Source organism: Dermacentor variabilis, chromosome 4 (assembly GCF_050947875.1).
Source record: "Dermacentor variabilis isolate Ectoservices chromosome 4, ASM5094787v1, whole genome shotgun sequence".
Taxonomy (NCBI): domain Eukaryota; kingdom Metazoa; phylum Arthropoda; class Arachnida; order Ixodida; family Ixodidae; genus Dermacentor; species Dermacentor variabilis.
The window spans coordinates 139,205,181-139,349,359 of record NC_134571.1 but is presented as its reverse complement, the minus strand read 5'-3'; the positions used below and the strand labels follow the sequence as shown (position 1 = coordinate 139,349,359).

At 45.9% G+C, this 144,179-nt stretch overlaps 4 protein-coding genes and 1 long non-coding RNA gene across 24 annotated transcripts in view; 3 read left to right on the top strand and 2 right to left on the bottom strand.

Annotated features, from left to right (window-relative positions):
• Window positions 1-52,894, bottom strand: part of LOC142579850 (creatine transporter-like) — a 54,741-nt gene extending 1,847 nt beyond the window's left edge. Inside the window, exons 1-13 of the mRNA XM_075690467.1 lie at window positions 52,661-52,894; window positions 45,797-45,928; window positions 43,094-43,263; window positions 40,346-40,536; window positions 38,527-38,659; window positions 35,806-35,940; window positions 29,938-30,041; window positions 29,730-29,854; window positions 26,751-26,863; window positions 24,442-24,570; window positions 20,017-20,116; window positions 8,530-8,630; window positions 7,868-8,020 (exon numbers count right to left, since the gene is read on the bottom strand). Coding sequence (XP_075546582.1) covers window positions 7,868-8,020; window positions 8,530-8,630; window positions 20,017-20,116; window positions 24,442-24,570; window positions 26,751-26,863; window positions 29,730-29,854; window positions 29,938-30,041; window positions 35,806-35,940; window positions 38,527-38,659; window positions 40,346-40,536; window positions 43,094-43,263; window positions 45,797-45,928; window positions 52,661-52,784 — 1,710 coding nt within the window. The 5' untranslated portion in view covers window positions 52,785-52,894. The remainder of the gene's footprint in view (window positions 1-7,867; window positions 8,021-8,529; window positions 8,631-20,016; window positions 20,117-24,441; window positions 24,571-26,750; window positions 26,864-29,729; window positions 29,855-29,937; window positions 30,042-35,805; window positions 35,941-38,526; window positions 38,660-40,345; window positions 40,537-43,093; window positions 43,264-45,796; window positions 45,929-52,660) is intronic.
• Window positions 52,895-71,600: 18,706 nt separating this feature from the next.
• Window positions 71,601-129,689, bottom strand: LOC142579849 (uncharacterized). Of its 2 annotated transcripts, none has more exons than XM_075690466.1 (4): window positions 129,388-129,689; window positions 77,508-77,582; window positions 77,232-77,428; window positions 71,601-75,183 (listed from the first exon to the last, which is right to left on the bottom strand). In XM_075690466.1, the coding sequence occupies exons 1-4, from the start codon at window positions 129,553-129,555 to the stop codon at window positions 74,976-74,978; spliced, it is 648 nt and encodes a 215-aa protein (XP_075546581.1). In that variant the 5' UTR covers window positions 129,556-129,689; the 3' UTR covers window positions 71,601-74,975. The 2 variants fall into 2 exon arrangements, with proteins under 2 accessions (XP_075546581.1, XP_075546580.1); XM_075690465.1 differs by lacking the exon at window positions 129,388-129,689 and adding an exon at window positions 88,388-88,852.
• On the top strand, window positions 88,933-107,881 carry LOC142579846 (uncharacterized). Of its 19 annotated transcripts, none has more exons than XR_012827478.1 (7): window positions 88,933-89,129; window positions 90,106-90,178; window positions 93,856-94,044; window positions 96,334-96,453; window positions 100,581-100,649; window positions 100,867-100,917; window positions 101,021-101,074. XR_012827478.1 is itself a non-coding variant. In XM_075690458.1 (6 exons), the coding sequence occupies exons 3-6, from the start codon at window positions 96,399-96,401 to the stop codon at window positions 103,481-103,483; spliced, it is 219 nt and encodes a 72-aa protein (XP_075546573.1). In that variant the 5' UTR covers window positions 88,939-89,129; window positions 90,106-90,178; window positions 96,334-96,398; the 3' UTR covers window positions 103,484-103,531. The 19 variants fall into 19 exon arrangements, 13 of the variants coding, with proteins under 13 accessions (XP_075546573.1, XP_075546574.1, XP_075546566.1 ...); XR_012827477.1 differs by having other exon boundaries at window positions 88,936-89,129; window positions 96,317-96,453; XM_075690458.1 differs by lacking the exons at window positions 93,856-94,044; window positions 101,021-101,074 and adding an exon at window positions 103,440-103,531 and having other exon boundaries at window positions 88,939-89,129.
• On the top strand, window positions 90,192-93,657 carry LOC142579848 (uncharacterized). Its single transcript, XR_012827481.1, has 2 exons — window positions 90,192-90,352; window positions 93,487-93,657. It is a non-coding gene; the product is annotated as an uncharacterized LOC142579848 (long non-coding RNA).
• Window positions 129,690-131,846: 2,157 nt separating the features above from the next.
• LOC142579845 (uncharacterized) lies at window positions 131,847-136,350 on the top strand. Its single transcript, XM_075690449.1, has 5 exons — window positions 131,847-132,156; window positions 133,582-133,743; window positions 134,274-134,526; window positions 134,641-134,748; window positions 136,095-136,350. Exons 1-5 carry the CDS (start codon window positions 131,924-131,926, stop codon window positions 136,209-136,211), a joined length of 873 nt encoding a protein of 290 aa, XP_075546564.1. The 5' UTR covers window positions 131,847-131,923; the 3' UTR covers window positions 136,212-136,350.
• The last annotated feature ends 7,829 nt before the right edge of the window (window positions 136,351-144,179 follow it).

Sequence of the window (144,179 nt, the reverse complement as noted above, 5' to 3'; positions counted from 1 at the left end):
TCCTGCGAGGGCAAGCAATCACCCCAGAACAGTGCCGGACCCACAACCACAAAGCAGCGAGCACACGGCCACTCTCCCCCAAGACACACCCGGCTTTTAACAAAAAAAAAAAAAGAAAACTCGCTATACCTTTCCCATTTCCTACGCGTGTCCTCCCCCCCCCCCCTTAACACTAAAAACAGCCATTTCTTGAAAGCGTTAAGACGTGGTTAATAAAATCAGCTTACAATCGGCTTCACTTCGGAAAAACACATGAATGCACGAAAACTATGCCACGGAAACCCGGATGAGCATGAGGCTTTCGATACTCTAGGGGCAACGACTTAAACCGTCGGCATTGCCGTTAAGCTTACCCTTCTTGTAGCGAATATCGAAGGTGTACTGTTGAAGAGCCAAGCTCCAGCGCAAAAGACGACCGTTTTTCGTAGACATGGACTGCAGCCATGTGAGGGGACAGTGCTCAGTCTCTATGGTGAATCTTGAGCCAGCGATATAGCAAGCTAGCTTCTGTACCGCCCAAACTACGCAGGCGCATTCCTTTTCTGATGCACTGTATGCTTCCTCACGAACTGAAAGCTTTCTACTGGCGTACAGTACAGGGTGTTCGTTCTCGTCATCTTTCTTTTGACAGAGCACCACCCCCATACCCCTGTCACTGGCATCACACTGAAGAATGAATGGCTTAGAGTAGTCGGGCGCGTTCAACACTGGCTGACTCGTTAGTGCGTTCTTCAGCATACTAAAAGCCTTTTCTTTCGCGTCATCCCACTTTACCGTTTGTGGTTCTGATTTTCTGAGAGCATCCGTTAAAGGACTCGCAATCTCGGAATACCGCGGAATATATCTTTGGTAATAACCCGCCAAGCCAAGGAATGATCTGATGTCCCGCTTGGTGCGCGGTTGCGGGAAGTTGTCTATCGCGGTCAGTTTAACCTCGGAAGGCCGACGATGACCTTGCCCTATTACATGACCTAGATAAGCTACCTCCGCGCGCCCTAATTGGCATTTGGGAGCCTTAACAGTTAAGTTGGCCTCTCGTAGCCGACACAACACGGTTCGCAGGTGTTGCATATGGTCCGCCCATGATGAAGAAAAGATAGCTATGTCATCGAGATAGGGAAGTGCAAAATCCTCCATTCCTCGTAGCACCTGGTCCATAAGGCTAGAGAAGCAATATGGCGCATTCTTCAATCCAAAACTCAGGACTTTCGGACGAAAGGTTCCCATCGGGGAAATAAACGCTGCAAGCCTGGTTGCCCTCTCGGTCAACGGAACCTGCCAATACCCTCTGACTAAATCGAGCGTAGAGATGAAATTAGCACTGCTCACTTTCTCAAGCCTTTCCTCGATATGCGGTATTGGATAAGTCTGGTCCTTCGTGATTAAATTGAGCCTGCGGTAGTCGATACATGGCCGCGGCTCTTTCCCTGGGACCTCAACCAAGATAAGAGGCGAGGTATAATCACTCTCTCCTGGCTCGATTACACCTAGCTCTAACATCTTGTTTATTTCAGCGGTCATGACTTCACGTTGACGAGGCGAAACGCGATAAGCTTTCGAACGAACAGGGTCTGACGAGGTTAACTCGATATCGTGAACGATTGCAGTCGTCCTGCCCGGTGTGTCTGAAAATACGTCTTTAAATTCAAACACGAGTTCCCTCAGTTCGGCCCTCTGAATGGGATTCAACTCCGCCTGTTCTACTAACTTATCAATGGTCTCGTCAATGTCTTGTCTCCTTCACTGCTGGTAACTCTGGAAAGTCGACAGGCATTTCCTCAGGTTGGTTAAGGGACATGTTCACAATGGCTTCCCTCTGCCTGTAGGGTTTAAGTAGATTGCTATGGTACACTTGTGGTGTCCTTCGTTTTCCCGGTACCGTGATTACATAGTTTGTTTCAGATAATTTCTGAATTATGTCAACCGGTCCTTCCCATTGAACCTCTAGTTTGTTTTTCAACGAGGGTTTCAGGATCATTACCTTTTCCCCCACTTCAAAGCGTCGCGTGCGAGCCGTCCTGTCATAGTAACGCTTAGCCTTGCTCTGTGCCTTACGCATTTCCTGCCCTGCTAATTCCTGAGAAGCGTGCAGACGGTCCAACTGCTCTAGCACGTATGCCACAACCGAAGTATCGTCTGCCCGGCCTTCCCAGGCTTCTCGAACAATGCGGAGAGGGGAGCGAAGGCAGCGTCCGTAAACGAGCTCTGAAGGTGAAAAACCTGTTGATTCGTGCGGTGAGTTCGATGCGCGAACATTACTGCAGGCAAGCAACTCTCCCAATCGGCTTTGTGCTCATAACAAAGGGCTCGCAAAAGCCGTTTCAGAACTGAGTGGACTTTCTCTACCGCGTTTGACTGCGGGTAGTACACTGAGCTATGGATTATTTTAATACCGCACCTTTCCAGAAACGTCGAGGTCAGTGCGCTCGTAAAGACGGATCCTTGATCTGACTGGATTTCTGCGGGAAACCCTACTCGCGCGAAGATAGATAAAAGCGCGTTGACGATCTCCGCCGAGCTTAGTTCCCTGAGAGGCACTGCCTCGGGAAATTTCGTTGCGGGGCATAGTGCAGTAAGAATATGTCGATAGCCAGACTGCGTTGCAGGAAGTGGTCCCACTGTGTCTATTATGAGCCTGCGAAATGGTTCCGTGATAATGGGAACAAGTTTCATTGGCGCTTTCGCCTTATCTCCGGGCTTGCCTGTGCGTTGACATGTGTCGCAGCTTCTTACAAATGCTTCTATTTCTCGAAAGCAGCCGGGTCAGTAAAATTCCTGCAATAAGCGGTCCTTTGTTTTGCGAATGCCCAGATGCCCTGTCCAAAAGCCCCCGTGAACCAGGTGCAGGAGCTGCTCACGATAGGGACGCGGCACCACGAGTTGGTCGAATTGCACACCCTTTCGACTGGTGTACTTTCTATAGAGGATGCCTGCCCTCTTTAGGAACTTCACGTTCTGTTTGGCTACACCTTCTTTAGCGTCAGGCGTTAGGTTACGCAGGGTGGAATCTTTTTCCTGCTCAGCAATCAATGTGGCAGGGCTTATATTCAATAACCTTTGCCTGCACTCTGCCTCGCGAGACATTTCAGGCTCTGCTGCTTTCCTGACTTCATTAGCTGGTGTACCTTCCGCATCATCCCCTATAGGGCCGTCCGGTTCGGTACCGGTGGACGAATCCTCCTTCAAACCTGTTTCCTCCACTACTGGACACTCATACACTGCCTTGGCCGCGAGCTCCCGTGCCTTGGAACGAGTTAAGGCTTGCACTATCCCTTCACTAAACCCGATTCCCTTGCGTCGTAGCAAATCCTCAGATTGGTTAGAAAACAAATATGGATATTGAGGCGGGAGATGTGCCGAGACGGCAGCTTCAGTGTCTAGTACTCCAAAAGGTCTTTCGATACGAATCTTGGTCACCGGGAGACAAACACTGGAGGTTTCCACGGCTTGCCTTATCCAAGCACATTCTCCCTTGAACTGGCCTTCCTTTACGTACGATGGATGCACTACGTCCATTGTGGCTGCCGAGTCGCGAAGCACCCTACATGGTGTGCCGTTTACCACGAGGTCTCGAATGTATGGTTCTAGCAATTTCAGGTTTTCCTCGTTACTAGTTAGCGACATCAACACTAGCTTGGTATTTTTGCATCCCACGGAGATATGCCCCGTTTGCTGGCAGTTGTAGCAAACTATTGGTTTCTTGGCCTCGAAAGCCCTTTTCTTTTGCCTTTCTGCCCTCTGTTCGGGTGACTCCTCCCTTCCCTTGCTGTTCTCGTCACTACTTTTCACTGAATCTGACCTTTCCTTTGACTTATACTGATTCGACTTCGACCAACGCTCTGGCTTGTCGGCTCTGTATTTAGTCACCTCCTTCTTAGGAGCTTCGTTCCCTTCGAACGCACGGCGGGTGACGTACTCCTCAGCGAGATTGGCCGCTCTCGTGATAGTGTCTACGCCTGGCCTATCCTGAACCCAATGCTTGATGTTTACTGGCAGCCGGCGATAGAACTGTTCTAAGGCAACGCACTGCATTGTCTTTTCGGCATCGCCGAGTGCACCCTCTTCTCTGAGCCATTCCTTCAGGTTTACCTCCAAGGTGTACGCAAAATCTGAATATGACTCACTCTTGGTCTTCTCCACTTCCCTGAACTTTCGCCTGAATGCTTCCGCTGATAATCTATACTTTTTAAGCAGTGTCGCTTTGACTTCATCGAAGTCCCCTGCTTCTTCTTTCCCCATGCGGGCGATAATATCAGCTACCTCACGTGGCAGTAACGTAAGCAAGCGTTGCGGCCACGTGTTTCTAGCGAATTTTGCCTTCTCACACGTGCGCTCAAACTGCACCAGAAAAAGACCTATGTCCCCTCCTACTGCGTAGGGTGCCATCAAGTCTGTCATTCTGCGCTCGCTTTCACGTGCCTCTGTGCTAGGTCTTTCGGAATTTTGTGCTTTCAGAAGCTCAATCTCTAGGCGCTTCATTTAGAGTGCGTCGCGTGCAACACGGTCGCGCTCTTCTTTGGCCTCACGTGCGGCGCGCTCGCGCTCTTCTTTTTCCTCTAGGCGCTTACGCTCTTCTTCTTTTTCTTTAATGCTCTCGAGGCATTCCGTCAGTTCCTCGTCGTCTGCCCCGATCGCTTCGATCGCCTCAATGATCTCCGGCTTTCTCTTTGATTCGGCAATTTGGAGGCCCAACTCTTTGGCCAAGCTCAACAATTCCGGCTTCTTTAGTGCCTTCAAGTTCATGGCTGCCCTTATTGCTGCTAAACCTTCACTCAATACAACCTTGACGTACTCAAACTTCCGTCAACGGTTTAAAGAAAAATCACTGCTATGTACTTTCCAAAAAATACGTAAAGCCAAGTGATATCTCAGTGAAGAAAAGCGGTGCACTCACCATATGCAGTCATGATCCGGACACCTTCTTTCCGAACGTTGTTGCCAGGACGAAGAGGCTACGATCTCGTAGTTGTCGTCCAAGTTGGGGTCTCCAGGATTCCGTATCCCAATCGCTGCCAGCCAGTTTGTTGCGTACTCCAGGGTAGCGTACTGTACTGCTGCCGAGAAGTAGCGGCGCCTGCCTAACGAAGCTCGACCGACATTACTTATTGGGTAGCGTGGCGTTGTCGGCGGGCTGCAGGCATCCAGTAGATCATGGCGACCAAGCAGGGGCGAGACGATTTGCTAGTGCGAAACTTGCACGGTTTATTCAAAGGTAGTTGAAAGAAAATAAGAAAAGCATGAAGTATGAAGTCTCAAGTAAGAAGTATATCAAAGTACATTTCGGAGCCCCTTAAATAGCTCTCTACAAGTGTGGGCGAGATCTTGCTTCCATCGATGACACGTGACAGGGACGGAGAGAGGGTCCCTCCTCCTGCAATACAAAACACGGGCAGGAGAGGTCGATCCTCTCAGCGACGAATCCGGTCGGGTGAACGACCCCTCCGGTGCACGTGGGCTCCGGTGCGGGGAAGGTCGGGTGAATGACCCCTCCGGTGCACGTGGGCTCTTGTTCAGAGAAGGTCGGGTGAATGACTCCTCCGGTGCACGTGGGCTCTTGTTCAGGGAAGGTCGGGTGAATGACCTGTCGCCACGTGGTGTCAGACGCCAACCCTAACAAGGCTGCTAGTCGATGCATGCGTCCGTGGCGCATGGCAACAAAGAAAAAAGAAAGCGCCGGTGGCGGAATGGTATCAATATCGAGCTTCTGTGCTAGAGGTCCTGTGCTCGAATCCTGCCGTCGGACAATTTAATAATAATTATTTGATTGTTGATTACAAAGTACTTCGTTGAAAATAACGATTTTACAAAGTCGCTGAGCCTTTTGAAGCCGGAAAGACGAAGTTTACGCAAATACTTGGGTCAACCGCTCCCATTGCAGCTCCCGTAGACACTAGCGCCAGAGTTCCCTCTCGTAATTATTGTACGAAACTGTATCAGGCGGGTCAGCTATTTATGCTTGACTCGTAGAAGGTTCCAGTGCGATCGCTGGTGCGCGAACGAGGAGGAGGAGGAATAAACTACATTTTAGTACAGCAGATTTATGAGACCTAGGCCTCTCAACCTAGATGACGGCCTCGAGCCCTGATTACAATCTGATTTTGTTACAAAGGCTTCGGTGACAACACAAACAACAGATAGAATCGGCTACAAGAATAGAGAATGTGGTGATACATACAGGAGTGACCGGCGCCGAGCGATAGAGGTTAACATTTGCTAGGCGGCGAAAGGCGGTCACCAGAGAAAGATAAACAAGCGCACGTATAGATAGATAGATAGATAGATAGAGAAAGCACATGCATAATAATTGCAGCCATTCAGAGCACAGGTGCATCTCACTCCGCCACAGCAGCTGTGGAAGGCGACGACGACAAACGCGCGAGCACTGGCACGAGCGCGTTCCTCGCGGTTACGCCGAGGGACGGCGAGACGGCGACCCAGGCACGAAACTATTGACAGCGCGAAACGGCACGGACTACACAAGAAAGACACACTGACAAGCGCTGACTATCAACAGATAACTTTATCGACAACACACAAACACACACCCAGACACGGGCTACCGCAGAGATGCGCACTAATATCATGACGCCATCTTGTAGTTTCGTGTGGCACTCTGCTTTCCTCCTCATTCGTTAGCCACATTCTCGTCCTCCGCTTCGCGCTTTCACTGTAGCCTTCTACTCCGCTCTCCTCTTCGCTATTGCCACTCTTCATACCCGGCTCCGCTCCGCATTCGCCCTTTCATCTTTCTCTTTGCTCGTTCGCTCGTTTACGAGGGACGCTGAGGCATGCCGACACTCAACGCACGAACGTGCGCCTATGAGCTAACACACTAACATGAGGCAGTAACTTGGCGGCTAACAAAGGAGCTTAAGAAGTTGAAGACTGTGCAACAAGTGATTAAACAAAATATGTTAGGCGTGGCATTAAGCCACATGGAGACGGCGGTGTGGATACAGAGAAAACGAGGTAGCCGATATTATAGTGCATGCTAAAGCGAAATTCAGTTGGGCAGGCCATGTGATGCATAGGGAGGGTAACCGGTGGTCTGTTATAGTTACAGAACAGGTGCCAAGGGAAGGGAAGCACAGTAGAGGACGGCAGAGAATGAGGTGCTGTGATGAAATTAATCAATCTGCAGGCATCGGATGGTGTCAGCTGGTCCAAAACAGGAGTATAATTCGTAAGCGATGGGAGAGGCCTTCGTCCTGCAGTGGACATAAAACAGGCTTACGAATTAAGGCGAAAGCCTTAAGTGGCTCATACTTCCGATGGTCTGGAAAACGTGGCTTGCGGCACAGAAAGTCATCCGGGCTCGCCTCGCGCACACACGCGCTCGTGCCACTGCATGCTCGTGCGTTCGTCGTCGTCTTCCACAGCTGGCTCCGATGCAGCTCATCATGCCAAAAAAGGCAAGGTTAATTAAGATAGCGTTAAGTCAGGCACTCGAACCCGCGACCTTCGGTGGGAGTCGAACCCTCGAGCTTATGCGGATGTCGAACCCACGGCGTTTGGTGTTAAGTCGAAGTTAATTAGGGCACAGTTAATTATCGAGTTGAGGCTGTTGAACCCACGACCTTTGGTAAGAGCCGCACCCTCGACCTTTGATGGGAGTCGAAGCCACGACCTAGTAAATTAAGGTAGCGTCAATTAAGCCACTCTAACCCGCGACCTTTGGTGGGAGAAAACAAGTAATGAGAAGTAACAACGCATTCGAATGAGAATGTCAAGTGATTAAATGAATGTGTCTTGAGCACGCAGGCTTTCGCCTTCGCCCTCTTTGGCGTACGCTAAAGTGACTGTCATTTTTTTTTTGCGTCAAGTGGCCTGTACAAAAGAGACATGCCGCTGGGTTCACATCACTCACGTTGCGGTTCTCTGCAAACGTGCGCATGACCTGCGTGATGACGGCCACTATGCAGCAGAGGATGATGGCCAGCTGGATGACGCCGGTCCAGGCCGGGTAAGAGTAGTCCAGCAGGTGCTGCCTCTGGGCGTTGACCGAGCCGAGACAGATGGTCTGCGAGTGATGACGCCGGCGCATTTTGTTCTGGACATTGCCAAATTCAGCCATATTGTAGAATTGAGGCCATGTTGCCCGCTTTGATTGGCTCACAGGGCCGCTAGAACATTACCGATTGACTCAAAACGCAAACATGGCGCAATTGGGCAGTGTTCAGAATAACATAGTCTGACACCCGTCAGGTCTATTTCGGTAGATAATGGGTGTATTCGTACACGACGAAGAGATACTTTTGCCTGCTGCAAGGGGGAGCTCAGCCAGCACTCACGTGACTACGACGTCACGCACTGGTCAGGCGGTCCGGCGCGCCACATATGCGGAACATCGCGTACGCTTTTACTGGCTGCACTCTGACAACCTGCTCGCAAGTTCAACGCCTTTATAAGTTTCTATGGTTCGTACAAACTTCTGACGCAGACTATCGCTCTTCGTAGCGCGGATGAAACGAGGAATTTCGTAGCGAAAGCGCACGGAGTCGCCAGTACTCCGTCCGCGTTAATTCTCACCAAAAGAGCCACGGGGCAGAAGTATCGCCAGCATACAAGGAGATAGGCTGAAGGCGTCTGCCCCGACATGAAGTGTATGTCGTCATTCAGCCGGACAACGCCTGAAAAAAAAAATAAGAAGAAAAAAAAAGAGGAAGGTAAGGGGCGGAGGTTTTTGAGAACAAGGTTTTCTGAAATGTGGTATTGCTTGCGACCGTTGAAACGTACAATCAAACGGTAACGTGAACACGCGCGCAGCAGTGCTCGTTGTGATGGACAGGCAAGGGAAATGCACAAACAGCGAAGTTGAAGGCCGATAGAAATGTAACGCATACGAGGTGCCATTCCTGTCAGACAGGCGTGTTCAGCGTTAACGCCAGATCTGCAGTATATATATATATAGTCTATAGACCGTTTTATCGGCGAGGAGGGACGTAGCCTCGAAACAACGCGCCGCACCGCTGTCCTCCTCGCACTGGTATACGTGCAGATCGCCGTTTCTCCGAGCGGCAGCTTGGAGCGGTATAGGGGTGTCACTGCGAATTAGTTTTGCTAATTAGTTAGAATCGCAATTAGTCATTGCGATTCTAACGTGTCCCGTCTGTGACCGCTGCAATGCCAGATGACTTAGTCAGCGGGATACTACTGTGCTGTATTCGGCTGCAAAAATAACTTTCGGAAGCGAACGTAAAGTGCATCTCCAGCCGCGAAAGTACTTGACGGCATCAGTTCTTGTCGCGTGTAGGTTCCTGAGATTTTGTTTCCGTTGAGCGCACAACGACAAAGTAGGCATCCGTGATCAAACTGGGATATGAACGAAAGGTGCGTACTCGAGTCGGTCAGCTAGTGTGAATGGACGAAGTCAACTACTTCTTCGGGCACCCACGTAAAGGTTTAGTGTGCTAGGAATGTCATGCTTGGCAACCGCCTTTCTGATGAGGGTTGGCCGGGGAAGTATCATGAAAACAGTACGCGCCGACGAAGAAAATGAAGGCGTCTTATTTTAAACGCGACAGCGTTAAGGGCTCCGCGTCGCAGAAAATCGCTTGTCGGCGTCCGGCGCCGGCGTCCCCGTGTGCGAAAATTTAGGTATATGTATATGACACGCCTTGCTATGTCACACGCGGTATGTGCGGGTTATATTGCCACATCATTATATCACTAAAGTTGCCCGTATACCGTGTCTTACATTCTCAAAGTTATTCCTTGGAATTTTGAGAATGACAGCCCACAAACAAATGGCATGAAACAAAACATCGACAGCGCACGCCTGTCATGTTAAATCTGAAATATTAAAAGTGCCAAACAATAAAAGAAAACTGAAAGTGATTTTTTGGCACGGCTGCGCACTACCTCCGGGATCGGCCCACGCAAGAGGCCGCGTTTCTACCAGAAAGCTCGCCTTCGTGCATAGCGTTCGCCGCCAGCGTCTCCCGGAAAACGTTACGCGTTACATAAGCTGCATTTTCCGGGAAGCGTGTGAAGCAGTCAGGGACCAGGTACTCCAGGTACAAACCCAGAAAACGCCTGGTTCCGTAAATCTGACCTTCAAGATCAGCCAAGGTGAAACTGGGAGTTAGCCTGCCACTACCGGCGGCTTCTCCGTACGCCGCGTGGGCGCCCATATCTTGAAAGCGACCTGCGATGTGCACAAAGTCCGCCGAGTGCTGATTGCCTCGTATGCGCTGTGCTTTCCACGCTTTCCGACGGCGCTGAGCAGCGTCTGTGTCCTTTCCCAAATCAAGCAAAACCATGCTATTGCTCGACAAACTTGGTTTGGTCATGTTCAACCGCGGGATACTTTTATTCTGTAACCAAAGCCATGCCTGCCGTGTGCTGGCCACCATTAGTTCCCACGGGCTCTCCCGTGCTTCCTAGTCTCGCTGGAAAGCTGTCTGGCCAACGCCGTGCGTCGCGCGCTGTATTGCCTGTATTGCAATAGAAAAAAAAACATCTCAGTGCCTTTCCACGCTGTCAAGAAGGATGACCAGCGAAGCTGTGTATGTGGGCCCCTTAATGGTGAACTGCGCCTGGCCCGCGTATGGGGAGTGCTTAACGCCTGCTTCACCTCCGCCGCGGGTCGGCCCGGCATTGCACTATCTTCGGGATCGGCCCACGTATGGGGGAGTGCTTAACGCCTGCTTCAGCTCCGCCGCGGGTAGGGCCGGTATTGCACTATCTTCGGGATCGGCCCACGTATGGGGGAGTGCTTAACGCCTGCTTCAGCTCCGCCGCGGGTAGGGCCGGTATTGCACTATCTTCGGGATCGGCCAACGTACGGGGAATGCTTAACGCCTGCTTCACCTCCGCCGCGGGTCGGCCCGGTATTGCACTAACTTCGGGATCGGCCCACGTATGGGGAGTGCTTAACGCCTGCTTCATCTCCGTCGCGGGTAGGGCCGGCATTGCACTATCTTCGGGATCGGCCCACGTATGGGGGAGTGCTTAACGCCTGCTTCAGCTCCGCCGCGGGTCGGCCCGGCATTGCACTAACTTCGGGATCGGCCCACGTATGGGGAGTGCTTAACGCCTGCTTCACCTCCGTCGCGGGTAGGGCCGGCATTGCACTAACTTCGGGATCGGCCAACGTACGGGGAATGCTTAACGCCTGCTTCACCTCCGCCGCGGGTCGGCCCGGTATTGCACTAACTTCGGGATCGGCCCACGTATGGGGAGTGCTTAACGCCTGCTTCATCTCCGTCGCGGGTAGGGCCGGCATTGCACTATCGTCGGGATCGGCCCACGTATGGGGGAGTGCTTAACGCCTGCTTCAGCTCCGCCGCGGGTCGGCCCGGCATTGCACTAACTTCGGGATCGGCCCACGTATGGGGAGTGCTTAACGCCTGCTTCACCTCCGTCGCGGGTAGGGCCGGCATTGCACTAACTTCGGGATCGGCCCACGTACGGGGAATGCTTAACGCCTGCTTCACCTCCGCCGCGGGTCGGCCCGGTATTGCACTAACTTCGGGATCGGCCCACGTATGGGGAGTGCTTAACGCCTGCTTCATCTCCGTCGCGGGTAGGGCCGGCATTGGACTATCTTCGGGATCGGCCCACGTATGGGGAGTGCTTAACGCCTGCTTCACCTCCGCCGCGGGTCGGCCCGGCATTGCACAAACTTCGGGATCGGCACACGTATGGGGAGTGCTTAACGCCTGCTTCACCTCCGTCGCGGGTAGGGCCGGCATTGCATTAACTTCGGGATCGGCCCACGTATGGGGAGTGCTTAACGCCTGCTTCACCTCCGCCGTGGGTCGGCCCGGCATTGCACTAACTTCGGGATCGGCCCACGTATGGGGAGTGCTTAACGCCTGCTTCACCTCCGTCGCGGGTAGGCCCGGCATTGCAATACCTTCGGGATCGGCCCACGTATGGGGAGTGCTTAACGCCTGCTTCAGCTCCGCCGCGGGTAGGGCCGGTATTGCACAACTTCGGGATCGGCCCACGTATGGGGAATGCTTAACGCCTGCTTCACCTCCGCCGCGGGTCGGCCCGGTATTGCACTATCTTCGGGATCGGCCCACGTATGGGGAGTGCTTAACGCCTGCTTCACCTCCGCCGCGGGTCGGCCCGGCATTGCACTACCTAACTTCGGGACCGGCCCACGTATGGGGAGTGCTTAACGCCTGCTTCACCTCCGCCGCGGGTCGGCCCGGCATTGCACTAACTTCGGGATCGGCCCACGTATGGGGAAGTGCTTAACGCCTGCTTCAGCTCCGCCGCGGGTAGGGCCGGTATTTCACTATCTTCGGGATCGGCCCACGTATGGGGAGTGCTTAACGCCTGCTTCACCTCCGTCGCGGGTAGGGCCGGCATTGCACTATCTTCGGGATCTGCCCACATATGGGGAGTGCTTAACGCCTGCTTCACCTCCGTCGCGAATAGGGCCGGCATTGCACTATCTTCGGGATCAGCCCAGATATGGGGAGTGCTTAACGCCTGCTTCACCTCCGCCGCGGGTCGGCCCGGCATTGCACTATCTTCAGGATCGGTCCACGTATGGGGAGTGCTTAACGCCTGCTTCACCTCCGCCGCGGGTCGGCCCGGCATTGCACTATCTTCGGGATCGGCCCACGTATGGGGAGTGCTTAACGCCTGCTTCACCTCTGCCGCGGGTAGGGCCGGTATTGCACCATCTTCGGGATAAGGCCCACATATGGGGAGTGCTAAAGGGGAAGCTTTAGCTCGGGTAGGGTGGCTAGAATGGGGATGTGTGAAGACCGGCCTCCGGAAGCTGGCCCCAAAACGCGTTCCTGCCGCGTGACGGCGCTGCCGGCCGGGGCGCCGTTTAGGGCGCCGTAGTTTCTCGCGGCGTCTGCATACCTCCGGGCGGGAAAATGATTTGGTAGCGCTTAGTTTTAGCGTTTGAATGCGTTAGAATCTGACCAGACTTTTTTCTCTACATTGTAGATGCTGAGAGAATTTAATGTTTCGCTGCTGTCATTCCACATGGAAACAGCGAGCACCGACTACGCAGCAGACACAGCAATGGTTTTTGCGACCACCTCTTGCCGAGATTAGCGCGCCTATGCCTCGCCGAAAGTATATAGTTCATAGGAACCGCCGCGCAAGGCCAGCGCATTGGAATAACCTTGAATGTGTCGCCCGCACATAAGTCAAATATTTGGGATTGTAAAATTAAATGGAAGAAGTTCATGCAATATATCAGCATTGTGGTGAAGAAATTCTAGGAAGTACAAAGCGCTTGCGACTTAATACATGTTTATTGGAAATAACACAATAATTGCATATCACATTTTTACAAAACACAAGGCTTAACCTTCTTGGCTTTGTTGTGGATGACACACTGATTTTTAAAAAGTGAATATGTGTTATACAATAAAACCTAGACACCGATCCTGTTAGATCAGCGGAATGCATGCTTCCTGCAGCAAATCTGTGCCACATTGGCTGCTAGAAGCAATAGATTCTTGACAACTTTTGCGTGCAGTCGCGTAGTGCTAAATGCCTGAGTAAACCTGTCCTCGAGTGTCTGAATGAGGTTGTATAGACAGACTAAGGGATACTGAAGCCCCCCCAGACTGAAATGCATAAGCTTGCATACTTCATTATAATGATGAACTGCGCAGGAGTGGGGTGATCATTGGCTCCGCTGGACTGTCTCACAATACCAAATGAACGCTCCAGGCAATCCTGACTGAGGCGGGAAGTCATCAAGAACCTGAACTCAGCCTTCTCAGTTAGATATGTCAAGAGGTCTTCAGTGGAATGTATGGTCACACGCAGACCTTCTGATGTGCCCTTGCTTAAGAAGCCGAGCCCTTTAGCATGGGCCTCCCACTGATCCAGAAACGCCAGCATGCTGTTAAGTGCAGTTTCTTGAGCACTGCCACGTCTGAAACAACACGAAAAGCATTTACCACTGGCACACGAAATTGAGCACAGTTGCTCTACTAGCTGTGCATACCTCAAAGCTTCAGCTAGAAACCGTGATGTCATGGCTTCAATTGTTTGAGCCATCACGTCAATGAACACCCTTGTTGGCTCCAGATTTGAGCACTGTTGCTCAATTTTTTCTTTGTGTAAGTTCATGGCGTGCACAACTGCACTGTTGATAATATTGAAGGCCAGATTTACCCGCATCTTTTCAAATCCATAGGGTATATGTGTGAACATGTCAACTTGGGTGCAACTTTCAATGTCAAGGCACTGCTGTCGACCTTCCATGCCGTTGCAACATGTTCACAGGGTGTCAGGGGATAGCGACAGCAGTTCACACCACCTACTTTGAAGAAAAGCTTAGGAAACACGAGAAAAACGCAGTTGCACTACACCGACCACGAGAGTTACATTGTACTGCACCGTGGCCTACGAGACTGACAAGCTTACGGCGCCCCCGCGCTAGCCACCCTACCCGCGCCCCCGACGGAAGCGCCAAATTTTCCCCCAGTGGGAGGAACGCGCAGCGGGGCCTCCCTAGGCAATGGCGGCGACGCCGCGGTCTTCACACCTCCCAATTCTAGCCACCCTAGCTCGGGTGCTCCTATCTAAATACATGTTCTTTATTCATTTATTGAAGACATTCCTTACAGAAATGCCTTGGGGGACGCGACAAAAGGCACTGAACGTGCCTGAGTGGGCCTCGCCACCCTTGGCAGCTGCGGTAACACAAGCACATAAATTAATAACAAAAAGTATAGAATGCAATAGCCGCAATTTGAAACACGGTAAAACTTAAACTTCAATAAGTGTTCTTCCTTTTTTTTTCATCAATAACATAAATTCAGATACAGTCATGCATTGTACAGGTATGTCGAAACAACAGTCGTCCGGGTGCAGAAAATATATCGGACTTTCACAATACAAAGTCAAGAGACAGAGTACGCGGAAACCAACTGGGATCAGTCTGGCACGATTTTTAGTCTGTGTTAAGAAAAAAATTTCTGAGCATTTTTCTGAAAATGTGCAGTGAGGTAGCTGTAACGAGTGCTTCAGCTATTTCCGGATATTCGTTTAGAAGGTCTGGTATCATAAAACTTAGTTTTTGATCGCCATATTTTGTACAAGAACGTGGCGTGGGTATTAAATTATTTCGTAGGCATGTACGGACCAGGTTTCACTTGATATTTGGTTTGGAAAGGTGTTGTTTGGTGCTGATGCAATATTTCTAGGGCCAGTTTATATTTATGCAATTTATGAATAGGCAGTATTGCATTTGATTTAAGAAAGGGTGTAGTGCGTTCAGAAAGTTCTAAATTTCCGATTGCACGTACCGCTCGCTTTTGCAAGGAAGAAAGACCGTCTAGGTTGGTCTTAGTCGTTGTTGACCATACTAAGAAACAGTAACATAACTGGGAATGAATGAGCGCGTAGTATATCTGCCTTTTCACCGCAGACGGGATATAATACCTTACTTTATTTAAGATTCCAACAGCTCGCCCTAGCTCACTTCGGAGCTTGTCAACGTGAGGCGTCCATGAGAGGTTTTCTTGAAATGTCACCCCCAAAAATCTAACTGATACAGATTGTTCGATGGTAACGTTCTGAAATTTTAAATCTAAGTTTACAGTCGGGTGGTTTCCTCGCGGCCGGAAGAGTAAATATTTCGTTTTGCTGATGTTTAATTGAAGTCTATTAGCTTGAAGCCACAAATCCAGACCTGTTAGTCATTCGTTAGCTCTATGAAATACCTATCTTACATGAGCACCTGAGAAGAATACATTCGTATCGTATTATATTTTTCTTTCAATGTTGTCTAGTATGTGCTCCTTTATTTCAAGAAGTGCACTTTCAGACGGCTTGTTTTTCCTAAACCCGAATCGTTCGCTTACTATTATGTTGTTTGTCGTCAGAAAGCCAGAAAAGTCTTATGTAATATGTTCTCCGCTATCTTCGCAAAGATATGAAGCACTGAAATTGGTCGGTAATTGTTCTTGTCTTTAACGGAACCACCTTTATGCATTACGGCCACACGGGCTAGCTTCATTGCGACTGGGAACACTGCGGTTGAAAGAATAAGGTTGGTCGCGGGATCGAATCCCGGCCACGGCGGCCGCATTTCGATGGGGGCGAAATGCGAAAACACCCGTGTACTTAGATTTAGGTGCACGTTAAAGAACCCCAGGTGGTCGAAATTTCCGGAGTCCCCCACTACGGCGTGCCTCATAATCAGAAAGTGGTTTTGGCACGTAAAGCCCCATAATTCAATTCAAGAATAAGGTTGAGAATGTGCATAAGGGGGATGCTCACCATCTGCGCGACAGCTTTCAGTGGTCTAGCTTTAATGTCGTCAGCTCCAGCGGCGCAATCGTTTTTTAAAGCCAATATGACATCAGTTATCTCATATTGATCAGTGGATGACATAAATATAGTATTTTGACAGTGTGTTTTCACAAAATGTTCGCAAGGTATATTAGTGCGGTCATCTGCGGAAGCACCCACAATAATAAAGTGTTCGTTAAACAAGTTTGCGACCTCGATGTCACACATGGACTCACTTTCATACAAAACACGTTTTGGCGAACTTGTCTTGCCTATAATGTCCCGGATCGCCTTCCATACAAGACGAGAATTTCCCACAATTTCAGAAAAATTTTTCATATAGAATTCTCGTTTTGCTTTTTTGATACCAGCAGTTAATTTGTTCCTCACTTTCTTAAATGTTTGAAGATCACCTTCACATCTTGTGTCTAAGAACTTCTGGAAAAGTCTCTGCCTGTGTTTAATTCTGGTAGATAATTCATGCGATATCCAAGGTTTTCTTGTTCTTTTCTGTTTTTTAGGAGCTTTTAGCGGAAAGAAGACATTGTAGGCAGAAGTAAAGCACTTCAGAAATACATTATAAGCAACATTTGGATCGTTTTCCTTTATGACACTGTCCCATTTCTGTTGTTCCATGAGTTCTTTAAACCTTAACATGTTTTGTTCTGAGTAGTCTCTAACCAGAGTTTCTTTTTCTAATGTACGCTTTTGTTTCGATGGTATTAGACAATAAATTGGTACATGATCGGTAAGATCACAAGTGATTACACCTGACTTAATCTCATCAGGGCAAAAGCTTGCAATACACAGGTCTAATATCGTTTCAGTACTTGAGATGACACGGGTAGGCTCGTTAATTACATTTGAACAACCATATGATTCGAAAAGTTCTCTGCAATGCAGGAAGGTAGCATTATCTTCAGAAGCATCTATATTAATGTCGCCGACAAAAACACATTCACGGTTGATTTCAATACTACGCACAAGTACTCCTTCTGGAAACTGCATAAATTCACTTATACACCCAGATGGTGGTCGGTACACGACAGCAAGAACTATGTTGTAGCAGCGAATAAAAACACACTCAAAATTTTCGTTCACTATATCATAATTTGGTGGAATTTGGTACGGCAGATCCAAACGGACATACAGGGCCACGCCACCTCCACGCTTCAATGAACGACAGGCTGACACACAGTCATATCCCGGTATTAAAAAACAATCATCCGGTGTGAACCATGTTTCACTAAAGCAAACGAAATAGAATTCATGGTTTAGGCTCGATAAAAATAAGGCAACCTCATCAAATATATTACGCAAGCTTTGGCAGTTCAAATGAAATAAAGAAAGCGTTTGCTCATCCTTCAGCTGCACAGTATGATAAGCGATATTTCGCTTGAATGGAGTGGCGCTTTCTTGGAAGTATAACAGAGGACTATGCTATCATTTCAGGTTTGCAAGATCATCCTTATCACGGACAAACTGCACAAGCGCCGGTCTTTTTTCTTACAAGTACTTTTCCATTCGCGTGCCAAACCAACGCCTCCTATTGGCCAAACGAACGCGTAGCCAGATTCCTTCGCCCAGCGTTTTGCACTTGCCAGAAGAGCACGAGAGAACCGAGTCAGATTTTCGCAGATAAACATGTTGGTATTAGCGTCTCGTAACGCCTTCCTTTTTTTTCAGCCAAGCGTCGCGAATTGCTGATTTTGCGAAGCTAACAATTACGCCTCGTGTTTTACCCGGCTTAGCAGGACGCCTGTGTAAGGCTGTTATATGTCGCTCGAGCACAGTGGCTTAAGCTCCAGTGTCGTACCTATATCGTTAACTTTCTTCATCAAATCTTCGTCATCAGACTCCGCAATGCCGTGAAGTTCAATGTTCAGACGACGGCTGCGCCACTCTAGATTATGTACGTCCAGATTGAGCTGTGCAATTTCGCTGTCCCCTTCCCCCTTGCCGAGCTGTTCAACTCACTTCGTAACATCCTTGGTTAACTTTTCTTGGGCAAGAAGGCGTGTTCGAAAGTCGTCAAACTTATCAGAGAGTAGTTGCACGGATGATTCAAGAGGCTCAAGCTTGGCAGACAGGGCCAGGAGAGAGTCAATCTTGCTTTCCATTGCAAGAAGCCGAGTGATTAGCTCTCGATCGGACGGCTGTTCTTCACGTGCAATGCGGGATTTGCTGCCACCCTTGCATGATTCACACTTCCAGGATTTATATGCGTTTCCTCGTTTCGATTTGCATGTATCCTCCGAAACGCCACTACAGGGTCCAAGATGAAAGAAAAAAGAACAATCAGAACAGCGTATCGACCGACAGCCGTCAGCAATAAGCTGTCGGCACGCGCAGCAGCGTAACACGATGTATGCACGATCAACAACAGTTCCCTTGGCGAGAATTCGTTTTTCTCGGCAACCATGGCACCAAATTTGACGGGGTATGTGGCATTTAAAAGAAAAACTTAAAATCTAGTGACTGTTGGTTTCTAATTCATGAGTTAGGTCGCCGATTTTTTATTAAACATTGGCAAACATCAAAAATTTCCAGAAAACGAAACTATCAAATTTACAACTCATTAACTCAACAACGAAAATGATAATACAATTCTGTGAATTGCATCTAATAGTACATCTAAAGCGGACAAAATTGATATGTTACATACGAATATAAATAAGATTTAGTAATATGGAAATACATCTTTTGCAGAACTCTTGTAACCAACGTAGCAAATTCACGTAAGATGTAAAATGATGCATAGAATTTGACCACTTTGAATGATCTAATGGATGCCATTTACAGATCCACGATATCTGTTCTTGATGCAGAACAATGAATTCGTAAACTTCGCGTTTTTATTTTTTTTTCAAACTGTCGAATATTTTAAAATATGTTTAACAACATTCAAGCCTCAAATCGAATTTCCGCTTCCAACAGTCACTAGAATTTTTCTCTCTCAAAGACGCCGCAATTAAAGCGCTCGCGCGACAGCAGGTATACTACGTCCCAGCTAATTATAACGTTAGGCGACGAATCCGATTGCGCAAGACCAACGCGGTTGAAACTCGACCGAGCGATAGCACGTGCACACCGTGAGGGCAATACCAATGATCGTATCTAAAGTAGCGAATAAACGCATTAAGTACGTTGTTGAGCAAGCGGAGAAAGTCCGAAAGGGCAACAGAAACGTATCCGTCGTAAAAAAAGCGAAGAACCATTGGTCGTTTCTGCAAGAATCTGCGGCAGTTACCCAATCACGTTGCCCCGTCGCCGCCAGTTGACTTCGTCCGTTTCCAGTCGCCTGTTACGACATATTTGTCAACTTTTTCTCAGATCCTTCTTCGTTATAGCATATTGTATACCCAAATATTGCAGTTGTGATGAAGTACTTAATTCTTTTGTTTAGTGAAGCCAAACCCTTTGCAATAACACACTCGTGATTATGTAATGTATTTATATTCTTTGTTCGCAAATACTACCATATGTACTTTCCCTTCCTGTTATAATCCCATGAGGAATTGACAATATGTGAAACAAATAGTATTTTCGAATGCCGTTCATATAAGCCCGCCTCTCATGTGATGCCCCACGGTGAAAAATAAACGAGTAAATAAATAAAGTAAATAAACACGAATTGCGACAAAAGCTCTGTCCTCCTTGTCATATATGTCTGCACCTGTGCGCTCATTATCGTCACATATAAGTATACTAGATGCGACACCCGCTAATGCCACAATTCACTTTGGTGCGCGGTTAAAAGCGGTCACGCAATTGCCAATGGCTTACCGTATCCGTTGACTAGCAGAAGGACTTCGGCCAACGCGATCCACGGCACCAGGTCCAGGTAGGTGACGTAATCGATCAGGTGGAGAACGTACAGGCCTCCCTGGGGAACCACGAAAGTCGGTCAACAGTCCTCAGCGCATCGCGGGCACAAGTTCAGACTCGGTGACGTGGCAATCGGCGGTGCCGAGAGAGAGAGAGATAGATACATACTATTTATATACGTATGTTGAAAGGTTAGCTATAGCGACAGGCGTGGCATGCTGCTCCAGGTGAGATGGAAAGAAAAAGAAACGCGCGAATGCGATATCACAAAATGTCATTTGCACAATCACATTGAGATCTGTATCTAGCAGGAAGGTTACAAGCGCCTTAGTGGTGCGAAGTTCAAAGACGCTGCACGGTCGGAAAACGTCCCGCAGCTCAAGTCACGTGTTGTGTCACGTGCTTGAGGAACTCCTCCAAAAGAGCCGTCGGGGTCTATGCAAATACGAATTATATGGTCTAACTCCTGGTCAACACCGCGGGTGGGACACAATCGCGCAAGTAAATAGCGCCTCGCGTAGGCGAAATTCAGGCGAATGCGACCAAGCGGCAGTTGGCAGTTTCGATCAGATCACGTAGCATGTGAGCGTTGCAGTCGGAGTCGAAACGATAATTAATGTGGAACGTGCGAGACTACGGCTATGGCTACGACTGACACAGGCGCCAATGCGTCACTTCCTCCCCCATAAAAAAAAAACTACTTTCCTTAATTGACAACTTGAATTTGAGCGGCTACGGAAACTGTTCGCTCAAGTGAAAGTTCGCTTTTAAATGAATTGCAAATGCGCAACCCCATGTGCTATCGTTGTGGCGATTGCAGCAGAACCTTTATGTTGCTTCGCTATAGCGCTCTCCTTTGGACATTTTATTTTTACGACGATGCCGAACTGTGTCTAAGAGCGGGCTTTAGCATAGAGCGCCAAGTTTGGCAGGCAGAGTGCAAGACTGTCGTCCATCCTGAAAGCCAGAAAAGAGCTACGCGGGGTACTTCCTCCTCAAGGATTTCCGCACAGCCTATATTTATTTCAGTCACGCTGTACACATTTCTTGTGTGCTCAACTTGTTTATGTCATGCCCTGTTCATCAGCAACAAACTGAACTCTCTGCTTACTCACTGTGTGACGTTGTTTGTGTATCTGACACTATGTGCGAGCGCATGGCACCTTGAGAGCCTGTGTGACAGTGCCCACACTGTCTTTTGTTGCCCCTCCGCGACTTCTGTACTTCGTTCCTCTATATTTTCAGTACGCTCTTTCCTAGTTCAGGGTAGCCAATCGGAGATATCCTCTGGTTAACTTCCCTGTCTTTCCTTTCATCTCTCTCCTTTTTTACCAAATTAGGCTTAATTTCACTTCAGTGTTCGGAGCATTCCTACATGTGATCGCTTTACGCGTAAAGCACCACCAAGTTTCACGGCAAGCTCCGCGTTCCGCGTTGTGTCAACAATTTTGAAGGAATAATTTTTGCTTTCTTGTGATGTCTGCAGCCAATAAATAACTTATACATGCGCCTAGCTTACGCAGATAGTTGAGCTCTTCTTACGGAAAAAGAAAATGCGATATTGCTGACTATATATATATATATATATATATATATATATAAAAGAGAACTATTCTGAGATTGCAAGGACGCACTAGAAAACGCGCAACGGATCATTCGACCACCGTGACTTGCTTTCATTGCAGTTTGCAGCATCTCGGTATAAACTAACATAACCTTGGCAAAATTTATTGGCGGTCCATCATAATTCACGACTGAAATGGTTTAAACTTGGAAGTCGACAAAAAGTTTCGCAGAACTTTATTTCATTCCGGTAGCAATACACGGACACTGAAGGCGCCTTCGCGCCGTCGCCGCCGCCGTGCTGTCACGGTATTGACGGCGCATGCGCGGCCCGATCTTATAGAATTAAAAGAGCCCCCCCCCCCATAATAAGTACCAATAACTACCAATAACTACGAAGCCAAGAGGAAGCGCCGTCACGCTCTGCTCCTCTGCCGGAGCTTGGTCAGCGTTCTGGCTTCCGCTGCTGGCACGAGCTTTGTGCGCACGCACATTCGAGTTCCTGCCGCACAACTGGGGGCACACAACACCGCGGTGCATAAACTGGTCCGAATGGAACGTACAGTAAACGTCAAGGTTGAAGAAATAAAACGAAGGACACCGACCAACAGAAGTGCTAAAAAATGAATGAATCTAAAAGACGTTCCGGCTTCGCTACGGAAGCCTTGTTGTGAACAAGGCTTCCGTAGCGAAGCCGGAACGTCTTTTAGATTCATTCATTTTTTAGCACTTCTGTTGGTCGGTGTCCTTCGTTTTATTTCTTCAATGCTTCATCCCGACCAGACGGGCTTCCGTCGAACCCTCGATTTCATAACCGTCAAGGTATATGTCTAGTTCTTTTATTGGGCGCTGACAAGCGCCGACATTTGCCCGTCGGTCTCGTCAAAACCTCCTTGATGTGCTCTTGGGCACCTTCGAGGTGCGACGTCTGTAGCGCCGTTGCCGGCGTTCCTCATTACGCTAGCGTCGTGAGACGCCTGGTATCGTTCGGGGCGCTGTTTGCGCTGCGCTGGAGCAGTTTGTCTCGTGCACTACGCCGTGTCGCCTCCGCGAATTGTCCGAACACTGTCTGAGGAGCTCGAGCACTATACGTTAAACATTTATGTCGCTCTCAATGCTTCGCCTTCAGGTGAAGCGGTCGCTTTTTTGTTTCTTTTCTCTCAAGAAGAATGCGCTTATCTAGGTGCCCCCAGTGAGTGTTCTATTGCGGAGGCTTTTGGGCGTCGACATGCCTCCATTAAATATATATTATAGTTTGTGTTGGGGGTCCCAATTAGCCTTGATCTAAGAATCCAGATGCATTTTACACTATTTTCCGAACGTGCAACTTGTTTTCTGAATAAATTATTTTCTAGTTAGTTCCATAGAAAATCAACACTGCTTTCATCGTGCAGTGCATGTCCGGTCACAGTGCGCACATTCGCGTACGCGATGGTGGCCAGGGCAAAAAAGCGCAGACGTTAAGCTATGGGTAAAACGAAGCCCGGCGCACTGAGTGGGACACCATTTCACGGTTAAAGCTCTGAATATTGCTGCACACTTCACGCGACCGCGTTGCTGGAGACACTACCGTGTTTGACGGTATATGGTCGATGTGTCGCCCGTTACCGTCAGCAGTGGCGAAGAACAGTTTTTCTTCCTCGTAATGCCTGCAGCCAGCAATTACCTTGTGCACGCGCTTTGAGGCGGTAATTCAATTCTCTTTACGAATGAACGTGACGTGTTGGCTGTGCAATAAATCTGTATTTAAATTACTCTGTGCGCATTCTAGCGAGTTCTCGTCCATAAAAAAAGAAAGCATGGTCCTACCACCTTCGAATTTCACCTCACCGGAATCTGCAGCGCTTTGGAAAATTTCAAGGAGCACTTAGTATTTCCACCACCGCGCGAGGCTTAGACATTATGCCAGAACGCAAGGTAGTGGCTTCCACTCCCACCAAAGGTGGTGAGTTCTAGTGCCTTAATTAACTCAATCTTAATAAACTGTGCTTTAATTAACTGTGCCTTAATTAACACAAGATGTTGTGGGTTCGACTCCCACCAATGGCCGAGGATTCGACTCCCACCAAAGCTGGTGGGTTCGAACGCCTTAATTAAACATATCTTAATTAACATTGCATTAAGAACCTTCATCTTTACTAACACCAAGGTCTTGAGTTGGACTCTCACCAAAGGTCGAGGGTTGGCAGCCTTTCTGCTTCGTGGCGTAGTCTACGCCGGTGAACGCTGGATTTTCCGCCTCATGAGCCATTTACTGCTCTCGCATTAATAAAATTAGGAACCTCTGACGCATGTTTATCTATAAGCACGTATAGCGTGCGCGTGTGCCTGGGGATTTCACTATAGAAGTATCCAGTTCGCTAGCATATAGGCGCAAGTTCACCCCACTTTATAACGTGGTCTTTTGACTTGCCACCCGGCACTGTTTACAGCCGCTCGTTTCCCGAAGCGAGAGAGTCGTTCCGGAAGAATGATACGCGGTCTGTCCCAAAGTACGTACTGCGATTTCCAGTGCATGCATATTTCAGGCATGCATATTTCAGGCATCCATATTCAGCAGCTTTCCCACCATTCCTGACTGAGGGGACCATAATAAGCTGACGATGACGTCGCTAATGTGGCTTATCGTTATAAGCGATATATATATATATATATATATATATATATATATATATATATATATATATATATATATATATATATATATATATATATATATATATTGTTATATGCAGTATGGTTGTAAGTACACTACACCCGCGCACTGATCAATGCGCAGACTGCACGAATCGGCATGCACGGCCCCGTCGTTCAACTTACGCCCGTGGCCGCGGGTAGGGACAGAATAAACATGACGATGCATGTGACCAGGGTGCACCGCAGTCGGTGTGGCCTGAGCCCCGGGTAGATGTCCATGAAGGTCGACACTCCGACCTCCAGGAACGCCGCCTGGTGGAGGAACGACGCGGCACGCATCAGGGACGAGCCATCGCGTCGGGCGAAGCAATAGGCTTAGCAGCTGTTAAGCCTAACAGTCTCGGGATTCCTACATACGAACGCACGCGGACATGCATTTATCTAATGCAGCTTAGAAATGCCGTGCTGTGGGCCTAGGTAGCATCTAGCTGTGGATAGGTTCGAGACTATATATAGCGTCAGTAACTTAGCGCGAAAGTCGACAAACTTAGCAAATGTTTAGTTACCTTAAATTAAATTATGGGGTTTTACGTGCCAAAACCACTTTCTGATTATCAGGCACGCCGTAGTGGGGGACTCCGGAAATTTCGACCACCTGGGGTTCTTTAACGTGCACCTAAATCTAAGTACACGGGTGTTTTCGCATTTCGCCCCCATCGAAATGCGGCCGCCGTGGCCGGGATTCGATCCCGCGACCTCATGCATGCTCAGTAGCATAACACCATAGCCACTGAGCAACCACGGCGGGTTTTAGTTACCTTAACGACAACTTCGCTTTTGCAGAGTCTTCGCAGCTTCCTTTTTTTTTTCAGTGACGTAAATAACCAGCGAATCGCCCGTGTAAAATTCCTCAAGTGGCTAGGGCTAAGTGACGTGTCTCGCCCGCATTTTATCTCGACGAGATTATATGGACCTTCACTTGCCGCAGCTTCAAGAGAGATACGAAAGAGCTTATCTGTGCGTCGAAGCTGCTTTTTATTTACGCCTGATACCGGTGTGCGACTCTCAGCAGTGAAAAAAATTCTGATATACTGGCGTTTTGAGAAAATCAGATAGGCCGTAGCAGCCCTGTGGGCCAATAAGAGTTGACAAGATGGTGATCAAATGCGACTGCATCGCGGAATTTTAGTGTGCAAAAAAAGCAGCCTCGTTAAGAAATCGGCCGGTTCTTTTGACATTTCCACCGTTGACTCGCCAACGCAGGAGTTAGGTGAAATCTAAAGTTTCAAAAATAATAAGAAAGACGTCCAAGTTGATTATTTATTTATTTATTTAAAATGACAAAATTCCGGGAATAGATCATCATGATTATCACTTAGTGACTGTTCACTAAAGATGGAGTATTTTAAGGCGCGACCCGTCACCATTGTCCAAAAATAGTTGCCGCACTGGTTCGGTCGAGACCAAGTTAAAGGCCGGTGTCATCTGTGGCAATCGCAAAGTGAAAAAGAAAAAAAGAAAACTACTTTTCCGCTAATTGGAACGGTCACGATTGCGCCACTATTATATCGAATAATTGATCTTGCACCGAAGCAGATTTACAGTTAAACAGACGAAAAAGACAGGTGCGCCGTCCATGAAGTAGATATATTTAAAAAAAAATAGCGAATGTCGAATAAGAGCGCGAAAATCGCTCTTTAGCCAGAAAGGCTTGGCTCTCTGGGTTACATATAGCGCGCTCTGCCGCGTAACTTTTCCTTTTATGTTCGCTATGACAGCCAAGATAAAGATTATCGAAACTTTTGTTACTGCTTTGTTTGATCGCGTTAAGTCAACGACGTCACACCCTAAATTCACCCTAAAGTCAACACCCTAATTTTTTTGACCGATACTCATGTGAAATAATGCCCTCATAACGAACTGAACATTAGCTCTATTGAACTTAAAGCGTCCACGGCCAGCACCAAGCCTTGTATAAAGGGACGTATAGCAGACTGGTGCAGGTCCACACAATCCGCGCATCGAGAAAGCCATTCGCAGTGACGCTGAGAAACAATTGAAGTCAGCGACAAAAAAATTTGTGTCTACTACGCGCAAACGTCCTCAATATTTTTTTTTAGTGCGTCTTTTCTCCGCTAGAGATTACGACATGAAAGTTTTTTTTTCTTTAACTGATAATGAACGAGTCTGGGTACGTCAAGTTACCTGATATATGAAACTATATTTCGCGCATAAGCCTGTTCAATATAACCAGGTCCTACTGTATTCGATTCGCTATTATATATATATATATATATCGTGGTTGTCTTCGATCATCTTCAGTGGCAGGATACAACACACGGACGCAAATCACCGCAAAGGATTTCGAGAAAACAAAAACGCGCTAGCAGGGCGAACTATGAGAGCGTACGTCGACGAATCCAAAGGCAAATAAATGGCCACCGAAGCCTTCCACATGCTGTTATATTGGACCAGCGATCGCGTGACCTTACCACGCCGTCGAAGGATAGCACGCAGATGAGAAGGTAGAAGGCGATGCACCACAGCTCCGGGTGGCGGAAGTGCTTGACGCTTTCCGGGTACGTGACAAAGGCGTAGTGGTACCCTGCGGCGCCAGGAGGAGCGAAAGCTTCAGGTCAGACTGGGTGGCTTGAAAACTAAGGCAAGCAGACGGTGCACAGCAGACGTACCGTCTGCTGTGCACCGTCTGCGTTCAAGCCGTCGGCTTGAACCACGCAAAGATGGTATGCGGCTCACATAAACGTGGAGATGATGGTGGAATTGATTTATTGGTATCTTTGAAACTGGGCGGTGACAAATGGTCACTTAGCCTGCTCGGGCTAATCGAATATGCGATACATGCTTATCAGTCCACGTTTTGTCAATCCCTCCCTTTTTTCCTCTGTTCTTGTTAACCGTTGCTGTTCCCGTTGTTGATTGATTGTATTGCAAGTTTTGCGTGTGGGATCGTTTGGCGTTTTGGTTACTTTGTCTGTATTTTCACACTATAAGGATTGTCCACTCTGCAATTCTTATGCGCCACTCGCCGTCGTCTTACTGTTCTGCGGACTTGTAAGGAGTCGGGACCTCGTCAAGCTGTTCGAGCTTTTAGTACCTTTCTCCTCCTTTTCAAAGGAAATAAATATGATTCATCATCTCTGTATTCCTTAAAACCTCTATATCTGCCTTGTATAGTTACTTATGCCTGTAACGGATTCGGTCCTAGCAATCTCTTCCCCGATTTTTTTTTTTTTTTTTTTCACCAATACTACAAACTTCTGTAGCTTATCTCGGCTGCTGACCGGTAAATGTTTCCCATCCGCTTTGAATCCCAGCGCTTCTGGCAGTTAGACGTTACCCACGGGTCTCGTGGAATGGATGGATACCTTCGCATTGCATTAGGTTGTGTCGAGTTTTTCTGCAGATTTTTGCTGCTGCAGACACATCCTGTTGCGAATATTCGCCACGGTATGCATGAAGATTTATGAAGGTTCTCATCTCCAAGAACGCCACCTGCCGGAGAACCGGCCCCGCACGCATCAAAGACAAGTGCGGTGTTGTCACTGGTGTAGCCGTCCACTTGATTACTATCTGTGAAGGTATGGTTCACACCACAGATCTTCTGCTATACTTCTTTGAAAATAACGCTATGCACAGATATACGGCGACTCACCCTCTCGAAATAAAGGATCTACGACATGTTCATATCGTGAGTTGCGTGAGATGCTAAGACAGGAAGGCTACTCTTTAGTGGTGTGCAAATAGTAATCTTGAAACGTAATAGAATACGAATCGAATAGTTATGATAGCGAATCGAATACGAATAGAATATTATCCGAATAATTTTCGAATATTAAGACAACTTCTTTCAGTGCAATGCTTCTGTTCCTCAATTTTCTTTTTCTTGAAGCATTCCTCAATTGCGATTACAACCAAAGAATTTTGGAACGCTATGCACTGAAATAAGCTTCTATACAACAATGACTACAAGCAAAACGAGAACAAGGTGAAAGCAGGAGCCAACGTTTCGACAAGTGGACTTGAAGAAGACAAGTCCACTTGTCGAAACGTTGGCTTCTGGTTTAACCTTGTTCTCGTTTTGCTCATAGTCTTGAATTTCCATCTCCCAACTTCCCCTTGTTTTCCCAACAATGACTATAGCATTCTAGGTAACTTTCCTCCCATCTCTAGAATAAAAGTCAGGTATTAAAATTAAACAAAACGTCTACTTAACAAAGATTTACGAGAGAAGCAAGAGTATACCAGGGTACCACCGAGAGCAAGGTCAACAGAAGGCTGCGCGATGGAAAGTGCGATAGATACATTAAGCCTCTAAGCATGCTCAGGCTACCGTACGTGGCACTTCGCTCTTCGAAGAGGCAGGATGTATGTCGAGTGAGCTAGTGAACGACGCTTTGCAATGTGGTAATGCGGCTACATACATACACACACACACACACACACACACACACACACACACACACACACACACACACACACACACACACACACACACACACACACACACACACACACACACACACACACACACACACACACACTCTCACTCACTCACTCACTCACTCACTCACTCACTCACTCACTCACTCACTCACTCACTCACTCACTCACTCACTCACTCACTCACTCACTCACTCACTCTTATAAGCTCTCCTATCCCCTCTGTATCTACCTGTATACCACGTGACCGGCTTCTCACACTTCAACACACGCACTTTTTTCCCCACTTTGACACTGTGATGATCGACCTGTCAAGTGTGAGAAGCATTCAAACGGGCATCCCCCATGTCAACATAATTGCCCTCTTCTCCGAAACGGTGTCACCCTTTTTCACACGAGCTGACACGGAAGGGTAGACAAGCAAAACAAACCAAAGGGCAAGAAGCACCCCCCCCCCCCCCCCCCGCTCTTCACAAGCTGACACAAAATGGGGAGACGAAGTTAAAGGCCAAGAAGGCGCCCCTCCCTCTCTCCACAAGTTGACACAAAGGATGGACGGCGAAAGCCCTACTACTTCCACAGGCTCCGGGAGAAGACGGCGACGACCGCCGGACCGTGAGGGGTTATTTAAGGCCATGCTGGCCCCCGCGTTAAGGACCGCTCGAGACACGGATGAGAGTCACATCCATGTACCAATGAAGTGAATACAATCCTTTCTACTTATTTTTCATCCTCACTCTGCCCGGCTTCGTCGTCATTTCCCGATTCTTGGGGTGAAGACACACCTCACCCGGCCGAGATTATATCAACGCTCTCAATGCGAACGCATCAAAAAGTACATGTGCTGCAGAAGTCAAAGGATGAAAAATTATATACAGGTTTATAGAAGGGGCGCGTCTCCGTAGCTAGGCGACACCTACATGGCTAGGTGGGCGGAGCATGCGCGGAGCGGTCCCATACGTGGCACGTATATACCGTAAGGATCGCTTTTCCTCCGCAGAGCAACGCACCCGAAGAGACCAGCTCGTCGATCTCCAGGCCGTACAGCACGGTGGCGTGTCCGTGCAGCGCGAACACCATGCAGCCGGCGAAGAAGCTGAAGCAGAAGTCGGCCCCGATCAGCTGCGCGATGTTCCTGCGCGCGTGACCAGCAGAGTGAGGCAGTAAAAGTCACGCGCCATTCCACGCCCCCAACCGGGTGCCGTCTGCTGTACTCACAGCGAGAGCGGCCACTCGAAGGGCTTGTAGCTGCCGTGGCCGGTGAGCACGCCCAGAGACAGTCCCAAGCTGAAGAGAAGCTGCTGCGAAGCCGCCCGCCACGTCTGCGTTTGCGAGGGAAAGTACGACAGAGCGTTTTCACTGCCGCGAATGACGCAGTCTCCGCCAGTGCCACCGCGCCCCCTATGTTCGCCACCTTGTGGGACAGGAGTGCACGAAATGCGATTGTTAACTACCATATTCACTCGAAGATAAGTCAACTCCCTATATACTGAACTCGCTGAGATATGAAATATAATTCAAATATAGGTCGACCCATATCTTGTAAGAAAAAACAAAAATAAATTCTGAACACGACATGCTCTTATTTACCGTAATCACGGCTACTAAATCTCGGTTGTCGACGCTACAAGCTGAATCCACGTCGAAAATATCAGGGAAGTTGTCCTCATCGACTGCTTCGCAGGCGTCCTCTGCACTCCAAACGACGTCGTCCGCCGGTGCCATCAAGTGCGTTGGATATGCGGCGTTTCTAGAAGCCAGTCTGAATAATCCGATGACTGGCTTTACGGCGGGAGTGACGGAGGAATGGTGGCCGCCATTGGCCGCCATTGGAATTTGAACCTGGAAACTTTTAACGTTAGAACGTTATCTGGTGAGGCGAGTCTAGCAGTGTTATTAGAGGAATTAGAGGGTAGTAAATGGGATATAATAGGGCTTAGTGAGGTTAGGAGGACAAAAGAAGCATATACAGTGCTAAAAAGCGGCCACGTACTGTGCTACCGGGGCTTAGCGGAGAGACGAGAACTAGGAGTAGGACTCCTGATTAATAAGGATATAGCTGGTAACATACAGGAATTATATAGCATTAACGAGAGGGTGGCAGGTCTTGTTGTGAAACTCAATAAAAGGTACAAATTGAAGGTAGTACAGGTCTACCCTACATCCAGTCATGATGACCAGGAAGTCGAAAGCTTTTATGAAGACGTGGAATCGGCGATGGATAAAGTCAAAACAAAATGATGGGCGACTTCAATGCCAAGGTAGGCAAGAAGCAGGGTGGAGACAAGTCAGTGGGGGAATATGGCATAGGCTCTAGGAATAGCAGGGGAAAGTTATTAGTAGAATTTGCAGAACAGACTAATATGCGGATAATTAATACCTTCTTCCGCAAGCGGGTTAGCCGAAAGGGGACGTGGAGAAGCCCAAATGGCGAGACTAGAAATGAAATAGACTTCATACTCTGCGCTAACCCTGGCATCATACAAGATGTGGACGTGCTCGGCAAGGTGCTCTGCAGTGACCATAGGATGATAAGAACTCGAATTAGCCTAGACTTGAGGAGGGAACGGAAGAAACTGGTACATAAGAAGCTAATCAATGAGTTAGCCGTAAGAGGGAAACTAGAGGAATTCCGGATCAAGCTGCAGAACAGGTATTCGGCTTTAACCGAGGAAGGGGATCTTAGTGTTGAAGCAATGAACGACAATCTTATGGGCATCATTAAGGAGTGTGCAATAGAAGTCGGTGGTAACTCCGTTAGACACGATACCAGTAAGCTATCGCAGGAGACGAAAGATCTGGTCAAGAAACGCCAATGTATGAAAGCCTCTAACCCTAAAGCTAGAACAGAACTGGCAGAACTTTCTAAGTTAATCAACAAGCGTAAGACAGCTGATATAAGGAACTATAATATGGATAGAATTGAACATGCTCTCAGGAACGGAGGAAGCCTAAAAGCAGTGAAGAAGAAACTAGGAATTGGCAAAAATCAGATGTATGCGTTAAGAGACAAAGCCGGCAATATCGTTACTAATATGTATGAGATAGTTCAAGTGGCTGAGGAGTTCTATAGAGATTTATACAGTACCAGTAGCACCCACGACGATAATGTGAGAGAGAATAGTCCAGAGGAATTTTAAATCCCACAAGTAACGCCGGAAGGAGTAAAGAACGCCTTGGGAGCTATGCAAAGGGGGAAGGCAGCTGGGGAGGATCAAGTAACAGCAGATTTGTTGAAGGATGGTGGGAACATTGTTCTAGAATGAGTGGCCACCCTATATACACAATGCCTCATGACCTCGAGCGTGCCGGAATCTTGGAAGAACGCTAACATAATCCTAATCCATAAGAAAGGGGACGCCAAAGACTTGAAAAATTATAGACCGATCAGCTCACTGTCCGTTGCCTACAAGGTATTTACTAAGATAATCGCAAATAGAATCAGGAACACCTTAGACATCTGTCAACCAAAGTACCAGGCAGGATTCCGTAAAGGCTACTCAACAATAGACCATATTCACACTATAAATCAGGTGATAGAGAAATGTGCTGAATATAACCAACGCTTATATATAGATTTCATTGATTACGAAAAAGCATTTGATTCGGTCGAAACCTCAGCTTGCAGTCATGGAGGCACTACGGAATCAGGGTATAGACGAGCCGTATACAAATATACTGAAAGGTATCTATAGCGGTTCCACAGCCACCGCAGTCCTCCATAAAGAAAGCAACAAAATCCCAATAAAGAAAGGCGTCAGACAAGGAGATACGATCTCTCCAATGCGTGTTTACAGGAGGTATTCAGAGACCTGGAGTGGGAAGAATTGGGGATAAAAGTTAATGGAGAATACCTTAGCAACTTGAGATTCGCTTGCTTAGTAACTCAGGAGACCAATTGCAATGCATGCTCACTGACCTGGAGAGGCAAAGCTGAAGGGTGGGTCTGTAAATTAATCAGAGAACTAAAGTAATGTTTAACAGTCTCGGAAGAGAACAGCAGTTTACGATAGGTAGCGAGGCACTGGAAGTGGTAAAGGAATACATCTACTTAGGACAGGTAGTGACCACGGATCCGGATCATGAGTCTGAAATAACCAGAAGAATAAGAATGGGCTGGAGTACGTTTGGCAGGCATTCTCACATCATAAACAGCAGGTCGCCATTATCCCTCAAGAGAAAAGTACCTGTACTCACGTACGGGGCAGAAACCTGGAGGCTTACGAAAAGGGTTCTACTTAAGTTGAGGACGACGCAACGAGCTATGGAAAGAAGAATGACAGGTGTAACATTAAGGGATAAGAAAAGAGCAGATTGGGTGAGGGAACAAACGCGAGTCAATGATATCTTAGTTGAAATCAAGAAAAAGAAAAGGGGGCATGGGCAGGACATGTAATGAGGAGGGAAGATAACCGATGGTCATTAAGGGTTACGGACTGGATTCCAAGGGAAGGGAAGCGTAGCACGGGGCGGCAGAAAGTTAGGTGGGCAGATGAGCTTAAGAAGTTTGCAGGGACAACATGGCCACAATTAGTACACGACCGGGGTAGTTGGAGAAGTATGGGAGAGGCCTTTGCCCTGCAGTGGGCGTAACCACGATGATGATGATGATGATGATGACGGAGGAACTCCGCTAGCTCGGTACTTATGCCAGCTTTGTTGACGAACATACGTAGACCTAGAGTCTGGTCACGAATATAGGTCGATAGCTCATTTCGGGTAAGACTTTCGCGAAAAAGAAAGATTAAGGAATATATTCGAATGAATACGGTTTCTTATGCGCGCCTATTTTTGTTCCTGTTGTTTCTGGCAACACAACAGGCGGTTTTCCCTGGTGTCACTCATAGCATCATTGCCGCAATACCGAGAGGCTGTTCTCTCGGTAATACGCCGTAACGGTGGCGAATGACCTTGCGATGTGTTCAGTCAGAGTTTGTCAGAAATTCTCCTACGTCGACACGATTTCTGTCGGAGGGAAAGCGTAAAATACAGTTTTAGGGAAAACAAGTCGGCAGCAAAAGTTCTCAGACGTCATCAGAAATTCATTAAGCGAGGGTAAGACCGGGGCTTAAAGTCTCCCTTCGCGTGAAGAAGGGACTCCAACGCGTACATGATCAGCTCGTATGTATGTATGTATGTATGTATGTATGTATGTATGTATGTATGTATGTATGTATGTATGTATGTATGTATGTATGTATGTATGTATGTATGTATGTATGTATGTATGTATGTATGTATGTATGTATGTATGTATGTATGTATGTATGTATGTATGTATGTATGTATGAAAAAGAATAGCAACATCACACAAGGAGAACACCGTCTGCAAGAGTTATTAGAGAGCTTTAGAATAGGGGCCCCAAAGGTTTTGGGCCCCAAGGTCGAAGCCACTGCGCATGCGCGAGACGCAAACTGCGTTTGGGTTTTGCGTTGGGGACGCTATTTCACCGATTTAGCGGGAGCCCAAATAGCGGCCCCAAAAGCTTTGCGTCCGCAAACATGGCGGCACCCATCGAAGCGACGGCTCTAGCCTAGCACCAGACTGGGTTCGATTCGTGGTAACGCGTGAAGTTAGCGAGCTAGGAGAAGTGACTGCGGTTATCGCTTTCTCTCAACTCGCGTGTGTTATGAAGATTGATTCATTAGACGGCGCTAATTCCGAATTCGATTGCGGATTTTATGCCTCGTAGGCCTAACACGGCTAAGCTTGGCTGGTGAAGGCACGTAAAGTTGGTTTGCTCAGAACTAAGCGCAACTAATTGTTTGCTGCTTACACAATAACCTCTAAATTGTAATTTAACGCGAATACACGCAAGTCAAAATTACTATTCCTATCATAAAATGGTATATCTTATTTAATTATTTCTAATAGCTTTTCTTTGACGCCGTAGTGGCGCTGTCAGCGCACGACGCTATCCGCAAACGCAAAGCCCTATTATAAAACTCTTCACTCCTGCGTGCCCCAGCGCTAACACCCGCAAAGCTCTTTGGGGCCCCAAACTATTGGGGCCCCTATTCTAAATCTCTCTATTGCGATCAGCGCTACCACTGTATGCGGGCATTCATATGGCCCTTCCAGCAATGTCAGAGTCACTTTGCCACTTGGAAGGACGACAGATGTCTTAGCGCAGCGTCACCGTTACACTACCTGAGGCCTGCGTCCGTACTGCCCAAGTTCACTGCCAATTAAGTGACGCTTGTAGGTGGTGGCAACGACAACGTTTGTGTTCTTCGGCATGAGCTTCTGCAGTGTACAGACAGGCTCAGTATAGGGTGAGAAACCGAGCTTCCGAGTTTACTACAGAGGGAAGCGTTAGCGCACAATTTAATCGCGACAGAGAGGCTATACCTACTTGGACAAAGTCGCTTGCCACGTGAACTTTGGGCTCGTATTAGCGCTTTGTACATTATCACTGATTTGCTTGGCCTGTATTGCTTGGCCTGGTTGTAACGGAAATTGGTGATTGGTTGTCGTTCAGACACCCGCCGCTCGCGATAGCTATTGGTTTGATAACGACGCAATGGTCGTGGTGACTGCCAGTCGCGCACGGCACTTACGTACAAGACAAGTTTTGCGAATACGGGCCTCCCAGCGGCGCGCATAGGTTTTCTCGCGCATGCGCACCTCCACTTGGTATATTTAATCCATGAGTGCCCGCCGGCATGGTGCGCTCTCCTTGTCTCGTCGTGGACCGTTTGATCCCTAATAGTGTCCAAGTAATTTTTTCTTAGCACCTAGCGGTATATACAGGTCGATCGCTAAAAATGATGTAGAACCTAAAGATGATCCCCCTGTATATACGCGTACAAGCAATGTCCGCCTATTTGAATAATCTAGCTCTAGGGTCCCGTTGAAGTCTTTGACTTTAGAACCCTCGTCTGCATATTGTCTTTTACCCGTTCATTGTATTTAAAGAATAATAAACTGAAACTGAAGGACTAGAATTACGCTATGTAGCTGATACGGGCTTTCTTTTTTTTCAAAAATTCTGTAAAATTAAAGAAAAAAAGCGATCACCACCGTATAGTTAAAGCGCATGCCGAAGCACCACGGCATATTTCGCGGCGGCTGTGCACACGTACCACGATGTCTACGAGCTTGGGCCAGTCCGGGTGCAAGTAGGCGCCCACTCCTCGCATGGAGCCGCGCTGCACCACGCTCGACAGGAACAGTGTGAACAGCAGGGCGAACGACATCCACGTCATGCCCATCGCCAACTGCGGCCGCCGCCGGCGGACAGGCGGTAAGATATCACACGCACGTTACGCCGGAACAACCATAGAGTTTCCTACAAAATTACTAGAGGGAACTCTGGCGCTAGTGTCTACGTGAGCTACAATGGGAGCGGTTGTCCCAGCATGGGAATTATGGGAAGTACATGGATTTGCCTAAACTTCGTCCTTTTTGGCTTCAAACGGCTTTGTGACTTAGTAAACTCGTCATTTTCAACAGTTTATTGCGTAATAAATAATTAAATAAACATCATTAAAATTGCCCGACTGCAGGATTCGAACACAGGGACTCTAGTACAGAAGCCTGATATTGAAACCATTAAGCCACGGATGCATGTATCGACAAGCGAATGAAACGCACTTATGAATTTATCGCGGGCATGCCAGTGCTTTGAGACGCTTGGTGCGTTTCGATTTGGGCACATAAACAAGCTCAATCATTGCAATTAATAGCAATTGTACGCGTTCCCTGGCGTCTTCTACACTTCGAAGAATATAGATTGCGCTGAAATATACGACAATAAGATTTATATAGCGTAATATACAAAGCCACAAGAACGTCTGAATCCACAAGCACGAAGATCAGACAAATCCATGTACTTCCCATCATTCCCATGGTAGGACAACGACTGCAGCGCCAGAGTTCCCTCTAGTAATTTTGTAGGAAACTCTATGGGAACAACGACACGAACACTGCTTCGCAAACATGCAAACGCCAAGTCAGGGGTGCTATAACTTTTCTATAGACGTCGTGTAATTTGGCCGTATTGTCCGGCAATTCGCCATCTTGCCTGCTGTGATTGGCCCAAAAGCTGCCGCGGCTTCTCGTGATAGGCTCAGAATGTCGCCATTAGAGGATTTGAAGATATGACGCTGTACGACTGTGGTCCAGACCACCCCAGATCACTCTTCTTTGCGTCACGCATGTCGCTCCTCGGTGAATCGTGGGAACATCTTACGGTGACGTGCCAGACATCGCTTGCGAAGGCAGTCGATTGCTACAGGAGTTTCAGTTTGTAGGCGAGCTAACAAATGACTGTCGCGCGTTCTAAGATGTAAGGGCAGAGTCGTCTGCTCCTATAGGAGTAACACGGGAGCGCGCGGCCCTCTGGACCAACTTATTGCAGATGCGCCTAGAGAGCCAAAGGCGCGGCGTGTCGTCTGGTACTGTGCTGTGTCACCTCATGCTGGCGTCGTAAATTTGCTTACCTCACGGGGCATCGTGCTCGAATTAAAGTATTTCATATCACCGTACGCAGAGCGCCGGGCGTTGTCGCCCGTCGAATAACAGACTGCTCAAAAGGATAATGAAGTGCTAGCAAAATACCTGCTCTTTTACGTGTTGTGCGTCTGTGAGGGACTTCTTGGTTTGTTTAAGGTGGGGCTGTTAGAACCTCGCTGAGTTTCTCTTGACGTTCACAGCTTCGCCGAGCTGAGAGAGAGGGAGCAGAGAGAGAGTGAAAGCGGAGTATAAAAATAGCATCGCGCAGCATAGCGATACCGTGAGGGTGAGTGGAGCCTAGCGGGGGAGAAGGAGCGGCGCGGCGGGAACACAGGTGGTGTGACGTCATTGCTCTCCGATAAAAACCCGCGCGCTCGCTTCGGCGGATTTCACGAAGCTCCAAGTACGCGGCGTCGGAGCTAGCATTGCCGCCGCGTCGCGTCGGTGCAGCGTCTGACACACGACACCGACGCATACGGCGTCTCAACAAATCGCTTCTGTTGCGGCGGGCATAGAGTTTCCTACAATAATATGGCGATGGGCGCCTCAAATGTCGCGCCGTCTCAACCGAAACCACCCACAGAAGGAAGATGGCATGGACTTCTCTGAAGCCTTAACTTACCCCAGCTCCTCTGGCTTTTGGTGTTTGCAATAGCAGAGCCACGCGTAATTTTTGTGACCGTGTTTGAAACAACGTTGAAAGTCAGAGCAACAGAGACGAATATTACAGCATGAACCTCTCGCACAATGTTTGACGCTCCTTTTTCTTTGCATGTGCACTCTCGCTATCTTCCTTGGCTTAGCATACTTTCCCTGCTCGGCCAATTCATTCATTGCAAAATCACGAACTGCAAACGTACATCACTTCGATGCTATAGCAATGCAACCACCCCGTCCTAATGAACGGATGGTTAAGTTGTATGCAGTAACAAAGTACCTAACATGAAAAAGAAAGAAACAAGTAGACGTTAACGCGCACTACGTGGGTCACTGACCAGCCTCAGAAAAATTTTGGTCGACTGCATCGCTTTTTCCCATTCAGCACATAATAATGACTTGACTGAGTAGATATGGACTGAGAAAAGTGAACTGGGCAGCGCAAGGAGTGCGCCGAATTACTGTAATGGATAGCGCAACTTTTTAAGTACAGGGATGTTGTTCTGCCACAACCACAGCCTATCCCGGCGAGCTCGAGTGCTCTTCTGTGGTCGAGTTTCGAGTAGTTAGTGAGGTGCTCCGTCTTTTTTCGTCACATGCCACTAATCAGTTCGCGACATTCATTTGGTGTTTCTTCGAATAAATAAATAAATAAATAAATAACTCATCATTACGTATCGCCAAAGGCGCACCTTTGTGTAGCTTCGAATGCCTTTGACGATGCTGAGGAACTCGGCAAGCCAGCACAGGCTGATCAGCAGCAGCATGTCCTGGTGCAAGTCGCCGATCTCTTCGATGCCGGAGCTGAGGCGCAAAACTTTCTTCCTGGAAACGATGTAATGCAAACGATGCGGCAGCGACTACTAACGGGGCTTCCCACCAGCTATAACAGAGCTCCAAAAAACTCTGTGGGGACATGAGCCTGCAGATCTATTTAGGCCATTTGGGAATCTGGGTCCGTATTCGCAAAACCTTCTTGCGCCAAAAGCGCTCGTGCCAGACAGTGTGCGATGTAGGACATATTATTAGCGCAGGCAATGAGCCAATGAAAAAGCAGCACTTACGAACGAAAAGGTTCGTGAATTCGACCCCCGATTCGCAAGTTGTGAACGTCTTTCTATTGGCTTTATACAACAAAATGTAAAAGAATAAGAAAAACAAGAACAAACAGACGTTTCGCTACAAAGGCGGCGAAGCATTAACGTTTTGCTCTTGTTTTACATTTTGTTGAGCGCTAAAATGCATGCGGACATGGAAGATTTATCACTACGGCGCAAGCTATCGCGCGCTTATCACTCCTTCATAAGCTTTATCATAACGTATGCCGTTTCATGATGATTTCACAGTTTCCCCCCCCCCCCCTCTCAGTCCGAACATGTGACAGCAAAAAGCTCGAAATGGCGTTGCAAAAAAATAGTGCGCAATTAGGCGTAAATAAAATACCAGACAGATATTAAATATAGATTATGTAGTGGTTCAGCTCGTCACAGAAATTTGCGCGGTTGGAACGCATGCATGACACTGTTATCCAGTAAATAGTCCCGAAGTGTTATTGCGTGGGGAAAAATACTTCTTTTCACAGAGAACCAATGGCTCGGTAACAAAAATTTATTGCAAATGATCCCGACAGGATAAACCTATTGTAGCATACTCCGCATATAACACGCGTTCGAAAGAAAAAAAAAAAACACTTTTCTAGCACGCCGCGACCTGATTTCGTTTTCGCAAACGAAATATATTTGGCTGCATGGCAAATTGTATATTGCCGAGTCTATTCACAAAGGTGACGTATATAGTACATATTTTGGTTTCGCGTTTGATGTGATTACGATCACTAGCGCTTCGCTTCTTGGCAACAGCGACGTGCCGCGTAATAAAGGTTAGATTCTACAAAGAAACGCGAAGGTACCTGCCGTATGAACACGTTGGCACAGCGCAAGGAAAGCTTCGTCGCCAGATAGCAAGCGTCGTCCACACTCACATAAATTAGTGCGGGCACGTGGAAAAATCACCGCCCAAGCACTCCGTACACGTGGTTAACCAGCCTCCCGGTGTTTATCACTGGGTTTATCCCGACGGTTCATTAAACGACGGCTTGGTAGGCTGCCGGATCCTCGGTACGCAGTTGCTGCTCGCGCTCGGCTGCACGAGCCTGTTCTGGTGCCTGGGCCGCAGCATCGGCACGGCGTAGACGAGCTCGTTCTCGCTTCTGCTCGCGGCAGTCTTGATCGAAAGCTGCCTGCTCCTCAGGAGTATGTATGCCGCGTGGCGTATACCCATTTCGGAGCCGGAGAGAAACTGCTGCGCGCGCGCTCAGCTGTCACGGAGGGCAACGACTACTGCGCAGCCAATAGCGCGCCTGTCTTTCTTTCTTTTTCACGCGCATGCGCATGTGGTTGCGCCGGAGGAGTTTTCGGTGTACAGGCGACAGACGGACGAATCGGCAGGCCACATACAGCTTCACTGTAAAAGAAATAAAAATCAGACTGCCCCCAGCCCGTCCATACTCACAGCAGGAACTGCTCGGTGGAGGTCTGCGTGCCGTTGACGCAGGTGCTGTGTACGGCGTCGTACTCGGCGCCGGGAACCATTACGGTGCCCCCGCCAGGCGAGCCCGAGTGGATCATCAGGGCGTCCTTGTCGGTGTAGTTGTGCGAGGAGTACTTGCGCGCCAAGGTGGCGTTGACGCGGAAGCAAGGCACCTGCGCGTTCAAAAGACGACGCCAGGACAGCGAGAGCCCTACTTAATTCGAAGGCTACCGCCCTGTGTTACACGAAGAAAACAAAGCTTGAGGATGGGCGTGCAAAGGGTGTGTCCCATGTTAAGTTCATGTCAAGTGACGAGAGCCAGGCTCGTAGATAGAGGAAGAAGGAACGCGAAGACGGAAGGAAAAACCGAGTTGAAAAATAAAACGACGAAGAGTCTAGAAATACGGCAAAAATTTAGTACCTTTACTCGTGACATTTGGTCGTGAAGAGAAATTTTTTGCCGGGTCCCCGACAAAACTAACCCCGTGTCTGGAATAGGCACGCCATTGTGCATGCGCACAATGGCTTTCACATTTCATCGAAGCTACAGGTACACCGAAAGCTGCCCCGCGCCACGTTCATGTGGGAGAGGTTGACAAGGTTTAACTTCCCAAGTAGCAGGGACACTGTAGGGAAGGTCCCAGGATTTATTTCGACGGTGGGATTCTTTAATGCTCCGTACGCGAGCGTTTTATTACATTCCGCCCCTCGTATTCGAATGCAGTCGCCGCGGCCGGCATTCAAACCGGCGACATCGCGCTCATGCAAGCCAGAACGCCATAGACCACTGGGGCGTGTATAGGAAAAAATTTTTGGTGCCACTATTCGCGTTCAAACGAAATTTAGCCGGGCGTGTTGCCGCTAGCCTGCTTATCGCTGCCATGAACCACCGCGAGGGAAGCACGTCGGTGGCGTAAATGGCGCAGCCAACGCCTGCGTCACTGCCCTGTCGCCTTTTAAGCGGCAGCACAGACAGCTACATGCTATGTTCGTTTGTACGAGAAACGTTTGTGAGTGCTGTAATCATGGCGCGCAAGCGGACATGTCACGTTGTCTTTTTTTTTTTTGTATTTCGCGGACATCTGCAGTAAGCTGAAAAACGCTAATGCCTAATAGATAGAAAGTTAGAAACTGTCTAATCGGACGTTCTAATCGGACGTTCCAACTTTCCAATTGAAATTTTTTGCCTAACTTCGTGGGTTCCGAAGTTGGTTAATTAATCTTGACTGATTATGCAATTAAGCAGAATAAAAAAATAGTGTGACTTACTCCATACAATAGTCGGCAACATGAATTTGTTCGCGTCGTCTTAGAGTACATCGGTATATTTTAAAACCCTGGCTAAAGTTAGCTGTGACACGATGTATATACATTCTCGTATGACCTCTGCATGCAAGTGGCGATGTTTCCATCCCTAACAAATGTCGTAAATTATTCGAAGAGGTTTTTCTTCGTAATGTTATACGAAGTTATAACATTCTATAACAACTTCGTAAGTTATACGTAATGTATAACTTGGGCTTTGTGAGCGAAACATTTTCGCTGGCCTCTGCCTGACAAGTGCATCCATTCTACAATTAGTCTCCGTTTATCGCCTGTTGAATTTTTCACAAGATAAATGCCTATGCTGTGCGAACCGCAAAGTATGCTGCGTGCCCTTGGCTAGGGGATCTTTACGCGAAAATATATTCATGGCCACGTGACGACTACTTACGTTGGAAACCTTCGGGCAAATATTTAGTGGTTAAGAAGCCGCACATATATATACTCAAAAGTCTGTTGGCACATTTGGCTTTAGGCATGCTTAAGTTCATGGCATGTTTCCCTACGCCAACCGCTACCGCAATGCTTGCCGGTAAACCGGGTAGACTTCAACATAGTTAGGGGAAACAGTGGCTGCAAGCGCACCACTTAAAATCAAAATTCCTGGTTTCATTTTCTCCCGGGACATGTTGGCTTGCGATGCATTAGATGCAGAAAATTTTGAACTGTAGTCAGCACAAGGAGTTAGGAGGGGACAAAAGAGTACAGCGAGGGGCAGGACTGATATGCACCTCAATCTGCACCAAATACGACCTCTCCTTCGCTACTTTCATAAAGAAATAACCTAGTTGCAAAAACATTTAGCGTAGTTGACACCTCGGCATTCAACTCAAGTTTGAATATTGAGGCTAAGGACACCAGCGAGATTATACGCGTGGACTATCGGAAGCATGACATCGGCAGTACAAGTGCGCATGCGCTCTGAGCCTGGCGAAAATCACTAGTCGCAGGTGTCACAGGAAGTGTCGGCATAACTTGACTGTGCATCTCCAAGCCACGCCGAACATGGGAAGCACTCTGTAAGAGCACCAGACTTTCACAGACGCCACTGGAGCCCTCGATATCTGCCCGTGACTTGCACAACGAGTCTTAGCAAGACTTAGGACTGGTGCACGTAGAATCGCGGTGCTTCTTTTATTTTTGTTTTTGTTCTTCGAGCCAGATCGGTTTTACAAGAAACGACTCCGTTCTCGAGTACGCTTGATTTCTAGGCCCAGAGGCTCTCACTAAACAGTTATTTTGTAACCCTTGTATTTACTGTTGGAGTTGCGTTAACTTCAGTCTATCACGCACTTTTCGGCACCGAGTGAGGGAGAAAATTTTCATGATGCTCACATCCTCGTTCAACATGACATCAGCAGCAGCTGCGGCGTTCCACAGAAACAACCGAGGAACCAAAGCACTCACGTTCCTGTAGTCCTTTTCAAAGCAGTTGGCGTCGCTCCAGTTGTTCTTGCAGGTAGTCCATGGAAGCGTTGACGAGAAAGAATGGAAAAGGTAGAAAGCGCCGTGGGCGATGCTCGCTATGTAGTTCAAGCACGAGGCCAGGTTGACGTACAGCATGGTCCAGCCGATACCTAGAGCCAGCGTAACAGCGAGGCAAGGAAGGGTTGACTGACAGGCTATAATATATAACCCGCATAGCTAGTTCATTAACAGAAAGAAAAAAAACAGAAATGTAAAATATAACAGCAACGAGGGAAACAACGGGCACGCAGAGGGGCGAGTCAGTGCAAATTTCTATCTGATGCGCGAAGTTACTAGCGAGTACCTGACGGATGTTAAAACATTAATTCCACAGTTATGCGCTATGTGACGCTGCGGTTTATTTCTCTGCATGGAGATGAAAATGTCCGTGGAGATTTACTAATACGTAAAGAAAGACATCGGGAGAGAAGATTTGTACGATATCAGAAAGGGCAATGCATTGCTCTTCGCGACCTGAGCCTGCTGCCTGAGACCAAAAAGAAAGACAAAGTAAAAAAAGACCTACCGGAGAAAGCATACGCAACAGGATGAGGCATGTGTCTTCTAGAGTAAAAGTCTGGAGACGACTAGCACATCGCAACGGAATGCCAAGCTATTCACCAAGCAAGTGCCGAAGGCAACGTCCAGCTCACAGTAGAGCTTGGATTCGAAGCGGATGGAAGCACCAAGTGGTCAGCAGTCGACATAAGCAAGAGACCCCCCCCCATCTAGAGTATTGGTGGAATAAAAAGGGAAAGAAATTGACAGAATCGGGGTTGTTACTACGAATATATGGATAGATGTTTTAATGAAGAAGGAAAAATAAATAAGGACAGATAGGCCAAATGGCAGACTGCCATACATTTAGTAAAACCTGCATCGACCAAACAGGCTAGGTGTCTGGTGGTCACCGTCCCCTCTCTGAGGGGATTTCAGATCATATCATCATCAGCAGCAGCAGCCGTCGCTCCAGCCATGAAGAAGGAAAAATAAATAAGGACAGATAGGCCAAATGGCAGACTGCCATACATTTAGTAAAACCTGCATCGACCAAACAGGCTAGGTGTCTGGTGGTCACCGTCCCCTCTCTGAGGGGATTTCAGATCATATCATCATCAGCAGCAGCAGCCGTCGCTCCAGCCCCAAACAGACGAGGCAACCATGCAAATACAAAAAGCCTTGGGATTTAACAGCAGCCAAGGCAAGCGTATTACGACAAAGGTAGAGATAATCAAAGGGAGGCTGAAGGTTTTGTGAAGGGATATAGATTTGCCACGGTAAGAAGGACGCATAGGTCACACGAAATTACCGTTATGACAAGGTGCCAGCCTGCCTGTCCACTGGTCTGTATGCCTGTCCTGCCCGTTTAAACTGTCTGCCTGTTTGTCCTGCCTCAAAACAATCACCATAAGGAATCTGCCAACGCTCTGGTTCGCAGCAGAACCAATGCAATCGCTTCCGTCGCTTCTGCTAGTCGACGCGCGCGCTGCATGTACAAGGCCACGGACAGAAGTCAAATTACAAACCAAGGTGACAGCGCTCTTCGACCTCATCGAATATAGTGCTGTCACCTTTGGCGAGAGAAAAAAAAAGTTAGTGCAAACAAGATGACGCCGAATACACGAGTATTGCATGGTTGAAATTTATCGCAATGCACCCCCGTCGATCACACGGTCCCGGCTTGTGTGAGGGCGGGATAACGAAAAGCGTGCGTTCATTTCGCTCATGTGGCCAGATAGGTCGTGCCAACTGACGCTGCATAAGCGCCAACAGTGGGAGATTGCCGAGGTGTTATATATAGAGAAGGAAGTGACGGCGCCGAAAGCTTAGAAGAAGGAAGAAGAAAAAAAAAAGGAAGGAAGCGCGAGGACGAATTGTACAGTCTCTCAATACGAAGGCGAAACGTTCAAGGAATTAGGAATGAACGAGCTTGTGGTGCCAATTATAATGCTCCAGCTCCAATTTAGGGAAAACTGGAAAACCGACGGATGACGTGCCGGTGTATGGGAGTGGAACCGGCAGCCGGGAACACGAGAAGAAAAAAAAAACTGGCTGGGCCGGTAGGAAACAAGTGAGGTGGCAACCATATATGAAAAGTGCTTCTCGCCTGTAGCTGTACGACCGACGCGACGCTTTCCTGGCAATAGTTGTCAGCCGAGCTAGTTGGCTCGTACATTACGGCAAATGAGCGGACACTTATTTTGGCAGGACAATTCAGCAATGTGCATGGATTGTCCTCCTTGCGTCCTGCCTAAAGTAAGCGTTTGCTGATTTCCCGGAAAGCTTTCTCGAACCTTTAATTAGTCCCATTCGCTCCATACTTGTAAACACTGCTGCGGCAGAAGCGATGTCCTGCACAGTTGTGGTTATATGGCTCCGTTCGTCTCATAGCGCTGTCCCGAATGCGAGTGTAAGCGAACTCGAAGTCACCTCCCTTAAAAAAGTTAGTTTAGACTGTCTATAGAAAGCGCATAGACTTTTTATAGGCGACCTTGCCATATAGATTTAGTCTTTTGTCGATACAAGGTCTACAGACTGTCTATAGACTTTCCATAAAAAAATATGTTTGTAAGGGCTGCAGGCCAAACAGCGAAGCGGGCGTGACGCAGTACTCGTGGTGGTTGGCGCGGAATCCTGGCGTACCTTTGGCCATGGGGAATCCGCCGAAGGCACTCGGGACTGTGAGGCTGCTGAATTGGCCCAGGAAGACTTCGAGGTGCACCATGGGAAACGCGACGACGACCATTAGGAGCACGTACACCATGATGAAGACCACTGCATGCAAGGAAACGATCGCGGCAAGTGCGTCACGTTCTTCAGGTGCGCACCAAGGACGCACGTATTTGACCACTCGTAATTCACTAGTGAATCAATCTTGGCGTCGCCTAATTCGCCAGACGTTCAAGCCTATAGAGACGACTCACTGTGCAGGCTCGATAAACGGAAATGGTATACACAGCCGCAGGACCGCGACTAATAACAGCTGCGGGTCGTTTCCACCCGCGCGGACGGTTTCCTTCTGTTAGGTGGGGTGTGTTAGGGTTGGCGTCTGACACCACGTGGCGACAGGTCATTCGCCCTACCCCCTGAGCCGGAGCCCACGGGCGACCTCATCCCCACCACCTTCTCTTGGTCGTGGCATCGTGTGTGCTACCTCATCCCCTCCACCTTCTCTTGGCCGGACCCCACGGCGCCGGAGAGGTCATTCACCCGACCTTTTCCCCGGATTCGTCGAAAAAAGGATCGACTTCTCCTACCCGTGCTCGGTATTGCAGGAGGAGGGGCCCTCTCTCCGTGCCTGTCACGTGTCATTCGACGGAAGCAAGATCCCGCCCACACTTGTAGAGAGCCTATTTAAGGGGCTCCGAAATGTACTTTGTGAGAGTTATTACTTGAGACTTCATACTTCATGCTTTTCTTATTTTCTTTCAACTACCTTTGAATAAACCGTGCAAGTTTCGCACTAGTAAATCGTCTCGCCCTCGCTTGGTCGCCATGATCTACCGGATGCCTGCAGCCCGCCGACAACGCCACGCTACCCAATAAGTAATGTCGGTCGAGCTTCGATAGGCAGGCGGCGCTACTTCTCGGCAGCAGTACGGTGCGCTACCCTGGAGTACGCAACAGGTATAAACAGCTGTGTGTCACTGCTGGTAGCACTCACCGATGCCCGCTTAAGTCAAATATAACTAAACTGTTGGTGAAAACGGAAATTAAATTGTGGAGTTTTAACTTCCCGAATCTGGACGCGATGAGGGACGTCGTAGTGGCGGCCTACCGGAATATTTTTGACCCTGCATGATTATCTCTCAACGTGCACCTAAAACACGGTACACACGAGCATTTTTTCGCATTCCGCCCCCTTTCGGAATGCGGTATCGAACCCGCGACGGCGCGATCGCAGCGAATCGCCGTGTAGCCACTGAATCACATATAGAAACATCTAGGAAACGCAAGCACGTACGCGGTGCAGCGATGAACCAATTTATAGTTATAAGCTGTTAAATAAACATGTTCCCGTTCGTTTCCGCCGCCCCTTGTTCGCTTATTTCCCCGTACGCGCGCGAAAAACAAGTGCATTAATAACTTGCTTCTGAGAAAGAGAGAGGAAAGAAAAAAAAGCGCCCGTGCAACGCCGTTGCATTTCAAATCTCGTTCCCTGGAATCCTTGCTTACAAGTTCCTACATTTGGCAGCGTCAGCAACACATTTACTCCGCGACTGTTGGAACGTGGCAGGATACAGCGCGTGGCGTACGTGAAGGCCTCGGAGGAGGGGGGGGGGGGGGGGACTCTTATTGTAGAACCAGCACTTTATGATGGCCGGGCCTAAGCCTCCCATGAGGGGACGTCGACGGCTTGCCTCGCCGCCGCCTCACGGGCTTGCTGGGTCGCCCAGGTTCGGTCGTCGAGGGCGGGAGCTCCGCAGAGCCTCATTGCAAACTCGACGAGAGGGTCGTGGTGTTAATGTGTGTGTACTGTGCTGGGCACTCCCGCAGCATATGCGGAAGCGTAGCCGGATGAATGCCACAGCACAGGCAGTTGGAGGTAGTCTAAACGTCTGGGCATATAAGGTGGAAGCGGGCGAGTGAAGGCCTCGGCAGTCCGTTTTTTTATCCCTTTGATTGCGAATGTTGCTCAAGAAAAAAAAAAAAACGAGAACTCAAGAAAAACATTTATTGTTAGGAGCTTATGTGGCGACCACGGAAGATTTATGGCCACTTAGTGCGCAGAAAAAAATAAAGACAGGAAAATAGTGACGGAGGAAGAAAATGATGACAGTCATTGTTTGCACGTAAAATTCAAATGAAGAAAGGAGAAAAAAAGACAGAAAACAATTTTTTTTCTGCAAATTTTTGAACGGGAACTACCCAGATACTTTGATTTAAAAATATTCTTTTTATTTCTGTTGATAATGAAACACAAGAGGTTTCTTTTTCATTATTTTCGATTAGAATTGGTCTCTATATTGTAAAGCGATAATCTTACATTGTGCGAGTTCAATTTGGCTAGTTTACTTGGTATCCTAGATCAGTGGCGTAGCTAGGTCGTCTGGCACCCGGGCCCGTAGGTCTTCTGTCACGCCCCCCCCCCCCCCCCCCCCCCCCCCACCGGGTGTAGCCGGCGGAAAGAGCGGTGCCTTCAGACGTATATGACACCGCCCCCCCCCCCGCTGGCCCCTTGCACCTGGGGCCCACGGCCCCCCGGCCCCCCCTGTTGCTACGACACTGTCCTAGATTAAGTACGTGCGCGCAGCTTCACCACCCACGTAAGTGCAAGGGCAGACAGGTATCATACGCGTGAGCCCATTGGCCTTAATTTTTGGAGAAGGTACAGCTGATCTACGGTCCAGTCATGCCACTCAAAGCATGGCCATATATACTGGTAGAGTTGACGGTTCGATATATCGCTTAGTGCCGGGTGCCTTGTCACTTCTCTTATGTTTTGTGTAGCGCGATATTGTATATATATATATATATATATATATATATATATATATATATATATATATATATATATATATATATATATATATATATATATATATATATATATATATATATATATATATATATATACGACCCGTTGTCTACAACCGCATCACCGCATATGACATGCCCGTATCCCTGAAAATTGTGGGTAGGACTCGGAAGTGCGAAATGACGCAATACGCTATTAACAGAATGTTTAAGTGAAACTATACAGAAAAAAATGAGAAACAGAAAGCCGAAAAAAAGAGAGAAAACGTGGTATGTCACTGACAGGCACGTACGCAGGATTTTCTTTTGGGGGGGGGGGGGGGGGGGGGCTACCCAAGGTAACTTTTCTATGCAAGTGAGGAGGGCGTGCAGATTTACCAGCGCAAATGTAAATAACGCCCACCATTGGCCATAAAGACGCGTAATCCCGCGAAAGAGAAATGAAATAAGGTGTATCTCGTAGGTACACCTTTGAGATACACCTCTCCTTTACTTTTCGAACAAGGAACTACGTCAAATCGATTCACGCAGGAAAGCTGTACTCTACTATAGTAGAGTACAACTTAAAAAAAAAGACAGCAGTTGGCAACCAAGGCACGCGGACCGCGCGGGGTTGTGTTACTCCGCCAGCCAATCACAGAAGCAAAACAAAATCCTCGTCATGCGGCCTTTTCAAAATGGCGTCGTACTTGATACCTCCAGAGCGTCTGCTGTTCTTGAAGAGTATTTTCATCAGCGGAAGCAATCAGGTGTGCAACAGGCATGGACAACGTGTATGGGGCCTGAGCATTTCACTCTTCAAAAGTTCGCGGTACAGTTCATTTCACTGCTGAATCCGTTTTACTCATGAAACTTCACTGCCAACTGAAGCGCAACTGAGAGTAAATAGTTGCAGCTAAGCAAGCGTTTCATTTCAGTTGAATAAAAAATTAGGCTTTCACCGTTCCACTATAATAGACGGGTGAAAATGTACAAAATTATGCGCTAATAACTTTATTTTTGTGGTTACCGCCTTATTTAGGTAACGGGAAAAGTTTGAAGTACGAATTATTTGCAGCCTCGCGGAGTGGCTGGCGGTTATGAGGGCGTAGGCGGGGCTTCATTGCAGATTTAAGTTGTATCCGACTACAGTAGCGTTTTCTGAATTAGCTCTGGAAGAATTATAGAGAAATAAATATTTGCGGAACAATGACAGTTATTTTGCATCCCTCGTTTACTGCTCTACCAAGTGCCACAACCGACTCGTATTGTTATTTGGGAAGTTGCGTAACGATGCGTGGCCGCCAGTCCCGTATAACCGTGTAGAGCTCAGGACGCTGCGGTTGCAGACGTACTGCGCCCACCGCGGAAGGTTAGAAAAATACCCACTTAAGCACAGCAGAGAAGTGGCTACGTCAGGCGGCTCGACTGGTAACTGTAGACGCCTCATTCAAAACACACGGAATTGTTCTCCGCTTCCGGTGGCGTTTTCTCTGCTTCCTTTTTAAATAAAATGATGTCGATCCATAAATATTTTCATGAACAACAGTTAAATTTGTTAATTTTCTCTTTTCCTTCCTGTTTGGCTGCTGACTTGGCTCCCTCCCTTAGTAGATCGCTTAATTTCTCAACTCCGTGCGACTCTTGTTTCCAGTTGCCAATCTTGCACAAAAAGTGCTGTACAATTAGGCAAAAACCAGAAGAGGTAACGGGTTATACTCATATTGCTTATGGGTTAAGGGTTATTGCAGGGTTTGATGATGGACGCTGTTTTGCATGATTTTATTTTCCACCTTATCTAACCCATATCGCGTATATGGTTCCGAAGATCTGCCAGCGTCGCGGCGAGCCGTCCCTCGGGCAAATAATGAAGCGAAAGGAAAAGTTAAACGCAATTGGCGTTTTCTCTGGCAGCAACTCGTTCCACGAGCATGCAGACCAGCTGTCCGCGAACCGAATCACTTTCCTGGTCCCTCGCATGAGTCTAAACAAGGAAGGTTGAACTAACGAAGCAACAGCGATGCGCGTGACCGTCGAATAGATGGTGACAACTTAACGCATCTCGAGTTAATCGCGCGGGCTCCGAATCGATGAGAAAATTGGCCTTCACACCCAAGGAGAGGCCAATAACTACCGCCATCCAAAGGAGTGAAAACGGCCGCAAAATTTTGACCGCCGAATAGCTGTCAATACTCAACGTCGATTTGGCGGCGCTTTAGGAATGTGTGTGAGGAGTGGTGGCGTGGGCGTGGGGGCACGGGGGCGGCACAGCCACTACCCTCCCCCCCCCCCCCCCTGAGAACGTGCCTGGTGAGGACTCTCGCGGGGGCCGTTGGACCAGATAAAGTAGCACCAGATAAAGTAGCTACGGCGCGCGTCCATCGGTCCACCGGTTCAGGTGCCAGCGGATACCTATCGGCGAGACGACGTAACTTCCGTTAGAAGTTCACAAGGATGGCTTGGTGGGCTAGCTGGTAAAGCGGGTCAGTCAGAACCACGGTATACACTATATCTTACACCGTGGTTAGAACGCAAGAGGCCGAATAATGAAACGATCACTTTCGGCGATACTATCGCGTTAGCCATGCTTTCACCATCGGGGCACTGATTGGCTGTTTTAGCGGAACGGATGAGCTGATTGGCTGGGGAATACGTCCCCAGCGGCGATAGTATTGCCGTGAGGTGCGCGCTGATTGGCTGGTTGAGCGAAATCAGTTGACGTAGTGCTCGACCAGCCAATCAGCTCATCCGATTTTGCTAAAACAGCCAATCAGCGCGTGCCGATCGTGAAGGCATGGTCAAAGCGATAGTATCGCCCAATGTGTTTCAAAATACGGCCCCAGGTGAGAGCTTGCGTGGACAAGTGCTACAGCGCTCGTGGTGTCTTCTTGTCTCGTCTCTTGTCTACATTTTGCGCTGTTACTAGCAGACAACAGCGTCTGACGCGGCGTCGCGTCACCGTATCTGCTCCTTGAGGCAATGCCCTCTCTCCTATGCTCTTCCCTCACCACGGTGACCTACTTTCGCGCGTCACTCAATCATTTCGGATTTCCCGCGAAGCGTCTGTTGCTGCACCAACGGGAGATAAAACCTGTTATGTTTAGTAACGCAATGAACGGGGCTACTTGGTGGACGTTCATGATTGTAGTGCGCTTAGTGTTACCCTGACGGCACTAATGAACGAAGGAAGAAGACGCGGGCGCATTGCGCCACGTACCTCAGCGTCTTGTTCCTTATGTTCGTCCATTGGTGCCGTCAGTGTAACACTAAGCGCAATATAATCACGAACCTTTTCTCTCTTGAAGTTGCGTCGTACCGCCGATAGGTAGCTGCTTCCGTCACAGGACCGATGAACGCGCGCTGTCGCTCTCTGCCTGGCCGACTGCGTCTCGCAAGCAAGCCGAGAAGTATCCCCACCTAAAGAGTATGTAATGTATATCTTACACCGTGCCCGAGGCACATGCATCGAAAGAACGCTTCTCTCATGAACGCTGGAGACGTGCGGTAACAAACATTCATTGAAGTTCAAGAATGACTCCGATGATTAGTATACTAAGGTCGCGACAAAATGGCAATTCTGACTTACTGCTAGTGTAAAATCAACTCCTGTTGCATGAAATGAAACGCTCTCATGATAAACTCCAAATGCATCAGAAAATAGAAAGAAGGATTCTAGCCTCGTATACGGGTGGTGTATTATACGATGTATAGATTACGATCACTTTAGGCTTAATGGGTCGATTGCGACACCCCAGGCGGCAATGTCAAGGCGCCGATGGCGCCACCTGGTTCCGCACAGGAGAAATTAACGGGAGTTCGAAGTAGGTGCTTCGCTTGCGTGCTTCTCTTGCTCCGTGTCGTCGAACGCTGCGACACCCTTGCCACGTTCTACTGAGCCGTTCGCGCAGCCCATGCCGAGGACTACAACACTACAGTATGCTTTGAAACCCGGTTAGAAAACGACAGGTTGCGAGCGTCGGCGGTCTCGTTCGGCGGCGCGTATCGCGCGCCGGCCTCCTCTATCCAAGTCGCCGTGCACTGTATACTTACAGCCTCCGTTGTGGTACACGACGTACGGGAACCTGAGCAAGTTGGACAGGCCGACGCACATGCTGACGGAGCCGAACAGGAATTCGTTCGGGCTCTTCCACTGCTGCCTGGGAGGCGACGTCATGATGGCGTGCAGCCGCGGGTACTCTTCTTCTGCTTCTTCTTCTTCCTCGACACGTGCAATCTCACGCGCCTGTACCGCGGGCCCTTTCTCCTTCGTCTTCTTCACAAGCACGCGCGTCGCGAAATCCCTGCTTTGTTTTGTTTCGTTCTGCGCTTACGATTTCTCTGATGCCAAGCGGTCAGCGTTTATTAGCGTTTCTTGCACGACTGCACTACAACTGGCGGGCGGACGACAAGAGTTTTGGTTGAATTAGTGGAAGCTACGGGAATGGACGCGCAGCGTTACTATAAAGCTCTTTGCTGAAGTAGTAGTAGTAGTAGTAGTAGTAGTAGTAGTAGTATTAGTAGTAGTAGTAGTAGTAGTAGTAGTAGTAGTAGTAGTAGTAGTAGTAGTAGCAGAAGTAGTAGTAGTAGTGTATTTGGTACTACTGCTACTATTCCAATAATAGCAACAAAGCGTACTAAAAAAGGGAAAGAATAGGCCCCGTGGCCCTCAATGTCACTGCGCCAATTCTTTAGGACGCAGCGGTTCATCCCTACACTTTTGTTTCATTTCCGCTCACCCAATGCAGAGTAGCGGACTAGAGCACACCAGCTGACGCCGACCTCTATGCCTCTCCCGCAAATAAAATATATATCTCTCTCTCCAACTAGTAGGACATCTAGCAAAAACCATTCACGCAATTTTTTTTTTTTTTTTTTTGAAGGGCGCTGCTACATCACGAGGACGCCTGGATATGGAAAGTTCGACTTGTCTCGACTGCGGCTTGGCCTCAGACGTGCTCTCGAGTGCGCAAATAAATCCCTCTCGGAATTGAATATTCTTAACTGGCCTTGCATGGTTTCTACTAAAGCACCATGCATTTGTGCTTGCTGACTCGTCAGATGAAAAGGGAACGAAAAAAATAAACAAATAAAGTACGATTAACACCTGCACACGATGAAAGTAGACCGTCTCGCCTTTCCTCAAAATTTAGCAACCGCACGGCGGTACTGCTCGTATTCTACATAGCCGCACACCCTATAGCGCGAGTGCTTACGCTTTAAAAAAACAGATCTCGGCATAGACGAAGCACTATCCTGCACGCAAGTTCAGAGTAATCTAGAGTTACTTATGGTCCACAGGTCCTCGGACGTGTCTTCGATGTATCTTAGATATCCGAGAAAGATGCCAATTCGAAGCCCCAATTTCCTTTACATCATTCCAAACAGCACCGCAGTGTCATTTCTTTTTATCCTTCGGTAATCCCACGCTCTCAGTCAGATTCATCGAGGCCTTCCGTCTCACCTAAGCGCGTACCTAGGCTTGAAAAAAAAATGCAATTCAACGACCATGCTTGAATCCACGCGAAGTGAAGCTTTAGTGAAGCGCTTAAATAAATGCTAAACAAGAAGCGCTCAATTGGGTTTACGATTATCGTAAGCAATGTAAAATCTCATGCAATGTTTATGTTTATATCCGCAATGAAATTCGCAACCTAGGACACTAAAGAAGAAAGAAAGATTTTACCTGTATTAGTAAACTACCCCTATACAATACCAAGAATACCACTGATATCGCAAGAAAAGGAGTGGTAATAAAGAAAAGGCGCAAAATGGGAAAGACCGGTGGCGATATGCCACCTCGAAGTTTCCGCAGCAGTTTGCGGTGACGTCACGAGTTTTTACGGCATCTGCTAGGGCTTAGTTAATTCATTATAGGTAAAAATGGACTACATTGTGTTCTAAAGAAGACCAAGTTTGACCGTGGCAAGTTTCGGAAACATATAATGTGCCAACGCGGCCCAAATACACACACACACAAAAAAGAAAGTATACTTTGAAATCTGCGACGTACCGCCCTGACGTGCCCTGCATTAAGGTTCTGGCACGAAATTAAAAAAAAAAAAGTTAGACTTCGACTCTGATTTTCTCTTCTGATATTCAGCCTATTATCTAGAAATGAAAGAATATGAAAGCGTTTTCGATGAATACTTTATCAGTTTAGACTGATCTGTTGCTTCCCTTTAATGTGACAGAGTTCTTTTTTTTAATGTATGCTCACCGGATAAGCACAGTTTCAGACGCCCACTCATTGATATTACGAGGAGGAAAGCGATGAGTGGTGCTTGTAGAAGTGATAATACATCGATGCAAGGTGTATGCACAGAGAAATGTCATACACGTCTGGCTACACTTCAGGATTCTTATGAAAGGGCACGACTGCAGCACGAAGCTACGAAGGAAACCCATACGAGTTTCTCGGAAAGAGAACTTCGCAGTTGAAGAAAAATGCGTCCTTGAACGGGATTTCTCCGTCTCATATGACCTTTCCTTTGTCCCAGAATTGACACACACCTAGTGGCGCATACTAAATTGGTAAATAAGAGAAAATCAGGTAAATCAAATAATTTGTTCAATATAATTTATTATTGCAGTAAAGGTTAGTGTCCTTTAGAGGTACGTATGAGCCGACATATAGGATGACGCCAGATTCGAGATATGCATCGTCAAACTTGCGGTTAAAATGTGCTGTGTTTCCACTTGCTTTTTTAGGAAGACGCCGTTTCATGCACTGAGGCACTAAATTAAGTGGAACGCCATCGCATTTCGTCGGACACTTTTGAAGTTACTGTGTAGAAACTGGCGTAGTCCTGAGAATTCGTTCCAAGTCGATATTCTTTGCATACTCCCTAGCTACAACTCGCAGATTGAAATATGCGCCGTAGTGTAAACAATTAAAAAGGTAATTATCATAAGTATGTTAATTATTCAATTAAGCAGTCTGATTTCTCGGAGAAGTAATGACCTACTCAAAGAGTAATTTAGATGAAGGGTTAGAGTTGTGGCTATCTGCGGCAGGAAATCTTTATAAATTTGGCGCAGCTAAACAAAAAGGATAGCACCCTGTACAGAGCAAGGGGTTCCCGGCCTTTGATGCATAGCGGCTGCTCAAGAGGCACAATGACGTCACGGTTAATTGTGCAGTTCTACGCACTTTTTTTTTCTTCAGGGCACACAGTTCGGCTCATGTATACGATAACTGCCCAATGAGCGGTTTCTTTTTACCGTCTGCATTTTTTTTTCGGCACCGTCTTTGGGATCGGCCCACGAAAACACTCAGATACGCGCCAATGAACTAGGTTGACTCAGAGGAGAACGCTTCGCATTAACAGGAACGAAAAATCTCAGCAGATGTAAGTTCTCGTAACCTACACACAGCGAAGCTTTGCGTGAGTGCATAGAGTCCAAACACGAGTTTGTGTTTTTCTGGTTCATTTTTTTTTTATTTCACCCACACGGCCGCCGCTACCGTGGATGCGTAGGGTGGGTGCCTCGATGCCCTACATAACGGCGGGAGGTGGCGCGGACATCGAAGCGCCCTATGGATGGATGGATGGATGTTATGAGCGTCCCCTTTGGAACGGGGCGGTGGGTTGCGCCGATGGATGCGCGGAGGCGAGTGCCATCTGGTGGTGGCGCAAGGAACCCTGCGGCGGCGACGTCGCGCGCGCACTCCGCTGTGATTGGTTGGCCTGTTCTGCAGGAGAACAGTCACGCAGCACCCACGGTCCCGAAAATCCGGCGAGGCTCGCAAAGAAAAGCTTCGCTTTTAAAAAGGCTCCGCTTACCCGTGCGTATCGGCCGAAAAGCGCTGGCATGGTTGGCTTCTCCTTCATAAGTGTTACTATACGGAAAAGCCCGCTTCTGCAAGTCTCTCCCTTTTGAGGGCGGTTGCACTACAAGTTTCTTTCAGCCTTTCCTTCCTCAACCAGTTAGCCCATGCAAATAAATTATCGATATGCAGAAGTACTTGAAGCCTCCGACATACCATTCCGAAAGGAGCGATAACAGCGTGAATATCAGAGATATTGAATGTCGCGCCGCACTACTTGCAGGGGCGTTGAAGCACTTTTCTAACAAATCGTAGAGTTACCTCACTGTTAAGGGACGTCGTCTCACGAATCTCATGCCGCATTTTTTTTAAATCCTTAAGCTACAAGTGGACTTATCGTACTGCTTTATCTTTTCGTCTCCGCTAACACGCGGGAGATAAACAGCGGGGCAGCCAAGAGGGCAAAGCCCCGCCCGAAAGTTGAGCTCGACGGCGCGAAAGGGCGTTTCGCGGCACCCCGCGGCAGTCTCGGTAGACTATGCCAAAGCAGGTTCTATAAACGATGGACTACGCTACGCAGCAGGGCGCTTCCACCTCTGAAGGTGCAAGGGCACGCACAGCTGACGCAGCTTGGCGCAATGCAAATGTTTCTTAACATTTTATTACTTTGTTCAAAACGTGTTCCAGGGTCCTTTTAAAGGACACTAAAGCGAAACAATAAATCAGTTTAGACTAATGAAGCATTGTTTGAGAACCCTGCAGGCAGTGATTTAAAAAAAAATAGTTTGATTATTAGATGAGAAAATGAAGGTACAAGTATCAGTATTTGAATTTCGCGCCGAAACCCAAGCGCCGGTACGTCATCGTGACATCAGGGACTCCAAAGTATGTTTTCGCATTTGGGCCGCGTTGGCTGAATAAAGGTTCCCGAAACTTGCATGTTTAATATTTGGTTCCTTTAGAACGCAATGTAGTCAATCTGTACCGCTATATATAATTAGTAGGCCCTAGAAGATTCCATCAAAATCCAAGACGTCACAGCCCCCAGGTGCGGGAACTTAAGCAGGCGTCGCCACCCGTATTTCGTTCTTGCGCTTTTTCTGGCTTACCAAACGTCTTATCGTTGTAAGAGTGGTGTTTTTGGTGTTGTAGAACGGTAATTTACTGATGCAGAAGAAATCATTTTTCACTTTAGTGTCCCTTTAAGTAATTGTTTTGTCCACACACAATACACGAGTGAAACAACTTGCCTGATCCTGTTGTAACCTCGACCAGTGAATCGTTTGCCGCCTTACTCAAGCGACGTCTGCATGACGCGCAGTCATGATGTAGAACTGTTTGTCGCCACGCTATGCCATATACACTTCTTGCGCATTTCTACTGTGCATGACACGGGTAATGACTATATACTTAAGGACTATGTCGTTTCGTGCTTTTTTAAATTTATTTTTACTTGCATCGTTCTTGTATTTTTATTTGATCTCGTTGGTAACGTCGTAGCCCCCCCCCTCCTGCAATAACCATGTAGTGATCATAATATAATGAACAAACAAACAAACAAACAAACAAACAAACAGAGCAGGTTCTCCCACGCGCTAAAAGCGGCGTCACAATATGGAAATACGGCCCTGATTACCGACGGACGGTCGGCAGACAATAAGCAGTTTTAGATGAGCATCGCCGAGGTTCCGCTTCGCTCACATCTTACGCGGCGAGGCGCTGCACAAAGCAGCATCGATTTCGCTTTTTCTAGCGATAGTCATTATACGGACGATCGAGACGCATTCACGCCGGCCGGCGCTGCCGTCGTCGTGCTGTCACGCTGACGGCGCGTGCGCGGCTTGCGCTCATAGGGTTACAAGCACCGTGGTTTAATGGGTCTCCAAAGATGCGGGGCGCCTTTGGCTGCAAGAAACGACGAAGCGAAGTGGACCAACACCACCTAGATGAGAGAATGCCCGAGCGCTCCGCAGTGACGTCATCACTATGTCACATGGAGGTGGCCACCGCGAGCGGTGGCCACCGTGAGGTTTGTACCTTGGGCAAGGAGTGAAGGCACCGTGGACGCTACGCTGGCGGAAGGGCAGCGCCTTCCGCTGCTGGCATGAGCGTTGTACGCTGGCACACTATAAGCACACAACGTTGATGCTGAGCCGCCGTGTGCGTGCTAGCTCTGGTCTGAGCTACTAGTAAGCGTCAAGCGAACGTTGTCGTGATATTTCATTGGGCGCGGTGTATCTCCGCCGGTTTGCCGTAGGTTTCATCTCGCGCACCATCGGGATGTGGAGCCTTCAATGCCACTGCCGGCCCTTCTCGTCACGCCAGCGGTGCGAGACGCCCGACGGCTCTCAGGGCGCTGTTCCTTCTGCCGAGCACGAGTTTCCCTGCATGCTGCGTCGCGCGAACGTCGAACCCGCGTATATTTAGGCAATGGTTTAGAGCTCAGTCCGAGGAGTTCAACCGAAACCCTAAACCTTGCTATTCGTTGTCAGTGATTCACCCTTCGAAGGAAACTGGCAACCTTTTCAAGACAAAGTCTTGTTGGGCGAGTTCAGATTCTTTCGGGGTTCGTTGAATCTGGGTACCTAACCACTTTTCGCCTGGTAAATTAGACGATTTGTGGCCTTCTAGTGCACCACGTATGACAATGTGATCGACGTGCACCCCCCCCCCCCCCCCCCCCCCCCACACACACACACCCCTTGTGACCTCGCCACTGGGCTAAAGACTTCTGCTTCTCTTCACAGAAGGAAAGAATTGACGCAGAAACAAAAGAATCGCGTGTATTCTGCTGGATACCCCTCAGCCCTTGCGGTAAAAGGGGAAAAAATAAAGCTAAGTTTTATTGTGATAGCAATTATATGGAAACCCGAGGCGCACTATCGCCATCGCATGTTGTCCCTCCCGAATAAAGTCGAAGTTAGAGGAGAATGAGCGTCCCGCCGAAAAATCTGGTGGCTCCATGCGCGCCGTCTTTTAGCGCGCCCGATGGTGGAGGTCACGTGATCGAGCCCGCGCTGCTCCACGACTGGGTTAGAACAGGAGAATGTGCCTCTCTGGCTAGAGGAGGAGAGAGCACGTAGCCTTCTCCAGTCCGACCGTGTGTCTGCCCTAGGTGTTCTCTGGCCCAGCGCATCAGCCGTTTTCCCATATGCCAAATGTTGGAGGCCAGTAATCCGAGTTTCGGAGACGCAGGACATTTGAAACGGTGAAGTGAGCGGCAGCACAACGCGTTCGCTTTAGGACAAGCACGTGCGCTTCCTGCAGCCGGCCCTCCTTATCATGCCAGCGTTGCCAACAGCGAGCGCTCGAGCGATCATCGAGTGAGATCGATTCGTGCTTGTCTGTGTGCGCATGTCATCGCAACTGTTCGGTTAGCATACGAATGTGTACTGCATTTTATGCGGCCTTAAGAAATATACGAGCCTTCTTCATCATCATCATCATCAGCCTGGTTACGCCCACTGCAGGGCAAAGGCCTCTCCCATACTTCTCCAACAACCCCGGTCATGTACTAATTGTGGCCATGCCATGCCTGCAAACTTCTTAATCTCATCCGCCCACCTAACTTTCTGCCGCCCCCTGCTACGCTTCCCTTCCCTTGGGATCCAGTCCGTAACCCTTAATGACCATCGGTTATCTTCCCTCCTCATTACATGTCCTGCCCATGCCCATTTCTTTTTCTTGATTTCAACTAAGATGTCATTAACTCGTGTTTGTGCCCTCACCCAATCTGCTCTTTTCTTATCCCTTAACGTTACACCTATCATTCTTCTTTCCATAGCTCGTTGCGTCGTCCTCAATTTGAGTAGAACCCTTTTCGTAAGCCTCCAGGTTTCTGCCCCGTAGGTGAGTACCGGTAAGACACAGCTGTTATATACTTTTCTCTTGAGGGATAATGGCAACCTGCTGTTCATGATCTGAGAATGCCTGCCAAACGCACCCCAGCCCATTCTTATTCTTCGGATTATTTCCGTCTCATGATCCGGATCCGCCGTCACTACCTGCCCTAAGTAGATGTATTGCCTTACGACTTCCAGTGCCTCGCTGCCTATTGTAAATTGCTGTTCTCTTCCGAGACTGTTAAGCATTACTTTAGTTTTCTGCAGATTAATTTTTAGACCCACTCTTCTGCTTTGCCTCTCCAGGTCAGTGAGCATGCATTGCAATTGGTCCCCTGAGTTACTAAGCAAGGCAATATCATCAGCGAATCGCAAGTTACTAAGGTATTCTCCATTAACTTTTATCCCCAATTCTACCCAATCCAGGTCTCTGAATACGAGCCTTACTTCGTGTAAATTGTCAAATACTCTGCTATCACTATCATTCAACGTCGGGCGAAACTGTGTCTTGCTTTTTTTCAACATTCCATTCTCAATTGCATTTAAATAATAATTTATGTTTCTTTTTTAGAAAACTGCTTATCATATTATATTGCAACGTTTACAGCTCATAGTAGATTCCATGGATAACAGCCTGAACCTAAAATATTGAAACATCACAGTTGAAAAAAGAATTAAATCTTGGAGCATATTTAGCGCCAGCGAATAAGGACCGAAGGGAGACGACACCACAATGCGCTGACTTCAAAAACGTTATTTTCAGGAAACAACCACCAATTTAATCCATACACAGTGGCGCCACATCATCCAAATTTTAACCATCCAAAAAAGCCGTCTCCTTATCTAACAAGTCGACTGAAGGGGCACTAACACACATATCACTATTCCGACAGATAGCCTGAGCCTCAATAATCTCTCGTACATCTCTTTGTGCTTCGAAAGAACACGGCAGGACCCATACACCGGCGCACAGTCACATCATTCCTGACAGTGAGTTGACAGATGACCGTATTGCTTACTTCTCACGTTGGTAAACAGCAACGGAGGATCCTGACTGCCTATATCGGTTTACCAACACGCCCAACAAATGGCCTGCAATGCTGGAAGTTGTCCTCGCATTAGTTACGCCAGGAATTAACAATGTTTTTTTTCCTTGGAGCATGCTAGTACGAACCAAGTATAGGCTTTGTTAGAAGATGCCAATATATGGAATTTACCGGCAAACTTAGCCATCCTGTGAAGTTTCTGACGAAAAATTCGCAGTTTCGCCCGACAGGCGATGCACCGATTGCGACAGTAAATTAGTGGATAGCTGTACGAAGTAAGTATAGCAGTTTAAGCGGCCGCATAAACTTGCAAACATTCGCTTACTAACTAAATTAACAATGATAGAATGTGTAAGCCTGACTGAACGAGGACGTAGGAAGAAACAGACACACAGAGACAGCGCTGTCTTTGTGTGTCTGCTTCTTTCAACGTCCCTGTTCAGTCGCGCTTACACATTCTATCATGGATTTGAACCAAGTAGCCCGCCAACGTGTTTTAACTAATTTAACCAGCACGGTGTCACGCGCGCACAGGCAAACATGAACACATATCGCTCGATGAGCGCGAAAACTTGCTGTCAAAATTCAGGAGTGAGGAATCGTGGCGGCAGCAAGCGAATTGACCTTCATGCATCTCTCGTTTCAACGCGAACGAAACGCCGAAAGCACAGCGCATACGAAGCTACCGGCACTACGCGCGCTCTGCAAACATCGCAGATTGCTTTGAAGATGAGGCCCGCGCGGGCGCGCATTTTCTACACGTCGCAGATCGCCGGCAACGCGTTCCTACGGCGTCCGCCAAAGGCGCCCGCGATTAGCGTGGCAGCGCCGTAGTAGACGCCGCAGTTGTCTCTACCCTGTACCAAGCGGCGGGCAAGACGGACATCGTGGCATCCTAGCAGCCGCCGGAGAAGAACGCTCCTCCTTCCTCTCCTAACGCCCCCCCCCTCCCAGTCTCACGCACGACAGGAGAGGGCACACATCCGGGCCGCGTCGACTCACTCTCACACGCTTTCACTCGCACATACAGCATACGGCGCGCGGCGACGGTTTTATCGCCCTTGGACTTGATACGGAACCTCACGGCGACGCCGACGGCAGAAATGCGCCTGGTGTCCATACAATTGCTATCGCAATGAAAGTGCATAGAAATCTGAAACTCTCTCTCTCTCTCTCTCTCTCTCTATATATATATATATATATATATATATATATATATATATATATAAACTTGGGCACATGAATACAGAAACCATTCGAGGTACTACGATAGAAAATCTACTTAACCCTAATCCAACAGACATCCCCGTTCAGCACGCAAAATTTCATGTTAGTATGCAGTAATGTTTCAGATAAAACACTGAACCCAAATGTGGATAATTTACCCTACCATCTCCCTCTAGAAAGCAGTGAGTGAAACACTTGCGAGACACTGCACCTCCGAACTATACTACCAATTGCTTCCTGGTCCACTCAGCAGTGGGCAAGTACTTCTGCTCCAGCAAGCTGTTGGATCTCAAGTACAGCTCAATGCACTTACCGGTAGGAATATGTTTAGTGAAAGCTACGCTTGCAGGTTAGCAATGTAAGCGCTCATTCATTCATTCATTCACTCATTAGTATTTTAACACGCAAGCATTCTTTGGTGAGTCCCCCACCAAAATCTGTCGTCACGCGAAGAGTGTAATGCCTTGTATCTGCACAAAAATTCATAATATGTGAACTTAAGACACTTATATGATGTAATAGTGTAAATGTAGATGATTTGCACATTTAAAGCGATAAGAAACCATTTAAAACAACCAAATTGACCAGAGAGAATTTTGCTAGCAATATCGTGTCCATAACGCGAAAAGCGTGACACCTTACCCACATACATATTGCTCCACAGAAAATGCATGGGAAAGCCTATAGCAGGGGTGGGTCAACTGAAATTTGGGAAAGAAAAGCTAAAGCTAACAGCCGAGCCAAGGAGAGCTTATGCATTTGTAGAAAATTCTCAATTTCTGTATAACTTTTTTTAGAGCGCAGCACCCGTTCTTGCGTTGAGCGTCGGCGTGCCTCGGCGTCATTCATAACCGAGCGAACGAGTACAGCGAAGGATGAAAGAGCACACGAGGAGCGCAGCGGGTGATGAAAGAAGGCGATAGCGAAGAGAGCGCAAGGAGGAAAGCGGAGAAGCAGAGTGCAGTGGGACCATGAAGCGGAAAGCGGAGGAGAGTATGGCAAAAGCATGAGAAAAGCGCAGTGCCGCGCAAGCCGGGCTCTGCGGCGACGATGGCTGCAAGATGGCTCTAGAGTAGCGCGCGCTAGACATAGGAAACAAAGCGCTACATGAGCAGAGGTCAGCCTGCGGCGGCTACTGTGAATCGCGCCCACGCGTCACCCACGCGCTGCCCCTCGTGGTCTCCCGATTAGCGAGGCAGTCGCGCCACACTTTACTCCGCTTGCAACGTGCCGCACGAGACAGAGTGTCCGTGCCAGTCAACGCTACCCACGGCGTTCTCTTCCTAATGTAAACCGTGTACCTATATAATCATAGTACAAAAAGCAGTAACACGCGAAATGAAAACACGTATAGAACTGCGCTCAAACTTCGTATTGGGAAGTATCGTAATCGCCGGTGAATTTTTTAGTCACGCATTCACTTGCGCTCACTCGCGTGGTCTACTCGCATTCACTTTCACTCACTCATATTCCCACTCACATCCACTCACTCGCGCTCAATTCCAAGGCACGAGTGTGTGCATGTTGACCTGTGGTGACACCATCCACTGTGGACCTGCCCGAGACAAAACATACAGAAACAAACTACACTGTTGTTGCTGAACTCACTGACCAAACCACAAGATCTGGTTAAGTAAGGTGTAGCTTTGGGCGAGTCAATGCGGTCGATATCACTTAATGATTGCAGTACAAAGTGCAACACATGAACAGGAATTGAAGGGCGCATGAAAACCACTGAATTCGAAATAAACTTTATTTTTCAACATAATACGCAAGGATACTAGACTACACGAACTGAAAAAGTGAAACAGGTTAACAATAAAATTCAATAAAGCGCGAGGCACCCGGTATTATCACTGCTCTTACAAGTACCCTTAAGACTTACTTTCTTTACCAATCATCGATTTGTTGCTGACCTGTTTCAATTTACTGTTTGCCCTACTTATGTCTTCAACTGCAAAGTTTTGTTGGAAGTCAACGCTCTGTGCGTCCCTTGACAATTTAGCTACAACAAGGCCTAGTCGCCTGGGCCAGACTATCAGGATAGCCTCACAGACGGGACTACAATGCTGTTCGACTTGCTACTGTCAAGCGGGTTATCAGCCCGCATTTAACCTTACCTTGCAGCCAGTGTTGCTGCACCTAGAGGGTAAAGGCAGACCTTATTTATGAGTAAATTGTTATTCCATAAATTGTTTTATACAGTTTCGATTAACACGTGTAGATCTGGCACATACACAACTCTCCAGCAATCAGAATATTACGAGTCTATTTTAACAACGGTGCCGTTGGGTTTTACTTCACATAACCCAGCCAAAGCATAGTTGGTAGGAAATAATAAAATATTCATGCAAGTAAAAGGAAGCCCGTAGAAAAACTGCGGAGCAGCTAAAAAAGTTTTAGAGTATGGGGTATTCAAATATTTAAAACTTCTAATACGAATTGAACAGTCTCTTGTCATTCGATTCGAGAATTCACTATTCCAAATAGTTGAATATTCATTTCCGTTCGAATATGAGTGATAATAACACTTATCGCGGGACAGATTTCAATATTTATCGATAGAGAGAGACAAGATACAGGTGAGGACTGCTCCTAGTGATTTTGCAACAGGAAGCCATGGTTGTTGCACGGAGTCACCAACACAGAAGTTATTTAACTTTTGTATAGGCCATGATCCATTCTTATTGTATGACTGGAAGTCATTCATTGAGAATGACTGGGCAGTGTGTCTTGTGATAAAACAAATGAGAGTTCCCTTTGCGAGTCCGGGTGCACCTTCCTCTTTATAGTTAGCAGATACGTGCGATAAGGTGGTCTGCGTCTGATAACTGGTACTTGTTCGTGCTCGCAGTAGGCAGTGTTCGAGCTCGAGTTCAGCCTTGGGAACACAGTATACAGCTATGGCCCTTGGGAATTCTCAAACACTGGTGACACGTGGAAGTAAATAACCAATTGGACCAAGCTGCGTTTCTTGTCATAGGTTTCCGAACTTTATCAAGGGTTTTCTTTTGAGCAACGCCCCTTGTATTAGCATGAATGCATAACCTGGAAACGAATCGAACTAGTTGTAATGGAATTTGCCTATGTGCACAGTGTCGGAAAGCAAGCTGGCCGTGATGTGGCCAGGCCGAATACGCCAGAGCCGGAACGAGTGCTTCTTTGCAGTTGCTTCTAAATTTATTGCTGGCAAATAAACTGATAACTCACTGTGGTGAATGAGAAAACAACATCGCATGTTGCCTCGCGGCATAACAAGTGTGATGATCAACTTCAGACCTTCCGAGCTATCGTTATCGTTCCTGCTACCGTTGCCGGCGCACAAACGTACATTAGCGAGAATATTCCTGCTGCTTAAGGCATTAGTAACTTCCATATTTTTCTGGTCACGAAACTCCGCCGTCACGCTATGGGAGAGGTTCATATGCTGCCCAAAGGTGCCGCGACGCGGCGCCACTGTGCCACAGAGGGCATCGTTCGCGTACCGAAATGCGTGCGCAGTGCGAGGCGAGCTGACTTTTCGGGTACGTTCTGTGCATGTGCTGTGCTATTTTTCGAGTGTTGGGCTGTTTGGTTGAAGTGGTGGGGTGGGACAACGATGCCGAACACGTGTTGCGTGCCTGGGTGCCGTTCCGGCTACAAGGGCACGACCGAAAAGGTGTCGTTGTTCTGTTTACCTAATAACAAGGAGCAGCGCGAGAAATGGAAGCGGGCCTTACCGCGGCAGGAAAGTGGCGGTTTTAATTTCGAATGGAAGTATACACGTGTGTGCGCGAAACACTTTGACGCCTCGGACATCGTCACTGCGTACAATTTCAACATCAACGGCGACGACGTGTCCCTGGAGCGTGAGAAGCCGACGCTGAACACATTTGCTTGTTGCAACCTCAATTTGTGTTATACCAGGATAGAGTAGTTCACAGCAATAGCGCCCCTACCCCGACCATCTATGAAAGGTATAGCATTAGAATTCCTTTAAATGCAAGTGTTAAAACAGAATAATATGCATTGTTTTATTTTCCATTGTCCTTTTGTCTTGGCTAATGATGGGCTACAATTCTTCAATTGCTCGTACTTTTTAAGTCTATAAGCTGCTATGAGTAAGAAGGTTATTAGCACACTGTTAGCTACATTTGTATTGTGATTTGCTGAGCAAGTTTTGTCTGCATGTTTAAGTAACAGCTGAAGAAGTAGAAAGGTGGTATCTCTAACAAGCCATTTAAAAAAAATTGCTGTATTTGTGATGCGGCTACTTGTGTTCGTTTGAGAGTTCTTTAGCCGTGTGTTATGAAATGCTTATGCTTTACACTTTCTTGTTTATAGAAACAATCGACTATGCATTCTGTACTTATTGCCATTCGTTTGCTGGTGTTTGTTTCCTGCCTCCCAATGCATACCTCTCACGTTTGATCTTATTTCTTTATGCGTATTATATCAGTGTCATGCTTTTAACAAACTTCTTGCATTGTGAATGGTGGACCATTTGTGACCGGACGCCTCCGTGCTATCTGTATTTCGCTCCGCTTATTTTACATGATAAATAAATGATCGTGCTTGTATTTTGTTTTTGCACCAACACGTTTTATTTATTTTCTTAATCGAATTATAAAGTTTTTTTTTCATTTTTCGACCATGATAAGAATATCAGGACCGGTGATTGCAACATTTTAACATATTGTAAATAGTTGCGAATTAAGAACCAAAATACCTAGTCTCGTCGTTTCTGCGTCGAAACCACGAGCAGTGAAGTGCTGGGCTTACTGACGCTTCTAAACGACTGCTTGCTAAGGCAATTGCCTAATTACAGCTAGTTTCAACTGTGCAGGTCCTAACACTTCAGGTTCGCCTTAATCCGTTGTTAAAAGCCGCACCGAAGGCATTCAGCAGGATGCGTTGTTGGGCAAGTTGGTTCATTGTAATAGGAAACATTGGTTGCGCTTTCTAGACAATCACATGTAAGAAGACAGGACAGGTCTGTCTGTCTGTCCTGTCTTCTTACATGTGTTTGTCTAGGAAGACATTTAGTAGCGAAGTTCGTCTTGCATTAATTCTACCTAAATCTTATTCAGAAATGACATCGCTTTGCAAGAAATCTTAAGCGCATGGAGCAGCTCAGTTCCCTTTTCTTTGTCATTAAGTATTCTACGGTAGCAGCCCTTTGCAACAGCAATTTCATTCTTTTGATCTCGTTATAAGATACTGCCCACAGAGTCCTTCTATGCCACAGTTTAACAGAAACTGAACAGCTGTGCTCGGCGAACACACTGGCGCTATGCGCAACGGAGAATTGGCGCTTACTCCTCTGGTGATAAGTAAGACCACTGGCGTTTTGTTGCGAATGCGCGGTGTTTAATTTAAGGCAAATATTAAAAAGCCGAGCCCACCGAAGCGTTGAGGCGAACGGCGATGACGAAGAAATCCGGACCGGGACCGCCCGGCCGTGTACAGCGGACGCACTTCGACGGGGGCGAAATGCAAAACACCCGTTTATTTAAATTTAGGTGCATTTTAAAGGATCCCAGGTGGTCAAAACTAATCCCGAGTCCCCCACTACGGCGTGCCTCATAATCGTATCGCGGTTCTGGCTCTTAAAATTCCAGATCTTTCTTCTTTTTGGTCTGAGACCGCCGCAAGCTCCATGTTATGAGCGGCTTTTTTTTTCGTCCCGTGCGCTCATATCATCGCAGAAGACACGCTCAGGCAGTAATTTAATTATATTCAATGTTAAAAATAGTTACGTGAAACTAAAGCGATCGTTTAGGAAGTTGAGAAAGCTAGAATACCGAGGCTGCCCCACACACAACCACAGCGGTAGCGGCGTTCGCATGCCCTCTCATGCACGGTTGCGCCTCTAGCGGCGGGCGCTGGCGCTATATGAAACTGAGGCGGCAGTTTCGTGACCAGAAAAAACATGGAAGGACTGTAACACTAATGATGGGGCAGAAAACTAAACTAACCAAATAAAGTTTAAGCGTATATAACTCATTTATTAAAGCGCCTGCCTAAACAAAGTACACTCCGCGATTTGAAACGCCAGCAACATATCTGAATATATAAAAAAGTCGCAGCATCGTCCGGAAGGCGAACCATCGATTGCAATAGCAGATGCGTTGACAGCTATACGAAGCATGGATAGTAGTTATAGCCACTGTATAAACTTGAAACATTCGCTTACTATCTAAATTACCAAGCATGGTGTCAGCGCGTACAGGCAAACATGAGCACATCACACTCGCTGACCACGGACACTCATTGTCAAAACGCTGGCGTGAGGAAGTGCGGCAGCAGCAGGGAGTGAAGTGTAGTTCGTGCTGTGTATCACTTGAACGCAAACTCAGTGGCGAGAACGCAGCACGCACAAACGTATTAGCCCCCGTCGCACCTGGACTCACCCCCGATGCCGATCGCTTTCAAGATGGGGCGTGTGCGGCCGCGTAATACCGAGCTGCTGCTGTAGAACAAGCCCCCCACCGCTCCATATCCTCGGCACCATATGCGCGATGGAAGACTGCGCGTTTCCTCCACGCTTTCCTCCCTTACGTGTGCGAGATTGAGGCGCCATCGGCTCTCCTCGCGCGCTTTCACTCGCACCTACAGCATGCGGTGCGCGGCAACGGTGTTATCACCAGCGGCGTCGCTGGGTCGTCTGGCACTCGGGGTACAGTGTACTAGAATAAAGTATTCTAGTTCACTATAACCGGGGCCTGTGGTCTTCCGTCAGCCCCCCCCCCCCCTCTCTGGTTGTAGTAAGGAAGGCGAGGATATCGAAAGTTTCAAGGGAGGGGGGGGGGGGGTGATGTTTTAGCGCCAGCACAGCCGCCTTGGATACCGCGTTTGCCCCCTCCCCCTGCTTTCGTTCTCAGAGATCGCGAATGTAAGCAGGTACACACATGCTGTTTTATTTTCTGCACCGAATAACACACGGTGCTACACTGATAAGTTGTGATAAGCGCATTTGCACATCTGCTGTCAGACTGTAAGGCTTGCCAGCCAATACAGATGCGGCATTATGAAAAATATGGCTCACAAGTAACAAAGATATTTTAATAAAGTTTTAATTAGCGATTTTAGAGGCAATATTTCATTCGCAAAATTGAATGCCGATAGCCAGATGTTGCCCAAAAACAACTTTCCAAAAACTGTCCAAGGTACTACAGCGTGTAGTAATTTGGCTGTGGGTATCCCTGAACCCAAACGAAAATAAAGTATATCACTAAATTAAACACTATCAGAAAACGCCACCTGCTTCTCTGCTGCATGGCAGCCAATGCTATGGAAATTACAAATCCTCTTAATTCTTATCCATAAAGCCTTTCTTTATTTGCTGCTATTGCCAAATGTGATCATTCTAGCTGCGGTACCGCCACAAGGTTGTGAACGGGATGGAGCACGCTTCGCATCGATTCCTGACATCACCTAGCAACAAAAAAAAAAAAAAGACAAGGCCGCGATGAAGCCTGTGCCAGCTAAAGCTTGAGCTACTGTTGGTCTGCCCTCAAAGTGGAGAGAATAGAAAGATCGACGTCAATAGTGCACCATTTCATATTTCTTTCAGTACTGCCATACTGGGCCTCCCACAGTGCCAAAGTACTGCGGGCTCTAACGCCCAAGACGATTTGGTTTAGAGAAGCTTTTGTTGAGTTAATAATGTGATTGTGGGTCCTCAATTACTGAATTTCCTCTATAATTGCTAATTAAGCAGTTATTTAAGATATCCTAATTAATTACCTGCCATATTTTGCACGATACAGTGTTCCTAGTGGTCACAAACACACATAACCTAATAGAATATCAGGAAATATCCTCACAAAATTCACCTTTTTGTAAAATTCTGTGCAGCTAGAACAAGATACTGGATTTCTGAAATGAAGTCAAACAATACAAAACTGATAAATGGAACACTGTATAAAAGGTGTCCCAGCTAACTTTAGCCAGAGTTTAAAAATACGTGAATGTCACGCAGCTGGACAGAACCAAGGTAATGTTTGCCATCGCTTGGAGATACTCAAATAATTTTTTATTGTCTAATTTTTATTGGTCTTGATTAACTAATGAACTTCTCAAACACTATAATTAGTTTAAAAGTGTCAATGGGAAAATTGTAGAGCAACATGAAAAACTGCTGATATAGCTTTCTGTTGCTTAATACGTGCTACATAAAGGTGTCTTTCTGAGCGTGAAAGAAGTCCATGAATACACGCAAAATTGCCGCGTGACTGGCCGCTCGATGCACTTTGCGTTATCTTACAACATTACCTTACTGTTACAAACGTTACATTATCTTGGTTCTGTCCAACATTACCTTGCCTGTTTTTAAACTTTGGCTAAAGTTAGCTGGGACACTCTCTATATACCGACGAAACACAAACCATGATCGGAGATAAGTGCACCGCACTAGCACATAATATGTTCTGCTAAGACAAGTAATTTAACAACCACTTAGCAAATTAAATTTTTAGCCTGCAGATTCATGCAATTGTTACGTAGGATGTTGATAAAGCTGCAACCGACAATTCAGCGGCACTACACATCTGGTACATAGGGTACACAAGCTCGGGCTGCTGGTTACTGGAGCATTCTTCACCATTCATACCGAATCAAGCAAGCGGAAAAGCGTTCATTGAAAGGTGACGCATATACCCAGTGTACTCTTGGCACAGTCTGTTAATGCACCGCGTTGCTGTCCGTGACGAATCCCTAGATGTGGGCTTGATTCCACTCAGCATCAGGGGAATTTAAAGGATATTTTTTGTCATTGTGGAGTGTAATATAGCCTGTTACTTAAGTTAGTGTCAAAGATGTTCATTGAAAAGCGACACACACCTGCTTACAAATACCCAGTGGCTTAAGTTCCCTCAGCAAAAACTGACTCGCACGTACCCAGTGCTCCAAGTCAGCGTCAGTGACCCATGTCGGTGTGAAAGAGTTTTGTTGAAGAGTGGCACCTATGTACACATTATAGAGTCGTACATTCCTAGTGGCAGCTAACTAATTACCCAGGTTGGCGTCAATGATGTTCAGTGAAGAGCGGCACACACCTACTGGTACATACCCTGCGACACAAGTTCGTATAAAAGATGGATTAATGGAGACCAGCACAGACCAAGTGGCAAATCAAATCAAATCAGTTTATTTCAAATACATTTTGACAGATCATGTTTGCTGGTAAATCTAAGCATATGGTGCTTGTTAGAAGACCAATCAAGTACTCCAAGTCGGTGTCAGAGTTCCTTTGAACAGTGATATCTACCTAGTCCCGCACCTACAGTGACCCATCTCAGTGTGACAGAGGTTCGTTGCAGAGCAGCACATATGTGCACATTGCATACTCAGTCAACCTAACTATACGACCTCCTTGCAGTGATCCAAGTTGTTCCAATGATTGGTTTCGTACCCTGCTACCTCAGCACAGCAGCCCGATGCACTAACCGCAGGAAAACAGTTTGATACAATCATATATACAATGAAATCCTCTGCAAAATGCAGAAGTACTCAAAGAATGCCAACGCGTTTAAAAAAAGCGTCAAGCAGCACAGCCGCGTAGTAATTGCCATTATGTGCTAGGTGGCTAGCAGATGTCAGATTTAAATCCAAGCCATTTTTGTGTTAGGGGAGCCCTAACTCAGTTCTCTTCAGATCAAGACATGCGTTGAAGTATGCGTGTGAGGTAGAGCTCTAATATGCATTGCATAATGGTCGGCTCTCTAAAGTAAGTTTTTTGGCAACATAGCAATGTTATGCGGTGAAGTGCATTACTAGTAGAAAAGGCACTGTTACAGGACAGAGTATGCTTTCCTTAATTATTGACCCTTTTTGCGAAGCAGTTTGCTCTTGAGAAACGAGATGGCGCTTTCGGCAGTGCACTGCACGTTGCCTCAGCGAAAGCACGCGAATACGAAACTATTACCTCTTTTGCCCTGCTCCTGTGTGATCAGCTGTTGGAAATACAACTGGTTTTTTCTAATGCACTGCGCACCATTCATGCTGCAAAATATGGAGTGGTGGAGTGAAGAAGTGTGCAACAGTTGGCTGCAAAATTGTGACTGGCATATTAAGGAATGGAATGAATCTGTGCGCCCAAGTCCAGGGACCGCTGCTACATAAGGACTGACTGTGTTGCCAGCTCTTTGTGGTGCATGGCTTCCCTAGAGGTTTAAAAAATTCGCTCATATGCCTGCACTGTAGTGCTAACCTCCCAAGAAAGGCCTTCAACCCTGGAACGTCAGCACGAGTGAGTACCGCTCGTTATACGGTGACAAAGGGAGTAGCGCTGCTTCTTGCCATATAGCAAGTTTCTAACACATTATCTACGCACATCCACCCCTGCTCAGACACAAACCTATGCACATTCTATCACCAATGTATCATATAAGCGAACAGCCGCACACTTGAATCAATGCGCTGAAGCATGGTTGACGGTAACTGCACCGACAGCACATTAATGTTCGAAGCTGAATGTTTCGTAATGGTCCACACAGTAAGAGAGTGACTAGAGATGATAAGCGTTTGCTACAAGCTATTACAACGTGCAGAACATTATGTTACAAGCCTTGTGCCCAGCAACAACAAATCTATCACAACTGAGCACAGCCACGAGCAATCAGGCATGAAATAAACAATGAGACAGTGACTGCCCGGGAAACTTTACCGAGTCAGAAATGTGACAAGCCGCTGCTTAAAAGTATTTGCTAAATAAGGAAGCAAGAGCTAAACACAGTGACACTGATTCAATTAATAAGCGGAAAGATATGATATAGCTTGGAATACATTTTTAGCCCCGCTTTTATTACAAGCACTGTCAATGCTGCTCGACCCATTTGGACAAAACCATAATGAGCTCCGAAAGCGCTTACACGTCCTTTGAAGCTGTAGCTAAAGCTTTGCATGTCGTCCACCTAGTCACCGTCTATGATATCCGCTGAAAAAGAGGTTTTCAGCGCAGCTCCGGCGTCATGTACATCCATTGTAAATACAGAGGCAACGCAGGCAGCTGAGGCAGGCAATGGACGGAACACCATGTGATCAAACATGGCAGCGTCCATGAGATTGCCGTGAAAAGGGTCAGTACACCTGCCGTTTTCAGTTACAGTATGAATACAGAGATTTCTAATATCTGTAATGGCAACCAGTCAGCTGTTGCTGACATGGCTGTGAGAATTAGAGCCCTTCTTTCGCCCACCTTGTGTGCCCCATATATGAGACTATGATGGGGCCCAGTATGTGTTCCGTAATTATACGCACAGTATGGTCACAGTACAAGCCCCAAAATTTTTAATAACTGTACTGGCGGCCAACCAGAGCTACGTTGCTATGGCCCAGAAAGAAAAGAGAAAATTTTTTTTCTTCTGTTGTTGTTCACCCCCTAGCTAGGTGAAGCCCCCGAATTTCCACATCCCCAGGTTGGCATGTATGCATTTTACACCTCTTGTGGGCTAAATTTTGCTCACATGTATTTTTCTTTTGCAGTTTTACTTACTGCTAAAATATATGTTCACTCTAACTTTGTTAGTTATCCATTCATTCAAATAGAGTTTCTGTGTCAGTTTGCCTTCACGTGAAATACACTGCTCTTACTAGCACTACAATACCAGTTCTGTGTATCTATATATACCCCCAGCTAGCCACTGGCCATGAGTCAAAACATACATTGTGCACTTTCTATTGTGTAAAAAGAATGAGGAACTGGATACATACATATGGCAGCAAATGTTACACCAATACCCCCGTCCCCTTGTGCCTGCACCATTGCTACAAAAACACTTGGTCCTACAACATGCATATCTTTATAGTGTTGTGAGGCATGTATAGACTTTGTGCCCCATTACCTAGCAAGAGGCAGCTGATCTTTCAATAAATAGCTCAAACCATTAGGTCGAGGAAAATTCTTGGGAAGTAGCAGGAAAGATTGGCTGTGTTACGCCTTCGAAAGCTAAATGCCCAAGGTCATCATTACCAGTCAATGTCTACTGCAGCATGACCGTTTCTCCCAGTGATCGCCCACTACTCTTGTCTTGTGCCAGCTGACCTATCTAGTGCCTGAAAATTTCTTTATCGCAGCGCCTGGTTTTCTGCTGTCCTCGATTGCACTTCCCTTCTCTTGACACTCATTCTGTAACGCTGATTATGTGGTTATCTGCCCTAACGCTGGTTATGTGCCCTACGCATGCCTTTCTTCCTGCTAATGTCAGCTGGAATATCGGCTACGCTCATTTTCTCTTACTTAAACTCGAGGTACTTCCAATCGAACTGTGCTAATTTCGACACCATAGGCAAACGCCTATGCTGACAGTCGCTGTAATGACACCCCTACACTTCTGAGGTCAAGAAGCATAAGTGCCCAACTACAGTCTCGTCAACATCGATCTTCAACTGCCATTGTGAATAACTGACCATTCACCACAAAGAAAAAAAAATCTTGTCTATCCCATTTTCACATACACCAGTCAAGAAAGCAAACAGCAGTATTATCACACTGCAAGGGCTCAGTTTTCCATTAAAGGCTCAGTTTTCACTACAATCTGGCTGGCATTGTCGACAGTAAGCTGCAAATTCGAGAAATGTTCAGGACCTTGCATGTCTGGCTGGTACCGATTTTGTTCTAGCTGAACCTGGATACACTTGTCTACTTTTTTGGTGACATGAAGTTCACAGCCACATGTTGGGCAGTTTGCCGGGACTTGATTATATGACCTGTGAAAAAAAAAGGGGGGGAACAGAGCAGGCATGAGTGCGGGCAAGACTACTGTTTATAGTAACATATAGAGCACCTCAACCATCGCATCAGTATTTACATCTCTGAATTGGACACTGCAGACTATTCTGAGATGTGTGAACTGAATACCAATACCGAAGACATTGATAAAAACTCTATACTATGTGCGGATCATTAGCAGCAGTTACTTCATAGCAAATATCTTTCTTTTGCTATCATTCTGTGGCTGGGTGCTGCCAGGTATGCTTCCTAAGGGAGAAAGCATGTGCTCTTGCTATCTAAACTAGTTGCAGGGGCCTATGTCACCGAAATTCAACCAGCTCCTTTAGACAGGTGAGACCCTTTGTGGCATCTGAAGGCTTAGGAGCTGTAGTCAGTGGTGGTGCTGTGTTGCATTTCTTTACTGCCTGTGCTGATGGTTGTGGGGAATGTTTGCAGCCAAAGAGGCTGAAGTCTGTTGCATGACTGTTGAGCTGTGCCTTTTCAGTTTGCTGGCTCACCACAGATTTGCTTAGACCAACTCCCACTCCGCAAGGGATCCACATGATTTATTGCTAATGGTCATTGTGGGGTAAACGAGCAGAAAAGTAAGCACAGTTGCCAAGCCATTATCATGCTGTTGTCATGCCGCCGTTATCACCACGCTGTCAGCATCACCATTCCCATCACAACGTCGTCATGCTGTCATGCCATCTACCAAAACATGTTGATGATAATTTGTGCCGCCATCATCAGTCACCATTATCGACAGCAGCAGTATACATTTGAAGTATTGCTCTGTGTCCATTTGAGTTCTTCCATTCACATAAGCTATTCGCCTTCTTTGACAACCGTCTTCAAACGGTCTAAAAATTTTTTTTTACATTTGCGTCAAGGTGGCTATTGCTTTGTTATACTTGTTCCCCACATTTAGACTAAGCAGTTCAAACAATTACAGTACAAAGAACTTAATGTAGATACAGCAAGTAACTATGTGGTCAGGCATAAAATTAATAAGGCAAATCACCTTTCCGCAGGTACCAATTATACATTCTATTATACAATATTAACATGCATTATGTCAAAAATGAATACATGAAGCAGCTTCTTAGACTGAGGAAGAGAATCCAAAAGACCTGCAGCATGACTGAAGCCATCAGATCCAAAGAAAGAAGCTAACGCTTCGAGGCCCTTCAGTTGATGCTGACATCACAGCAGCCAACAAGAGATGTGAGAAACGATAATGTGCTCATTATACGATATCAATGAGCAAGGCAAGTAATAAAATGAATGCTAAAAACCAGTGCTTTAACCTTCAGTAAATGAGATATTGTAGTGAAGAGAAGCAAGTACCACAGAGAAGTTGCACAGCGAAACAGTACAGTAACCAGCCAACATAATCACACTACTGTAGCATTCACTTTTCTGAACGATTAGTGCACTGAAGAGATGGGCATTTTAATAAAGCTGCATTGCTTTGCATGTAAACTGTGCAACTGTGGGAGCGCATTTCTGCAGAAATATAGCTGAATAGTGCAATTACATCAAAGTTTGTTTGCCGTAACCTCCACCAGAACCCATTGGCTCAGCTTTTCACTCGTTGCACAACCTTTAATATCTGGACAATTACATCAGGTTAAACCTGCAAAAACTGTCAAAAATGGAGTCATTGAAGAAGACATGCCTGAGACAGCTGCAAGTGAGTCACTCTCAGTACAAGTTCACCATTCTGTAATCACATAATCGACTGTCATGATTATTAAGGCTATTGAAGTAGCACTTCCACTTATAGTAGTCACAATATCTATAGGCTATCGGTGCTGTTTCTCACATCTTGCAAAGCTTACAGTGGATTTCTAGCCTGAAAACTTCAGTGAGGTAATGCATGATGCCTGGTAATGTGATTATAACATCAACAAGGTCACATGCTGGTCGCCCTTCCAAAGAATATGAGTGCTTACTGGAGATGCAACACCTACGTGTTTTTGTTTTCTGCATAAAAGCACTGCATGCAAAGACTAATCAACAGAGGCAATGAATACTGTACCTGTGTGGTCGCTGGTACGTTCTAATATTACGGAACATGCTGCTAACTTCAGATTGGTCCTCATCCGGCTTGCTTTCCCCGGGCTTCTGTGGGTTGTTGACAGCAGATGATGAGCTAGTCTGGTTTGTGCTGGTCTTTGGCTTTGCTGGCACAGTCACATGTTTCTTTATTTTTCGTCTTCCCTTGTGACGGACATACTGGCAGCAAAATCGAAGGACACCAAAGAGGAATTATGCACATTGGCAACAGCAGAGGGCAAAGCTGTAGAAAATTTACCGGTGTTCCGAGATGAAGCGTTGGGTATGGGTTGTCTTCGGTGGGACGTCCATCAACGAAGTGAATTGAGCACACCTGAAAAAGAGAAGGAGTACATGTGAACTATACTTCATAAAGAACAGCACAAAGAAACAGACACAACTAGGGAATAGGCGTGACTAAGCACTTGACTGTATATACTGTACATAATAAATCTAGAGTGCAATGTCATGGCATGTTGTCTTGATGAGCATAGCAAAGACAAACAAATCACAGTGATGTATTAATTTTGAATGTATTGCGCATGCATAAAAAAGAATATTCATTCTTCTGACACCTTCCTTTCTTTAAACAGGAGGTAGTGGAGCATATGTGTGTCGTTTTCTCTGTGTGGTGTATGCTTTTTACGTTGATAAGAAGAATGTATAGGAACCACACCAACTTGCCCAGCAACAAGTTCTTAAAGGCAGTTGTTGAGCAGTTGCTGCTTTGACCCAGACAAGACCCTATCGAAACGATGGCTTAAGCACGAAACATCCCTTGTTTCACCAATATTTACACCAGCAAGCACCATTCTAAAGAAATATCACTGCTGAACTACTCCGTACACATGGTTAACCAGCGAAGTTGAAAAGTGCGGCCCTGGTGTTTATGACTGGGTTATTCCCGACGGTTCATTAAACAACAGCTTGGTAGGCTGCCAGATTCTGGATACAGAGTTGCCACTTGCGCTCGGCTGCACGAGCCTGTTGTGCCTGGGTTGTAGTGACGGCACAGCGTAGACGACCTCGTTCCCATTTCTGATCACGGCGTTGTTGATCGAAAGCTGCCTGCTTCTCAGGAGTACATATGATGCATGGCCTACCCATTTTGGAGCCGGAAAGAAACTGCTGTGCATGTGCTCGGCTGCAACAGAGAGCAACGTCACCCTCGGCGCAGCCAGTCATGCAGCTCTTTTTCTTTTATTCTTTTGTGCATGTGCATGTGGTTGCACCAGAGGAGTTTTCGGCATACAGGTGATAGATGGATGGATGAATCGGGTAGACATATACAGCTTCGCTGTAAAAATACATTTGCACACAAGTGTCACTCTGATGGTGGTGGTGCTCTGCAGTTTACCGAGAGAAGAAACTAATAAAACTTCTTCTTGGGCAAGTTGGTCAATATGTATTGAAGCCATGTAGCGCAAAGGAACACGGACAATGAAGAGGGCAGGACACCATGGGCAAAGCGACAAATTTCAGCATACCAGAGTGCATTCGGTGCAACAGCTCCTCATTGCTGGGTGCACATCACCTAGCTGATGCAACTTGCATTTCTCGATGACGACAAGAATCAACTTTGCACATCATGTAACATAGCGAAAGCTGTGCTCATCACTACAGACAGGTGACGTGCAAAGGGTGGGCGCACAATTTGACAGCATAGTTACCCTTAGACATAAGAAATATTCTGATGTCTCTCTATAGCAGGTAAACTTGATGAACACCAATGATTTAAATATCACCTCTTTCACACGTTTCAAGGTGGCAGCATTCAATCTGAGAGAGGAGTTGAAAAAGAATGTAGTCATGGAAAAACTGATCCATCACAGTGACTTCAATCACCACTGCCCTAAATGTGGCAAGTTGCAGTCCTTTGTTTTGGAAATAAGAAAAGATGTCACGGCTTCTAATGATGATGTGTCATCCTTGGCAAAGAGAAGGAAGCCCTGCCAGTAATCTGACATAGCACGGCTGAATTTGCACAGCATACCACACAGACCGTTACCTAATGCAACCAAGAAAGTTTGAGTGCCACTGCCAAGAAGCTCCAGGTGGCAAATTCAATAGTCAGGCTGTGCACAAGTTAGGTATAAGTTCATGATGGCTTTGCTTCTGTCCACATGCCCTTCAATCCCCCAAGAGTTGCTGGCTGCTGCTTACAAACAAATCACTACCCTGACTTATGGCACCTCAGCATTACTGAGAGGGCCATTCACAAACAACAAAATATTGAAGTCTCTTTGAAGGATGCTATTTTGGAAGCAATGGCCAACATCGTCAAGGACAATATAATCCCAGCATGCAGCAATTTTTAAGCCGCGCTGAGTTGGTGATTGAAGCCGAAGGTCGTTGTATTAAATAATCACCACTAACAGCAATGAAACAAACAGCACAAAATTTTGAGCAAATATAAATTTTCTCTGAAATACTGCATTGTTTTTTGAAAGACATCTTTGCAATGTTGCAAAATAGTTTGTTTACTTGTTAACAACACAGTCCTGGCATTCTTTGGGGCTACCTTTTCTAATAAATCACAGAAAATTAAAATTTCACTGAGCTGATAAATGTGACCACTGCTGCCACCTTTCTTGAAGTTGTACTCAAGATGAAATAATACATTCATTCATTCAACATGGCATGAATCACACTCACACAACTCTATTTGAAATTTTTGCAGAAAATTGCATAGATTATAAAGCATTGTTCTTATCTCAGTGACGAAAAGCACACAGCTGTTCTGCCAGAACATATCAATACACAACACATTTAAAGTTTTAGACATCACTGCAAGAACAGCAGCTTGGTTAATGAACGAATGAATGCATATATTAATATTTTTATTTCCTTTTCAATAGGAGAAGGTGAGACTAAAAGTGATGAGAATGGCTTGACAAAGGTCCCTGCCCCCTTTGTTTTGGCATGCATAGCAGATGGCATAGCGCACAACATATGTTCCATACATTTAGCTGTAATAGACTACCCGTGATATACATGACCAGAATACTGGCACTTCCCAAGTACATTGCAAATACTTATATAAATTCAGAGATTGCCTCATATGAGATAGCACAAATACAGAGGAAACATATAAATCACTTAAACAGAAGCGATAAATACAACTGAATTTCACTGTTAGAGAAACGAAACAGGTCAAATGATTCTTTATGCAAGTTATTAATTGTAGAAAAGTATAGAATAAAAACTGAAGTAGTTAGCTCACGGAGTTGGTATTTTCCATAGTACTTTATTCCTGGTAAGTGTTATACTTTATATGCAGTTTGGGGAGTTGTGTTATGACTAGCTGCGTCATTCTGCTTGATAGATGGTCCACAGCACAGTAATATTCTGTTGTTATATAACTGCTGCCAGGATAAATATTATACTGCATAAACAACTGACTAGAGGGTTCCTTACAATGTACATTAGCTATACATTGCATGGCCTTTTTAGAAACAGATGCACCTAAGCCATATTAGGGACACCCGTTGTACCCCAAAAAGGTGACTGTATTGAAGCAGTCAGAGCAATGAGCACATTGACTTTCAGTTGCTCACAACAACACCCACTCAAATGGGTCATGTTGAGCGACTTTCAAGCATCTTGATTGAGCACTAATTTCACAAGCATGAATAAAAATGGTCATGCTCTTGTACATGAAGTATGAAAGATATGTACAATGGCAATAGACTTGCAACATGAAATTTTGTTTAAGTGGATTCCTAGTCACTGTGGCAGCCCAGACAGCACAGAAGTAGACAGTTAAGCATGCACAGTGCATGCAGAAAATGAGACTCATCTGATACCTCTCTCACACAGCGATGCACACAACAATTTACTTGAATTTTCAGTCTAGCTGGTATAAAAACTGTGGTCGAAACTTCGCTTTATTTCCGATTGACCTACTATTGGAGTAACGATTACACATTCTCTCGGAACAGTAATGCGCAGATTATGCAGCATACACAAAGTGTTTTTTGCAAAATATGGGACGAATCAAAAGTGCAGGGTGCGCTTGCTCAATATCAGAAGCAGCTAATGGGCGCCTCTTGTTGCACTTGTTTTCACGCTCAGAATAGAAAAAAATGCTGCCACTCTCACAGGGGCAAATTTGGGGGCTACATCAAACAACCGAACTGCAAAAGCATGCAGTTAGCACCTTAAACAATTTTTTCGTAAGTGACAAGAATTATAGATATTTACCAGAGTGTAGTAATTATGTTCTGTGGCTATGCCCTGCAGTTTGACGTTTTTGCAAAGCGCCCCTGATTTTGACTTCGTTACAACCTGCGGTGTAAGCTCGTATAGAGGTCGATCATATTTAAGCTTTACGAAAATTTGAAAAATTGCCTGTTGCAGATAACACAATTCTAGTCCTTTAGCCGGGTTATTCAGAGAAGCAGGCATTACCTGCTTGAGAAATCAAAATACATATTCATCTAATTACAAAATTCACTAATCAACTTAATGGATTTGTTTACAGCAAATATGCCAATTTATGAATTGTAGCCAATGAGTTTGCAAGGTGTAATCCACCTGGAATGATTTTCCAGAATGACACCATTTTGGAGATATGCACCATCAAGATCGCCATAAAAATGCACTGTTGTTCTACTTACTTTTTGCATTTTTACTTCTATGCAGTGCAGCACAAAAGTAACTGGAACGCCCATGTATTTCCTTCCGCACTTTGGGGAATAATATCTCGAAACTGGTGTCATCCTGGAGATTAATTTCAAGTGGATACATCTTGCAATCTCACCGGCGACAATTCATAGATTGCAATATGTGCAACAACTAAATTAAGAAATTAATTATAGTTAACCACTTGAATGTGTGTTTCAATTTTTCATGCTAATAATGTCTGCCTCAACAAATAATCCAGCTCAAGGACAAGAATTATGTATCGGCCACAGGCGATTTCTAAAACTTCTGTAAAACTTAAATATGATCACCCCATATATTGTGTGCTAGGGTGTGCCCTCTCGACATACAAATGCTATGCAAGTGACTGTTCTATATTCTTAAATAACCTTACTCGCTGTGTAAATTCCATGTTGTGACATACCATGCATCAATTTGAAGTTTATGTGAACTTTGCATTAGTGCTTTTGGACTATTATTTACCATTTATGTTGATATTGTATCTCTTTTTTTGTATCTGCTTCAGCCAGCCTGTCTTTGTTATGTGCTGTCCCTGCCTTGGTTTTTCTCTAGTTTTTTTTTGTTTTAGCTGGCCAATTTTTTATAAGTAGTGCTTGCCTAAGAGAGAGAGAGAGAGAAAAGGATGCATAGAAAGGCGGGGAGGTCAACCAGAGGTAGTTCTGGTTGGCTACCCTGCACGGGGGAAGGGTTAAGGGGGATAAAAAGAGAAAGATAGTGGAAGGGGGAGATAGAGGAACGAGCACGAACAAACCGCGTACGCTATAGAGCAGTAGGGGGGGGGCATTCTTAAAGTCTATCGTAGACCACAGGAACTTTAATAATGTAAGTAAGGCCTTCAGCACGGATTTATTTGGGATCAGTGACCTAAAGCTTTTAGTTCTGATAGTGGACGATTGTCCAATTGGTCCAGTACTATGCACATCACTTGTCTCTGGGCACTATATTGCAGGCAGACACAGATAATATGTGCGAGTGTCTCATCGCTCTTGCATGTGTCGCACATGGGGCTGTTGGCCATTCCAATAAGGAAAGCATATGAGTTTGTAAATGCAACGCCTAGCCACAGACGGTACAGCATGGTCTGTTCACGTTGTGGTAACCCAGGCAGTAGGTGCATCTGTATGTACGGAGACAACGAAAGCAAACGACACATGGTGAAAAAATTTGAGAGCCACAGGGGCAAAGTACGTTCACGGGGCAACAATTGCAGCCCAGCCACAGCGTCTATACAAAAGCGGAATCAAGACACATTGGCCACTTTCATGTGCAGATCGGCCGGCTTCGTTGACATGGTCATTCCCGCTGAAGCTGCAATGTCCTGGAAGCCATTGAAGGATTATGTTGTGTCCCTTGTCATAGCTGCAATGATATATGTGTCAAATTTCTGAGGCCAGTTGTTCATTGGGTCTGTGGCACATTGGGCTCTGTATTCACTGAAGGGCTGCCTTGGAGTCACTAAAGACTGTCCATTGTTATAGTGGTTCCTGATTAACAAAATCAAGTGCAGCACGGAGTGCCGCAGGTTCTGCACGTGTCGAGTTGGTAACTCAGGAAGTCTTTACCCTAATTTATTCATATTTTGCCGGGATGATGACTGCAGAGCAGAGTTGTTGAGCTTTACCAAACCATCTGTGTAGACATGTTGCCGGAATCTGTTGTCTTTGTGAATTTGTTCCAAAGCTTGCAACGGCGCTCCAGCTTTCTTTATGATTCCTGGAATTGTCAATTGCACTTGCGGCCGGTGGATACACCACAATGGGTCTGATAATCGTGCAGCAGGCGTAAATTCTGATGGCAAGTAGGACTGATGTCTTACAACATTTTGGCAAAAGTAGAATGCGGCCTCTTTGCTGGCAAGCAAGCAAGATGGTGTGAGGGAATTCGAGTCAGGTGTCGGATGTGTGCTCTCAGGACATCTGCATATATATGGACCGTCAAAGGAGTGTCTCCGGCAATGGCCGCTGTCGCAATCGATGACGTAGCTTTGGGGAGACCGAGACAAGTTCTTAGTGCTTGTGCTTGCATTCTCTGAAGTTTGTGTATATTTGTAGTGCAAGTATTTCCTAGTACAGGTAAGCTGTGCCACAGGAAGCCCAAATACAGTGCTTTATGTAGTTGCGATGTTGATGGTACTGTTTCACCCCAGAACTTCCTGCCGAGAAACGCAAGAAGGTCCACAATGGCGGCCTAATGCTTTGTCACGTACGAGACGTGAGGGCTCCAAAACAAGTCTCTATCAATGATGACGCCAAGAAATCAGTGCATTCTTCTGTATCGTACAGTTTGGTCATTAATCCGCAAAGCATACAGGGCCATTGCTTTGCGAGTAAAAGCAACGAGTGCATATTTCTCAGGTGAAAACTACAGGCCTTGCCTTCTTAAGTATATTGACAAGGCCATTGAAGACTTCTGAAGTCGTGCGCAGACTTGTACACGTGCCCTTATGCAGATGTCGCCTGCAAATATGCAGAGCTGAATGGTTTGCGGTAATGAATCGGCAAGACCAACGAGCACCAAGTTAAACAGGGTAGGGCTGAGTACTTCACCTTGTGGTACACCACGACTGGTATAGCTAGACGGAATTGGTTTGTCTTCAGTTAAAATAAAGAAAGATCTATTCAAATAGCTGTGTATCCAGTGAAAGGTGCGTCCACCAATCCCTACAGCTTGTAAGACATCCAGAATTGCATGGTGGTCTACATTGTTGAATGCATCTTTAACATCGAAGAATAAGGCTGCAGTGATTCGTTTCAGATGTTTCTGGTGCTGTATGTATGTTACAAGGTCAATAACGTTGAAAACCAGCCATTACCTCTGGATAGACATAAACTTCCAAGCAACATTCTAACCGTGTAAGGATCATTCTCTCCATTACTTTGCCGACACAGCTGGCCGACACAGTGCTATTGGATGGTAAGATGACAATTCCAATAGAGATTTGCCAGGCTTGAGGAGTGGAACAAGGCGACTGGATTTCCACGTGGTAGGGACCAGGCCGTCACGCCATGATGCATTTTACAGGACAAGAAGTGCATCTCTGGCCTCTTGATCAAGGTTTACAAGCACAGCACAGAGCATGTGATGCCATCGGGTCCTAGTGAGGAAGATTGCCCGCACCCAGCAAGTGCGGCCTCTAGTACTTCGATGGAGAAAGGAGCATCCATACTAGGGTCTCGGGAGGAATAGGTGCACAAAGTGAGTAGGTGAACGCCGAAACCGCGATCCTTGCGCAGTAATCTTCAGCTACGACGACTTCTCGGCATCCTTGATGGAGGGCTAGAGATTTAAATGGATGGTGCTGTTGAGGAGCTGTTCAAAGTGCGTGGACTGTTTTCCAGACAACTGACAGAGCTTTGCATGGATTGAGAGACTCACAAAATGATTTCCAGCGCTGATGTTGCAGTACAGCAAGGTGACGCTGAATTTTCTTTTGAATGCGACTGGCCTCTATAAGGCCATAAACCAATTTAGTCCGTATGTGCCGTCGCTCCGCTCGCCGGCAGATTGCACGGAGGTTCTGTATTTCTGCATCAAATTCTGTGTATTTTTCTAATGGCTGAAACTAATGCATAGCATGCTTCATAGCCTTGGCGATCTGAATTTCTAGTGTGGACAAAAAGCCTTCGTGGCATGAGTCTTCTATAAGTGATTTAAACACGGGCCAATCTATTGTTTGTATAGAATTTGATAGAACGGATTTGGTTAGACCTTTTATCTTCAGGCAGGTAGGAATATGGTCGATTCCGTGGGTTTCTATATCTGCAAACCAATGGACGCAGCGAGTAGGCATTGCGAAACAAAACCTAAGTCTAAACAACTACTGTACATCCGGCCGCACAGAAATGTGGGACTGCCATCGTTTCGACAGCAAAGTTCATGGTTGAAGCCACAGGAAATGAGGTTTCTTCCTTTGGAATTTATCTTGATGCTTCCCCAAAGTGAATAATGTACGTTAAAGTCCCCAACAACAATTCATGGACCAGAAGTTGCACTTATAATGCCACTCAGTCTCTGCCTGTCGAAACGACTCGGATAAAGGTAAGCATTCACTAGAGTAAATGAAAGTTTGTGTTTTTCACGGTCAAACAGATATACTGATCACTGTCATGTGGCCGCACTAGATGAACAACGTAAGTCAGTTCACATCGTATGTAGATAATCACCTTGCTAATGTCATTACAAGTCAATGATGCATAAGGTTCATAGCCTGAGATCCGGACGGGTTTCTGTAGGTTCGGTTCACAGACGACAATAATGGGGAATCGGTTGGTGAAAACATAATGGCGAAAATCACCAATATGGGATTTCAACCTCCGGGCATTCCATTGCATAATAGACGCTTCCTTGACTTGTCTGAAGAATGGCTGATGCGGTAGAGCCACTGTGCTTGTTACTCGAGCCTTGCAAGAACCAGATGCAGACCGTCCAGCACTTGCAGTGCACCCTGAGCAGATGGTGTCTGCATGTCATTTATCAGCATGTGAATGACTTTCATTAGAAACTTGATTATAGCGATTACTTGCTTGTTTTGACCTCGCACGCAATCTGTGCCGTCATTAGTGCGTCGGTAGTCCACCATCTATCTTTGTTCTGCTGGAGGACTTAATGTAGGAAGTGCAGGCCAGGCGTTTGCAGTAGACGTATTCACTGCATCACCAGACATCGTGTTGTTAGTGTGGGTGACCGCCTTGGAAGCACCAGCTGCAGGAAGTTGCGTCTTTCTTACAATGGTATCAGTAGTTCTAGTAGACGAACATCATCTGTAGTGGGCACAACACCGTCACACTTTGGCAGCGGCCTTTCTGTGCGTTGAGTTGTCCCTCACCATTTGTTTTAGGACTTTCAGCTCTGTCTTGTGTCTCGGGCAGTCTTTTGACAATGCTTCATGGGGACGAGAGCAATTGGCCCACTTGAAATTCAAGAGCTGTTTGAATTTCTTCCAGACCATCTCTGACCTATGCAGACCCTCACCCCAAGATGTTTATGTTGTATTTGTCTTTTGCCACTTTCTGCTTAGATGTGGGTTTATTATGGTATGCTTTCCATTTGCTAGGAACCTTGAGATCTTTTGTTTTCACAAAATGTGCACACATTTCATTCTTGCACCTTATTATCATTTGTAACATTTCATAATTCACCCACGATTTGCATGCCCTTGTGCAGCTTCCATACCTTTCTTAATGAAAATTACTTATGATATAATTTTTTAAATGTATCTATAAAATTATTATACACCGCATCACAGTCATTTCATTCATAAGTCTACTGCTTGATGGAGCTGTGAAAATGCTTAAGTTGTGTTGGTATCACCACTTGGAACAAAATTTTTCTTTAGTTTTTCTTATGTACGGCACTAATTTCATGCTAACATGAACATATCAAAGTGGTCAGCAATGTAAGTGATGATGACATCTCCATGTGACATCTTCCATGAAAGTGTAATCTCAGAAAATTTGGTTTAGTGTATGCTACAGGCTGCATTGTGTATGCTTTCATAGCTTCATGGTGTCTTTGAAATATATTTCTTAGATTGAATTACATACATACACATACTGGGTGTGCAAGGTATTTGACCGCGCAGCTCGGATCGCTGCAGATGATAACATTTTCATTCTATTTCCTTATGCATGCAATTCATCTTGGTCAGCCCCTGTGTCACATATATACAAGGATAGCAGCTTACAGTCTCACAGAGGAAATGGAAATGCTTGCAGTACTGTGGTCACTTTAGGTGCCAACCACAGTGACTTCCTGAATGCAGCCATGAAGCCTCTTGATTTCACAGTAAGAAGAGAACTTATGGCTCCTTACGAGAAAGTGTCATCTGTGTCAAATAAGGCAAAGTGCTTTTATAGTGATCAGACGTTATTGAGATGGTTGAGTTTCTCCAGCAGGTGGAGGCCTTCGTGAGTGATGACTCTGAGAAATCAATGATACTGTTTTCAAAGCAACTCTGTGTGAAACTACTCTGAAGGGTCATGCGGCGTCATTTTCAAAGGAAGACTAGCAAACAACCGCACAATACTAGACTCGCCAAAGGCAGCTACTGTGGAAGCATGACCGACAATAACTACTACCTGGCCTGAGTATACACATCTTCGAAGGCACATTATGTCAGATGCTGAGGCTTTTATTCAGTGATTTTATCATACAGTATTTGAAAGCATCAGTGAAATAAACAATACAATTTTGAAGCAGGTATATGTAATTTTGTCTAAATGACCATTCATTTTTCTGAAGTCTTATTAAGCTTTCCTATACCCCGCGTACTTGATGTTAGATACTTGACCCATAAAAGTTGATGTGAAATGGCACTCGATCGCTTTATGTTAAAAACATGAATTATCAATGGCCTCGAATCACCACAGGACACACTCACAAAATCGAAAGTCCGTATAAACCACTGCTGTACTGAAAATGTGCGCACGGCATGCTCTGGCCACACGCCCTCGGTTCGGCTACCCCAGAACGTACCCTTGACGATGTGCGGGGATCGAAGTTCTTTCTCTGAAGGTTCTGAATCCAGCACTTCCGGATCGACTTGTTGCGTTCCCCTTGCGGGAACGAGTGCATAGAAAATGGTCTCAAGCACGGGCAATCCTCATGCAGCAAAGGCGGGTGAAGTTTGCACACAGACTGTTTCCAAACCTTGATGTCCCCGTCACAATTTCTGCAGCAGACGACAGCGCATCTTTTCCCTACATACATCGACATCGCGCAGTGGGAACACGTCCTACTGGAGCCACAAATGACAAACTAAAGGGTGGACTGTGGCCGCGGTTTCCATTTATGTACGCAGCTGAGGACCGAATGGTGTGTACTTCGTGTGCAAGCTGTACATGCAGACTTTTGCCCGCATTTTTCTAGGCAGCCGTAGCCGCTCCTACGGCACACAGCCCACTGCTCCACTGCCCAATGCCTGCTTATTTCTTTCTCTATGGCCTGCTGCGTTCTCAGGTGGTCTAGTCAATCACCGCTGGAGGACGCCAGCAGTAGTAAAGACGAGCACATCGAAATTGGATTTCACCGCTCTTTCTGCGCACGCGCGAGGAGCAGTAGTTGCGAGAGAGAAATGTGGGGACTTTTGGTGCTCAAAATTTCTCTTCGCCTAGGTACTACGGGGAAGAAAGCTGTTAGCTCCGTTTGTCCCTAGCCGAGCTTGCAGCACAGAATCGACAGGATGCGTGGGCGGCAAGACCAGAAAGCCGCGTCCGAGGTGAGTTTGTTGCTATTTTGTTGCAACGGCAGCATATTAAATTTTGTAGTCGCAGGGGATACGTTTGGAAGTGAGGTGTCTTCTCGAATGACTTTAGTGGCAAAGTATTACGTCGTGCCGATGCATTGTTCATTAGTGTCGTTGATCAAGGTCAGCATACCACGCACTTCAGGGGAATCGCGGGAACGGAAACAGTTTATGAATTAACTGCCGTGCCGATGCATTAGTTCTTAATGTAACTGAGCATACAACACACTTGGAGATTCGTGGGAATGGAAATTTTGTACTCTGTATGTGTATGTGTGTACTTGCGTCGCCATGCGATCGAGCCGTAGATCGTTGTGAGAGCTGTACAGCCACACTGGCAAAACACTACGCCCTGCGGATGAATACGGAAGAAATGTATGCTAAAGAAAAATGGTCGTCATGCAACTTCATAGCAGTAGACCTTTGTGAAAGCTGTACAGTAACACTGATATTGGCTAGTACATAATCCCGGCTGTTACAATGTCTAGCTCATATAAGGGGTGCTCTATGTGGACGAAACAAGGGCTCAGATCGCTACAACCGCATGCGAAATACTCTGAATGCCTGCCAGTACACTTGTTCGGCGTCTCCGTGCTTGTACTGCGGCAGGAGACGTGACGGCAAGTGGGCGCGTATATCACAGTGGCCGCTTTCCACTCTTGGTATACTTTGCCGCAATACAATGCGCATGCTTCATTGCGCGACACTGGTGCCCTGCAGCGAAGCTGGCTTTAGGCAAACGGCATTATGCAACGCTCGAGCCATCTTGTCCGTCACTGCGGATAGAAAACGCATACACGTTCAACCTATTTGAGCTGCATCATTTTGTCGATGTTTACCCCTCTATACTAAATGAAGAGGATAACGTACGCCAGTGTGGGTTATTTAAATGATTAATAAAAAGCCCGGTAACATATGTGCTGTCAGTGAAAAAACACTATTAATGCAGGTCTCCACGCTCCTGTAAAGAAAAAAAAAGATGCAATTCAGTGGTGACCCTCTGGAGGTGGATCCGTACCTATGTAAGCACAGCCGGCTCATTAGTCACAAAGTAGGAGCTGAAGAGAACTTTTTAATGCTCATTAGACTACATTGACAGTGATTATTTGTGGTCAGCCAGTGACAAATGCATTGCACCAAACAGTGAGACTTCGTCTTAATCCGCAATGCTTACGTGGCGAACAGGAGAGCAAAAGGTGAAAACAATGTTTTCATACAAGGCAAGTCATCCATGTAGTGGAATTGCATTTATCGTTGGTGTAGTGTTGATGCACTTTCTGAAGTCCAACCTTTAATGCAGCTTAGTTTCCGTTGGTGCAAGTGCTTCTACTGGAAACATCCAAAATATGATTTATCAAATCAGGTTGCCGTCTTGTAATTTTTGAAATTTTCCTCTGGTCTTAAGTCTTTTCTGAATCTGGAAGAGCTGGCTGATTGTACATTTCATCTCGAGATAGTTTACACACTTCCAGCAACACAGGTTACCACACTTTGTTGAGTGCAGATGAGCACTGCAAATTCTATCATTTTGATGAGGCACCGATCTAATGCCACTCACTCTTGCCACAATGCTTTCTCATCTTGTACTGTACTTGTTTCTTCCACCTTCCATTTGCAGCACCAGGGCTAAGGCACAACAGCAATAACATTTCTAGCAGAAAATGCTTGCTCCTTGGCATCTGATCCCCCGTTCATTTGCTACTTTCTTCCAATTTTTTTTAATGTGATGCTCCTGCCTTCACACACTGTCAGACTGTTCTCCTTCATGCGTTTCCTTGTACTCTTTCTGTCCGCTTCTTGCTCAACATACCGTGCATGCCTTCAGTCTTGTCCTTTTCTATCTCTCCTCCAGAACCTGCAACTTTCAACAACCTGGCATTATTTTGCTTCTTTCAAGAATCAAGAAGTCTTTATTGAGTAACACAAACAAAATGTATACACAGATATTTGGACCGATAGCCAATGAGGCTAGTAAGCGGTCCAATACAAAATAACATATAGGACAGCAATCACAAACACATTGAAGAAAAACTAACTTTGTAGCCTTGCTTCCATTCCCAAAAAATGTTTCTTGCATGTCAGTTTGAAATTCCTAGCTTGCTTTACTTCAATTGGCAACGAGTTCCAAATTTTCGCTCCTGTAAATTCTATTCGTCTTTCTCCGTACGCATTATGGCAAATAGGAAGGTTAAAATTGCCATTGCTGGCTTGTCTAGTGTTGCGGACGGGAATACTGAATGCACCAAGAGGTAAGGGGTAGTTGGTATTTATAATATTATTAACCATAAGAGCTATTTTGTAATTGCGTAAGGTTGTGAATGACATGATTTGCATTGCGTCAAAAATGTTATTGTTAGAACTATTCGAAGAAGGTAATCCCATGGTTTTCAAGGCACGTTTTTGTAGTCTTAGCAATGGTGTTAAATACGTTTTGTATGTGATTCCCCATGATTCACTGCAATAACTGAGATGACTGTGACATAATGAAAAATACAGTGATCTAAGAATAGCAGGTGGAAAGTGCCGCCGTGCCTTAGACAAGGTAAAACAACCGTACGCAACCTTTTTACACACACTGTGCACCTGTTCCTTCCAAGACAAGTGGCAGTCGAACATGACCCCTAAATATTTAAAAGAAGACACACTATCAATAACATTGTTGTCAACACATATAGAAAAATCACTTAATTCAATACACTTTTGTTTTGAACGAAAAATAACATATTTAGTTTTTTCAGTGTTTAAAGTTAGATGATTATTACGAAACCAGGTCGAGATACGTTGGAGTTCATTGTTAATAGGATTTTCTATTGATTCAAGTGAGTTGCCAGTAAAGATAAGTGCAGTGTCATCCGCATACATCAAAATTTGAGAACACTGTATTGCATTGGGGAGGTCATTAATAAAGAGCGAAAATAAAAGCGGTCCCAGAACTGACCCCTGGGGTACACCACACGTAACAGTTTGGTATGCAGACTTGAACTGTTTGAGGACAACTTGCTGCTGTCGTGAAGAAAGATAACTTTTAAAGAATTCAAGGGCCCCGCTACGCACACCATATGCTTCCAGTTTCATTAAAAGAATGGAGTGTGAAACTGTGTCGAAAGCTTTTTTGATGTCTATAAATACGCTTACAGCAACATTATGGTTATGAAGAGCAGATAGGATAAGCTGTGATAGAGTAACTACAGCCGTGGACGTGGACCTGCTAGAAACAAATCCGTGTTGCTGAGGACAAATAATATGATTAACATCAAGAAAGGTTTTCAGTTGGAAAGCAATTAATTTTTCAAAAATGGTATTGACGACACTCAGTACAGATATTGGCCTGTAACTAGACGGGTTGTTAGGGTCACCAGTTTTAAATATCGGAACAACTTTTGCAACTTTTAAAGTATCGGGGTATAAGCTAGAGTGTATCGCATGATTGAATATTCTGCACAAAGGAACACAAAACAAATCAATGTTGTCCTTGATTACCTTAGCCATTATGCCGTCTGGCCCGGCCGCTTTATTCGTGGGCATGTTCGCCACAACACTTGCAACTTCATCGCTAGTAATGTTCGAGAAACTGAATTCATTATTAATACATCGAGGTATGTCGGATGTCACTGAAGCTAAGGGAGTAGGTTGCGCACTGTTCTGACCGTATGTTGTGAAGAACTGATTAAACTGGTCTGCAGTCTCTATTGACAAGTTGACAGGAACAATCTGTTTTCTTTTAGCTGTTCCCGTAACTTCTCCTACAATCTTCCATACTTGCTTTGTGTCATTTCCTTGACGATTAACCAAATTAGTATAATACAATTTCTTTGATTTTCTCATCAGCGCCACGGATTTGTTTCTGTAATACTTAAACTGTTTCAAGTAATAAGCATTTGTTGATAGTGATAAGCATTTTTGTGATAGTGCCTGGCTATCTGTTGCTGATGCCACACATTCACTTTGCAATGGTTTATTAGACCACATACATAAATTAATAGCTGTATAAAACCTTGACCCTCCAGCACTTCCACAAAATTCATGCAGAAGTGGAAACAAAGATTACTTAATTCCTCACCACACGTTACTATGTCTGCATCAAAGCTTGATATTACCAACATGTGTGCAGTGTCGTTGCCCATGCTTCCTGGACAGGAAAGCCAGTTGCTCCAGTTCACAAGGCTAGAACAACTGCGAAGTGATTGAGCTATCTGCTTGTGCTGCATTTTTTTGCCACAAGCTGTACAAGGTCATGGCTTGTGCTGCAGAAACCGCATCTTTTTGCCTGCTGCATTCCTTTGTGATGCATTGAACGTGTCTGCTTCTGTTTCCCCTGCTATTTTTACAGAGAAGCTGTATATGGCTAGGTTCTGACCATGACCAATAGTGCATACATCGACAGGGTGTGTAGAAAAAAGTTGCGTCGACAAAATTGAATCCACAGTAGCCTGCTGTGCGCCAGCAGTGCTCAGTGGCTCCGGAGTGCATGGCAGAATAATAAAACGTCATTGTGTACCCACCAATGTCTGTGCCTCGTTTTCTTGTGAAGTCGACATCGCTCTAGCGACGTTATCAGCAGTTTTACTTTGGTCCTGCTATGGCCAGGACGCGTCTAGTTCGTACTGAAGAACAACAATGTGCATGTTAAGAGCACCGGTGTGAGCAACAGCGTGAAGGCAACGGGCAGTTGCTATAGCCAGACCCGCCTTGTCTGCAGATCCGTAATGTCGGCTAGCTGCTCTGTGACCGATGAAGAACAGTGTGCCCGTGAGGATCACCTTTGCAAACAGAAGCGGGAGTGGGCACGAAAGCATCGGCGACCAATTGCAGTATATCACAGTGACCACAAAGCAATGGTTACCATGGTGACAAAGTAAATAGAAGATCAAAGATAACGAAGTTGTGTGTACGTTTCTTTATTTAATCAATATAGCAATTAACCATATATAACTCAATATACTTGTCAACAAGTACAGCTTCAGCTGGTCTTCCATCTTCACATAGTGGAAGGGCTCTGAATTGTATTTTTTTTATCATTTGTCATCAAACTTGTGCATTTTCTTTTTGTAATGCTACAGCCTGTTTCGTGCCATTACTGTTTTCTCTGCTTTTGCCTATTCTGCAGCAGTTGCTGGCATTGTCTCTTGCCTAGGTGTTGGTCCGCACAACATGCTAGAGATGCCATAGACAGTTTAATCACAGGGTGTTCAATGTAAGAGAAGGTCAAAATTACTGGTGTTTCTAATTTTTTAAGCAGCGATTTTTGAACTCTTATGTGATAAAATCTCGCTTTGTTGATAAACAAGTGATTATCTTTGACAAGTTGTTTCCTATGACAACATTTTTTCTGCGTCGAAAGTTCACACATTTGCCAACAAGGTGCACACACGAGTCAAAGAACTTTGAAACTTTATAGGTCTTGCTTCATGCTTTGTCACTTGGTTTGACATTTTATTCTCATTTTTGATCTCATTAACCTGGCTGCTGTGTGGGAATACCGAACTTGCTACTTAGTACTCAGCATGAAACAATGCTTTAAAACCACTGTGTTGTCCACTGGCCTCACCATGCCACTGTGTGGTTTTGATCAGAATTTTCCATCATAAGTACACTGTTACAAACTTGCACATGACAAGTATGTTACCCTATATGCAAGCAATGCACTGTTTAAAGCCGAGCTAAATACTTCACCAAAAGAACTGCTTTCACCTCCAGTCCACTCTTTTTAGTCTGTTGTCTAAACATCCTGCCAAATACTGTCATTGCTATTGCGTCCTGCTGCAAATGTTCATTGTCAGTATACCTTAATTGTTTTGCCTGCTAGCGCAAGTAATATGCCTGAAAATGTACTATGGTGGTGTCCTGTCCTCTTAAGGATGACCAATTTTCCTGGAAACCATAGTAGCCAGAAGAATGGTATTTAAAATGTGCATCACCAAGGTCCTGCAGAAGAGCAGAGCTCAGTGTTTGAGCTTTGACATCACTCCATAGAATACCTGCATATAATTTGTGCTCAATTAACCTTGCTGCAAGACTTTTTCCAAGGGCAAGGCCTAGAATGTTAGTCAATTTTTGATGCTCTGACCTAGTTTGATGTGATTTTCTGTGACATTTTTCTCTATTCCTTTCTTGATTATCTTGGATAGTGGCCTTCTTAGGAGCTATTGCTTCATTAGATGTTTCCTAGGAAGGAAAATCTTGGAAGCCATTATACCACACTAGTGCGCATCATCTGTAAGGAAACAAAGCACTGCATGAGCAGAGGTCTGTCTGCGGCAGCTGCTGTGAATTGCGCCCACGCATCACCCATGTGCTGCTCTCGTGGTCTTCCAATTAGCAACGCAGTTGCACCACACCTTGCTTTGTTTGCGAAGTGCCACACGAGATAGATTGTCCATGCTAGCCAATATATTGCGAAATGGAAACCTGTATAGAGCTGCACTCAAATTTCGCATTAGGCAGTAGGCGAAATATTTTGTAAAAGTAACAATTATATAAATACCATGCAATGAAACCAATCAATATGTACTGAACCAAACTTGTCACCTAATCGCACTGCAGGGAACCCCTGATCATTCTAAGTTACACCAAAGGCTTGTCATATTTAAATAGTCTCTTGTGCACGCAGTGTATGAATGGGATATCATTGAAAAATATGTGAATGCCTAACGGAGTGTAATCAGGACTGGCACTTTTTCACTGTAACTGTCAGTTCCCTATATGTTGCTTTGCTATAGGGAGGTTATGCTCTAATAGAAACAGTTGGAAGACGGTTCTGTCCACATTGTCACTTCCATCTATATTTGTGCATTCGTTTAAGACCCATCAACTAGCCCAAATTAATTTACATATCTCATAAAAGCAAGTGCACTGCAGTTGGAGCTTTGGAAATAGGCCTGTGTTTAAAACAGATTCGAGTGGTCGACACATGAAGTGGGCTCGTTCATGCGAGTACCCATGTCAGTGCTGTATTGTCTTTTTTTGAAGAGGATCGATCTATTGTTCCTGCTTTAGATAAAGTCTAGTGATCTAGAGAGCATATTTTAAAAGGCTGATGAAAAGGGGAACACTTTTGGATTTTGCGTGCTAACTACTATCTTGTCAGCTGCTACAGTTTTTGTAAATATTCAGTAAATATATTTGGTGCATCTCTTTTCCTCTGTAACACTTTCATGGAGGTTGCGGACGCTTCCAGACGCAAGACTGATTTATGCAGCAGGTGCTCCTTGGCTGCATCTGCAATGCTAGCTCAAGGCGAGAATGCTTTGGCCACGTTGCCATCTGCATCCACAGTCATCCTGGCACAACCGCCATGGTATGTTGGCCACAGAAACGTCACGTGGGTTGACAATATGTGTAGGCTGCTGTGAACACAGTTGGCAGGTGGGCTTTGCTTGCCTTGCATGGTTTAGATTCCAGCTTATGATCTTGAAAATCTCACCTTGTGCTTCTATTGAAGCATTACAAGCAATGGTGTCTGTCCTTTGGCATCATTATCTAAAACTTTTCACCTGTGTTGCCATCTGTTTACAGCAATGTTTCTCTAACTTATCTTATGTTCAAGTGCCATTGTAAGTTAATTCTGGTTCACACATTTGACCCATCCTGTCATGTCTCGGCACCAAATGTTACGGAACCTGTATCTGTGAAAATAGAGGGTTTTCACACCATTTTCTCCTCTAACACAGGATACTGATGATGTTTATAGCATCAGCAAATGTCGATAGCGTCTTGTTTCTGCAGAGAAATCGGCAAGGAAATGCTCTGTCCTGACAGACGCATGTACCGTGATGGGGCCGATAACACCTGTGTGAATCAGGCCTTTGTGAGGAACATAGTTGTCAATTTACCTTTTGACTAGTCTGGCCATGTCAAGAATTGCTGGATAAAACATACTTCTCTCTTTCAGAAAGAGATAATTGAAGTGTTTTGGAGGTTTTCCTAATTTCCTGCCTCTGGCTTGAGCAGGTGTGCAAGATGCAAGCATTAGGTCCATAGAATTGACTGCACCATTTGAAGGTGCACCACTGTAAATGTTCGGTTTGCCTGCAAGACTGTGAAACATGCTTTGTTAAGAGTCTTATGGCTTTGGTAAATATTACATCTCAATGTGCAGAAATACGTCTCAAGATGTTGAACTTTAAAGGGGTACTTACATGATATTTTTGACTATTCATTTCTTCGTTAAATCAAGGTCCTAGACTTCTAAACTCTAGAAAAAATTGTGACAAGCTTCAGAGCGCAGTTAGTAATTAGTAGTACTGACTTTTCTACAGCCAATTTCAGTGTCGTTTTTTTATACAGTGGAACCTCGATACGATTCTGCTTAATACGTTTTTCGAAATGTTAAGTTTTTTTTTTTTTCTTGAAAATCCGATTTGGTTGGATAATATGTTGGATGATATGATTTTCCTATGGTACACTTTATTTTCCAGTTCCTGTGAAGATCGTATCAATGAGGTTCTACTGTATTTCAGTTTTTAATTTATTTCTCATTAACCCTTTATTGACAATTGTTGCCTACAGGCAACATACCAGAAAAAAGAATGTTTGTCTTGCGTAGTTTCATTATTCAGTACCAAGTTTCTGGCTAGGTGTCTTTGGCCAACACTGAATGAGAGGCAACAACTGTCATTTGTTAGTTCAGAGCAGACGAGGAAGAAGTTTGGCATGTGACTCACTGTCTTTTAAAAGTAAGGTCAGAGGATACAGGCCGATGTAAGATATCCAACTGCGGTGGTGTCACACATCTGAAGTAAAGCAAAAGAAATGTACACCTATGGTTCATATGTGACGAGAGCTGTCTATACAAATTGAAAACAAAGCCTCAGGTGACTTGGGGTGAGGCCCACTTCCAGATTCCTGCCTGGGGCTATTGTATTATTATCATAAATATTTACCCCTTCATATCAGTAAAATCATAAAACTTTCCACATATTTATTCATGAGGTGGAAATGTGCACATCAGCTGCTGTGAAATATAACCTCACCGAGCATTCGACCTCAGTCAACCTCAAATTTGTCCATGAGGTTGCCACTGCCATAGCTAAAAAATTTTAACAGCCAACCAATGTCGCATCACTTAGGGAGGTTGAGATCAGCTTAGGTTGACTTCATTACGTCAGACGTGTGAACCTTGTGAGGTTGGCCATCTTTGCATGGAAGCCTACATTCTATGGCCCCCTGTAGAATCCTGGGATGCTATAACATAAAATGATTCCAAACTTTTCTATTCCAATTCTGCAATCAGCCCACCACGATTGGTCAAAACTTTTTCAGGCCACTCCAAACTTCACCCGTCTGTCACGAAAACCGTGATGGCTCTCCATCTGCTATACATGTACACACTGAGTATGAATGATTAAACTGCACAAAAGAAAAATAATTATTCCTGATTCAACGCCTTTTCACCATTGGCCCTCTGCTATTGGTTCAATGTTTTTGGGTAACACCCACCTCGCCTGTCTGTCACGCGACCTCACAAAACCACAAAAACTGACTGCATCAAAGTGACGTGTACGTGGAAAAAAAATGCATTAATATGCTGAACAAAACTGAAACTTTTTCTGAATAGCCAGAGACTGCCCCGTTCTGAAAGGAATAGAAGATGGCTGCCCGCCGATTGCTCAGGCCCTCGCTACTCACACCTGCCGGTCAGCATGTATTTATTTGCACATTATAAACCTTTTTGCACGGCAGTAAAACGTTATCGAGCCCTTGCGGCATGTATACAGCATCGCTCTGCCAACTCTTCCTTGCTGAGGATTTGTTTTAGCGGCATTCTTATCCTTCTGTTGCAAGCCGCCGCGATTTTCGACCAGCCACCGCAAGCTAAATAAGGTGAAGTGGACCATTCGGAGAAGCCAGCACCACCCTCTTCATGCGGTTATCTATTTTCACTGTGCTGGCTCGGCCCCATCGAAACCCTCTCCACTAGACCGTACACCTCGCCTCTTGTCAGCTAATTAGATAAGAAAAACCGCTGAGTGTAGGCAATGTTATTGGTTTTGGAAGTGAACAAAGGTGACCTCCTATAAACGAGGAGAGTGTTTGGTTGGGTTGCTCAGACCACGCTGCAAGTCACTGCCCGATGCTTGCGCCGGTGGTTACATAAATTTGATGTCAGGAGATTGGAATCAAAACAGTTTGAAATCATTTTATGTTATAGCACCCCTGAATGTGCTTTACTTTAGGTGCGTTCAATTCGCCTGCACCGCCTGAACCAGTTCACAAGGTGTTGCACCCTGCCATTCGTTCCAGTGGTGCAGCAATGGCACCCGCTGAACCACTCCGTTCGTTTCAAAAGGTGCAGGGCTGGTTCATGATTTTGCTGCACCTACTCCGCTGTCGGTGCCGACTTGGTGCAGGCGTACAGGTGCGACGCAGCAGTGCAGCAGACAATCCAGCACATGGGTGCAAGCACCATTAAAAGCCCGCTTACACACGTCTGATGTGTCTACAAGTGTGGTTTGTAGTTAGGCCCACAAGCTGATAATTCTTGTAGTTCACAATCTTTCAAATGTACGCACTCTGTGCACATTAATCGGGCATAACATAACGCCTGCACCGCATCTGCACCGCATCTGCACCTTGGCATTTGTTTCGAGTGTTGCGCTGTGCCTGCACCGCAGAAACAAGCTGCACAATTTCTGAACTTCTCGTGAACCTCCGTTAACTGGTTCACAGTTGTGCAGGTGAATTGAGCAGACCTTTTAAGTGCTTCCACATGAAGCTCTTATTTGCTCTTACGTTGCTTGGTGGCCTGATGGCTGCTTCAGGTATTGTACAAAATGTTCGATTCAACATTGAAAGAAAATTCAAGGATATGAATGCTCATGAAGGCCAAAATTCAGTGACATACAAATGCATTAATTCTGCACATAAACTAAAAATTGTCAAATTTCCTTCTTCCTAGCTGCATTCAGTTAAGCATGCTACTAAGTTGGAATTGCTGGAAAAGTGTAAAAAAAGGCAATTCTCTTTTATAGTGTAGAGTGTCGACTGATAACTGGCCTTACGGCCAGAAATGATGTGCTTACCTTGAGGAGGATGCTCTAGTTCAGTGCCAACTCTAATCTCTTCATTCAAATACATGTAAAATGCAGAAATGCTTTTGAGACTACTGGAATAATTTCAATGAAATTTGTTGCATTTGAGAGAAAAAGTTAAATTTTAGTCATTCTAGGCTGCATAATTTTGATTTAGGACCTTGAATATTTAGGAAAAATTGCTGAGAGTCAGTAAGCTTACAAATATAAGCACAAAGTTTACAATTTCATAGCTTTTGTATCAAGTTGTAAACTTCATACGGAAGTCTTTTTAATTTCACAATTTTCAAAATTTGCTGCCACAAAAAATTGCCCCCTAAAACAGTCTCTACATTTCAGCTTTTTTTTTTTTTTACATGTAACCAACCTCATCGAATTCTGCTGCTGGCTTCAGAGAAAAACTATTTCTCTGTTCCCATGTATTCAGATAGGAGCTCCCAAGATAAAACTGCCTCCAAGTCAGGTAAACCATTGTATTAAAGAATATTATAAGGAAGAGGAGGAGAAGGAAAAACATTTATTAAAAGAAAGGAAAAGCAGGTGTCTTTCTGCTTGTGTGGGAGGCGCCCTTAGTCCAGGACTCCTGCGGCTCTTGCTGTCTCCCGGGCTTGCCACACCTGGTGTAACAAGAATTGTGTTCTCATTTGAATTACTGGAGTATACTTTTTCCTTTGTCATAGGTGGAAAAGTAAAGTATCAGCAACGTTCTCACACCTACACTGTCCTTATTGGTATGTAGTGTGACTAAATTCTGCTTTTGCATTAGTTGTGTTGATAGCATGCTTGTTCCAAATTCTTATTTGTTCCTTTTGCAAATTTTCATTTTGTTCACAGAACTTTCCAAAAGGGGAACGTATCCAATAAAATAAAGCACTATTTTACTTTCATGCTGAAGATTCATAACTCTTACAAATTGATGTGGTTTCTACCTGGTGATCTTCACTTCACTAAAGAGTTATGAGCTAGGTACTAGGGTATCCCAGCAACATCATGAGCAAGCAACACCATCTTCTCTCATCTCTTAGAGAAAAAAAAAAAATCGTTATAACTTTACTTCACTCTGCAAAATGCTTAAAGCATAAAAATATCACTCGTTTTTTTTATTTTTACATGTTATAGTACACAAGCGCCTATTAAACAATGAACAGTACACCTCATTGTCTTCTCCCATCCAGTCATCCCTGGCCCAAGACTAAGCGACTGCCAGGTCAGCAAGCCAAATTAAAGAAAGTGTACCACACATGAAATAGGACGCTGAAAAACTTTTAGATAAATTGTGTTGTAGTTTAACCTAACCCCTCCTCCTACATGACAAAAACTTGTTTGCATGTCAAGGTAGCATCAGAAAATACTAAATTTCTTTTCTGATTGAAATTAAACCTGGAAAGTATTCTATCAAGTGCAGAGGGCAGAAGGGCATTAGCAAATAGCATAGCTTTCAAGATTTTTCACGCAGTGCCTATAGGTTGCCTTGATGCTGCCTCCAATCTCCCTTGTACTGAAGCATGCACACACACATTATACCTCCATTGATACCGAAGTCCCACTCAAAAGTCTCTGGCCAACGCAAATCATCCTGCATGTACCGCTGACAAGGTGTACATCTTTGGCGAAGTTATTTCCGATTCAAACATCTGATGGGCCAGAAAACTATAAATTTCGTTATGTCACCATTAACCAAAACACGAATTAATATTCCTGCTTGCAGGGACACAAACTGACTGCTGTTACTGAACAGCGCTCCGTGGCATTCAAGTGAAGAATGATCTTGATCGTCACTTATACGAATAATCATTCGGTTTTATGGCTGGGATTCCTAGGTCATGTGAATTGTAGTGGAGCTGCTTAGTGTAGTGACTGATTTGGGGCTGCTCAATATTTTTTTTTTTTTTGATGCCACTCTAATGTCCGCCAAATAAAAGAAAATGTTTCTTTCTACATTGTGTCTTATCATTGCTTTGCAATTTGCAAGCACAGTACAGCAAAAAAGGGGCTTTGCCTTACATTGGTTCTATTTGAAATAGGCTGTTTATTTCGGCATACATGCTGCAGCTTGTGCTCTCCAGGTCTCCAAGCATGAGTACCTGCTTCTGAGAAGATGACAGCTGTAAGAAACAAATGACTCTGTGTCACACAATTACAAAAACATGAAAGTGCCTGCTTTATGATAGATACAAAAGAATGACAACTCAGGCAGACTGGCAGAGCAGTCATCAATAATAAAACAAGACATTGCACAGTTTATTTGCCTAAGAAATGAGGTCTGCACATCAAGCTTAGCAATTCTCGGCAGCTTGCTCGCTTTATACAATCAGTCCACATTGTTAGCTCAACATATCCGTTTGATGGATTTCACAGTTCTCTTTAACACTCTGCCTGTCCCTTACTTCACCAAATCTGTTGTTGCTGTGAGCACCGCTGAAATTACAGCGGAATCTCATTGATAAGTGTCCAGGAAATTGTAGCTGTCATTCGTTTTAACATCTATTTCAACAAACCAGTTGGGCAAGGGCCTAAAAACCAGCAATTTGGAACCATCAAGTTACAGTGCACAGGGCTGGGCAAACACTTTGAAATTGGGTGCCAACAGCACAGAAGGTTGCACTACCCGCCGTGGTTGCTCAGTGGCTATGGTGTTAAGCTGCTGAGCACGAGGTAGCGGGATCGAATCCCGGCCACGGCGGCCGCATTTCGATGGGGGCGAAATGCGAAAACACCCGTGTACTTAGATTTAGGTGCACGTTAAAGAACCCCAGGTGGTCGAAATTTCCAAAGTCCTTCACTACGGCATGCCTCATAATCAGAAAGTGGTTTTGGCACGTAAAACCCCACAATTTAATTTAATTTTAATGTTTGCACTAACTTTCCAAATGCAGGCAGATTTAGGTGAACAATCACATTTAAGGTGGAGGTTATGTGCTGCTGATCTATGGTGTAAAAACACACATCTTGCTTTTACGTTGGCCTTGTTAATCAAAGAAACATATGTGCCATAGAATCTTGACTGTGGGTAATATTAGTGATAGCCACATTAGACAACTGCACCCGTCCTTCTGGGGAGCTTCTTTGCATTCTTATGAGAGGAACTTTTGAAGTTCAACCATGTTATAGTGCTGCACAGCGAGGGCAATTTCGTTTCAAGGCCAATGAACCAGGAACGCAAAACATTTCTCTATGGAGTGAACAGCGTACCCTACTTTTTTAAACTTACCAAGCTGATTGAGCGTATTTTTTCTGTCCATATCGCCAACAGAAATCTGCCAATATCCAGAACGAAGATCAATAGAAGAGAAATAGCTGGAACCATGGAGGCAGTGAAGGACATCGTCTATATTTGGGAGCAGGTAGACTTCCTTCTTAGTAATTTTGTTCAGATGACGGTAGTCTACACAGAAGCGCCACGTGGCGTCCTTCTTAACCAAAACCAACAGAAATCTGCCAATATCCAGAACGAAGATCAATAGAAGAGAAATAGCTGGAACCATGGAGGCAGTGAAGGACATCGTCTATATTTGGGAGCAGGTAGACTTCCTTCTTAGTAATTTTGTTCAGATGACGGTAGTCTACACAGAAGCGCCACGTGGCGTCCTTCTTAACCAAAACCACAGGTGACGCCCAGGGACTTGAAGAAAGCTTAACGATGTTTTTATCTAGCATTTTGTTCACTTCACTTAGAATTACTCGGCGTTCCGATGCAGAAACTTGATATGGTCATCGGTGAATAGGCGTAGCATCGCCAGTAGAAATCCGATGCTGGACCGCGAGCGTCTGGCCTAAAGGGTGATCGTTTGAAGTAAAAAATATCTCGGTAGGAGGATAATACGTGGCAAAGGTTGTCAGCCTGCGCAGAGAACAGGTCCACCGCAACCATTTTCTTTATGTTGGCATCGGTGCCCGAGGCTGGTGCAACGGGCTTGCTAAGCTCAGAAGAACCATCGGTTGATAAAGCTGCTACGTGATAGTCGCCGAGACAATCAACATTGACAAGGCAAATACCTTGCAGTAGGATTTGCTTTCCCAATCAAAAGTTAAAGATAGGCATGCGAGTATGGTTAGCAGTAACAGTCAGAATGCTGTGAGGCACGGTGATGTCATACTGTGGTGGAATGTTGGGCAGAGGAGTGACGAGGTACTCGCCATCAGGAACAGGTGGGCAACACAACAGTTTAATATAGGCTATTGACTTCGGTGGCAGGCGAATAAAGCAGGTGAGGCGTAAGCGACACTGGGGTGCGTTAGAAGGTTCTACGAGAATCGGCAACTCAAGGCAAAGGGTACTGGCAGAGCAGTCAATAAGAGCAGAATGCGCAGAGAGAAAATCGAGTCCGAGAATTAGGCCATGGGGCAATGAGCAATCACGGTGAAGAGGACAGGAGTGTGGCGGCCGGCGATGCTCACACATGCCGTACATATGCTGATGATAGGCACAGTACCGCCATCCGCAACGCAACCAACGTGTGCAGACACTGGGGTGAAGTGCTTTTTCAGTCGTCGTCGGAAGGCAGCACTCATAATAGAAAGATGTGCTCCTGCATCGATGAGTGCAGTGACAGGTGTAATGGTTGGAGTCGGGCATGAAATAGATGGTAGCTGGCCCATGCGGTCATCGAACTTATCCACGCTGAGGACGTTGTTGAAGGGAGAGACTTGTTCTCATCAAGAATGAGGAATCTGGGATTTATTTACAGTATCTGCATGAGAATGTGACAGTTCATCAGTCTAACATGACTGAAAAAGGAATGCACCCTGAGGAGCCGCCAACGGCTCCTTAAATACACTGTCCTCCCGAAATCCCTAGGTGAGGGAAAACGGCAGTTCACCGCCGACTAATTCGGAGCGTCCAAAGTCATCGTAACCAACCCGCCTTTGAGGGGGAGGGTTTATGCACTCACTTCTGCACAGGTTGCACTGACCACACCAAGGTGAGAGGGTTTTCGCAGACACTGTGCTTGACCCGAGCAGGCGCCTCTTTATTCCAGAGTTGACCCTGCAGTCAGTGGCCGCCGCATCTGTCCATTGATTGATGCGTGAGACGGGTTCTAAGCTGCCTGAGACGGCACCGCAAAATATCTTCCAGGAGCTCCCCTGCTCCAAGCAGACCTTGACGGTGTACACACTAACAATACTTGCTCCGTCCACTGTGTCTAGCCATCTCGGCACCCTTCCGTTGGAAACGAGGCGCATTGTCCTCCTTACAAAACCAGTCGCCGCCACAGCCATGGTAGCGCCGATGGGCTGGGGACTGATGTCTGGTCGTCCTTTCAAAGCGAGTCGTCACAGCAGACCTGGTGGCGCCTTTCCGTCGGTCCCTTCCTCGAAGATCGCCAGCACCTGCTGGTCGAACGTAACACAGTATACCCGTCAACGTCAAGAAAGTTTTGGTTCGTAGGTAACATGAGCAGAGAATTTGAGGGCAGGGTCGACAACACAGCTTCACCTCCAGAAGCTGTGGTGCCTAGTTTTTTGGCTGCATCCAGGAGGCAATAGGCGGCGAGGAGAAGCGACGGGCCTTGGGTGTACGAGACTAATGGCATTGAGATGAGGGCGAGTGGCTGTAGCGAAGGTTCGGAGGTGGGGCATCAGCGGCAGTGGGTTCTAGGCGGGTGGCATAGGGAACAGTAGGTCCAAAGGTGCAGGAATAAGCGCAGGCGTATGTCCGAGGAGGTGGTGGCCATTGGTTGCGGCAGTGACAAGCGACGTGGTCGATGCGACAGCAGTGGAAGCAGATCGGCTTGTCATCAGGGGTACGCCATTTGGACGGGTTGCGATATGTGGCAGAAAAAGAGTGCCGGGGACGAGGAGGGCCGCTAGAGAACGGGGGAACGCTGGGTTGAGACGTGCAACACACGGAGTTCAGACCCATGTTCTCAAATTCCTGTCTGACGACGGCCTGAATCCTGGCAATTGTGGTTGCTGGCGGGTCGGGAGGTGTTGCAGAGAAGGCTGGCCAACAGGTGGCCTCGAGCTGGCGGCGAACAATACGGGTTCGGTCATCACAGGTGGTCGCCTGATGTGGTCGACCCTCACATGTCGACGTAGCAGCAGTGTTGGGTAGCTGCGTGATGTGGTGTGTGATACGGCGGCTCTTAGCTTGTTCAAGGCGACGGTATTAATTTGTCATGGCGCCGATAGGAAAGACGTTGCCGAAAACAAGAAAATTGAAAGCGTCGTAGGCGATGCCTTTTAGCCACCTTATCTGCTTCAGACATAGTATGGTGGGCTTTGTGGCAAAGAGCCAAGACGTCTAGGATGTATCAAACGTATGGCTCTGTAGATGTCTGGTCACGAGGCGCAAGAGCCTTTCTCGCGGCAACCTTGCACCCAAAGGGGTCGCTAAACAGTTCTCGTAGCTTTACTTTGAAACTGTCCCAGCTTATTATCTCGTCATGCGTTCAGAGTCGCATGCGTGGGGTGCCACCGAGATAAAAGATTACATTAGCAAGCATAATTGTTGGATTTCACCTGTTATTAGCACTGGCGCATTCATAGAGCTTGAGCCAATCATCAACGTCCTGTCCCTCCAGGCCACAGAAGAGACCAGGGTCACGATGTTGGGCAACCATGACGATAAGAGCAGTCGGACAAGCTGAAGCCATTGCAGATGCGGTCTCGTCAATGGGAGGTACGGTGACAAGCTCGATGTACCGACCACTTTGGAGTGCCGTGACGAGGACGGGGATCGCTAACCTCCACCAGAATGTTGCACAGACACAGACGAAATACACAGATGAAAGAGGCTATTTACATGCTATTTACACTGGAGCCAGACAGCCAGGCCGACACTCGCTCACGCCATGAGCCCAGACACACTTCATCTCTTCCTCACGGCGGCTCATCTCTTGAGCATCTCTCGATGAGATCGTAATAATATGAATGTCTGTACTACATAGTGTGGTGTGTAGTGTGTGACACTGTGCAGCAGATGGAGAGAGACAATAAGCAGACGAGAAAGAATGTGCGCGCAGAGGCGAATTCCGTACTGGATGGAAGACAACGTTGAAGAGCGTCCGGCACGTGAGCACGCAGCACAAGAAAAAAAAAAAAAATGAAAATGCATCCAATCAGAAGAAAACACAGAGCTTCCAGGGGCCAATCAGGAAACGAAAAATCGACGAGAGCAGCAGAAAAGCGAGGTGCGCTGGCAGAAGGGAGAGTTCTAGGAAGCGACGCCAAGAGAAGGTCGGTTACCGGACTGGGAGTTCAAGACCGACCGGCAGGTTGCGGACCCGAGCCACCAGGACTTCACCCAACTGGGACCTCCTGCCAACCCGTTCCTGGGCTTCACCACTCTACCCGATCGTGAACGGCTGCTCGAAACCGGCGAGTTTCTGCGCCCATGAGCAGAACGAGAGCAGTCGGGCTATGGGCCCGAGTTCTACGCCCAGCTGCCTGGCCAGAACGCCATCACCATCTGCCGCCGCCTGCCTTCCCTCTTCAAACCGGAGCCACCACACTCTGGTCGCCTGTTCATCCACCAATCCCATCGACATTGTGGTGAGACATTACATTCTTTTCTGTTTTTCAAATCCCCTTCACCAATGAGAAATTTCGCAGCATCCCCCCTTCAAGTATTTATTGAAGAAAACTTTCAATCAAGAATTCATTCATGCTGATGTAATTATGCAATGAATTACACAACTTCATTCAACTTGCTTGAACAATGAATAAAGAAATTAAATGGAAATCATTAGTCGGTTGGACTATACCTTAACGTGCAACATAATTGGTGAATGCATATCCATAATTTATTTCCTTCCATGTCAATTAATTTCATTTCTCTGAGAAATTTTCTAATTTTTTTTGTGCTTGCATTACTATGACCACAGCTAAAGTAATGCAAGGTGGCAAATTATTCACTGCTGCCAAAAATTAAAAAAAAATTATTTTTTTTTGCCACTTGTCGGCAGCAATGCAAGTGGAAAACTGCTTAGCAAGATTTGTATCTAGCAAATACGTATGCAGTTGGCATCTTCATAACAACAGAGAGGTGGATCATGCTACACTGAGGCTGAAGGGCTAACAGGACAAACCTAGCTGAGCTAGACAAGGGTGGACCAGTGCATGGCACTGGCTCGGGTCAGGCCAGGGAAAAGTGTCCATGCAGTGCTCTACTTTTATGCACTGTTTTGAAGTACTGAAATTTCATCCTTAAAATATTTCTAGGTATTGCAAGCATACTATGCTCTTCTATATCCATCACAGCTGCCTCTCATTTTCACAACTACCTAAGCTTTATAGCTCAGAATAGCTGTAAAAATAAGGTATACTGAAGCGTAATGTTTTGTTTACGTGTTCCTGTCGTATGTTGAAAGGCAGCGTTTTGGTTGCAAGGTGACTTTCAGTTGTGTTTTGCCTCGGCACCATGACCATGACGTATTGTCAAAAATTCATTCAACATGAGAGATAGCAGTTGATACCATAACGTCACGCTTACTTTTTAAGTAGCCGGAACACATTTTTACACAAAATAAATTCGCCCAAGGCGCACGATCACCAGGTCACTACAGATGTTGGTAAAGCACTATTTATTTCACACAACTGTTGCACCTTCCTTGCAACTGTTGCATCTTCCTTTCCTTAAATTCTTTTCTTTTTCACACGGAAGGGGTGGTTTGCATAAAATTAAAATATCCGGATACACAAAAATACGGAGCAGTAAAGGTAAAGCGGCAGATGAGCAATATTCTCGCACCAACGTAGTGACAAATGAGCTGCTGCAAATGCTTCTTAACAGTCATGCTTTAACGGTGCGAGTGGTGCCTGCATTATGTTTAGAAAAAATTTACGATGCACTACCGAGGTTTTGCTTCGTTTAACATGTTAAAGGTAAACAGCGGGACTCCGCTGTTATACTCTGCGTCGTCGCAAACTACTGAAAGGCGTCACAACGCATCTACAGCGCGTAAATGGATAAAGTAAGGCTATCAAAAGCTCGCCTTAAATGCAAATCGGAGCGCCGAACCTACGCGTCCTGTTGGAAAGACGAAGCGAGTGCTCTTCAAAACGCAATAAACAATGGCCACATATCGATTTATCAATAAAGATCGTTATAAAACGATTCTGTGTACTGGCGGTGCAAAAAATACTAGCTGTTTGAAGAATTTAAACCATTTAAACTGGGACTGAATCCTTCAATGACACGGACGCCCTGCAACAAACCAATAGAATAACTTATAACTTCCGAGCACTGAGAACAAGATTAACGCTTACAAAAAAAAAAAAGAAAGATTGGCTTTGCTAGTTTCTGTTTCGGTTTCTGATGCATGAAGCGCCACCTGCTTCCTGAAAAAAGTGCCATGGCAGCTTCCTGTTTACTTTTCGAAGTTGGCGTAACTAACGCAGCTGAGTGTGGCTGAGTCTCGAAGCTTTCGTGTGCCGTTATGCATAACGCAATCTCATTGAATAGATGCTGTGAGTATTTGTGGAGCCTCTAGAAAGTCCTGCATCGATACGTGTGTGTCTTTGTATACGCGCCATCTCTGGAGGTAAGCAAACCCTCTCAGCCAGCTTGCGCCGACCTTCGTTGCAAGGGCAATATTTTTAATTTAATACATGCTTTATCGGTATACGGCTGCATCTGACCGCCACTTTCTTATAGGCCTGATGAAAAGTGGTATTGAAACCACTACATGGGTACTACCGTAACCGTAATCTCTACCGTAATCTACCGTAATCTTAACCTGCGTTTTCATTTGCTTCAGTTCTAGTTCGATTTCAAAACAAAATCCCATTAGTTGGTACTCATCGTACATTATATGCTTAGCATGTTGGCTTCGCCCGATTTGTCCAGAATAATATATATATCATCGCCTTATAACAGACACGTCGGTATCGGAGAAGCTCGCAGGTGGGTGTGCCGTTTTTACTGCCTAAAGCACGTATGAACGACGTAGATAATGACACCTAGTGATTCCTAAATAACTTAGAGTAAAGAAATGCTGTGTTGCTGCGAAATTTTAGTAATAAAGCAAAGATACGCCTGAAATGTTTTTCAGTGAAGTATTCGTGCACATACTTGGGGACGTATTCTGAAACGTTCCACTTCGGCGATAGTTTGCCTAGGCAACAATTTCGCCTTCAGGCGCGCGCTGAGATGCTCAAATTGCATAACAAAATACAAATTGCATAGCAAAATACAGTGGTGACTACCAGCTGATGCTTTTTGCGGGAATTACCAATATATGTAGCAATCAAAATGCAAGAAAAAGTAGCAACAGAAGAAAAAAAATTAAACACCTGTGAGTTTATTCAACCATACACTTGTGCATATATATGTGCTCACAGGTAGTTCTAGCTTTCTTTTATTGTGTGCGTGTTTTGCTGCACTACCCAGATACCATTCCATGATGACCGACCAACAAGCCCATATTGACACCCTTGTCAATTTCATTTCTAGTACAACAGGCTTTTTTCAATATGTTCCTCGGGATTTTGGACATACTGTTGCCCTCATTGCCACGGCTGCTAGCAGCGCGTGTGTCCTAAGGTTCCGTATTCATAACAAGCAGCTTCCACAGGATATAAAATCGTTGTTTACTGGTTTCGCACCATTCGAATGTCGGTCACGGAAAAAGAATTTTGAAGATTGTATGTGCTAAACGACTTCAGCAGGCATGTCTCCACAGAGATTACCTCAGCGTGCAGATGTTTGATCAGTATGAGCCGTGCGTCGCAAGGAATCTTCTGTGGAGGCACCTGCACTTAGCTGATCAGGCCACCAAGTTCCTTTGGCAACCTCAAATAAGACTACTACGGGCTCACGTGGACAAGAATTGACAGAAAGCAACAAGTGATGTCTACGTTTCTGAAGGTTTCATCCTTCCCAACAGTGTGTGCAAAATTCTTGGCCTCGGTTCAAAATTTGCCCAAGCTACCAGCTGGACTAAACCGGAACTTCCCTGTCCATCATAAGTAAAGTGTCCAGAAGAGCCCCGCAAGAAGATGGTGCGAGGATGAACTCGGAAGGTTTAGATGCCCTGTTACGATGTAAGCCCCAACCTTCCAAGTTACCTGTAAAATGTGTAGTGTTACCTGAAGAATAATTCATTGTGTGTTATACCAGCTGACAAAGAGAGTGGTTTTGCAGTTTTTTCCTTTAAATGTTTCTTGGAAAAAGCCAGTCAAGCAATTTCTGCAGTGTTGAATGAGCGCAAGCATGTATCACTTATGAAAGCAGCAGCGAAACCAAGTGAAATTTACAGAAAGTTTAATCTCGATAAACTAAGGAAAAGTTCAGAGATTAATTTTTAGTAAGTGCACAAGGAGGATGTTCCTTTTCAGGTCATAATTTTCGAAAGGAGTACCTGGCAGAAGCAAGCTGCCCTGTACCTGGTTTCAAAGCTGAACGTTAGATTGATGACCAGTTTCTTGTAAAAGGTTCTGACAAATCCTTGATTTTGTTAGGTTTCACGGCAAAAAGGGCTTCAAGGCCTTCTCAGCTAAGGTCAGAGAATTATATTATTCTATCCTGCTCAATGACCTTATTCAATGTGTCGAGGATTGTATTGACAAATATGGTGCCGTAAGGCTTTCACAGGAAGCAGGTTGTTTCAGTAGAAGGGTATTTAGAATTATGGTGTTTTTACATGTCGTCAACATTTGCACAGTGGAACAATAGGCTGCATCTGCAGAAGAAAGGCATTTGCATAGGGTTGTGTCTGGCTCCCGTCTTTAGCAACCTATATTTAGCACAATTAGATAGGCACATATATGACCACCTCACGGGACTAACAGTTTTTCAGCGAGCTTTTAGATTTGTCAACAATTTTTTAGTGTATCTGGATTTCCCTAGTAATAGTTTTCTAGAAAAATGTCCTGATGTCCAAGATTTTTTGCGAGTGTTTGAGACCTCTTGAAGTGCAATACGTTTCAGTTTCTTGACTTTCAGTTCATCTCTACTGATAGTAGGACTTGCTGGGCTTACAGTCCATGAGCTAAGAAACCCCTTCTCCAATTTCATTCAGCCCATTTGAATTTGGTGAATAGGGGCATAACTAACTAATAGGGATGGCTTTCTGCCCACTGCTGCGCATGTGGATGTAGGCCGAAATTCAAAACATGTTTTATCGTTGCAAAACACAGAGACCGTGTTACACGTGAGATAATCAAAGCGGGAGAAATTCTACGTTTAAAGAATGGTTGAATCAGCACCCCTCTATTGCTCTCACTGACGAGGAGATCAGACACCTCGGGCTATCACCACGTTGAATTTTGTGTGGCTTTGTCGTGGCGTTCTAAGTATGGTTGGTGGGCTATTGTGTGACTATAAATAGCGATGCTTTCTGAAAAGAAAATAAACAGTTGGAAGTTCAGCACTCCGTTCTCTCTTCTATCCCTTCTGGTGGCTTTGCGCTGTTAACCTGAGTTTGAAGCATAATTTATCAACAAGCCCAATCTTAAACCCTTCGTAACTAACATGTGTTTCAAAAACATCCTGATGAAAACCAGTTTCCAGCAACAGGCTGCAAGTCTTAAGGAGGCTGGTTACCCTAACCATGTGTTGGTGTCAATGGCAGAAAGGCTGCTCAAACAGGAACGTTTGAGACGATGCCTCCGTGCAAATGCAAGAGCTAGCAGCCGTGACCAGGTGAAAACCGCTGTGATTCCGTATATACACCAGATATCACATAGCCTGAAAAAGATAGGAAGCCAAGGTAACGTGCGGGTGTTTTTTCAGCTCCAAATAAGCTAAGCACCTTGTGTAAAACCACTAACCCAATAAGGACAAAAAAGCCGGTTTGCGGTAGAATCGCAATGATGAGTTCGTCGGATGCGCTGTAGGAGTGGTCTATCATATTCCACTGTCATGCGGTAGATGCTACATAGGCCAAACCGGAAGATGCGTTAATGAGCACTTAAGAGAGCACAGAAATATAGTGTATAAGGTGATGATTTCCTTGCTTTGCATTGCAATACATGTACATGTCGCCCTCTTCTAAATGACACCGCTGTTATATACAGGGATAAGCACAAGTGTGTAAAATTAATAGTAGAAACTGGGCAAATCCTCTCGGCCGCTGACCAATGTATCAGCGAACTATCACTATCATTGTCCGTGAGAAAGTTAGATTATTTGTGCATGCCATGAAAGTTGACTGCATTTGCAATGGATCATTTAGGTTTCTTGGTGTTTTCTTGTTGTACCGGTTTTAGACAGTGGTGGCTCTACTCATGAGCCATATATACAGTCGACTTCCATTAATTTGATCACCTCTCTGGGGTTTTACTTGCCAAAACCAGTTCTGATTATGAGGCATGCCCGTTAATTGATCCTGACGGGACCATTGAGACTGGTTGAATTGAACAAAAGGCATAAAAGAACATTGAAACATGCCATTGCTTCACTTTACAGTATTTGCCTTTAAAATTAACTTTGGCCGCGTTTCAGTTTAGCGCTACACCTGCAACCATCAACAGCTACCAACTCGCCCAGTTTACTATTTTTCTTAATTTTAGCTTCACTGCAATACAGCCGTGTTATGCATAGAACCATACCAAGCAGGGAAAGATGCCATTGTTGAAAGACAGCACGTGTTCCCTAGTTTACGTACATGCACATGTGCAGTCTCCAGTCACAGTATGAGCACCAAGACGCCTAATAGGTGTATGGGCAGGCCTTCAGAGTTTGATATATTCACACTCTTTTGTTGGCTTTTAACATCTCCTCGGCTTATCGCAGTTTTTTCAACTTACTGCCTTCCTTTTTGCTAGCTTTCCCAAAACACATGATTGTTTTCCACTTCTCTGTGCACGGCACATTTACTTAAAGAACACATACTAGGCCTCATTAATGGTCTCATATACGAGACATGCATGGAAGGTGAAAAAAGGACTCAAATCACCACTGAAACGTAAGAAACAGCTCTGAATGGCTGCCAGTATGCTTATTAGGTGGCTAGGTGCTCCTACTGTGACAGGAGACTGCATGCCTGTATAATCAAGGAACACGTGCTATGTCCTGTGACAGTGGCCCTTTTCCATTCTTGGTATGCTTCACCACAGTAAGTTGCATATGCTTCAGCGCTTAACACAGCTGTATTTGGGCGAATCTGACCAGTGAGGTTCGAATTATCTGACGAAGGCCAATTTTGAGATTGAAATAACAGAAGTTTGGGCTAACAGAAACATATTTCATTAAATAAAAAATCAACAAAACTTTACTTAAAAGGGGTGACTGACTACTTCTATATCATTAATATATATTAAAAATGACAAGAGACCAAGCATGCTGCTTTGAGGAACACTGGAAGTAACTAGCACTTCATGGGAAGGGCAATCGCTTATGCTGACAAATTGTTTGTGCTTAGTTAAGTATGCAGAGATTTAGCCAATTAAGTATGGCAGAAGATTTGTGATTTCGAGCTTCTCAATTAGTTTTGAGTGTCAAACAAGCTCAAATGCTTTTCTGTCTGCAATACAGGAATATAGCATCAATCTGGCCAGGTTTATCAAGAATGCTAGCAAATGCTTGCATGTATAAACCCGTGATCCAACTTCCAATAAATCGTTGAAAGTACCACTTGTGTGTGGTCTCTTCTCTCGTCTGTCTTGTGTATGGTTTCTGCGCTAAGCACTAAAAAAATGTTGTACCAACAATGTTAAAAGTCCACCCTTGCAATGTAAAGTTTCTTTTTTTTTTCAAAAATATTCCACACTTCTCTGAAATGTGAACATATTTGTTATTCAATATTCAATAGGTCAGTTTCGTCAAATATCCATATTTAATTCTATCCAGAAATATCAGAATATGAAAACCCCTACTACACATGGGCCTTGAGTGGAGCAGTATGGCCTTAAATGCGTGTAATCAATGCTACTTACAGGGGACACAAGAGGTGAGTCTGGGGTTTTATGTGCAAAAACCACGACATGATTATGAGACACACAATAGTGGGGGACTCCGGATTAATTTTGACCACCTGGAATTCTTCAATGTGCACTCAATGCATGGTAAACAGGTGTTCTTGCATTTCTTCCCCCTGGAAATGCAGCTGCTGCAGTCGGAATTTGATTCCGCGCCCTTGGGATTAGCAGCACACAATGCCAAAGGCATTATGGCGGGTTTTGAAACTCGAGAGGTGGAAAAGAAACCGCGGAAAGCTTTAGAAGAGATGTTCTTTAGATTGTTTGACACATGTAATGCCAGTCACAACCAGGCTTCTGGTCAACTGATAAGTTTGTAAATGAGAGTGACTGAAAGGTAATAGTATCTGCCGCACCAAGAGGACATCAGGAACATGTTCACATTGTCCAGATGATAATTTTTACAGCCTCAATTGAGAAAACAAATCTGTTGGCTGCCTAAAGGCGAGGCATCCCTACTGCGCGACTAGAAATTACTAAGCAAAGCAAAAAAGTACCTGCTCTATATGTCCACTCAGGAACTGCAGTTCCCTTTGAGAATGGTCACCACATGCACCTGACTTTATCCCTAAAGATTCTAGTGTGTGTAATTATTGACAGAAAGGAAGATTTGATAACTTCTAATTGCGTGTTCTCCAATTGAATACAAGTCCAAATGGTCAACAACTATTTGATTTGAAGTTCAGTGTTTGACGGAAGCCCGTCTGGTCGGGATGAAACATGGTTAAAAGGTTAACAAAAACCCGGGGCACTTCGCCGACCAAATAAAGATTTAAAAGAAAAGAAGACGTTTCGGCTCCCACACGGGAGCCTTGTTCACAGGTAAAATAAACAAAAGTGCTCGAGCAGCTCGCTTAAATAGTCTAGAACACGTGACGCAGGCAGCGCGCATACACTGACGGCAGATTGCCATCGCTCCTGTTCAGAGTGTGTGGCGTAGTCTGGATCATGAGGGACTCAAGATAAAGGCGTCGAGATAGCCCCTTTTCCCTGGCAAGGACACGTGCCTTCCCCCAGTCGATTGCGTGGCCGCTTGAAGTGGCATGCTCAGCCAAGGCACTGGATTTCACATTTTCTTTTTTGACGTCATAATTGTGCTGTTTAAGACGCATTTCAAAGTCACCAGTTTCGCCAATATACACGTAGTCGCAATCCGCACATGGGACAACGTACACAACACCTGGGAATTTCTCTTTTGGTAATTTGTCCTTAACATTGACGAGTGATTGCCGTAGTTTCTGGTTTGGAATGTGTGCCACTTGAACATTGTATGAACGCAGAATACGGCTTAGAGCTTCACTCGTGGATGGGATATAGGGTATTCCGGCGCGCTTTTGACTAGAGGCAGCATGGGGTAACTGTGGACGTGCCATTTGTCGTTCGACAGCATTTAAAGGGACACTAAAGGTTACCAGAAACTCAAGTTAAAGTGGTAGAGCAATGTTCTAGAACGTCTAAGGCGTCAATATAATCGCGAACAGAGCTTTAGTAACCGAGAAATTGAGGTAAATGCATGACACGATTTGAGACCCCCCAGCGACATTCCGGTACTAGCCCGATGACGAAAGGTCTCCTCATAATTTGTGTTACTAATACCAGAGTCCTTCCATCTTTTTCTGGTCACGAAACTCCGCCGTCACGCTATGGGAGAGGTTCATATGCTGCCCAAAGGTGCCGCGACGCGGCGCCACTGTGCCACAGAGGGCATCGTTCGCGTACCGAAATGCGTGCGCAGTGCGAGGCGAGCTGACTTTTCGGGTACGTTCTGTGCATGTGCTGTGCTATTTTTCGAGTGTTGGGCTGTTTGGTTGAAGTGGTGGGGTGGGACAACGATGCCGAACACGTGTTGCGTGCCTGGGTGCCGTTCCGGCTACAAGGGCACGACCGAAAAGGTGTCGTTGTTCTGTTTACCTAATAACAAGGAGCAGCGCGAGAAATGGAAGCGGGCCATACCGCGGCAGGAAAGTGGCGGTTTTAATTTCGAATCGAAGTATGCACGTGTGTGCGCGAAACACTTTGACGCCTCGGACATCGTCACTGCGTACAATTTCAACATCAACGGCGACGACGTGTCCCTGGAGCGTGAGAAGCCGACGCTGAACACATTTGCTTTATGCTTTGTTGCAACCTCAATTTGTGTTATACCAGGATAGAGTAGTTCACAGCAATAGCGCCCTTACCCCGACCATCTATGAAAGGTATAGCATTAGAATTCCTTTAAATGCAAGTGTTAAAACAGAATAATATGCATTGTTTTATTTTCCATTGTCCTTTAGTCTTGGCTAATGATGGGCTACAATTCTTCAATTGCACGTACTTTTAAGTCTATAAGCTGCTATGAGTAAGAAGGTTATTAGCACACTGTTAGCTACATTTGTATTGTGATTTGCTGAGCAAGTTTTGTCTGCATGTTTAAGTAACAGCTGAAGAAGTAGAAAGGTGGTATCTCTAACAAGCCATTTAAAAAAAATTGCTGTATTTGTGATGTGGCTACTTGTGTTCGTTTGAGAGTTCTTTAGCCGTGTGTTATGAAATACTTATGCTTTACACTTTCTTGTTTATAGAAACAATCGACTATGCATTCTGTACTTATTGCCATTCGTTTGCTGGTGTTTGTTTCCTGCCTCCCAATTGCATACCTCTCACGTTCGATCTTATTTCTTTATGCGTATTATATCAGTGTCATGCTTTTAACAAACTTCTTGCATTGTGAATGGTGGACCATTTGTGACCGGACGCCTCCGTGCTATCTGTATTTCGCTCCGCTTATTTTACATGATAAATAAATGATCGTGCTTGTATTTTGTTTTTGCACCAACACGTTTTATTTATTTTCTTAATCGAATTATAAAGTTCTTTTTCATTTTTCGACCATGATAAGAATATCAGGACCGGTGATTGCAGCATTTTAACATATTGTAAATAGTTGCGAATTAAGAACCAAAATACCTAGTCTCGTCGTTTCTGCGTCGAAACCACGAGCAGTGAAGTGCTGAGCTTACTGACGCTTCTAAACGACTGCTTGCTAAGGCAATTGCCTAATTACAGCTAGTTTCAACTGTGCAGGTCCTAACACTTCAGGTTCGCCTTAATCCGTTGTTAAAAGCCGCACCGAAGGCATTTAGCAGGATGCGTTGTTGGGCAAGTTGGTTCATTGTAATAGGAAACATTGGTTGCGCTTTCTAGACAATCACATGTAAGAAGACAGGACAGGTCTGTCTGTCTGTCCTGTCTTCTTACATGTGATTGTCTAGGAAGACATTTAGTAGCGAAGTTCGTCTTGCATTAATTCTACCTAAATCTTATTCAGAAATGACATCGCTTTGCAAAAAATCTTAAGCGCATGGAGCAGCTCAGTTCCCTTTTCTTTGTCATTAAGTATTCTACGGTAGCAGCCCTTTGCAATAGCAATTTCATTCTTTTGATCTCGTTATAAGATGCTGCCCACAGAGTCCTTCCATGCCACAGTTTAACAGAAACTGAACAGCTGTGCTCGGCGAACAATCTGGCGCTACGCGCAACGGAGAATTGGCGCTTACTCCTCTGGTGATAAGTGGGACCACTGGCGTTTTGTTGCGAATGCACGGTGTTTAATTTAAGGCAAATATTAAAAAGCGGAGCCCACCGAAGCGTTGAGGCGAACGGCGATGACGAAGAAATCCGGACCGGGACCGCCCGGCCGTGTACAGCGGACGCACTTCGACGGGGGCGAAATGCAAAACACCCGTTTATTTAAATTTAGGTGCATTTTAAAGGATCCCAGGTGGTCAAAACTAATCCCGAGTCCCCCACTACGGCGTGCCTCATAATCGTATCGCGGTTCTGGCTCTTCAAATTCCAGATCTTTCTTCTTTTTGGTCTGAGACCGCCGCAAGCTCCATGTTATGAGCGGCTTTTTTTTTTCGTCCCGTGCGCTCATATCATCGCAGAAGACACGCTCAGGCAGTAATTTAATTATATTCAATGTTAAAAATAGTTACGTGAAACTAAAGCGATCGTTGAGGAAGTTGAGAAAGCTAGAATACCGAGGCTGCCCCACACACAACCACAGCGGTAGCGGCGTTCGCATGCCCTCTCATGCACGGTTGCGCCTCTAGCGGCGGGCGCTGGCGCTATATGAAACTGAGGCGGCAGTTTCGTGACCAGAAAAAACATGGAAGGACTCTGCTAATACTCAACTACTCGTATTAAAAATATAATTTCATTCGATTATAAGCCGGAAAAAATGCTACTTGTCTACGTCTATTCGATTCTAGGAAAAAATAACATTTTGACGTTACCCTTCAGTAATATGGGTGTTCGAAAGGTTTCGTTTTCGCTCGACTCTGCGCCGCGCACGCTTTGGAGTTTCAGTAGTTTCGTTATCGCGTCGTGCTGTGAGGGTTCTGCTCGCGAAACTTTCATTTGGAACAAGCAGCGAGAATGCCACGTCCATGTGATGTCGTGGGAAGCCCTCGTTGCTTTCCCGCTCCGGAGAGCCGGTGTCTAGGCCGCCGTCGTAGTACGCAACGACGCCGGCAGTGCGAGCCCTCAGAAGCAGGTCGCGCTCGTCGGTGCTCAAATCGCTGAAGTTGAGCCCACCATCGCGAGCCAATCTGTCGGTGTCAGGGTCCATTGCGACGAGCGTCGAAGTTAGCGTCATAGAATGAAGTACCAGCTTATGGGCGTCTTGCGCTGGAGTGTGAGGTATAGTAGCGGCGCCTGGTGGCGGTGCGGGAAACGACATCTGGGTCGTGCCAGCTTGGGTCGTATTGAGCCCTGGCTGTAGCGAAGCACGTTTCTAGGCCGAGTTTTGCGTCGATTCGCACATTTTTATGCCCTGTTGCGAGTGCGAAAAGGCTCGTCGCTTCTCATAGACCACGCCGACCACGCTGCGAGCTCGCTGCAGCCTATAGTTTAACGAAAACGGACTCTCCGTGTGCCGTGGGACGTAACGTGGGACGTAATTCGTTTCTCCTTCCGCTAGCCACCATACTCCCGCTTTCGCTCTGCTGTCGGCTCTGTCTAGGCTCTGTTTCTGGCCGCGCGTTCGCGTTTTGCGCAGAAATGCCGTAGCGCCGTCTGCGGACGCCGTTCTACTCACCGATGGCGCAACGTCACTATGAGACCATGATGTCAGTTCTCCTCAATCGGAGGGCGGGCGATTTGAACTGCGCTAGAGGTACGCGGACGCTTCAGAACGCATTTTCTCTTAAAATAAGTCTCTCCTTGGCACGAAACAAGCGTTTCGAGGTTTCTGGGATGGTATTTCAACAGTCCACGTTGACTTAATAGTAGCCTTTAGTGTCCCTTTAAGAAAGAGCACGGGTAACCACAGGCTGATAGTTCCCGCCGTACCACGCTTACGTCGGCTGCGTAGTCTTCTTGTCTCGTGCAGATTTTCTCCGCGCGTCGTAGAAGCGTCGAAACCACTGCCCTTTTGTGAGAAGCAGGTTGCAAGGAGCCGAAATGCAAGTAGCGTCCTGTGTGAGTTGGCTTTCTGTAAACTGCGAACGACAAAGTAGGCCCCTTTCTTTCAATCAGCATATCAAGGAACGGAAGCTTGCCGTCGACTTCCTCTTCTACCATGAACTGGATCGCTGCTTCCATGCTGTTCAGGTGTGAAGTGAACGACTGAACTGCTTCTTTATGAATGATGCAAAAACAGTCGTCCACGTAGCGAAAGAATGCCTTCGGAGCAGGGCTGAACGAAGCGAGTGCTCAACTTTCAAGTGCTTCCATTGTCAAGTTAGCGGCGGTTACCGATATAGAAGCTCCCATAGCCGTTCCGTGGACCTGTTTGTGGAAACACTCTTGGAACGTAAAGTACGTATTTTCTAAACAGAACTGTAACAGCCGAGCCAGGTCCGGTGCATCAATGGGCGATCTCTCGGGTAGAGTGGCATCCGACTCCAGAGCGGTACTGCATACATCCACGGCCAGTTCCGTTGGCACACTAGTAAAAAGCGATTTCACGTCAAAAGAGACCAGGATGTCGTTTTTGTCCAGTACGACGTCACGGACTTTGTCCATCAAGTCGTAGGAATTGCGTATGTGAGTGGCACGTTGTCCGACGAGGGGCGAAATGACACGATGTAAAAATCCTGATAGCTTGTGCAGGGGTGAACGCGTGAAATCTACGATTGGACGCATGGGAACGCCTGGCTTGTGAACCTTGGGGAGGCCATAAAGAGCAGGGGCCGAACCATTATGACAAAGTAATGTAAAACGCAATAGACTGGGGGAAGGCACGTGTCCTTGCCAGGGAAAAGGGGCTATCTCGACGCCTTTATCTTGAGTCCCTCATGATCCAGACTACGCCACACACTCTGAACAGGAGCGATGGCAATCTGCCGTCAGTGTATGTGCGCTGCCTGCGTCACGTGTTCTAGACTATTTAAGCGAGCTGCTCGAGCACTTTTGTTTATTTTACCTGTGAACAAGGCTCCCGTGTGGGAGCCGAAATGTCTTCTTTTCTTTTAAATCTTTATTTGGTCGGCGAAGTGCCCCGGGTTTTTGTTAACCTTTTAACCAACTATTTGATTTACATTTGACATTTTGAACATTCGCACAGCACAAGCCATACTCGAGAAGAACACCATCAGTGCAGATTGTGAAACACCTGACGAGTAGGGAAAAGAAAGCTTCGTTTTCAGGGCTCTGAAATTATTTTGAGTTTTGTGCAAGTGCACCGTCAGTAGCGTACCTTCTGGTGATTATCAAGGGTTCAGCATTTAATATATCTGCTCTTACCAACACTAACAATACGAGACATTCCTCTAACAATTCTTTCCTTCCTCAAATAAACACTAATTGTCAATGTTTACTGCTCTTTTATGGTGATTAAACACTAAATTAAACCACCCCCTATTAAAGCCTGCCGCACAACATTAACATTCAAGAGAGATATGAAGAAATATTTACTATCGACACTACTGGCTACAGACTCATTACTACGAACATATATTATATACAAATTTATTTTACCACTTTCAGTGCTTCTGTACTTGCCTAATGTATCGCTTTTATTCTCTATATCCCATTGTCTTTATTTTTTCCTTCCTTATTTTTAGAAATTTTAAGTTTTTTGTCGCACAATATATATTTCACTTGTACTTTGCATATTGTAAGCATATTTTTGTTTCTAATTATCTCGTACATTAACCCTGTGTTCTTTGATATGTGTCATCCCTATGTTTCCATAACGTGCCAATTACTACATTTTTATTTATTCATACACATCATCTATTTCATTTGCTTGCATTTGTAAGCACCTTCCTTGTATTTGATTACTTGCTTCATTAACTTCGTGTATTCTGATGTGTATCACTGCTATGTTGCCATAATGTATTCATTACTATATTAACTACTAATAGGTCCCACTGACAGTTTTTGTAACTCTGGGACCTCCATCTGTACTAATGATGAATGATGAAATAAAATTTAGGTATTCTGCATCAATTGTGTAATTATTAGGTATTAAACATCACCATTGCTAGATGTCACAGTGGCACCACTCACCAGGTTTTGAGCCACCTCTAGTAGAACGAACAAGTGATCATTTTTCATGAAGTGGATTGGCTTCCCACATGACATCATTAAGAATACGCAAAGCAAGCCTCCTCATTAAGCTTATTTTTAGTAGGATATGAAGGCACAGTAATTGATGTACCTGTAAAAGTAAACACACTAATGTAAGACATGTAGATGTTTCTTGAGTCCAATGGTAGACTTGCCTGAGATAGCAGATTGTCTGCCACTGTTGTCTACACACATACTATTGACTAAGAAAGTTTACGGACCACGGGATCTCAGAAAACGCTAAATATCCGAGCAGCCTTTAAAAGTAGCCAGTAAAACCGTACATCACAATGTTCGCATATACTAGTAGAGGCTGGAAATGGGAATACCAGGCTTCGTTTTGAGGCTGCGGAGATATTCAGCTTTTTGTGAGATCCCTCCATTCGTTAACTTTTTGGGTTGATAGTACAGTTGTATGTGTGTGGTAGGGAAGGTATGAATTAGAAAGTTTCCCCAAAAAATCAGGGCTTTGCTATAGATGTGCCAGGCTGTAGATGTGCAGGCAAAAAGTGAAAAAGAATGCAATAATGTTTAACAATAGCACAGTGACAACAGCAACCAAAGCAAAGCAGCAGAGGGGTACATGTGGTGGCAGAAACTTGCACTGTATCTATTACACTTATATTCTTGTACTGCAGGTGAGTGCAGAGAGTAAGTTACCGCGACTGCACACTGTACAAAACATAAGCGCTCTATGTAAACTTCGTTTTGAGGCCTTCATCACCACAATAACAAAAAAAAGCTGCATCTCTAAGTGACACAGGAACACACTAGGTTCAAGTAAACTGCAAGTAGCCAACACTACTGTCATTGTACGATGTTGTGTCCAATGAGGCAGGACATAGCCAAGGCCACATAGAATAAAAGTGACATTGGAGAGGAAAGGCTTTAGAGGAGGGTAATTTTTAACCACTTGCAGCTCTTTATATAGCATGGTGACATGAAGCTTTTTTGAGTAACCATTCGAGGAGAGATACTGTGTACGTGTAGGTAACACACAACTAAAATAGTTTCAGGGACCCTTTGGGTGATGAGGTTAACATTTAGTCTTTTTTTCTTTATGCACCCACAAGGTTCTGTTACACATGTACAGTTTTTCCGTGAACATTTTTTTTCCTTATCAATTTGTGTTGTACCTGTTTTTTCACCAATAAACTTCCATTTGTGAATAGGTGCTCGTGTGTGTTCCTTACTTTCCTTGTACGATTTTGTTCTGTTTTCTTTAACTTCAGTCTTTCCTCAGCGGCAATGCTGATGTCATTGTTATTGATTTCTAGTGCTTTAAGCTAATATGGCCAGTCCTACACAATAGAGAAAAAGTGAAATAAAGAAATGCGCAAGATATGCATGCTGGGATGTGAAGTGATTGCTTACGATGGGGCAGGGTGGACACCTTAGGGAATGATGGCTGGAACAATGTTATAATTATTTTCTTTTTCACACTTTCTCATTGGTCTCAGCAGCATTCTGCTTACATTATCATCAGCAGGTCTACCAGTAAATGATAAACAAATTCTGACATTATACCAGCTAATAACTGCCTTGCTCAAGATGGACAACTGAGCTATTTCATGATAGGAGTGTTTGAAAACTTGCATCAATACTGACTGAACGAAATGCTATTTTGCTTCAGCTACCTAGAAAGAACTAGCATTATTGGGGTTGATCTTTTGATATGTCTTATGGTAAATGAATGGAGGTGCATTTGCCCATTCAGAATGAGAATAGTGGAAATTAATGGGACATTGAAAAGACACTTCAATATTCCGACGGTTGTTACAATTATGAAGGGGATGACAGTTCCCGTAGCATTACTGTTCTGCTTACCATTTAAAAGTTACCAGCTTACTGCTGTGGTTTGGACATTAAACTCTACATTCGACCTCACATTGGGTGTTGTTGTTGCACCTGCCTTGAACCCCACCCTTTCCATGCATATGAGGTGTGTTGAAAAAGAAACCGAACTTTTGCTATAACAGCTTTGCTGCTTATGGTACATCTTCAGTGCTGTCCCCTTCAAAGTAGTCCCCTCTACTGGCAATGCACTCTTCCCATCTTTTCTTCCATTTTTTGGAAAGCCTCCTGGAATGCAAATTCTGGAATGGCATGCAGGTCTCTTCTCGCATTGTCCTGGATCTCCTCTAGGATTTGGAAAGGGTCTAGGTCCGGAGAATATGGTGGGTGGGGCACAAAAGGAGTGTGGTGTTTCGCTAAGTAGCTGCAGACAAGGAGCCACATGTGAGCCAGGGCATTGTCATGATGCAACATTCAAGCCTGATTTTCCCACAATTCAGGCCTCCTACTGCACACACAATCTCTCAAACAGGTTAGGGTTCCCTGGCAAACTTCTTTGTTTACCATCTAACCATGTGGCACAAATTCCTGATGGGCAATGCCTTTGCAGTCAAAAAACACAACCAACATCACTTTCATTTTTGACCGACTCATGCGTGCTTTTTTTGGATGAACAGAACCTTTGGCCACCCACTGCGACGACTGCACTTTCGTTTCAACATTGTAGGCATAAACCCATGTCTCATCGCCTGTTATGATGTTCTTAAGAAAGTTTTCATCGTCATTGGCAGCGGCAAGCATTTCCTGGCTTATTTCAACACGGGTCTGCTTCTGTGCACCAGACAACAAACGTGGCACAAATTTTGCACTGACACGACGCATCCCAAGTTTGTCACTCAAAATTTCATGACATGATCCTACGCTGATACCCACGTCATCAGCGGCTTTTCAAACAGTCAAACAACGATTTCCACGAATCATAATTCGAACTCTCTCGATGTGGTCATCATCTGTGGATGTGGAAGGTTGTCCAGGCTTGGGATCGTTACCGACCAACATTCTTCCCTCTTCAAAACGCTTGAACCAATCATAGCACTGCGTGCGACTCATATAGTCCTCCCCGTATGCTTGGCTAAGCAACTGAAATGTCTCTGTGAAAGTTTTCCCAAGTTTATAGCAGAACTTCACACACACACACTGTTCTTCCAATTCCTTCATTGTCACTTTGGCACCAATCCGAAGAGCAGCTTGTTCATGTGCTCACTTCAGCGGCTGTAGCTCGCCAAATAACAGCCAGAGCGAAACGCAGCGAATGGCAGTTTGTTGTCTAAACCTGCCGCTACATGCGCTCAGTAGCCGCAGCGCGCTCCCTCTGCTGATTGGCACGCTATTTCAAAAGTTCGGTTTCTTTTTGAACCCACCTTGTATATATTACTGTACACACACACACACACACAAAAACCTTGAGTCGTAAGTGAGCACTGTGTCTGTCCCCTTTCCTTTTCCAATCAGTTGACACTGTTTTTGTTCTAAATACCTTCTAGGTAGTAGGCCATCAAGAAACTGTCTTGAAAGTGCCCTATATTATCTGTGTTGTAGAGTCCAGTTTGTCAGTCCACCTAAATTTAGCATTGTTTATAAATTCTGCTTAAGTGCTTCAAGATTTTATGTATTCTGTACACTTCTGCAGGTCAACACGACCGCATATTTCATGTAAGTAAAAGTTACTATGCAGAAAATGCTTGTTTTATTTGAAGACTAAGCAGTTTAAGTGATAATGCATGTCCTGACTAGGTAAAGTTAATGGAAAGTGACCAAACATATTTTTCATGAAAGAAAGGCTATGTATATGTACTACAGGTAATACAAACCTCTATTTGCATGCCGCTGCTATAGCTCCCATGACCAGTGTGACTTGCTTTCTGTAAGCAGTACAGGCTGTACAGAGCTGTCAAGTCAGCTAGTCTTTAGCCTATCTAGCTTGCTTTCCTGGTGCTTTCATGTATACAAACCAGAAGGCCGCCTTCTACAGTATTATGCTGAAGATTATAAATGGTTGCCTGACACTTTGCCTTGCAATGTTCACAGGCATTCGGCTTACCAGGAGGCATCATTTGTGTTGGCAACAGTAGGTGAGAGGTAAATAAAAAGTAAAGTACACATTAATTTAAAAGCCTTCATCTTCACTACATTGTGCAACATGATGCCTTTCCAAAGGAATGTAGCCAGTGCCATCTGCAAGCACATTGCTCACCAGCTGCAGTGGCTTCATATCGACACAGGTGACACGCAAAGACATCATTGTGCTTGAAGTGAGGTGCATGTAAAGCACCACAATCCAATAAAACTGCTCATCTTTTATACATGTACTGCGTTTTTGCTCCCACTTTGAGGATGACATGATGAGCCTGAATGCCATCAGCCATCCCATACAAAAACTGTCCCAACTTTCATTCAAATGACTCAACCTAACTGCGATAGGCTAGCAATTTTCTTGTTTGGATATGCTGTTCAGTTTGTGCATGTTATAGTGCAGGCATACCACCAATTGAGTTAAGCATTGTGAAAATCAAGTACACTACATTGCCTGCTTAAGCACATGAACATTAAGCAACAAAATCTTTTTCTGCTCATGCAGTGACCTACAGCTGCAAAGGAAGACACAAAGACAGTGCAGACGTGTAGGTAATATCAAGTTTTGATGCAGACATAGTAAGCTGTGGTGAAGAATGAAGTGTAATCTGTGTTTCCACTTCTGCATGAATTTTGTGGAATAAACCATTGCAAAATGAATATGTGGCATCAGCAACAGATAGCCAGGCATTATCACAAAAAGAAGCAAAATAATGCTGGGGAGTGGTTGTCGAAAGTTGCAGGTTCTGGAGGAGAGAGACAAAAGGACAAGACTGCATCGATCAATTGGACATGACTGAAGGCATGCACGGTATGTCGAGCAAGAAGCGGATAGAAGGAGTATTAAGGAAACGCATGAAGGAGAAGTCTGACAGTGTGTGAAGGCAAGAGCATCACATAAAAAGAAAAATTTGAAGAAAGTAGCAAATGAATAAGGAGATCGGATGCCAAGGAGCAAGCATTTTCTGCTAGAAATGTTATTGCTCTCCTGTTCGCCACATAAGCATTGCGGATTAAACGAAGTCTCACTGTTTCGTGCAATGCGTTTGTCACTGGCTGACCACAAATGAATCGCTGTGTAATGAGCATTAAAAATTTCTTTTCAGCTCCTACTACTTTGTGATTGATGAGCCGGCTGTGTTTATATAGGTGCGGATCCACCTCCAGAGGGTCATCACTGAATTGCATTTTTTTTACAGGAGCGTGGACGCCTGCATAAATAGTGTTTTTTGACTGACTGCACATGTTACCAGGCTTTTTATCAATCTTTTAAATCACCCACACAGGCGTACCTTATGCTCTTCATTTAGTACAGAGGGTTAAACATCGAAAAAATGATGCAGCTCAAATAGGTTGAACGTGTATGCGTTTTCTATCCGCAGTGACGGACAACATGGCTCGAGCGTTGCATAATACCGTTTGCCTAAAGCCAGCTTCGAAGCCAGCAATGAAGCATGCGCATTGTATTGCGGCAAAGTATACCAAGAGTGAAAGCGGCCACTATGATATACGTGCCCACTTGCCGTCACGTCTCCTGCCGCAGTACAAGCACGGAGACGCCGAACAAGTGTACTGGCAGGCATTCAGAGTATTTCGCATGCGGTTGTAGCGATCTGAGCCCTTGTTTCGTCCACACAGAGCGCCCCGTATATGAGCTAGACATCGTAACAGCCGGGATTATTCAACGATCTACGGCTCAGATTGCATGGCGACGCAAGTACACACATACACATACAGAGTACAAAATTTTTATTCCCACGAATCTCCAAGTGTGTTGTATGCTCAGTTACATTAAGAACTAATGCATCGGCACGGCAGTTAATTCATAAACTGTTTCCGTTCCCGCAATTCCCCTGCAGTGTGTGGTATGCTGACCTTGATCAACGACGCTAATGAACAATGCATCGGCACGACGTAATGCTTTGCCACTAAAGTCATCCGAGAAGACACCTCACTTCCAAACGTATCCCCTTGCGACTACAAAATTTAATATGCTACCGCCGCAACAAAATAGCAACAAACTCACCTCGGACGCGGCTTTTTCGCCTTGCCGGTCACGCATCCTGTCGATTCTCTGCAGCAAGCTCGGCTAGGGACAAACGGAGCAAACGGTTTTCTTCCCCGTAGTACCTAAATGACGAGAAATTTTGAGCACCTAAAGTCCCCACATTTCTCTCTCGCAACCACTGCTCCTCGCGCGTGCGCAGAAAGAGCGGTGAAATCCAATTTCGATGTGCTCGTGTAGTAAAGGAGTGTTCCCGAAAATAAAGTCAAAATTTTCATGACAAAGGAGGCCATGAAAAGAAAAGTAAATAATTTCAAACTCACCAGTTTGACATTATTTGACTAGCTGCATTTTAAAGTAGCCGCAACTACAAATCAGCTGTTTGCCTCTGCCTCGAGTCACTTAACGGTTCCCCAAAAGCTCATGCGGGAAATATATAACTTTGCGATAACAGACAACCAACACTTCTCTTGTTTGAAACAATAATTTTGTCCTACAGCGTCAGCACAGCTTTCGCGCACTTGTTGCAGGCCACAACGCCAGGCCTTCGTTCTGAACACACCGTGGTTCCGATACAGTAGCGAAACCAACATATGCAAAATCATGCGGCGGCAGGAATTCAAGCTTCACGATTTCAAAAATGCGATTCAGATAGCACTTTTGAAATCTTATCTGCAGGATTTCTCACCGCGACAACTAGTACGACTTCGTATCAAACCCGGGGCTTATATCACGCACGTGCGTGTATACTTTCGCTTGACGCTAAACATGACTGATAGCAGAAACATGACTGTTCGCGTCAGCAATACGATATCGTAAATGCTTGTGTTCTGTAACTCACTCTTACCAATGTGCCTGGATTGAAGTTATTTCTCTGTAGATGCGCTATCCCGCACTGTCGGGTGAGCTTGCTTTTTTCTCCTTGAGGAAATCGGTGCATGGAAAACGGCCTCGCGCACGGGCAGTCTTGATGCAGCAGCGGTGCGTGCATTTCACACACCGACGTGTTCCACATCTTACTGTCTCTATCACAGTCCTTGCCCACGACAACAGCACAAGTTTTTCTTCTCAATTTCCACACTGCGCACACATGGTTTAGCAAACGGCGCGTGTCAGACGCCACTGGTTACGCTTTCGCTACGGAGCAATGGTACTTACGTTTTCGCGCCCCGATGTCCAAAGCGCGCGCGCGTCTGTGGGCTGGTGGCGCCACCTTGGTTAAGTTGCACAAACCAGGAGCCACACCATACTGTACTAGATTACGGTAGAGTGAAACGAGCGGCTGTGACGGCGCATACTTGCGGTCATAAACTCTATGCTTGCGGTGAAGCGCGCGACGACGAAAAATGCTGTGACGGCGCTGCGATCGAAGTAGATTGGGCCGCAGCAAGGTCGCGCCGTTGGAAACTGCTGGCGATACTTCTCAGAAGGGTCATTCGTACTACTTCGCGTGCTTCTGTATGCGTTCAGGCCACTGAAACGGTGTTTGTGATTGCATATGACGTGTATGCAATCAATCTGGAGTCTTATTTCTGAGAAAAACATGTTATGCTTATCTTATATTTCATACCTAAATGTAATGCCTTTCCGAACTGTACGTCCGCGCAACTAAGCAGCTTCTGCATTAAAAGCGGCTGCTTTCTGTTATCCGATGCACTATTATAAAGACAACAGTGAAGCAATTAAAGGAACGGCACGCCTCACATACATGTAGAAATATTTGTAGATCTGGCGTGTTCGTTGAAAAAGATCGACAAGTGTGGTACGTACAAGATTGGGCACCCAGTTTTATTGGGTTGCAGGCATGGTGATCAGACTGTCGAAAAAATGTTTTCCTTGCCTGAAACAAGTTAGCAGATTTATAGGTTGTCACAAAACGGGGCGTTTATATTGAATGACAGCTACGAACTTGTTCAGCAGAAGTGATTAGCACCCGTGCTTTAATTCTCTCAGGAACTGATGCGCCTCTCCAGCAGCACAATCATTCGGAATAGGAGTCCTCACTTGCATCGGCCCCTCACCTTCGAAACTTTAAAAGTGCTGTTATGCGTTACATTCGAACAGAAACGGCTATCCGATAATCTTTTATAGAGAATTCTGAAGTGGAATACGTTCTGAATAGCAAATACTATTCGATTATAGCTATGTGTTTCTACCTCATTTAGCCTGCTGGCACGTTGAAGGAGATCACCAGACAAGCCACGGAAACTACATTCATCATCGGCCTCACCGATTCAGTCTGAGTCTATATGCGATATATTTTCCCTAACACTGTTGTTCATATTAACGTCCAATAATTACCTTGATTCCTTTTCTTGAAAAGTCGATTGGATCACTTGGGGCATGGTGCAGCTTATAAAAGAAACACGCTTATTCCAGTCGTGAGTTTTCACTTTTTCAATCAGTGCATTTAGAATATTTGATAATTTTCTCTTACATGTATACCTTTGATAGATATGTCTATGTAATCTTAGATTTATTACATAGAGGTACATTGGTCATCTGCATCTCTTCGCGCTACGCAGTGAATAAACCTTGTTTATTTCACTATAATATTATTTTCTTTGATCATTGTCCCTGATCGATATTCCACCAACAAGAAGAGCGCGTAAAATGGCACGATACCACTAAAATTTTCTTTGGTAGCTTCGTGTTGTAGATAGACGGCGTCTGGGGCAAAAATTACGTGTTACTTTTAGAAAACAGTCTTAAAAATAGCACTTCACCTGGCTTAAACTACAATTGGTACCGGCCTACAAGAGTCGCGAGCGCATCGAACCAAGTAAAACCATAAAAAATTTTTACTGCACAGACTTTCTGCTAGGAAAGCTGGGTGTACGCCAGCGTCCGCGTAACGGACGCGCGCTCGCTAGCAGACGATGCATTTGACAACGACAGCAAAATCGAAGACTTCATGTTGCATAGCCGATGCGTCAGATACTTATACGTAGCAAAAATGGTGCCAATATAAATTTGCAGTCGAAATAAAGCACCACCATGAGAGCGTACGCGTGCAATTGGTCTCAGCGCCCGCAGCGAAATTACGTTGAATATGCTGTGCTGCGTTACTCAACCCCCTCCACTCCAATCCAGGTCGCTCGCAGCGCCCTCGCAAAATTTTTCCACGCGCAGAGCCGAGTCTCGCACGAGATGTTCATTTGAAGCAAGCATGATTTGAGGGCTCTCCCATCGTTTGTGCGCAGGCGCGAGTAAGAGCAGGCGCGAGAGAGAAAATGTGGGGATTTTTGCTCTTTGAATATGTGACGTCCGCACTCCAAGTTTCACCCGAGACGCCAGCGCTCGTTTCTCCCCTGGCGGCACAGATTCCCCTCCCACGGGTGTATGTTTCCGTCGCTTCCCTTCGCTCGCGCTGCACGCGAGAAATGCAGAATCAAGCGTCTTTACTTTCTCTAGATCGCCATCATCACGTGAGAAAGCATTTGTTTGCGATGGCGCCTCGCCGGAAGACTGGTAATTACTGTTGTGTTGTGAACTGCCATAATAGCAATGTTAACACGAAAGGGCTGCAGCCACCAGTGACATTCTACCGATTCCCAACTAAATGGTACGAGAAAGGCCGACGACAGATGTGGATTACCGCTGTGCGCCGAACAAAGTAAGTAAACAAATTATGTTGCATGCGCTAGCAGTGGTCAGAGTTCACGCATGCTGAGAAATTGAATGTGTGCACGATGCATTGAACACGACCGCAGTTCATTCCTGCATAACTACTGCAGCAGCGCTGATGCTCCCCCTCCTCCTTTGCCTTCTGGATTAGATTGGCGCGGCTCGCTACGTGCTTGCGCGCGCTTTTCCGAGCGCAGATTGGTGTGCGCCTGGTTTTCGCACTGGGCTTTTATAAGATCGCTTGTCGCCCCTTTCCTCTGGACTGAATCGGCGCGGCTCGCTAGGTGTGCGCTTACCATGGCGCCTGCCTTTTGCATTGGGCTTTCAACAGATCGATCGCTGCTCGCGCTTCTTTTGAGCGTCGGTTAGCGCGGAAATGCTGTGCCGCGGGCGTACCGTGTATGTAAGCGCGGCGAGGCTCGCTCCTTGGCCGTCCGAATGTCCACGTCTCCAGGCGGCAAGTGATTTGGCTCACATACTGCGTGAGCAAAAACATAGGCACGTGGCTTTTGAAGGAGATGACCGGCGACTTGCTTAATCTGTCGGGCCACGTCATCGCCGACTGGACGAACTACGCTCCTGAGGTCGTGCGGGTCGACGGGCTGCTGGCGCGACCCCCACTCGGTGGCCCCGGGAAGATTGTGCAAATTGATGAATGCCTCCTTTGCGGCAAGCGAAAGTACAGTTGAAGCCGCCTGATGACGGGCAACAACGTTCCGCCGAGCCGCCAAAATTACGGCGGCATTGCTGATCGTGAACCATAAGTATACGGCATGATCTTCGTGACCACCGGGAAGCTCCGACTTTTGAAGGTCGACCGACGAGACGCGGCGACGCTAGGCTCCATTATTGCAGCCAATGTTCAACCGGTGACGGAACACCATCCACAGTGATGAATGGGCCGCATACAACTACATCCCACGCCTACTGGATTCTAACGGAGCGAGCCTCAATCTGCAATGGGAAACAGCAAACCACAGCGTGAACTTTGTGGGCCCGATCACGGGCGTTCACACGCAAAAATAGAAAGTTATTGGCAGAAAGTGAAGCGCCACCTCCTCTCCGCCGGCTACAGGGTAACTGCACTGCTGCTGGAGTCGCGCACCTGGCATGGCTGTGGTGGCAGTCAATCAATGGCCACACGCGGTGCAAAAATTCTAATTTCTGCGTTTGTTAGAAACCATCGCAGGGCGCTACCCTGTATGAAGAATTTTCTGCGCTTGTTAGAAGCCATCGTTCGGTGCTAATGATTACAAATGCTTTCAACTTCGGTCTCTTGACCACTATTATAAAAATCACCGAGCTACTTACGCTGCTTCCAATTTTCTACATTGTAGGGTACGTGCAAGTTAAATTTGTGTATGCATGTCGTATTTTATCTGTGCGGTGACACATTTTGTATATTTCCGCGCAGTGCCGATGGAAGTCCGTGGTCGCCAACAGAAACTACTAGGATTTGTAGCAGACATTTTGTAGGAAACTGCAAAAATAACTGCAGCCAACACCCATCGTATGTGCCGACCATTTTTCCGGCGGCGTACAAGACACGGACACCTGACCCAGAAGTGGCGCAGAGGTATGATGGCCAGTGGAGCGCAAAATGCAGCGCGTTTTAAAGCATTTTGCTTAAACTAATGATTCTCGCTTCCGTGCTCTGCGAGAATGTGTTCCGCACGCGTCCTTGATAGTTAAGTATGGCAAAAAATATAAAGAAATTTGTGCAGGACTAACTTCAGCTCGCATAGTTGCTGTATTTCTGCAAGTGCGGTCGTTCAAACAGTATCAAGACAGTCCATGCTACTACTTTTTCATACTAGAAGATGGCATAATACGATTTCTGCCTCGGTGCACAAGAAAGACAAAGCCCAAGAAATCTGTGCCATGCAGTAGTTAGCCAGAAATTTTAGGATAAAATGCTCAGTTTGCTCCCCCCCCCCCCATCCCTCTCCTGGCTACTCCCCTCTGACCGTGTCACTGTGGTGAACTTTGTGGTGTTAGATATGCTAAAAGTTGATTACCATACCTTTACTAAAAGAACAGACCACCTATCAACCTTGCAACGAACAGCTTGATGTAGCCGGTACCACACTCTCTTATTTTCCTTAGGTGGGAACGGAATTCTGTAAGGGCAGCCAGATCAGTGCAAAATCCTGTGGATCAAGCTGTGCCTCAAAGTACCCCTCAAGTTTACCCACAAATGCAAGATCAAGATACCTCTGCTTGCCTGGACGTCTATGACAGACTTGCAAGTGATGTGGAATCACCAGAGATGCCTCTCGCACCTATCAGTGATGACCCTCAGCCTTTGGCAGGATGCTGTGAAACACGACAAGCTCAACCAGTTACACAGGCCGATGCTGTAAGCGCGTGCTTTTGACATGTCGACCTTGTGTTTACCTGTGAAGTCAGGCTGTCTACATTGAGCATTACGTTAAATACTTGACAGCCTGTTTTATTTTTGCCAACTCCGCAGGCATGCCAAACAGAACCAGAATCCGGAGGAAATCTGGTTATCCTCCTGTCAGCGACAAATGGGTCTGAGGCATCAACTCAAGTTTCTCACATTGAACAATGTGACAAGGTACAGTTATCGCTACACATTTGCTGGATTCATCTTGTACTTACTGTTGTCTTGAGTTTCATCAAAATGGTTGTAGCAGTAACTTATAGGCAGACCTCAGAAGAACGCATTGAAGCATGCATTCCTCATAACAGAAATATTTAAATAACTGTCATAATGGGTAAAAGCTGCCATTTTGGTGCATGCCGTGGCCATAGATATTATAACACTTCATAGCTAATGCAGCACATACTGTAATGCCTTCATATGGTATGTCACATCACCACGCATATTGCATTAACTTGCTTGTATTTGTACAAAATGTGGTGATAGACATTTGTCGCTACTACTACAAAGTTCTCTCCCTCGCCATGCAGCCACCACTAGTAACTTTATTGAAGCACAGTCGTACATATAAATGTTTTATCACATGACATATCATTATTGATGCACCAACATTAATGCATGGGCCTGCCACTTTGATCAATGATGTGGGCCTTTATATGTGATCTCCTAAGCCCATGAACAATGGCCACTTATAAGCAACTTTATTTTCATAAAATTATCATTCCAACTGTACATTTATTAAAGATAGTGTGAAAGTGCACAGTGCAGCTTACTGCATGAATTGTTTGCTAAAGGGCAACCTAATTGTATTTGTTGCCGATCGTGAAAAGACAAGAGAGCAGTGGCAAGTACATGTGAAGTATTGCCTGTAAGATAACTTGTCACTAAAGCCCACTGGTAAAAGCATCCATCTGGGGAAGAGGGACAGAGGAGGAGCTGCGCAACCGAATGCCGAATTCTGATTCTCCTCCAGAAGGGTCCCTTCTCCACTTCTCTCTCTCCCAATAAAGATAGGCAGTTAGCAGCAAGGGGAGGGAGAGAACTAAATTAATTAGCATAGCACAACTTTTTTTTCAAGACATGCTTGCCGCTGCAATTTGGTCGCTGACTATGGCTTCCTCTGTAGTACCATTTTTATTCTATTTATGTACGTAATCCGGCACTTGATTTTTACTGTCCATTTACTTGCTATGTCATTTTAAAGACGGCAGTACGCATAAATAAGCATGCTTTGCAATTCTACACTTGCTTGCAATACTGTAAATGTAAAGTTCATGTATATTTACAAGAAATTGAATGTAAACAGTTTACTAAGTTGGGTATGATAGCATGACTGGTAATATTTACATTGACTAGCAGCTATTAGACATTTCTTACTTTCTGAGCGTGATCTGTTTCAGAATAGCTATGTCACTGTATGGAGAGTTGGGAAAGGCTACATTGTTCTTAAAATAGTCACAAATTTCTGAAAAATTTGCTTATTAAGGCTGTATTTCAAATGTTTTCTTTTGCTTTTGTAGGTCACTGGGACTGATGGAAGCTGGGAGAGAAAATGTGAATTCTTTGGATTTGAGAAACTTAAGCAAAACGAGATTGCTTCGCAAGATATATGTGGCGTCACCATACAGGTCTTTTAGTCTTTTGCCCAATATTCTGCCAGAGCCTAGCTACCGAAGCACAGATATGACCCGCGAAGACAAGCTTTGTCTCTTTTTAGCCAAGCTTAAGCTTGGGGTAAGCTTCAATGCTTTGGCTGCGATTTCTGGAATGGCTGAATCAACTGGATCAAGTGTATTAAAAAAAATGCTCGACATACTTAGCGCAGCCTTGAAAGAGTGGGTATTTGTGCCACCAAGGGCTATCATCAAGCAGTGCATGCCAGAGCCATTCAAAGAAAATTATCCAGACTGCATATTTATTATTGACTGTACAGAAGTTCGAGCTGAAATGCCATCAAATCCTGACTGCCAGCACGTAGTCTACTCCAAATACAAGGGAGGTTATACCTTGAGAGTCCTTGTCGGTGTAATTCCAAATGGAATGATGGCTTTCATGTCCGGTGGGCGGCAGACTGATTCCCCCAAGACTCTGGTTTTTTTAATCTTGTACACGAAGGGGATGTTATCTTGAGCAATAAAGGGTTTTACGCATCCGGACAGATGTTAAGGACACATTTGGAGTCATTTTGATGCCTCCCTTCAATTTTGGAGGTGGTCAACTGTGTCAAGAAGACATGGATGCAACATATAAAATTGCATCTGTGCGTATCCATGTTGACCGGGTTATTCACAGACTGAAAGTATACCGGATCCTGCACAACACAGTGCCCTTAACTTTGGTGCCGCACATGGACAAAGTGTTCTCGGTATGTGCTGCCTTGGTCAATATGCAGCCACAAATAATTAGAAAGAATGAGTGCATTGTTTGTAATGCTTTGTGAGTGAGTTTTGCATCGAAATGTTGTGTGTGAATATAATTCCTAAAGGAAATTTAACAATGTGTAAATCAAGATTACCGGTGTTATTTGTATTGCACATGCTAACAGTACAAAGTTACAAATGTAGCATCATGATGGACCAGCGCATTTGTTTCCGCACAGCCAAAAGAGAACTTTATTGAAAGATCGTGTAGTTTACTCATTCGTAAAGGTTTCTTTAGTTGTGCGCTAGCTGCATAGCATGATTTAGTTTATGGTGCCTTGCAATATTATTTTGTGTCTGCTGTATGCACAATGATTTTGTTTAGAATGGCTTGCGATTTCAATAAATATTTGATTTATCAGTGCAGTCATCCTCTAACTGTTGCCAGATATTGGGCCCCAAGCCCCGAGGTAGACATTAAACAAACTAGCCAGCTTGTCATCTGCTATCTCTAACATTCTTGCATATCACATTAAGTGTTTCTTGATGTATTGTTTTTCAGGTATGTATCAGCAAGCTTCTAGAATAGACAAACAATAGGAGTATTTGGTTTAGGCATTTAATTTCAGTCATGAAATACCAAAAGTTTATAAAATGCTGTAACCTGAATAATTTAAAGTATGGTCCATTCTTGCAATGCCACCTGTGTGTAGTTGTACAATATTTAAGAAAAAAATGTTTGTGACTTGTGTAAAAAAATAACCTCTTTGCCACGTGCACGTAGCAAATGCAAATTTGCATTTTTGCACTAAAAATACTGCACGTAAGCTTGGTATGTTGCTCTGCATCATAAGTTCATGATATCACATCTTTATCGATTTAACATAGTTGAAATTAAACATGTAAAGGTAATTTCATACTTTATTAAGACTAGATTCAGCAACATTAAAATATTGCTTACAAAAGTAACTGCAACTTCTATATCCAGAATGGTGTAATAACATATTGTGTACAGACTAGATACATTGCATACATAAAGGCACTGTAGCCACATTTTAAAAGCTCTGGCATATCTGTGCCCAGTCAACAGGTATTCAAAGAAAACAGGAGAAGGAGGGAGATGGAAATTCAAGATGATGAGCAAAAGGAGAACAAAGTGAAAGCAGAAGCCAAGGATTCGACAAGTGGACTTGAAGAAGACAGGCCCACTTGTCAAAACGTTGGCTCCTGCTTTCACCTTGTTCTCGTTTTGCTCACAGTCAGCAAACAGGTAGTAACATGAGCATAAACACATGTTCAATTATTTTTGTACCTGGCTGGACCAACTTTAAAAATATCTCAAATGATAAAATAGATAAATGTGCATGTTAATTGTCTCAAACTACATGACGTTACAAAGTATTGCATATAGGTTAGACATGTTAAACATATTAGAGAAACTGTATTCATATTTTTGAAGCTGTGGCTTAGCCATGCCAACTCAACCTATTGTATTGCAGACCTAAACACCACCTGGATGCAGTAAACCTTATAAACATCACAAATGATAAAATAAATGCAAATATTGCCAACAGTGTGACCCAAATATATTGCATGTAGACCAGACACACACAAATCTTTATGAAGGCACTGCACTCACATTTTCAAAGCTCTGGCATGTCTCATGCCAACATTATAAGACACCCTTCCACTTTCCTACCAGTATGCAGCAAAAAAAAAAAAAACCACACATGACAGAAACAAATAAATGCAAATGCTTCCAACAGAATTGCATGACACACATGTTGACTAAAAATATTACACGAATTAAAATAAAAGCGCTGCACTTTCAAAGCTCTTACAAGTACCATGTGGACTAAAAGAGTGCACATTAGATTGCCCTTTCTAACTTTTAAAGTGCATATACCACTAAGCATCTTTTAAAGCAAACTGAAAATATCACATTATGAGGAGGAGAAAATAACTTTATTGCGTGCCCTGCGAGTTGGCGGGGAGGGCCAAAGGCCCTGCCTAGGTGACGGCCAGGAGTTCGTGGGTCCTGGTCGCATCCTCGGCCCGCTGGACAGCCCATAGTTGATCCTCGAGGGCGGGGCTGAACAGCGCGGCTTCCCAGCGCGTGCAAAGGCTGTTGCTAGAGGCCGCATTCTTGTTATTGTTATATATCCCTTGGCATTCCCATAATATATGCTCCAGAGTGGCTCTGGATTCACATGTGTTGCATTTGTCTGTTTGATATATGTCTGGATATGGGATGTGCGAGAGCGCAGGATTCAGATACATCCTAGTTTGTAACTGCCGCTGTGCGACAGACTGCTTTTTTGTCAATTTTGGGTGAGGTCGCGGGAATATGCCCCTCTGTAACCTATACTGTGGTCATTCTGTTGTCACACTCCCACATTTACCGCACCGTCAAGTCTGGAGGGAGTCAAGGCGTCACGTGCGACTGCGGCTCGGTCCATATGAGATCACATTATGATCACATTACGAATACATTATGAGATCACAAAAATTTTTTGGACATGATGCTATTGTAGAGTCCAGCAATACACGACAGAATATCTCTAAATTGTAGACCCAGACGGAAAAGCTCACGATAGAAACAGGAGAAGTCATGCTAGAACAAAGCAGGAATAAAAACTTGAAATATAAATGCTCAGTTTTAGGGGTGAGCTCCCACCAAAAACACTTCATTCCTCTTCACAGAAACTATGACAGACAGATTTTGACTGTACACAAAGAGCAGAGCTTTCTGCAAATGAAAAATATACATTTGGACCTGCAACTGAGTGTAGTATTTATGTGACTTTCTTAATTCAATTATATCATCAATGAATATCAAATATGGAAGCTCACAGGGCTGTTCTTTGCACTTAATAAATGGCGAATCCTTGATATGTGCACTTCATTTCAATCAGGACCGTCTCATAACCAAGCTGTACAAGTCCTTCAGGGCTGCGGCACAGCCAAGGTTAATCAGGAAGAACCACCAGTCCAGTCTAGAGAATACAAAGGTATGACAATGAGGTTTGGGAGTAATGCCGTGTGCACAATATAATTTGTGTGCCTTCATTGCCTTACATAAAAGCAAGGCGTCCTACCTGCACAATGCTTGCTCCAAGCCTGCTTTTCAGGTCCTCGCGTGCTGTGCCTTCGGTTCTGATTCCTGTAATGATATTTTTGTGAGATTGGATTGGACAAACTTTAATAAATGTCCTGCAGGACGCACGTCAGCGCGCAGTGGGCGTCTCCCACACAGGGACCGACAGGGAGTACTTGGCGGCCGCTGCGCGAGCTTGCTGGAGGGCCCATTGCTGGTCTTGTAGGAGCGGGCTTCGTATATGTCTTCCCCCACTTGTAGGAGGTAGAGTCGGGCGGAGCGTTTCTACACTCCCAGAGCAGGTGTGCGAGTGTCGCCGTGACCCCGCACGAGGGGCACGCATCGTCGGTGTAGACGTCCGGGTAGATGATGTGTAAGGTGGTGGGGTTTGGATAGGCATGTGTCGGTAACAAGCGTAGCGTTAGCGCCTGCGGCCTGCTTAGTTTGGGGTGCGGGGGCGGGAAGAGACGTCGTCCCAAGTAAAAGTATTTGGTGATTTCATTGTACGTTACTGGGGCGTCCCTGTTCGCCTCCAACTCGTCGAGACGCGGTTGCCCGGAGGCGACGGCGCAGTCGGTAAGCGCGTGCGCAGCGTCATGGGCTGTCTCGTTGAGGTTGGGCGGGGCGGCCGGGATCCGACCCAGGTGGGCAGGAAACCAAATGACGGTGTGGTGTTGAGGGTGCTCGGATCAGCGCCGCCTAGGACGCGTACGCTTGGTCGGAGACGACTCCTCTCTCGAACGCTTTGATGGCTGGTCTCGAGTCCCTGAATATTGTATTTCGCTTATCGTCGAGCATTGCCAGGGCTATGGCCACTTGCTCCGCCACCTCGGGGTCGCGTGTGCGTACCGTGGCGACGTTTAAAGTCCGCTGCGAGGACGAGACCGCTACCGCGGCGAAGTCTCGGTTGCATCGCTAGGCGGCGGCGTCCACGAAAGCGACTTCGTCCGCTTTCTTGTTTTTGCGTTTGAGGAATGCGGTGGCCCAGGCTAGGCGCCTGCCTCGATTGTGTTCCAGTTGTACGTTTCGCGGAATGGGTGTCATCGTGATCAGGTCGCGGAGCTCGCGGGGAACCGGCGTAAACTCCGGTGGATCCTGGGTATTCGGTGGGAAGTAGCCGAGCTCGCTTAAGATGTGACGGCCGGTCGTGGTCATTGTCAGTAGTATCATCTGCGCTTTCTCCTGAGCCTCGGCGATCTCTTCGAGCGTACTGTGCACCCCGAGCTCGAGGAGTCTATACGTCGGCGTGGTGATCGGGAGCACAAGGGCCCGCTTCACTACCTTTCGGATGAGTGTATTGAGCTTGTCAGGCTCCGATTGTTTCCACTTGTGCATTGCTGCGACGTAGGTAAGGTGACATAGGGCGAACGCATGTACGAGACGCAGCAGATTGTCTTCTGTGAGGCCGTGATGACGGTTGGCCACTCTGCGTACGAGTCGTATTGCGTTGTCCGTCTTTGTCATCAGCTTGTGGACCGTTTGGATGTTTGATCCGCCCGCCGCGATAATAATTCCCAGCACTCGGATGGAGTCGACCCAGGGGAGTGGGCGACCGTCTCTGGTGTGGACGGTGATGTTGCGCTCGGTGGGGGTTTCCACCCATTAGGCCTTTTGCCTTGTCGTTTTGGGCAGTACAACAGCTTCAATTTGGCGGAGGAGCACTTGAAGCCCATGTGGTCGAGGTAGGACACGGCGGTTTCGATTGCATGCCTCCTGCAGAGAGACTTCGATAAAGCCGTCCGACCCTGCGGAGCACCAGATGGTGATCTCGTCCGCGTATACCGTATGGTTGAGGCCTTAATTGTATCTTCGAGAGGCGTTCGGAGAGCCTAATCATCACCAGGTCGAACAGCATCGGCGAGAGAACGGAGCCCTGGGTGGTGCCACGCTGTCCGAGCTCGACTTCTTCCAACGTGAGGTCTCCGGCACGGAGCACGGTATTTCGACGGGTTATGAAGGAGCGGACGAACTCGTAGAACCGGCGCCCGAGCCCTTGGTCCGCGATCGACTTTACTATTGCCGAGTGCTTGATGTTGTCGAACGCCTTCTCTAGGTCGAGGCCGAGTATGGCGCGGGTACCCCAAGTGGCCCCAGCGCCTATGATATGGTGTTTCAGGAGAAGCATGGTATCCTGTGTCGAGAGCCCGGGTCGGAAGCCGATCATGTGGTATGTGAAACAGTCCTGGTCTTCGAGATACCGGCTGACTCTGTTCAGTACGACATGCTCGGCCACACTACCCACGCACGACACGAGCGAGATGGGGCGAAGGTTATCGACGCTAGGCGCCTTGCCCGGTTTTAGAATGAGGATCGTCTGGGAGAGTTTCCAGGCGGTAGGTAACTCGCCCCGCCCCCACACGCCATTGGCGGCACCCGTCAGGTACACGACCGAGGGTTCGTCTAAGTTTCGGAGGAGCCTGTTGGTTATGCCACCGGGGCCCGGGGCGGAACGGCCGTTTAGTTCGTGGAGAGCCCGGCGTACCTCTTCGACAGAAAATTCGGCGTCGAGGAGGGTGTTGTCGGTACCTGTGTAATCGGGATGTATGGTCGGCGGGCCTGTGGTTATCGGCAAGTACTTATGCACAAGGGTTTTGAAGACGTCATCCGGCGAAGCGGTGCCTTTGGCCTGGTGAAGGACTTTGGTGAGCGAGTGGCGCTGGTTCATGCGGGTGTTGGTGTCGTCGAGCAGGTGTTTGAGGAAATTCCACGTCTTCCCGTTGCGGACCTGTCCGCCGACCGAGTTACGAACTTCGTCCCATTGCTGTTTGGATAGGGTGCCTCAGTGTTCCATTATGGTTATATTCAGTTCTGCAATGCGTTTGCGGAGCCTGCGGTTGAAAGGCTGGCTCTTCCATCGTGTCAGTAGAGACTGTTTGGCCTCGAGCAAGTGGGCGAGGCGGCTGTCCATCTTCTCGGTTGGCATATCCGTGCTGAATGTTTTCGTGGCCTTACCGACGTCCGCCTTAAGCTGAGCCGTCCACGTCTCGAAGTTCGGGGCAGCGTCGGGAGGGAGCCGTGAGTCGCGAGTCTTGCGGAAGAGATCCCAGTCGACCCACGTGTACGACTTGGGCTTCCTGACGATGGTGGGTAAGTGCACGGCCAGTATGAGATGGTCGCTGCCAAGATCCTACGCAAGACTGGACCAGCGGGCATCGGCTGTGTTCTTCACGAAGCAGAGATCTGGAATGGTGTCTATGTGCGTGGATGTGCCGATGCCACTGTCTTGTCTGCCACTAGGGTCCCTTGCCGATGTCTTGTCTGTCACTAGGGTGACATCCAGGTCGTTCGCATGCTGCCACAGCGCGGTGCCCTTGGGGGGTCATACACGTAACCCCAGGTGTGATGCGCAAGCGAGGTAGAGGACGGTCGCGGCCCGGCTGTCCGTGCCGATCACGACGTTTGGCTCGCGTAGATCGTTTCTCCCTCCGTGACACCGAGTTCTTTGGTTCGTTCCGCTTGCTCAGGCGCACGTTTCGTCTTTGTGTGGCTCAAGATCATGCCGAGCGAATGAGTGGGCAGTGCGAACGGGGTGCGATAACACTATCGCATTCCACTCTTGAAGGCGAAGCTTAAGCGTCCTCCAATTTTTATTTCTCTCTTTCTATTTTGGGTGTTCTGTTCATTTGCTCTGACATTGTCGCATGGAATAAAGTCTTCTCTTATGTAATGCCTCCGGGATTTCAAGGAGAAAATAAATGAAATAACTGCCTACATTCAGCTTCACGGCCATAATTGCGTTGACCATAATTGAACTTGCAGTCATCACCCATGAATTTTGCAAGTTCCTCTTTCACGAGTCTCGACAGCCTGATTTTTTTTGCGTGCATGCAATCAACATCAATCCTTCTTCAAGTCACCATGTTGACTACCTCGGTGTCGTCTCATCAGCCTCTAACTAAAAGAAGCAATAGAAACGAAATATTGTTTGATTGAAAAAAGTAAAAACAAGTTGACACAAAAAGGGTGTGAGAAGGCACACACTGATTCTTGCTATATAGTTTTTGCTAGAGCAATTATTAGTCTTAAGCATGACAAACTAGCCCACCTTTCCACTCTTGAAGAGTGAAACAATTCTAAGTTGAAAACAATGGCGAGCTCGCTTCATTACTCATGCTCCCTAGGGATGTGATAACACAAAAGCACAATTC

Bases quoted from the DNA above. Each gene is read 5' to 3' on its own strand.
- LOC142579846 (XM_075690450.1), top strand. From the start codon at position 89,094: ATGCGTGGGCGGCAAGACCAGAAAGCCGCGTCCGAG. The intron at 89,130-96,316 runs GTGAGTTTGTTG...ACTTTCATGGAG, and splicing joins ACCAGAAAGCCGCGTCCGAG to GTTGCGGACGCTTCCAGACG. The intron at 96,454-106,710 runs GTATGTTGGCCA...CTGTCCCTCCAG, and splicing joins ATCCTGGCACAACCGCCATG to GCCACAGAAGAGACCAGGGT.
- LOC142579845 (XM_075690449.1), top strand. From the start codon at position 131,924: ATGCAGAATCAAGCGTCTTTACTTTCTCTAGATCGCCATCATCACGTG. The intron at 132,157-133,581 runs GTAAGTAAACAA...ATTTCCGCGCAG, and splicing joins ACCGCTGTGCGCCGAACAAA to TGCCGATGGAAGTCCGTGGT. The intron at 134,527-134,640 runs GTAAGCGCGTGC...CCAACTCCGCAG, and splicing joins CAGTTACACAGGCCGATGCT to GCATGCCAAACAGAACCAGA.
- LOC142579849 (XM_075690465.1), bottom strand. From the start codon at position 88,627: ATGTCGATGTATGTAGGGAAAAGATGCGCTGTCGTCTGCTGCAGAAAT. The intron at 77,583-88,387 runs GTACGTTCTGGG...TCTCTTTTTCAG, and splicing joins ATCCCCGCACATCGTCAAGG to GTGTGCTCAATTCACTTCGT. The intron at 75,184-77,231 runs GTACAGTATTCA...TTTTTTTCACAG, and splicing joins ACGTACCAGCGACCACACAG to GTCATATAATCAAGTCCCGG.